Genomic DNA, 110,000 nt, shown 5'->3' on the forward strand with positions numbered 1-110,000 from the left:
AAAACTCAGCTGTTCTGCAAAGCTGATAGTCTTTCCCATTGTCCTAAACACAAGCAGAGAATTGGCAATGCTTCTATACAGATTAGCAGTCTTATCTAACATTTACTCTAGGTGGGTTAGGTACTCTTTCTGCATAATAGTTCACATATGGGAGTAGCCCCAGCCAACCTTCTACGTTTGGCTACTTATAGCTGACTTCCTCTGTCTCAAAGCTGTTAGGTGTTGCTTTCACTAGATTTCTATTGTCCTCTGACAGCTGTCCAGATGTCCATGAAACCGTTGTAAATGCTGGGAAAATATGTCAAAATTGTCTGTAAGACTATCTATACATTTTTTGTTTTGGAAGCCTGGCTGCCAGACATAACTCGCACGTTCAATTTCTCAATTTCTTACCCTGGCATGCCGATGGCACCCAGAGCCAGGGACAACGAGACGTCTTGCGGCCAGTCAGGCATGATGGGAATGAGGTCAGTCCCGCCACAGACTGTGTGGGTTCTCCAGCCACAACGACCAATAACATGGCTTCCCACAGGAAATGCTGGGTTATTACTTTGAATCACTCTACAGAAAAACAGCAGAAGAAAGAAAGCATCCGTCAATTAAGTGTCTCGCCTCGTCCAACTTCCGTCCATGGTGGCAGTGAGCTTTTAAAGTTTGCAAAAACAGAACATTTAATTGAAAATAGAATTAATAAATAAATATTTAGTGTGTTGTAGTATCCTAGACAACTGTATGACATCAAACCATAAGGCAGATGACTTTTATGCACTTTGGTTTCAAAAGTTAAGAAAATGTATACCATGTGTGTTCAAGAGAGATTATTTAGAGGTTGTTTTGAAAGTTTGGTCACTGAGTAATATATTGTTCATTTTTATCATCAAAACAATTTCCACTGAAACAGATTGAGCGCCTGAACACGCAGCCAAGAACATTTAATCTGTCAGTTTGTGCTTTTCAGTCACTGTGAATCAAAGGCTTCAGTAATTAATAGCAGGTGCAGGTTCTGTTTCAGTGAACATTAAGGCATGCACGGTACATCATGATAGATTAAAGACATTCCTCTGTGTCTGTGTGTGTGTGTGTGTGTGTGTGTGTGTGTTTGTGTTCTATACTTGGCCACTTGAGTTCCAATCATCACATCGCCTTCATTCATGCGAACCTTACTGAACGGCCTGGAAAGACAAACAGTGCATTACATTGCATACACAGTATATATAATATATATATATATATATTTTTAATTATTATTTTGGATTAATTAATGATTAGTTAAAGAATGTTTACAAATATATATATATTTTATTTTATTTTTTATTTAAAATGCATGATCCTACTCTCTATTCACCTCATGTATGGGTCGACACTGAGAAACACAGCTTCCAAAAGCACCTCTGAAACAAAAGTAGTCATCAGTGCAAAACAAGTTGAAACATGAACAGACGCTTTCTACTTATGTATATACCTGATACAAGTGTTTGGTATTTAATGTGTGAGAGAAAATTAAGACAACTGTGCACTCGTTTTCAAGATTTAAGAATAAAGAGACGAACATCTTCTTACCCCCATCTTTGGGCGCAGGGAGCTCCTCCACCTTGAGCTCAAAGTCGCTGTCCTTCGGGAAGCCGTCAAAGTGCTTGGTCAGGCTCCATGTCTTAGCTTGGACCATGATTGTTGTTTGGGCCAGCTGTGAGAGATGGAGTAGTCACAGAAAGTAACAGTTGTTGAAGCGATGATATGCCCAGAGCTGTGCAAAATACAATACCTGTTAGATGTACTACCCAGTTACTAATAAGTGAATTAAAGTAAAAGCTATGATCACTTACTCATTAAATCCTACTTGAATCATGCAGGTGAGAAAAAGGGAACATCCAGTAAGACAATTCAACTCAATATAGGTGTGTGCAAATACTGTGTGTCAAACTACATCCAATCTTATTTCTTCTTATCATAGCAGCACAAAGTGAAGTAACATTGTATTGTTAAGTCGTAATTGAAAGTTTCGCCTGGGTGTGGACGTTATGACAATTGTATGTGTATTGTTAAAGGTACATCCAATGCAAAACAGTACACATTTAAAAAACAAGTCCAATCATTTTCTGATTATACAATTTAACCACATCAATGTGTTGACATTTTATTGCAATTATTTATTTCCGGAATACAATAATTCTGTTCTTAATACGGTTGAACGAAGGCGGCAGTGAATACATGTGTAACGTTAGTATGTGATGATATAAATAGAACAGCCAGTAAGGTAACACTAGTTATACGTTTGAACAACATTATAAAATGATATGGTCATAAGTGAGAAATGAAATCCCTACTGTGGGCTGGCAGTCTGCTTTATGTTTACTGATACCGCCTCTCCTATGCTAGCAGGTAATCTAATTCGTTTGAGCATGTTACATTAAATACAGCCCTATAAAAGTTATCCATATAACTTACCAGATTTCGTTATCCACAAAGAAATGGCAGAAGAAGAAGTGAACTCACTGAGAACAGAAGCGGCAGCAGCGGGTTGTTGAACGCGTGGGAGGAGAGAAGGTGGGAGTCGTGCTTCAATCCTTCAATCTGATTGGTTGGAGGTTTAACGCAACCTCCAACGTATGACGGAGAACGTCACGTCGTTCCTGCGTGACGACGTGCCGTCAGTTTGGATGTTTGGCGCGGGTAGATAACTTGCTGGGACGGGATGCTAACAAAACGGAATTCCTAAATAAAATTGTAAGTTGCTTTTTGACAAATTTGACTTTTGTTGGTAATATTATAAGAATACATTGCTTTTGACACAGCTGCCAAGAGCCAGGGGAGTTGGTAGGCTAGCTATAACTACTTTCTCGCTATTAGCTGGCTAATGTACTGCAACTAGTTAGCTACTAAGCTAACTGTAGAGACCGCTATGAAGGTATGCTAAACACAAGAGTTGACAGCGTTACGATACTATCACCAGATGACAGTTGCCAATATTTCCTATTTGTTTTTTGTCTAACTACATCTCAGTTATAATTAAAACACTGACAACTGTTTTATGTTGTTAGAAATATATATGAAGTTTTGTTAACGGTCGACAGCAGCGTAACTTGTGATAAAGATTCAGAGGCGTCCTGTAAATGAGCTGTAAAGTTGCTTGTGATAAAGATTAAACTTAGCTGGTGATGTTAAGTTGGAGTTGAAAGATAATATATGTATGTGTGTTAGTGATACTGTCTGAAGAGAAGTGGGATATCATCTGTGTTTTAGTTATCATAATATCGCAACATCATGTTAGTCATAAATCTTGTATTGAGCTTAACGGTTGTTAACTTATACAATATACTTAGTACTATGTTTGTTACGTAAAACTTATTATTCATGCTGATTTAAAATGTGCCAAAAGTTCAGTTCAGTTTTTCCCCTAATATTATGCAACAGTGCACACTTAGTCTCACATGGTCACTTTGGAGGCTGTTGTTGTGATGCTGTTGAATTGTGTTGTGTTATAGAGTTTAGTCAGTTAATTTAGTCAACCCTGATCTAAATATAGAAACACGATACAATTTAACAGCACCACAAACTACAAATTCCAAAAGGAACATAAAACAGTTTCTAATTTTTAATAATCAACAATTAATTGTGTATGCTTTGTGGTTCACTTTCTCACAATGTTGTAAGTTTGGAAATTATTCCATTGTTTTTAAAAGAGTATGAATATGCTTTGCTGTACTCTTACTCTCTTTGTATTGCTTTCCATCTAATCCTCCACAATCCACATTGTGCTGCTGTGTGATTGACTAGCACGATAGCAAGGGGGGTACAGAGTGCTGAATCACCATGTTAAACGGTGCCCAGTTTGTGGAGGCCGTGGGCCGTCTAGGTTATCCTGGTGCATCATCACTGAAGGCCTCCGACTTCGACTGGCTGTTTGACTGTGCCCCTGAAAACCTTCACTTCTTGCGCTTTGTCTGTCGGACCCTCAACCAGAGCAATGTTCTCACCACAGAAGAAGCACATGCTTTTCAGGAGCTACGGAAGTCTAGCAAGCCTTTTCTGGATGAAGCAGCCTTGGGCGAGGTCCTTAAAACCATTGGACCTTCGGATGGGAGCAGTGCAAATCTATTAGGGCACTCCTCATATTCATCCTCCGTGTTTGCAGCTGAGGGGGATGTGGCCGTAGAGGACTTGGAGGCAGAGCTCCAGGCACTACGTAAAGAGAAAGAGCTGAAGCAACGGCGGTATAACAGGTTGCAGATTGCGGCCACCTCCCGTGCAGATGTTGACCAACGACTTACTGCAGAGCTGGAGAGTGCTGCATGTAAGCTCAAGGAGGCCAGTGCTTTCATTGGAGCTGAGAATGCTGACACAAACGCTCTACTACAAAACATAACAGATGAGGTGAGAAAGCTTGCTTCGTATCTCCCAGTTCAGCCAGAGGCCAAGCAAAAAGGTAAAGGAGAACCTGTGGCCCCATCAAACCCTTCTATGTCCAAAAGCCCCACCGTCCTTCTCTCTCAGCTGCCCTTGTACCCCTATCTACACCAGGAGGAGCTCAACACTAAAACACTAGCTGCCTTCACTCGGAAGCATTTCTTTCAGGGCATCTCTGACATTGTTGAGACTTCTTGCTCTGAGCGCTTCCAGGTCCTTGACCTCAGTACTTGTGAAGAGAAAGAGGGTGAAGAGAAAGAGGATGAAGAGAAGAGCATGAAGGGAGAGAGGGAAGAGCGAGTGGTAGAGCGCAGGAGGACCGAGATGGCCAGACTTCAGTGGTCTCATATTGTGGCCCAGCACCAACTGATGCAGGCCATGGCAGAGAGAAGAGTGTCAAGACTGGACTTGACTGGCTCTCTGAGAAGTCCACTCATACCAAGGTAAAGCAGACATATTGTGGGTTTCATTATCTCCTGTGAACACTATCAAAGTTTCTCATAGTGTGTTTAGGTTATTACTGTTCTGGCATCCGGTCTCAAGCTCTCTTTCATATCTATCTCATCACTACCAGAGCATCGCCACGTCTTCCTCACTGCATGTCCGTGAGGTGGTGTCCAGGAAGGAGCTGCAGGCGGTGGAGGCTGAGCTGGAGGCTCTGCTCCATGGACCACTACCTGCTGCCCTTAGAGAGTCAGCCAGGTTGCTTAATGTGCCGGTAGTGAAGGGAGACCTGGCTCTGCAACTAGCCAGGCAGGACTACTACACCTCCAGACAGGATCAGGTTAGTTGATGATATTCATTTCACCCTCAGTCTTTCTCTAAAAACATGCATTTCTCAGTGTCAGTGTTAGCCATCAATCACCTTTGATTAAGCTACTGAGAATTCAATTGTCTTGCTCTTAAACATTTTAATGAGATACAAGGTGCTTGCAAACATAATAATGTTATACATTTTAAGTAACCATTAAAGAGTGACATTTTTACTGAATTATTAACAAATAAAAGTCATGGTTTGACCCCTGTGTAAATCATTAGCCATATGCATTGTGTGTTTGTAATGTTTAATTCTCTTTACTTCATATTAAGAGGTCCAATTTATGAAACTGAAAGTAATTGAAGTCTTTAGGCTGACTTTGTGAGGTCCCAATATAACCTCAATACAGAATAATTGGTCTGATTCACAAATCATTTGTTCCGTGCAGGTTAATTTTTCCATAAAACAAATGCAGTTCAATAAACAGAGTTGTCCTGGACCTATCTATCACAATTACAATCTTCACAGCCTCTGGAAAACAGTTACATTTATATATAGAACATAAATATTATTTTATAGAACATTCAGGGCGGTGGCACTTATTTTACTTAGATGTCCTTGAACTGATTAGTTTTGGGTTTTCTAATTATTGGTCGCACATCCTTCTTTCTCTCCCTTACGTCTATCAGGTCATGCTGACCTAGTCAGATCAATGTGTTGGCCTGGCCACCTGTATGGACACTGTTCTCTCTTACTGTTTTTATAGACCATAACATTTCTTGAGAACACGTCATTATTCATAAAAATTGCAATCACAGTTCTTCTGAAATGAGGAGCCTTGCATTCTGAGTTGACCGAATACATATGGTCACCTACTAGCCACCAAATGCATTATATTGTTATAGTTACAGTATAAAGTTTGTACACAATTTCTTGGTGGATGCAAAACCACAACATAAATATTGAGCATATCTTTAGCATATACAGTTGGGGAGTGGTTATTTTCACCTACATCAATTGTCAGAATCATGTTTAAAACATGGAACCACCTCTACATCTTACCTATTCGTTGTAAGTCAATGTAGAAACAAGAATCAACAGCCATAGTAAAATGAAATGTTTTTCCTCCTAGGTACGAGACTACCTACTCCGCCAGAAGGCGTCCTTTGACCTTGTGCTCCTGGGTCTGGAGATGGAGTTGAGGAGGTGGAGGACGTGTCTTAAGCAGCTGGGAGAAGTAAATAGCAGATTGGTAAAAGAAGGTGAGGCGGCAACCCACAGAATTGAGTCCCTGGCACACTCTGACCTGGCTATCAACCCCAGGCCCAACCCTATCATCAGCTGCAAGGATGCAGCCTTCAGCAGGTAGGAAGACTCGAGCTGAAATGTACTGTTTTAGAACTCAAACAGTTTGGAGCTCTTTCCAAAATAAGTTTTTACTCTGTACGTGTGTTAAAAATGTCAAACCTTTCTTATATTTTATTGAAATCTAATCCTTTATCCTTCTCATCTTTACGGATAAGGCTTAATAAAATTAAAACAGAATATTAACACAGTTGATTTTAACTGTTTCATTTATTCATTCACTGCAATCTAGTGGCTGTTAGTTGGCATGTGCTTGCAGGCTGTCTCACTTTGATATGTAATTAAGTGTTGTATGCAACTCTTTCCTCAGGCTGCTCCAAATCCTTGACCGTGATTCAGACAATGGTCGATCAGAGCCTTTTCGGACCTATGAAGCATTGGACCACGCTGCTCGTGACCTTGCGTGCAACCTCCAGGTGACCCAAGATGCTCTAGCAGGTGCTGGCCGTGAGCAGTACTACACCGCAGCTCGTCTTTATGGCGACTGTGAGGCGCTCCACAGGGAAATGTACACAGAGCTCCAGCAGCTTGTCTTAGGGCCGCAGGTACGTCCAACGGCAATCACTGACCAGGAGCTGCTCTGCCCCAATGCACAGGTGGGTTGGTTTCCTTTTATTTTCTGCACTGTCATCTTGGTCAACCATACAGAATGCATTTCAAAAGCAGTCCTCAATGTGAGTCTTTTAAATTACTCATCACTATTGGTGAGGGAAGCTGGTAGCACTTTTATTTTCAAAGCACTGTGAGTTTAATGGCTCTTTGGCAGAACAGTGTGGTGTTGTACTTCTATAATGACACATGTCTGTTATTTGAGATGTTAACAGAAATATTTTGCAGGTAAGTTAATTAATTATCTTGATAATTGACCTAATTTGCATCACGCGTTATGTTTGATTGATTAATGAGTACTCACTTAGCCTGTTGCTATTTATTTCTTTTTGCATTTCTCATCCAGCTTCCTTTTGTCTCTACAGGAGCTGACGGTGAAGCTTGTGGAAGCTGAGTCTCAGCTGCAGAGTTTGCAGCATGTAATGCAAGAAATCATGGGGGAGGCTAAAGCCAAGCGTTCTCAGCTGGAGCGCAATGCCCTCCTCAGGCGGGAGAGGGAATTGTACATCTACTTCCATTTGGATACCCGGCTGCTGCAAAAAGTAGTGGAAGATCTGGAGGGCAAAATGGCTGCGAAGAGAGGGCAGCAGTAAAGCCTGCCAGAATGAATGAGGAGCGCTTTAGCCGGCTCAACCTCAACATGCAACCTGTTTTATAAAGCCTGAAGATATAAGTACACTGTGTCTTTAGTGGAGGAGGTTTACAAAGTAACCCCTGCTCTGCTACCGTGTATACAAGTGTGTACCTACTCAAAATCTGCACCTTCACTTGCTTTGTGCAAGAGCTCAATCCCATAAGTCTTCATCTTTGGGGAAAAAATGTGGTTGGATATGAGCAGTGCTGCTTATACTGGGATTCATTTGAATGTGTTTCTTTTAAAACTATTTTACATAAACTAATTAGATGATTTGTTTATCTTGTAATGTCCTAATATGTCATTGTTGCCTTTTTGTCATCAGATAAATAAAGTAAAATGTTATCTTTGTTTTTATTTGAGGTTATTGAAGTCCATTTCTGGAGAGTTAAATGTGTTTTTCAGATAACGGTTCAAACCAGGCTGTGTGTAACTGACCTAACTCCCCTTTGTCCTGTTTAGGCCATTTACAGTTGAAGATTCAGATATCGTCAGATATAGAAAATGAGTAGCAGGCATTCGGTCAGGGAGGAGATGGAGCAGTCTAGCAACAGGTTGTACTCAGGACCTCTGTCCTTGGAGGCCCAGAAGATCCTGGCTGTTCTGCAGGCCCAGAGTGTTCATGCAGCCAGACGCAACCACAACTACTCCAACCACAGGCAAAGTCAGTCAGGACACAAGCATAGAATATCTTACTTAGGATTGTTGCAATGAACATTTCTGTTTCCCAGTTTTAGCCTCTTTGTAACTCATTTTCGAAACATTTCCACTTCACTTCGTGGGCATGGACTGTATGTTTAAAGTGTAAAACAGGAAGTGATGTAGAATATACAGGTCACACTGGTTTTTCTATATTTGTACTGCACAAGTAGGCGTATATAAGTTATTTAATACTTCATATATTTAGTTCCCAGAAAGTTTACTGTTTTCTACTTTTGTTGTGTATGTAATAGTGGAGAGGTATAATGGCAGCCAGAGGGAGCCGTGGGCTCAGAGCAGCTGGAGCATGAGTCAGGAAGACGGCACAGACACAGACCGGTATGCAGTCATTATTAACCTGAGCGGATTGATGCAAAGCATTTTAGTCTAGGCAGTAATTGGGAGAAGTTTAATGCAATGTATTAGTATAATAAGGTCAAAAGGAACATCACACTGGATTTTGAACCATAGTTAATGCGTTATGCTTTATGATACAATAATATATGCTAATCCTTAATGTACTTACTGCAAGTATACAACTGAAAAAGTTAAAGAAATGCCTTTGCCAATGTTATGGTTCAGACCATGGTCCAGGCCCCAGGTGTCCCCCTTTTCCACTCCTTGCCATGACGCCTCCAATCAGCGCCAGACCTCTCAGACCTCGGCCGGCTGTCATTACTCGCAGACACCAGACTGCTCCCCGTCATCCCAGGCCTCCTGTCTCTCCTCCTGCTGGGATTTCTCCCTCCAAAGACGGACGTCTCAGACTGAAGCCTATTATCGGGACTCACAGATTTATTCCCACAAAAAGTACTCCGAATCCCCCGCTGGCCCGTCCTGTCAGGCTCTGTCCTTCACTCAGCATGATGAGGCAGCACCATCCATCTCCCATAGAGGCCGGTTCACCCTTTCCCTCCAAACACCAGAGAGACTTTGTGAACATCAAGCTACACCCTGGAGAAAGTAAGTAGCGAGGAAAATGGGGTTAGTATCGTACTGAGTGTTAATGTATGCATATACCACGCTTGACAGTTTCATGTATTCAGAAATGTTCAGCGGATAAAAGAACATTTTGTTGCAAGCGGTCTGAAGTTAAGCATGTATTAATGATCCTCTGTCGCTGATTTTGTGAGTGAAAAGCATGCATAATAAATTTAGCACATTCTCTCTTCTACGTTCATAGCTCAACTGAAGAAATGAGGCCGCCTTTCATCCACAATCTTTCTCCAGACGAAGAGGATCCCGATGAGGTTTTGTTCCCCACAACCGACCACCCTAATACCCATAAAGGGGAGCCGGCTTTGGATTTTCATGGAGTTTCTTTCTGCCTTCAGCTAAGACATGAGACAGATAATGACAAATCAGGTGCACAGAAAGAAAACAAAGATGCAGAGAGCTGGCTTATCCCCAGAAAGAAGCTAGACCACACTGTAGTTTCGGACAGGCATTCAAAGTGGAGGCTACCTCTATCCAACCACACTAAGGAGGCTATTAGTGGAGGAGGCATACTATATCACCAGTCAGAGGAAAGGGTTCAGCAAACAGTGGATTCAGAAAATATGTTGCAGGCAGTTACAGCACAGATGTCAGACAGTGGTCATGAAATGCAGGATGAAGTAACTTGTAAAGAGACAAGACTTTGGGGTGCACCCCTGCCAAATGAGAAAGAATCAGCCAATGAAATGGAAGGACTTGAGAATACTAGTTTAGAGAGGAATGTGAACTTGGTATTTACAAGTAATATGGACAAAAGGGTACATTGTTATTCTGAGGATGCAAAGTCCTGGCAGGAAGAAGATAATGACTTGGAGTATAGAGTTAATACACCTGATATCAAAGAAGTTGAACATCCACCTGACACTGAGGATAAAGAGGTGCCAGTGGGATGTCATACCGGCAGTCCAAAAAAGATCTCAGTATCTTTAGAAAGGGGAGAACACAAGGTGAGCCACGGCCAAGCTGAAAAGCCTCAGGATATGAGTCAGACTGTGAATGAAGAAGCATATATACACCACACAGAAAACCCACTGATGCAGTGTGAGCCCTCCAAATTAGTCCTGGGTTGCACCACTGCTGATAACCTGGAGGGAACCACAGAGGAAAGAATTTATGGGATGGAGGTGGGCTTGGGAGTGCAGAGGGAGAGCAGTGCAGACACTGACACAAGCACCAAAGATCAGATGGAGACAGAGCAGCACCATTGTTCTGATGTCCAAATAAGAGAAAGCCGGTGTGAGACTGATTGTAGAGAGGTCAATGGGTCGTCTGGAGGAGACACTGAGCCAGGAGAGAAGGGGGAAGTCAGAAACGAGTCTGTGGTGCCATCTGTGGACAGCGAAAATGGGAGTGCGTCTGCAGGCAAGTGCACAATTGATGTTGTTATGAAATGTATACTACTCTGCCAGAGAGTAATTTGTACGTTTTAGGTTATAAAATATTTTAGAAAATAGTCAAATATTATAATGAATGTCACCTTTTTACCAATGCGATGAGTTTTTGACTAATATGTAGTTCAACTAATCACCACTAGAAGGGGCTAGACTACTTTTCTATGTAAGTGCTTAATCCAACTGCATGATTAAATGCACTCCAGTACAAACTATGAATGTTTGTAGTCCACTAAGACATTGGGCCTCTTTTAAATAGAGTAAAACACTTACTATAATTATTTTTGTAGGGTATTGGGGCTGTATTTTATTAATGAGGTCCAGATTAATTAATGGAACCAAAAAACGTACTACAGCATTGAAGCCTATAAAGCTCCACTTTAAGTGTGTAGAAATATTTTTGGTGCCAGTTTCTAGTTTAGACAAAATAACACTGGGGGTGCCAAAGCGCTCGAAGTTGCGTCTTGCCATCTCGGCCATCTTTCTTTCATCGGAGTGGCGATGACAGAGCAGTGCTGAGGACACTCAGCCCTGACGAGGGATGTTGTGTACCAGCTCACATTACAGCCGCAGGAAGATAGCTTGAGTCTCAGCTGCTGAGACAATGCTGAGTCAACTCACCAGCATACACATCTACAAACACACACTCGACAACACACACATGCAAACAAGTTGCAATTTGTGTCGTAACAAAATGTCAGTTTGATTTTCGCCAGGATAGCTAGTGTTGGCTGACCTTGTCCAGTCACACACTGCTGAGGTGTCACGCACACACTGTGTAAGCGCCCCCCATACATGCTTAGTCAAACACGTGCTTACATAACGGAGCGGGGTCATTGATTGAGGATGTGTCTGAAAAGTGATGATGTGATAGAAATCCTTTTACTTCCTCCCCTCTAGAGGACTCAGGTAGAGAAAGTTGTTCCACGCCAACACTGTCCCAGGAGTGCAGGGAAAAAAGGTCAAGGTTCAGAGCTCCGAGTCTCCTTGGGAACCACCAGCACCATAGCAACGTACAAGTGAGTCTCTATGGAGCAAGTCTGAAATATTACCAATATGTGTTACATGACAGCTATAAAACTCTACACAAAGCCATGTTGATTGCCTCAGATACACAAAGTCAGCAATTTGGGAGGACATGAGGCGACGACCTTGAGTGAAGTTCAAAGTTTTAGAATTTTGTCCTTTAAGAAAGTCCACTTTGCGTCAACACTTTAATTGGGGAAATAGTTAATCTCACTTGCTAAGATTTGTTTACTTGTCTTTTAATTCAGAATCCTTCCCCCCCCCCTGTTTTCATCTGTCTCCCACTCTACCTCTGTAATCCCTGTAAGCAGAGGCAACAGTGTAACACAGCAAAAAGTCCTACAATTTAAATAGTTGCTTTTAAAGGGATTAGGCTTGTATTTCCCCGATGCACATAGAAATCAATCTGGCTTGTGTGAAAATGGGTGCCGTCGGCAGTATTGCAGCATAGCAGTATTGCAGCATAGCAGCATAGCAATAGCTCCCCAATGAGTCGTAAAGTAAAAAAAAAAGTGCAAGTAAGTCCTGACAAAGTAGCCCACTATACATATTGGCAGAAAAGTAGAGAGAGCAGCAAAGAGAAAGAATGATGAAGGGAGGTGGAAAGATGGAGGGATGGTGTGAGAGTGATAGAGAGGAGGATGCAGTGAGAGAACTGAAGGGGGAGAAAAGTGGGAGAGGCTGAAAGATGTAGGGCGGTAATGCTACAATCAGCAGCAAACACACCAATCCATTCTCTCTCTCTCTCTCTCTCCCCTCATTCACTCTCTCACACTCTCCTGCACCCAGTACTGGGCTACGGGCCATGGCCTGCCTCGGTTTTCTATCTATATCCTGTAGCACAGCACCCTGGGGGGGTTCATGACTTTGTCAGCAGGAAAAACGGGTTGTGTTTACAGGGGAATAAGGAAGACTCTCCTCAGGATTTCCTTACATACCAAGGCCCACTGCTGACATACATGGTCTTAGACTTCACGTGTCTAACCTAGCTTTCAAAGAACAGAAAGTGCACACGCTCAGTGCTTTCGCATAAATAGAGATGGGAGTTGCGGGTATGAATAATGGAGATGTTTTTTAAGATGCTGGAAAGGTTACCAGGAGGTGAAGGTGTACTTTTGGGATATGGGGCTCACATTTCTGTCATTCTCCTTCTTCTCCACTGGCCTCTACGGGATCATAACATTTCTGTTTGGTGTCAATCTTGAATTTACATTTTGGTAATTTACATGTTGCTCTATCAAATTGAGGCATATTAAATTTTTATTTCACCTCCCATTAGGGCTTAACACACAGTGTGATATATTCTTTAATACATTATATACATATACAGCACACCATATATACTATATTCATAATTTTACACTTGTAATCTGTCAGATTAGTTCATTGAACACTTCGGATATAGTGCAATATTCATCGTCATCCAGCCCAAACAAGCTTTTCTTTTCATGAAAAATTAATAAGTGTGATCAAGTGTGAGCGACACTACTCCAGCATACTTTCAGACAAAGTGTCTGGACTGTCTGTGGTTTTGTCTGGGACACAGTGCTCTTCTAACATCCTCCTCTTTTCTTTTTTTCTGCTCGCTTTTTGCTTCTCTTTGTCTTGCTCACCACCTTTCACACATTTTCGTTTTATCCAACTAGATCTAAAGATGAATGGGGAATAATTAGATAAGGCATGCATTCTACTCTGGTAATTATGTGCGACTAGAACATTTAACTCAATTCTGATTACTTTTCTAAACTGATTTGCTGTTATGTATTGATTTTCTATGCAACAAAACTAACACAGACAGAGTCTGTTTTCAAGTGCCTTCTGATGTTGCAGAATAAGTCGTTCTAAATCTATTCTCTCCTCTCCTGTTCTCTCTGTTTCCTTTGTCCCTGTCTGACTGCACGCTGTTCACCTTTTCTGGTGTACAGACTGCTAATAGGGATGTCAGAGGGAGCAGCTCAAGCCGTGTACTGGCCTCAGCAAGTAGTTCTGCTGCTGGACAAAACTCCTCAGTACAGGACTTGGCCTCAACTGCCACAAAACTGGGAAACAGCCACCAACTTTTTTCCAAAACTCATTTACGTCATCTTCCCTTAATCCCCTCCTTCCCCTTAAAGAGGAAGCATGAAGTACTTCAGTGCCAATATGCTGACCCTCCTTCTAAAATCTACCTAACCAGGTGTCCTCCAAAATGGGAGCCACCTCATTCCTCTCAAGAAAAGGCAGGTGAAGGAGGAGGAGTCAATGAGCTGAAGAGAGCAAAGCCCAAGACCTCTACCCCTGAACTCCCAGCTGTACCCGCAGAACCACAGACTAAAGCTAGCTTCTTCACATAAAACGGGATTAGTGTTAGTGGTGAATAAAGAACCATATGCCCCGAAGCAACCTCAAGGAATTTGTCAGAGTACGGTGGCAGAAAGGTGCCGTGAACTAGCTAGGAATGCTTCCAAACAAGCTTCTGTGACCTGCAAAGAACTCAAGCACAAGCCAGCCAAATGTGGGCCAGACCCGGGAGTAAATGGGCTAAAGATATGTCATGAGGAGGCTAATGAGCCCCAGAACCAATCCAAAGCTCTGACTGCAACTTTGACATCTGACCCCAGAGTAAAGGATTCTGGGAAGATGAACCAAGACGAGAAGATGCAAATGCTTGAGATGGCTGGGAAGACCGGGGCGCTGGTGCTAACCTTGGTGTACCGAGATGGAACAACTCAGTTAGACCCTGAACAGGTGAGCAAAGCTTGGCAACAAGAGTGGAGTTTTTTTGTGGATGATGAAAAAGGGGGGCTTGATATCCTTAGGCAACATTTAGCAACATATCGTAGATCAGGTCCTCCATTCTGCTATATTATTAACTAACATTGAAATCATCTTTTCAGTTTTCCTTTGCATCTGTAAATGGAAGTCGACACTAGCTTTGCCTTGCGCCAAGTGTCTGTCCCTGTTGTTATAAGATTAGTGTAAACTGTTTACTCTTGTGGCCAACTGCTTAATGAATTGTTTGCTCATGTTAATTTTCCCTCTCCGATCCTTGATAAAGAAGCTCACTCCAGCAGCGTGTGGCCTGCTCGTACTGATGACGAACAGTCTCCACCTCAGCACACCAGAGGACTCGCTCAGGCCAAACGACAGTCTGATCTACTTAAAACTAGAACACACACCTGCATGGGCCCAGCAACACACACATCCAGAGTCAGGAGCTCTTTACTAGGTCTGTGTTGTGTGTGTGTGTGTGTGTGTGTGTGTGAGCAAGTTTATGTGTATGTATGAAAGAGAAATGAGAGTGAATATGATAAGTTTGAAGTACAGTACGTCCATTTGTGCTTTTCCATCCATCAAAATAGACTTATTTAGTTTTAAATCAGGAGTACATACGTCGGTGTGCGTTTGTGTTTTCCATAGAGATATGCTGCTACAGGTGCTATCAAGATCTCAACTGGTGGTGTGCTATAAAGCCAAGGATTTGCTTCGTACAGCTCTGCAGTTTTACAGACGAGACCTCAGCTGGAAACAAGGCAGAGCACACAGACATAAATGCACATGCACACATAGAAACACATCTAAGTGGTTACTCCTACTTCAAAACACTACTTCACCATCAGCATTTATCAGGCTCAATCGATCTCAAACTCAATCAGTACCCAATACAACATGTTGAATTCTGCTCAACGTTGTGAGGAGCTTTCCTCTCTCTCCAGTGGCAGGCTGTCGTATCCAGGACCCACAGGTGTCCGGGTGGCTACTGGATCCTGCAAATCCCTCGTCCTGCTACCAGGACCTTCTCAATAAACACAGCAAAAGACCGCATACAACACCTGCCCTGGGTACCAAGAAGGTTCGTTAAAGCAACTACAAGGAATTTTTATTTTGTGTTGATTTTGGCCCCTTTGGACAAAAGAGGGCCAATTAAGGATCGGTTAAGAATGCTTTCAACTCCCGCAATTCTCTCCCTCTGATTAATACCGACCGTACTGCCCCAGTATCAGCCATAACCGCAAAATATAATGTAAAGAAATACAATTGTAGTGTCTTGAAGGTGATGTGATGGTCATATGGTTGAGAGACACAAGTCAACACTTCAGCCCACAATCCTAGTAAATAGAAAGTGGCTGGAATTTACATTTAGAAAGACATTTCATACTCCATGTACCATTCTCTGGTACCTGGACTGCCTATTCTTCCGTGAACACAATGAAAAAGTAAATCTACAATCATCTAGAAAGCATGCTGAGTGTGTTCCTCCCCACTTACTCACTTTCTCTCCTCAGGTTTCTCAGGTCATCTCAGGTCTCTATTCGCTCCACTGCCTTAACATGGAGCTATGCTTTAAACTACAGGTTAGTCTATTGTGCAAACACACACACACACACACACACACACACACACACACACACACACACACACACACACACACACTCGCATACCTGTACATACTGCATAGACATACAACACATTACCTGGCTGTTTGTGTGTTTAGAGCCAGGGGCTGTGGGATCTATACTCAGACATGGAGCTGAACATGATCTCTGTTCTGGCAGGTAAGACCCATTTTTCTCTTTTTATTTTTCAGTAGACACCTTTTCATTCTTTTCACCGTTATGCAGTGCATTGTTCTTGAATAAATATCCTTGAATAACCAAAATAAAGTGCAATTTGCAACACATTGTGGTAGGCAGCATTAGAAGTATGCAGTATTGGCTGGTTTGTTTGTTTGGGCTGTGACTTAGACAGTATTACATTTCTAAAAGATATTGTCAATGCTATAATTCGCTGCCTACATTCAGTTTTACATAACCCTGTTCTGAACAATCAAATAAAGTTTTAACTCTCTATCGTTAGTTGCCAGAACTACTATATCAGGTCCTGTGTAAACCTTTTCAGCCATGGAGAGCCATCGCATCCATGTGGACAAAGAAGCTCTGAGGAGAACTTCAGACCTGCTGGGGGTAAGGCAGAGCATCAACAACCTTTGTGGTACATTGAATGCTATTTTAAAGTTTCCCTATTAGTGTTATTAATAAATAGAACAGAACAGTTTGACTAAAAGACAAGCATTTGTCATATGGTGCCAGCAGCCATATGACAAACTCTTACAAAGTAAGTAATAGTTGTCTCTGAATTCCTGTAAAGTCTGCTAGTTTTTATTATAGAAACAATCGGTGTTGTAACACTTATTAACCTTGATCCGTGTCTCAAACTATACTGTGTTGGGTCCTTGAATTTGAGGGAATTGAGCCCGAAAGTCCTTAAAAAGTCCTTGCATTTGATGTTTAAGAAGGTTTGGGAGCCGTGCAAGTGAACGCGCAAAGTAAAGTACAGTTTCTTTCCATGCATACATAATGTATGGCAAGAAATGGTATAGAGAGAATCCTTAGTCATGCCACAGAATGTGATATTAGTGAACCGTCTTCATATTCTACATGATATAGGCGCAGCTATATAGCAAACTGGGCTCTGAATTCTAAAAGGCAGTTATGAAATAAGAAGCTTTATGTTGATCCATGCTTTGAACGGGCAAATGTGTTGGAGTCTTATGTAACTGCTTGCAGATGTTTATAACAAACAAACTTAATGGAAATGCCCCTGTGGAAACATAGCCAGCCTGTGTGTAGGTATAATGTTCAGGGTCGGCTCAGATTTGTGCTTCATCACTCTTAGCTGATTGCATTTAAGACTAGCTGCTGAACCACAGTGTGGTAGACAGCTGCTATAATAATACAAATGGGAGCAAAACAGTGGGTGGATATGAGATACAGGAGAGATCTCTGGAGCCTGATGGGGGAAGAAAAATATAATTTCTCTTGTTCTTCTTCTGGGTAGGATTAGTGATGTGGTGGGTGGACATTCTCCCGCTACCTGTCCTGTTCACATGCAGATAAAAAAACCACATTTTGCGAGTAATCTTAGACACACAAAGACAGTGGACACATCGGGAATACACACATGTTTCCAATCAGTTTTGCAGGCAGTCATTGCAACTTGTTACAAGCGCCAGCAGGGGTCTTTTGGTATCTTGCCGTGTTGCTATAAATAGGATGGAGAGTCTGTCTTTTCCCTTCAGGAGGCTGTGCTGCAGGAAGGAGCACCACTGTCTGCCTCTGCCAACATGCACACGTACTGAGGCACTGAAGTTTCTGCAGACTGCTGCAGAGTTATGTGCTTGTGTTTCTTGGTAATATGCGCCTTCGAGGGCACTCACGCATGTCCCCACTCTGTCTTGTTGGATTTATTTTTATCCGAGCTGTCGAGTTTACCTGCCTGAACACTACACAGCGGATCCCTCCTGTCTGTCAGCCTGCATCTTACAACCATGCTCACGTTGTCTTTTCAGTCGGTATTATTATAATTCAGAAGGAAAAACGTCACTTAATAAACCTCTTTCAAATTCTGTCCGCGTTTTCCAGACATCACTATTCAGATCGGATCAGAGAGACGTCCTTTTGTAAACAATCACCACATTAGAATCAAACTGAGAAGTCCACATTTAGATGTAATGCTCAATCCAAAATGTGTGTGTGTGTGTGTGTGTGTGTGTGTGTGTGTGTGTGTGTGTGTCAAACACAGTACTATGGGGCCAGCATCCAGTATTGATGAGGCAGTCTGGAGCCTGCTCTGGGCTAAGAGCATGAAAGAGAAGTACACATTTTGGGATTTTGGTACATGTCAGCCAGCTCCTCCACTTTTTCCTCTTTCCTTTCTTTTCCTCTGTCTCTTTATATCTGTCTTATCTCTCCACCCTCCTCTCCTTCATTGCTTTTGCTGCATTTGTCACATCTCCCGCCTCTGCCCATCATCCTGTCAAGTTCTGTCTGTCTAACGGTCTCCCTCCTGTGACTGATGTCTGTTTGTTTCAAATGCTATTTGTTATCACTTCAAGGTCCGGCCGCAGCACTGCTGCTGCTCTCATATTCTATAAAATCTTCCTCTCATCTTTTCTCCTACTCGCTGAAGTATTTGCATTTCAACACATTTTATTTTTGAACCCTTTCATTTCCCCTGTCCTCTCTTCTCTTTTCCTCTTTCTGTTGCTTTTCTGTCTGTGGTCTCTCGTTTCATCACTCGCTCTCTCGCCCTCTCGCTCTCTCGCCCTCTCCCCTCTCCCCTCTCCCCTCTCCCCTCTCCCCTCTCCCCTCGCCCCTGTTTCTCTTCCCTCGTTCTCTTGTTCGCCTGTCAAGTTGTTAAGAAGTGTTTTCTACTTCAGTCAGACTGGTAATGAGCTGCTGGTGTGAGGGTGTCACCCCAGTCGTAAAAAAACAAGTATTCATGTTTAGGCTGAATATTGTAACTGTCTTCACCCCCCCCCTCCACCCTTTCCGCCCCTCATTTACTCTTCTTTGTCTTTCTCACTTAATTTGCATCGTTATCTCTGCATTTCTGGGACCTTCCTCTTTCATAATCAAATGTTTTTGTCATGTGCCTCGACCCCTCTTCTATCAGTCTCTTTTACTTTCCTTCATTTCCCCCATCGCTAGTGTCTCTTTATTCCCTTCTCTCTCACCTTTTTATCCTCTAGATGAGCCTTTCTTTTCTCTCTCTTCTTTGATCACGCTTTCTCTTTCACTGTTCCACCTTCTACCATTGTTCCTCCCTTTACTTCCTCTCCCTCACTGCGTTTATCAGGCTGCCTGTGTCGCTCATCCTGAGAAACAAAGTTCATCGCGTATTTGACTGGATTATCACAGCGGTCATTAAATAAACCCAGTCTGGCTCTCTGTGTGTGTTGAGGACTTAGAATATGTGACAGAAAGTGTGTGTGTGTGTCTCAGTAGTTGTTTGTATCTGTATGTTATGTTATATTCATATGGATTTGTTTATTTGCTTATTTTGTGTGCGTGTGTGTGTTTTAGCTAATGCTGTTTGTCTGTGTGTGATGGGAACGCGCTGGCTGTGTGACTGACGTGTGCATTAGACAGATCAACAGACTGCTTTGCCTTTGGCCGTTGACAGGAAGGAGAAATTAGACAAGTTCTGCCTTACACATATTAACAGTTCTCTCCTTAAATAACGTCCCCTCTTTACAGCAGCGTTCATACCCAGACCTGCAAAATGTGTCACGTCACTCAATAGCAACAATCTCTGTGTGTCCGAGAACCGTTAAATCGGTGTAAATCAGACTTCTCTTGTAGATTCTCGTGCACGTTTTCCTTTTGTATCAGGCATAAAAAAAGGTTGTAGCATGAGCGCGTTTGAGTGAAGTAGACATCACACATCCCGCGATGCTATTTTGATGCTGAATAATATATGGTGTTTCCATAACTGATACTGTGGCTAAAACAAACCTTGGAAAATATTTGCAATACTACATGACTCAAGTCTTACCATGATCCTCACCCCCCCCCCCCCCCCCCCCTTTGTCTCTCTCCTTCCTTTTGTTCTGCCTCTCTATTACCTCTGACTCTTGTCAGGCCAAGATGAAGCAGTTGGAGCAAGAGGCCCACCGAGCAGCAGGACAAATATTCCTTGGTCACCAGCAACACTCAACTACGAACAGTGTGTACCTTGATTTGTACATCTGTGTGTTGCATGCTTCTGCTTATATATCCATGACCTTGTCATCTTTCTTTATTGTGCTAATGTGCACATATGCATGGACTATATGTATTCTATGTGTGCATGTGTCTGAATTTGTGCATTTACAATGTTTGAAGGTCCTGTTTGAGAAGCTGTGCCTCCACGAGCGCTGCGAGAACAAGAAACTTCCCAAAACCATCAACAAACGACAGCAGTCAACATCAGAAGCTGCAGTACGCTGCACACAGACGCATGAACACAAGCAGAGTGGTTGATTTGATCCTTTAATCTAAGAACACCAGATCAATCTTATTCTGTAGATGCAGTATAAATCGAACATTGCAAAAAGAAGGCAACACTTGAAATGCAGTAAAAAAAAAAGGGACACATATTTCTGCAGATTTGCCACAAAGAAAAATGGCTCGAAATTGCCATTAAGCTCTTACATAATCCATTTGTTCTCATCCTTTCTCTCTTCCGTTTTGTTTTATCGCAGTTGTTGCAGCTTCAGGACCTGCACCCTCTGCCAAAGATCATTCTAGAGTACAGACAGGTTACTCATGTTCTCAGCTCCTGTTTAATTCATGTGCAATAATTGTCAAAAACATTGTGTAGCAAAGGGTTTGCTTTTCTTATTATAGCCTAAAGCATGTGCCACCAAAATCAAATGAAAGGTTAGAGGTTAGATCGCATCGTATGTGATAGTAGAGCATCTCTTGGTTTCCCAGGAACAACCGTCTTGCCTTGTAACCCCCAGGTTCACAAAATCAAATCCACTTTTGTCGATGGGATTCTCTCATGCATGATGAGCAAGGTGAGCCTACAGGCGTTATAAAACAAAACAGTTCAAATGTTTAATCACTGTACGCACATTCACCAAAAAGAACGTCTTACAAACGAGACCTTTCACAACTGTGTCATCCCCCCCAGGTACATACTAACCTCTAAGGGTTAGCAGTGAGCACTCCCAGGCCTGCATGCTTCTGCTGTAATAACAGTAATAATGAAACTTCTCCCTGCTCTCTTCAAGCTGTCGGTCCTGTTTACTGCCACTGCTGTACTGAATTGGCAGAGCAAAGATGCAGCTCTGTGTCTGACTGTCGCTTCGGTCGCCTCTGTATGGAAGTAGCAGCTTGTGTTTGTCAATCTGTGCTTTCTCGACACTCCGCAAATGAGTCTGGCTGTTTCTCGAGCTGATTTGGCTTCTGATGGTGGTGATTCATTTCGTGGTCTTTTGGACAGAGCATGGAAACAATCCCAGCTAGAGGAGGGTGCTGTTGACAATAACAACAAGATTTAGTTTTTCACTCATAACCCAGTTTAGCCACATGTGGTGGTATTGAGGGGTATGAGCATTTCAGTGGTTTAATATCATATTAAATCTAAACTACAGAAAGGCAAAATATGGTCTCTGAGTAAACATAAATATGCCAACTAAGTGAATGTGACGGCCAAGCAGGATTTCCATCAACTAGATCAGGGGTCTGCAACCTGCGGCTCAGGAGCCACATGCGGCTCTTTAACCCCTCTGTAGTGGCCCCCTGTAGCTTTGACAAAAACAAACATGGAACATGTATTCACAAGGTTGCCACGCACCATCGTTTACTAAATGAACACCATGCTGTATGTAAGAATACTTAAAACAAGCAATAGGACCATAAACTCATTTGGAAAATATAAGCACAATAGTGTGGTTGCATGTCCTGCTTATTGCACTATAGTCTACAAACAGCTTGTTCAAATTGGGCGTCAAGCAGTCGCACGGCATTGTTGATGCTTGTCGGTCCAAAAGTAGAATTGGAGTGATGATGGCGATGAGGATCGCAGCTGTTGTTTTCAAGCTGAGTTGGATAGGAAACAGCGAAATGGAAACATTACTTATGACAGGCTGACTCATTGAAAAATGTATATTATGTGATTTAATTGTGGTTGGCAAAGTTTTTCATTTTTGCTTCCAAATGTGGATGTCATAACATCTCTTTGCATCTGTCTTTTTCACTACAACACATCAGAACTACGTTTCCTCTACGTGGTACCAGACGAGCGTGGTGACGGGGAGAATCTCAGCCAAGCACCCAGTAAGTATGACCCGACTGCCATCCCTACACATCTCCCTCTGCCTTCATTTCTTTGATCTTGGAACTAGTTATCAGGGTTGTTAAGTGGCTCGAGCTGCCCCGCTCGTTTTGTCAGCAGGACAACAGTGTTGAGTTACTAGAGCTATCCATGGTGCTGAACTGCAGGCTGTGTGGAAAGCAGCTGTTTGCTGTCACAAACCTGTGCTATCGGGCAACCGTCAATGTACGTCCACTAAAAGTGCTTGTTTTTGCCACTGACAGGCTCAGATTATTATTATAAGTGTCTGACAACATTATTGAAAAGACCGTACAGAGAAATACCTTGTGCTTGATTGTTTGTCTTAATTAATTAACGTTTTTAAAAGTCTTAATATTAGCATTTCCCTTTCTCCACTTTCTTCTTTTATAATCCCTCTTTCTTTGCACGCTTATCTATTTTTCTTTCTTTCTCCATATCTCTCTCTTATCAAAGAGATCCTTTGATGACGCTGACGGCATAGTGATCACTAAACACACACACACACACACATACACACACATATAATACCAGCTTCTCGCTTACAAATATAGATGAGATTTTGGTGTTATGTAACAATGAGCTGGGGTTTCTTTGGGATGTCCAGAGGGGGAGAAACAGGACTGTGTGTGTGTGTGTGTGTGTGTGTGTGTGTGTGTGTGTGTGTGTGTGTGTGTGTGTGTGTGTGTGGGTGAGGGCTTGAATTGCTATCTTTGTGAGCACCAATTTCCGTTTGAAACCACTGCACTGTTAGGACATTTTGGCCGGTCCGCTCTACTTCAAAAGACTGTTTGATTAGGGTGAGAGAGACAGAAAGAGAGAGTGATTTAAAACCAGCTTGGTGTTAAAATAATGAGAGTTAGGAGATGTGTGTGGTTTTGAGAGTGTATGACAGAAAGTTAGTTAAGTTTTTTGCCGTTGGGGTGTGTTTCTATGCGCTTTTGTGTTTGAATGTGTAAAATCAATCTGCTAAATTTCATCCCTGAAGTATGTACTCCAAGACATGGCACTGAGGTCGCAGATTTTATTAAGCTCACAATGACTCATCACATTTTACAGCAGTATAATGTAAAACCTGCTACTATATCAGGGCAGCTCTCAACTGTAGTGTTTTATGAATGGGATTTAACTCAAGTAGCCTTTTCATCTCTATGATACCAGTATTATGACTGCAGCTGTGCATAGTATTTACAGTCAGTATTCAGGAAGTATCCTCTTATCCAGAGCGACATACACTGAACTAACTACAGTGACTGTCCCCCTGGAGCAACTTGGGGTTAAGTGCCTTGCCATCACCACCCCCCATATAGTACATACAGTACACACAGTAAACCAGACACAACGTGCTGAAGGATACATGTATCAACAAAACCTCCCTCGCTGTCTCATCCTCGCTCCCTCGCCTCAGTGTGGTGCGGTCGATAGCTCATTTGGACATTACCTAGCTGTCAGGGTCTGGTGGTTCTGTCTCTGAAAACTGCCCTGACACACACGCATATATATGTAAGCATGGAGACATTGAGCTTTTCTAATCTCAGTTAGCGATTTGTGAGCTACACATTGACTTAACCACACTGCTGCTGAATGATATATGTGACTGTTGGGCAGCTGTGATTTAACACAGCTCTGCTCAATCTGCTCTGACACAGTTGTGGGATTTGGTTGAGCATCACATTAACTGTGTGGATGCTTGTATCATGGTGGTTAAGACACAAAGCATGTTATACAGTCACTGCCGATAAAGGCAGTTTAGTCTATGACATGCATGGAGACAAACTCTGTTGCTTGATTGATTTGATTGTTACTCCCTTTTTTCTTATTACTCCAGTATACAAATGAAGTTCACTTCTAATTATTCTAGCGGAACAGTTAATTGCAGACTCACTCGGGGACCGCTAACATGTCACATCCTGCTGCTTTGAAGGGGGAAAAGCTGCAGTTTATAGTTTTGGGTTAAAGGGAAAAAAGGACAGCTGTTCTACCACTCAAAACTCTGCGCACACACACACAGTTCATACACACGCGCATATTCAAATGAGGACTGCTGCAGAGGGGTTTAGCTTTCATCTGTTGTGGGTTCAATTGAGGTGAAGCGAGACTGCAGTAACAAAGGGGCGCCTGGATTAAAGCAGGACAGCCATAAAGTGCTGCTGAGTTTAAAGCGCTGCAAGAAGTGCTTCTCGCTGCCGAGGGAAGTGGAGCTTTTCTGCTCCGCCTCTTCTGTTTTTACCTGCTACAAGCAAAAAACATCATCTTTCTTCTCTCCATCTACAGTGTTTCTATCTCTGGCGTCCTTCTCCTGTTTGGTCTCAATCTATTTTTTCTCCCCTTCTCTACATGTTGCGCTATTTCCGCCCAATATTTTTCTATCCCCCCCCCTCCCACCTACACATTCCCTCACATTAACACCTTTGTAGTGTAGCAGTAAAGCCAAACAAATAAGATTTAACTGCCTCCCCTCTCTTTCCTGCCCCTGACATCCAACATTCAGGTTGCCGGGTCCTTGATGCAGTACTCCGCCCTATATCATCTGCTCTCTCTCTCTCTCTCTCTCTTTCTCACTGCACTGATCAAGCCTGCGCCTGAGTCTTTTATGGTGTTCAAAGATTTATACATTCATACCACCCACAAATGCATGACGTTCTCTGAGTCCTGCAAAGAAAACCGATACAAACACTATTCTGCTGTCAGTTTTGGGTTTATGTCAAACCATTGTTTATGTTGTGCTGTCAGAGGCTGAAGTACAGTGAGTTAAATTCTCTAAATGGGAACTTCTCTTAATCTTTTGTCTCCATTTCTCTCCATACAACAGTTTATTTTTCTGTGTACTTCCTCCCACAGCAAAATCTCTTTATTTCAATTAAGGGATTTTACCCACGTTTACCCCTCGCATCATGTTTTACACTATGTTACAATCATATGATACAATCCTCGAGACACATCCCATTCTTCTGATGTGGTGCAGAAAAAACATTTTATATGGCAACATATATAAGAACACTGCTTTATTTCATTCTTGATGTTAAGTTGTATGTTTTGTATTATGATTGGGCCTGTTCCCAAACTGCCAACTGAGTTTCCTTTAGGACTTGTCAAATGTTTAAAACTGCTCTGACAGTAACCTGAGTTTACAGTGATGCTGATATTTGGGTAAAATCACAGATGCTTAGTGGCTATATTGAATTGCTAAGTGCTGCTAGAGCCCTATATCTGCTCCTGTATATCAACCAGACAGCCAGTGCCACTGTTGGATAAACTTGCTTTTTTTCAACACAAAGCAATCTTAACGTTCGCAGGGACAGCAACTGATGTCTGGGAAATAGTTCTTAGTGCCCTCTAGTCAGTCTGCGGCTCCGTGCCGATCTGGCTATTAATGCTGAGCAGATGGATTTTGGCGGGGTGTGTTTGTTTGCGGTTGCACTGTGAATGGAAATCATTTCACAGCGTGTGTGCGCATGAGCGTGCATACAGACATGTGTTTGAATGTGTTACTGTGACGAGTCATTAAACTGGGTGCAGTGTGATTAAATCCTCCCCGCACCAGCACAGTGATTCAGTGGTCCCCATCTATTTAACAAGGCAGCACTGCTCTGAGACTCTCCCCGTCTCTGTGGGCCACATTTATGTTTATGGCATCGCAAGGAAATTTGCAGTGCGCCTTTCATTCAATGTGCGCTCGCAATCTGTGTGAAATCAGAGCCCGATGCACTCATGTGTTTGTCACTTCTGTAGAGCTGCTCATAAAGAGCCTTTACTCACTTATGGACTTGGCTCCTACCACACTAAGGCAACCGCTCTGTACAAAATATCACCTGGAACTACCATTTAGTTTTCCCAGAATCAGCATGACAGGCATACAGTGCAAATGCATATTGAATATACAGTAATTAATTAAACACGGCTGGACCAGCAGCAGCCTCTCATTATGAGTCATTTGAGCACACGGACATAATCCTGCTCTTTCACAATCAATACTTTTAAGTGACTGTTTAGTTATCTGCATTTTACCTGCAAAGCCATCATGAATATTTCAACCAACGCTAATTTAAAAACATGAATCCCCCGCGTTCACCGTGCTAACAGGTGGTTTGACAGATGTGTCATTGTCAGGCTCTTGTGGGGTCCGTGCAGAACAACTGCAGGTTCATTACCAGTCCATTGTGAGCCCATGTAAGGACACGAGGGGGGGGCATTAAAGAATACAAATACTGGAAGGACAACATGAAAAACAGGTGATCTACATCTGCATGATTAAGTGGCCCATTCAGAGTCAATGAGCCCAGGAGAGGAAAACACAAGCATGTGTTTGGCAGTTCGATGGCGCAGGCATATTTTTAAGTAGTGTGTCTGTGTGTATTGTGTCTGACAGCCTTGGAATATTCATGCTGTGTGTATTAGTGTGTGTGTGCGACAGAGGGTTTTACACAAGCACTTGTTTCAGCTCTGTATAATTCACACACGCTGATGTAATTAGGGGAGGAACAACAACAACCTGAGCCGCCATTTAATGGAGCCCGTCCTGTGCCAGTGCTTATGTTTGTGTGTGTCTGAGCATTTTAATGTGCCACACAAACACATAGATATAAAACAATACACGCGACATTACGTCATAACTCACGGGATGACCATCTTACCTGGGTATTATCTGCATATACATGCACGATTATGAGATTATTTTCATGATTGAGAGCATGATTTGTTCTCTTGGAGCTATAATAATGAAAATTATAGCAAATCTTTGTTTTTTTTTGGTTAAATCTAGAAAGGCACATGACAAATCATTAGAACCCGTCACATCTATTGTTTTATATCTATGGTGCTCTCTGTGTTTGACACTTGTAGTGTTTGTGTTTTGTACTGAAAGGTTTGACCAGGTTCTTTCTGTCTGACTCACACAGCGTCCACTAATGAACTGGTTCTGCGTTCCTCATGACACAGTCAGGGTGATAATGACTTAGAGACCACACACAGTGCAGGTGTGTGTGTGTTTGCATTTTTATGCTTGCTGACAGTATGCATGTGTTGCTTCTGTACATATTGTAGAGCGTGCATGCGTATTAAAACTGTACAGTCAGCAGTGAATTGAGCAAGCTGACCCAGACCATTTCTATTTTACAATTTCATCCTCTCTCTCAAACTGCATTGAGGCGTGTACTGTAGTCTTCATCTCTGTTGTTTAATTCTTTGATTCTCTTCCTGCTCCTCTTTTGCGCTATTATCTCTTGATCTATGTCTCTCTCTTGATACATCTCTTTGATTGTCTTTCTCTTCCCTTCTCTCCTTTCACACGCACGCATCTGACTTCTAAAAGCATCTGGAGGTTTGAATGCAGGGGTACCACTTCACCTTTGCATAACAATAATCTACAAAAGCTTTTAATAATAATAAGACGGCTGGCTCCTAAGTTGTTGTCCATCATCTGTGGTCCTTGTAAAGCTTTGTGTGTTGTGTGTCCTCTCAAATCATTATTCAGGAAGAGAAGGTCTGAAATATGATCAGTGTGACGCAAGTTAAACCAGAACGTCAGAGCAAGTCCTGTCAAATCTTCTTGTGTGTGTCTTTTCTGTACAACTCCTGTTGCAAGGAATTTGTGTACAAGTAGTTTGTACGTTGGGAATAAAATAGTGTCTAGTATGCTGACTGTCTGTCGGTCGAGTCCCTGTGCTCCGTATCCTGTACGTGATGTGTGTGTTTGTGCTGATTTATGCTGTCGTCACTGCAACACTGTGCATGATGGGAAAGCTGAGCATTCGCATCTGACACACCGAATCGCCTGTGACATCGCAGGGCAACACACCCACACAGCACACACACAGCACACACACAGCACACACACAGCACACACACAGCACACACACGCTTGTGTTTACAGGGGAATAAGGAAGACTCTCCTCAGGATTTCCTTACATACCAAGGCCCACTGCTGACATACATGGTCTTAGACTTCACGTGTCTAACCTAGCTTTCAAAGAACAGAAAGTGCACACGCTCAGTGCTTTCGCATAAATAGAGATGGGAGTTGCGGGTATGAATAATGGAGATGTTTTTTAAGATGCTGGAAAGGTTACCAGGAGGTGAAGGTGTACTTTTGGGATATGGGGCTCACATTTCTGTCATTCTCCTTCTTCTCCACTGGCCTCTACGGGATCATAACATTTCTGTTTGGTGTCAATCAATTTACATGTTGCTCTATCAAATTGAGGCATATTAAAAAAAAATATTCACCTCCCATTAGGGCTTAACACACAGTGTGATATATTCTTTAATACATTATATACATATACAGCACACCATATATACATAAATATGTTTTATTGAACACTTCGGTTATAGTGCAATATTCATCGTCATCCAGCCCAAACAAGCTTTTCTTTTCATGAAAAATTAATAAGTGTGATCAAGTGTGAGCGACACTACTCCAGCATACTTTCAGACAAAGTGTCTGGACTGTCTGTGGTTTTGTCTGGGACACAGTGCTCTTCTAACATCCTCTTTTCTTTTTTTCTGCTTGCTTTTTGCTTCTCTTTGTCTTGCTCACCACCTTTCACACATTTTCGTTTTATCCAACTAGATCTAAAGATGAATGGGGAATAATTAGATAAGGCATGCATTCTACTCTGGTAATTATGTGCAACTAGAACATTTAACTCAATTCTGCTGACTTTTCTAAACTGATTTGCTGTTATGTATTGATTTTCTATGCAACAAACTAACACAGACAGAGTCTGTTTTCAAGTGCCTTCTGATGTTGCAGAATAAGTCGTTCTAAATCTATTCTCTCCTCTCCTGTTTCTCTGTTTCCTTTGTCCCTGTCTGACTGCACGCTGTTCACCTTTTCTGGTGTACAGACTGCTAATAGGGATGTCAGAGGGAGCAGCTCAAGCCGTGTACTGGCCTCAGCAAGTAGTTCTGCTGCTGGACAAAACTCCTCAGTACAGGACTTGGCCTCAACTGCCACAAAACTGGGAAACAGGCCACCAACTTTTTTCCAAAACTCATTTACGTCATCTTCCCTTAATCCCCTCCTTCCCCTTAAAGAGGAAGCATGAAGTACTTCAGTGCCAATATGCTGACCCTCCTTCTAAAATCTACCTAACCAGGTGTCCTCCAAAATGGGAGCCACCTCATTCCTCTCAAGAAAAGGCAGGTGAAGGAGGAGGAGTCAATGAGCTGAAGAGAGCAAAGCCCAAGACCTCTACCCCTGAACTCCCAGCTGTACCCGCAGAACCACAGACTAAAGCTAGTTCTTCACATAAAACGGGATTAGTGTTAGTGGTGAATAAAGAACCATATGCCCCGAAGCAACCTCAAGGAATTTGTCAGAGTACGGTGGCAGAAAGGTGCCGTGAACTAGCTAGGAATGCTTCCAAACAAGCTTCTGTGACCTGCAAAGAACTCAAGCACAAGCCAGCCAAATGTGGGCCAGACCCGGGAGTAATGGGCTAAAGATATGTCATGAGGAGGCTAATGAGCCCCAGAACCAATCCAAAGCTCTGACTGCAACTTTGACATCTGACCCCAGAGTAAAGGATTCTGGGAAGATGAACCAAGACGAGAAGATGCAAATGCTTGAGATGGCTGGGAAGACCGGGGCGCTGGTGCTAACCTTGGTGTACCGAGATGGAACAACTCAGTTAGACCCAGAACAGGTGAGCAAAGCTTGGCAACAAGAGTGGAGTTTTTTGTGGATGATGAAAAAGGGGGGCTTGATATCCTTAGGCAACATTTAGCAACATATCGTAGATCAGGTCCTCCATTCTGCTATATTATTATACTAAACAATTTGAAATCATCTTTTCAGTTTTCCTTTGCATCTGTAAATGGAAGTCGACACTAGCTTTGCCTTGCGCCAAGTGTCTGTCCCTGTTGTTATAAGATTAGTGTAAACTGTTTACTCTTGTGGCCAACTGCTTAATGAATTGTTTGCTCATGTTAATTTTCCCTCTCCGATCCTTGATAAAGAAGCTCACTCCAGCAGCGTGTGGCCTGCTCGTACTGATGACGAACAGTCTCCACCTCAGCACACCAGAGGACTCGCTCAGGCCAAACGACAGTCTGATCTACTTAAAACTAGAACACACACCTGCATGGGCCCAGCAACACACACTCCAGAGTCAGGAGCTCTTTACTAGGTCTGTGTTTGTGTGTGTGTGTGTGTGTGTGTGTGTGTGTGAGCAAGTTTATGTGTATGTATGAAAGAGAAATGAGAGTGAATATGATAAGTTTGAAGTACAGTACGTCCATTTGTGCTTTTCCATCCATCAAAATAGACTTATTTAGTTTTAAATCAGGAGTACATACGTCGGTGTGCGTTTGTGTTTTCCATAGAGATATGCTGCTACAGGTGCTATCAAGATCTCAACTGGTGGTGTGCTATAAAGCCAAGGATTTGCTTCGTACAGCTCTGCAGTTTACAGACGAGACCTCAGCTGGAAACAAGGCAGAGCACACAGACATAAATGCACATGCACACATAGAAACACATCTAAGTGGTTACTCCTACTTCAAAACACTACTTCACCATCAGCATTTATCAGGCTCAATCGATCTCAAACTCAATCAGTACCCAATACAACATGTTGAATTCTGCTCAACGTTGTGAGGAGCTTTCCTCTCTCTCCAGTGGCAGGCTGTCGTATCCAGGACCCACAGGTGTCCGGGTGGCTACTGGATCCTGCAAAATCCCTCGTCCTGCTACCAGGACCTTCTCAATAAACACAGCAAAAGACCGCATACAACACCTGCCCTGGGTACCAAGAAGGTTCGTTAAAGCAACTACAAGGAATTTTTATTTTGTGTTGATTTTGGCCCCTTTGGACAAAAGAGGGCCAATTAAGGATCGGTTAAGAATGCTTTCAACTCCCGCAATTCTCTCCCTCTGATTAATACCGACCGTACTGCCCCAGTATCAGCCATAACCGCAAAATATAATGTAAAGAAATACAATTGTAGTGTCTTGAAGGTGATGTGATGGTCATATGGTTGAGAGACACAAGTCAACACTTCAGCCCACAATCCTAGTAAATAGAAAGTGGCTGGAATTTACATTTAGAAAGACATTTCATACTCCATGTACCATTCTCTGGTACCTGGACTGCCTATTCTTCCGTGAACACAATGAAAAAGTAAATCTACATCATCTAGAAAGCATGCTGAGTGTGTTCCTCCCCACTTACTCACTTTCTCTCCTCAGGTTTCTCAGGTCATCTCAGGTCTCTATTCGCTCCACTGCCTTAACATGGAGCTATGCTTTAAACTACAGGTTAGTCTTTGTGCAAACACACACACACACACACACACACACACACACACACACACACACACTCGCATACCTGTACATACTGCATAGACATACAACACATTACCTGGCTGTTTGTGTGTTTAGAGCCAGGGGCTGTGGGATCTATACTCAGACATGGAGCTGAACATGATCTCTGTTCTGGCAGGTAAGACCCATTTTTCTCTTTTTATTTTTCAGTAGACACCTTTTCATTCTTTTCACCGTTATGCAGTGCATTGTTCTTGAATAAATATCCTTGAATAACCAAAATAAAGTGCAATTTGCAACACATTGTGGTAGGCAGCATTAGAAGTATGCAGTATTGGCTGGTTTGTTTGTTTGGGCTGTGACTTAGACAGTATTACATTTCTAAAAGATATTGTCAATGCTATAATTCGCTGCCTACATTCAGTTTTACATAACCCTGTTCTGAACAATCAAATAAAGTTTTAACTCTCTATCGTTAGTTGCCAGAACTACTATATCAGGTCCTGTGTAAACCTTTTCAGCCATGGAGAGCCATCGCATCCATGTGGACAAAGAAGCTCTGAGGAGAACTTCAGACCTGCTGGGGGTAAGGCAGAGCATCAACAACCTTTGTGGTACATTGAATGCTATTTTAAAGTTTCCCTATTAGTGTTATTAATAAATAGAACAGAACAGTTTGACTAAAAGACAAGCATTTGTCATATGGTGCCAGCAGCCATATGACAAACTCTTACAAAGTAAGTAATAGTTGTCTCTGAATTCCTGTAAAGTCTGCTAGTTTTTATTATAGAAACAATCGGTGTTGTAACACTTATTAACCTTGATCCGTGTCTCAAACTATACTGTGTTGGGTCCTTGAATTTGAGGGAATTGAGCCCGAAAGTCCTTAAAAAGTCCTTGCATTTGATGTTTAAGAAGGTTGGGAGCCGTGCAAGTGAACGCGCAAAGTAAAGTACAGTTTCTTTCCATGCATACATAATGTATGGCAAGAAATGGTATAGAGAGAATCCTTAGTCATGCCACAGAATGTGATATTAGTGAACCGTCTTCATATTCTACATGATATAGGCGCAGCTATATAGCAAACTGGGCTCTGAATTCTAAAAGGCAGTTATGAAATAAGAAGCTTTATGTTGATCCATGCTTTGCAGGGCAAATGTGTTGGAGTCTTATGTAACTGCTTGCAGATGTTTATAACAAACAAACTTAATGGAAATGCCCCTGTGGAAACATAGCCAGCCTGTGTGTAGGTATGATGTTCAGGGTCGGCTCAGATTTGTGCTTCATCACTCTTAGCTGATTGCATTTAAGACTAGCTGCTGAACCACAGTGTGGTAGACAGCTGCTATAATAATACAAATGGGAGCAAAACAGTGGGTGGATATGAGATACAGGAGAGATCTCTGGAGCCTGATGGGGGAAGAAAAATATCATTTCTCTTGTTCTTCTTCTGGGTAGGATTAGTGATGTGGTGGGTGGACATTCTCCCGCTACCTGTCCTGTTCACATGCAGATAAAAAAAACCACATTTTGGCGAGTAATCTTAGACACACAAAGACAGTGGACACATCGGGAATACACACATGTTTCCAATCAGTTTTGCAGGCAGTCATTGCAACTTGTTACAAGCGCCAGCAGGGGTCTTTTGGTATCTTGCCGTGTTGCTATAAATAGGATGGAGAGTCTGTCTTTTCCCTTCAGGAGGCTGTGCTGCAGGAAGGAGCACCACTGTCTGCCTCTGCCAACATGCACACGTACTGAGGCACTGAAGTTTCTGCAGACTGCTGCAGAGTTATGTGCTTGTGTTTCTTGGTAATATGCGCCTTCGAGGGCACTCACGCATGTCCCCACTCTGTCTTGTTGGATTTATTTTATCCGAGCTGTCGAGTTTACCTGCCTGAACACTACACAGCGGATCCCTCCTGTCTGTCAGCCTGCATCTTACAACCATGCTCACGTTGTCTTTTCAGTCGGTATTATTATAATTCAGAAGGAAAAACGTCACTTAATAAACCTCTTTCAAATTCTGTCCGCGTTTTCCAGACATCACTATTCAGATCGGATCAGAGAGACGTCCTTTTGTAAACAATCACCACATTAGAATCAAACTGAGAAGTCCACATTTAGATGTAATGCTCAATCCAAAATGTGTGTGTGTGTGTGTGTGTGTGTGTGTGTGTGTGTGTGTGTGTGTGTGTCAAACACAGTACTATGGGGCCAGCATCCAGTATTGATGAGGCAGTCTGGAGCCTGCTCTGGGCTAAGAGCATGAAAGAGAAGTACACATTTTGGGATTTTGGTACATGTCAGCCAGCTCCTCCACTTTTTCCTCTTTCCTTTCTTTTCCTCTGTCTCTTTATATCTGTCTTATCTCTCCCCCCTCCTCTCCTTCATTGCTTTTGCTGCATTTGTCACATCTCCCGCCTCTGCCCATCATCCTGTCAAGTTCTGTCTGTCTAACGGTCTCCCTCCTGTGACTGATGTCTGTTTGTTTCAAATGCTATTTGTTATCACTTCAAGGTCCGGCCGCAGCACTGCTGCTGCTCTCATATTCTATAAAATCTTCCTCTCATCTTTTCTCCTACTCGCTGAAGTATTTGCATTTCAACACATTTTATTTTTGAACCCTTTCATTTCCCCTGTTCTCTCTTCTCTTTTCCTCTTTCTGTTGCTTTTCTGTCTGTGGTCTCTCGTTTCATCACTCGCTCTCTCGCCCTCTCGCTCTCCTCTCGCCCTCTCGCCCTCGTCCCTCTCCCCTCTCCCCTCTCCCCTCTCCCCTCTCCCCCTCGCCCCTGTTTCTCTTCCCTCGTTCTCTTGTTCGCCTGTCAAGTTGTTAAGAAGTGTTTTCTACTTCAGTCAGACTGGTAATGAGCTGCTGGTGTGAGGGTGTCACCCCAGTCGTAAAAAAACAAGTATTCATGTTTAGGCTGAATATTTTAACTGTCTTCACCCCCCCCCCCCTCCACCCTTTCCGCCCCTCATTTACTCTTCTTTGTCTTTCTCACTTAATTTGCATCGTTATCTCTGCATTTCTGGGACCTTCCTCTTTCATAATCAAATGTTTTTGTCATGTGCCTCGACCCCTCTTCTATCAGTCTCTTTTACTTTCCTTCATTTCCCCCATCGCTAGTGTCTCTTATTCCCTTCTCTCTCACCTTTTTATCCTCTGGAGGAGCCTTTCTTTTCTCTCTCTTCTTTGATCACACTTTCTCTTTCACTGTTCCACCTTCTACCATTGTTCCTTCCTCCCTTTACTTCCTCTCCCTCACTGCGTTTATCAGGCTGCCTGTGTCGCTCATCCTGAGAAACAAAGTTCATCGCGTATTTGACTGGATTATCACAGCGGTCATTAAATAAACCCAGTCTGGCTCTCTGTGTGTGTTGAGGACTTAGAATATGTGACAGAAAGTGTGTGTGTGTGTCTCAGTAGTTGTTTGTATCTGTATGTTATGTTATATTCATATGGATTTGTTTATTTGCTTATTTTGTGTGCGTGTGTGTGTTTTAGCTAATGCTGTTTGTCTGTGTGTGATGGGAACGCGCTGGCTGTGTGACTGACGTGTGCATTAGACAGATCAACAGACTGCTTTGCCTTTGGCCGTTGACAGGAAGGAGAAATTAGACAAGTTCTGCCTTACACATATTAACAGTTCTCTCCTTAAATAACGTCCCCTCTTTACAGCAGCGTTCATACCCAGACCTGCAAAATGTGTCACGTCACTCAATAGCAACAATCTCTGTGTGTCCGAGAACCGTTAAATCGGTGTAAATCAGACTTCTCTTGTAGATTCTCGTGCACGTTTTCCTTTTGTATCAGGCATAAAAAAAGGTTGTAGCATGAGCGCGTTTGAGTGAAGTAGACATCACACATCCCGCGATGCTATTTTGATGCTGAATAATATATGGTGTTTCCATAACTGATACTGTGGCTAAAACAAACCTTGGAAAATATTTGCAATACTACATGACTCAAGTCTTACCATGATCCTCACCCCCCCCCCCCCCCCCTTTGTCTCTCTCCTTCCTTTTGTTCTGCCTCTCTATTACCTCTGACTCTTGTCAGGCCAAAATGAAGCAGTTGGAGCAAGAGGCCCACCGAGCAGCAGGACAAATATTCTTGGTCACCAGCAACACTCAACTACGAACAGTGTGTACCTTGATTTGTACATCTGTGTGTTGCATGCTTCTGCTTATATATCCATGACCTTGTCATCTTTCTTTATTGTGCTAATGTGCACATATGCATGGACTATATGTATTCTATGTGTATTTTCTTTGTTGTATGTACATTTCAATGTTAGAATTTGTGCATTTACAATGTTTGAAGGTCCTGTTTGAGAAGCTGTGCCTCCACGAGCGCTGCGAGAACAAGAAACTTCCCAAAACCATCAACAAACGACAGCAGTCAACATCAGAAGCTGCAGTACGCTGCACACAGACGCATGAACACAAGCAGAGTGGTTGATTTGATCCTTTAATCTAAGAACACCAGATCAATCTTATTCTGTAGATGCAGTATAAATCGAACATTGCAAAAAGAAGGCAACACTTGAAATGCAGTAAAAAAAAAAGGGACACATATTTCTGCAGATTTGCCACAAAGAAAAATGGCTCGAAATTGCCATTAAGCTCTTACATAATCCATTTGTTCTCATCCTTTCTCTCTTCCGTTTTGTTTTATCGCAGTTGTTGCAGCTTCAGGACCTGCACCCTCTGCCAAAGATCATTCTAGAGTACAGACAGGTTACTCATGTTCTCAGCTCCTGTTTAATTCATGTGCAATAATTGTCAAAAACATTGTGTAGCAAAGGGTTTGCTTTTCTTATTATAGCCTAAAGCATGTGCCACCAAAATCAAATGAAAGGTTAGAGGTTAGATCGCATCGTATGTGATAGTAGAGCATCTCTTGGTTTCCCAGGAACAACCGTTTGCCTTGTAACCCCCAGGTTCACAAAATCAAATCCACTTTTGTCGATGGGATTCTCTCATGCATGATGAGCAAGGTGAGCCTACAGGCGTTATAAAACAAAACAGTTCAAATGTTTAATCACTGTACGCACATTCACCAAAAAGAACGTCTTACAAACGAGACCTTTCACAACTGTGTCATCCCCCCCAGGTACATACTAACCTCTAAGGGTTAGCAGTGAGCACTCCCAGGCCTGCATGCTTCTGCTGTAATAACATAATAATGAAACTTCTCCCTGCTCTCTTCAAGCTGTCGGTCCTGTTTACTGCCACTGCTGTACTGAATTGGCAGAGCAAAGATGCAGCTCTGTGTCTGACTGTCGCTTCGGTCGCCTCTGTATGGAAGTAGCAGCTTGTGTTTGTCAATCTGTGCTTTCTCGACACTCCGCAAATGAGTCTGGCTGTTTCTCGAGCTGATTTGGCTTCTGATGGTGGTGATTCATTTCGTGGTCTTTTGGACAGAGCATGGAAACAATCCCAGCTAGAGGAGGGTGCTGTTGACAATAACAACAAGATTTAGTTTTTCACTCATAACCCAGTTTAGCCACATGTGGTGGTATTGAGGGGTAATGAGCATTTCAGTGGTTTAATATCATATTAAATCTAAACTACAGAAAGGCAAAATATGGTCTCTGAGTAAACATAAATATGCCAACTAAGTGAATGTGACGGCCAAGCAGGATTTCCATCAACTAGATCAGGGGTCTGCAACCTGCGGCTCAGGAGCCACATGCGGCTCTTTAACCCCTCTGTAGTGGCTCCCCTGTAGCTTTGACAAAAACAAACATGGAACATGTATTCACAAGGTTGCCACGCACCATCGTTTACTAAATGAACACCATGCTGTATGTAAGAATACTTAAAACAAGCAATAGGACCATAAACTCATTTGGAAAATATAAGCACAATAGTGTGGTTGCATGTCCTGCTTATTGCACTATAGTCTACAAACAGCTTGTTCAAATTGGGCGTCAAGCAGTCGCACGGCATTGTTGATGCTTGTCGGTCCAAAAGTAGAATTGGAGTGATGATGGCGATGAGGATCGCAGCTGTTGTTTTCAAGCTGAGTTGGATAGGAAACAGCGAAATGGAAACATTACTTATGACAGGCTGACTCATTGAAAAATGTATATTATGTGATTTAATTGTGGTTGGCAAAGTTTTTCATTTTTGCTTCCAAATGTGGATGTCATAACATCTCTTTGCATCTGTCTTTTTCACTACAACACATCAGAACTACGTTTCCTCTACGTGGTACCAGACGAGCGTGGTGACGGGGAGAATCTCAGCCAAGCACCCAGTAAGTATGACCCGACTGCCATCCCTACACATCTCCCTCTGCCTTCATTTCTTTGATCTTGGAACTAGTTATCAGGGTTGTTAAGTGGCTCGAGCTGCCCCCGCTCGTTTTGTCAGCAGGACAACAGTGTTGAGTTACTAGAGCTATCCATGGTGCTGAACTGCAGGCTGTGTGGAAAGCAGCTGTTTGCTGTCACAAACCTGTGCTATCGGGCAACCGTCAATGTACGTCCACTAAAAGTGCTTGTTTTTGCCACTGACAGGCTCAGATTATTATTATAAGTGTCTGACAACATTATTGAAAAGACCGTACAGAGAAATACCTTGTGCTTGATTGTTTGTCTTAATTAATTAACGTTTTTAAAAGTCTTAATATTAGCATTTCCCTTTCTCCACTTTCTTCTTTTATAATCCCTCTTTCTTTGCACGCTTATCTATTTTTCTTTCTTTCTCCATATCTCTCTCTTATCAAAGAGATCCTTTGATGACGCTGACGGCATAGTGATCACTAAACACACACACACACACACATACACACACATATAATACCAGCTTCTCGCTTACAAATATAGATGAGATTTTGGTGTTATGTAACAATGAGCTGGGGTTTCTTTGGGATGTCCAGAGGGGGAGAAACAGGACTGTGTGTGTGTGTGTGTGTGTGTGTGTGTGTGTGTGTGTGTGTGTGTGTGTGTGGGTGTGTGTGTGGGTGAGGGCTTGAATTGCTATCTTTGTGAGCACCAATTTCCGTTTGAAACCACTGCACTGTTAGGACATTTTGGCCGGTCCGCTCTACTTCAAAAGACTGTTTGATTAGGGTGAGAGAGACAGAAAGAGAGAGTGATTTAAAACCAGCTTGGTGTTAAAATAATGAGAGTTAGGAGATGTGTGTGGTTTTGAGAGTGTATGACAGAAAGTTAGTTAAGTTTTTTGCCGTTGGGGTGTGTTTCTATGCGCTTTTGTGTTTGAATGTGTAAAATCAATCTGCTAAATTTCATCCCTGAAGTATGTACTCCAAGACATGGCACTGAGGTCGCAGATTTTATTAAGCTCACAATGACTCATCACATTTTACAGCAGTATAATGTAAAACCTGCTACTATATCAGGGCAGCTCTCAACTGTAGTGTTTTATGAATGGGATTTAACTCAAGTAGCCTTTTCATCTCTATGATACCAGTATTATGACTGCAGCTGTGCATAGTATTTACAGTCAGTATTCAGGAAGTATCCTCTTATCCAGAGCGACATACACTGAACTAACTACAGTGACTGTCCCCCTGGAGCAACTTGGGGTTAAGTGCCTTGCCATCACCACCCCCCATATAGTACATACAGTACACACAGTAAACCAGACACAACGTGCTGAAGGATACATGTATCAACAAAACCTCCCTCGCTGTCTCATCCTCGCTCCCTCGCCTCAGTGTGGTGCGGTCGATAGCTCATTTGGACATTACCTAGCTGTCAGGGTCTGGTGGTTCTGTCTCTGAAAACTGCCCTGACACACACGCATATATATGTAAGCATGGAGACATTGAGCTTTTCTAATCTCAGTTAGCGATTTGTGAGCTACACATTGACTTAACCACACTGCTGCTGAATGATATATGTGACTGTTGGGCAGCTGTGATTTAACACAGCTCTGCTCAATCTGCTCTGACACAGTTGTGGGATTTGGTTGAGCATCACATTAACTGTGTGGATGCTTGTATCATGGTGGTTAAGACACAAAGCATGTTATACAGTCACTGCCGATAAAGGCAGTTTAGTCTATGACATGCATGGAGACAAACTCTGTTGCTTGATTGATTTGATTGTTACTCCCTTTTTTCTTATTACTCCAGTATACAAATGAAGTTCACTTCTAATTATTCTAGCGGAACAGTTAATTGCAGACTCACTCGGGGACCGCTAACATGTCACATCCTGCTGCTTTGAAGGGGGAAAAGCTGCAGTTTATAGTTTTGGGTTAAAGGGAAAAAAGGCAGCTGTTCTACCACTCAAAACTCTGCGCACACACACACAGTTCATACACACGCGCATATTCAAATGAGGACTGCTGCAGAGGGGTTTAGCTTTCATCTGTTGTGGGTTCAATTGAGGTGAAGCGAGACTGCAGTAACAAAGGGGCGCCTGGATTAAAGCAGGACAGCCATAAAGTGCTGCTGAGTTTAAAGCGCTGCAAGAAGTGCTTCTCGCTGCCGAGGGAAGTGGAGCTTTTCTGCTCCGCCTCTTCTGTTTTTACCTGCTACAAGCAAAAACATCATCTTTCTTCTCTCCATCTACAGTGTTTCTATCTCTGGCGTCCTTCTCCTGTTTGGTCTCAATCTATTTTTTCTCCCCTTCTCTACATGTTGCGCTATTTCCGCCCAATATTTTTCTATCCCCCCCCCTCCCACCTACACATTCCCTCACATTAACACCTTTGTAGTGTAGCAGTAAAGCCAAACAAATAAGATTTAACTGCCTCCCCTCTCTTTCCTGCCCCTGACATCCAACATTCAGGTTGCCGGGTCCTTGATGCAGTACTCCGCCCTATATCATCTGCTCTCTCTCTCTCTCTCTCTCTTTCTCACTGCACTGATCAAGCCTGCGCCTGAGTCTTTTATGGTGTTCAAAGATTTATACATTCATACCACCCACAAATGCATGACGTTCTCTGAGTCCTGCAAAGAAAACCGATACAAACACTATTCTGCTGTCAGTTTTGGGTTTATGTCAAACCATTGTTTATGTTGTGCTGTCAGAGGCTGAAGTACAGTGAGTTAAATTCTCTAAATGGGAACTTCTCTTAATCTTTTTGTCTCCATTTTTCTCCATACAACAGTTTATTTTTCTGTGTACTTCCTCCCACAGCAAAATCTCTTTATTTCAATTAAGGGATTTTACCCACGTTTACCCCTCGCATCATGTTTTACACTATGTTACAATCATATGATACAATCCTCGAGACACATCCCATTCTTCTGATGTGGTGCAGAAAAAACATTTTATATGGCAACATATATAAGAACACTGCTTTATTGCATTCTTGATGTTAAGTTGTATGTTTTGTATTATGATTGGGCCTGTTCCCAAACTGCCAACTGAGTTTCCTTTAGGACTTGTCAAATGTTTAAAACTGCTCTGACAGTAACCTGAGTTTATAGTGATGCTGATATTTGGGTAAAATCACAGATGCTTAGTGGCTATATTAAATTGCTAAGTGCTGCTAGAGCCCTATATCTGCTCCTGTATATCAACCAGACAGCCAGTGCCACTGTTGGATAAACTTGCTTTTTTTCAACACAAAGCAATCTTAACGTTCGCAGGGACAGCAACTGATGTCTGGGAAATAGTTCTTAGTGCCCTCTAGTCAGTCTGCGGCTCCGTGCCGATCTGGCTATTAATGCTGAGCAGATGGATTTTGGCGGGTGTGTTTGTTTGCGGTTGCACTGTGAATGGAAATCATTTCACAGCGTGTGTGCGCATGAGCGTGCATACAGACATGTGTTTGAATGTGTTACTGTGACGAGTCATTAAACTGGGTGCAGTGTGATTAAATCCTCCCCGCACCAGCACAGTGATTCAGTGGTCCCCATCTATTTAACAAGGCAGCACTGCTCTGAGACTCTCCCCGTCTCTGTGGGCCACATTTATGTTTATGGCATCGCAAGGAAATTTGCAGTGCGCCTTTCATTCAATGTGCGCTCGCAATCTGTGTGAAATCAGAGCCCGATGCACTCATGTGTTTGTCACTTCTGTAGAGCTGCTCATAAAGAGCCTTTACTCACTTATGGACTTGGCTCCTACCACACTAAGGCAACCGCTCTGTACAAAATATCACCTGGAACTACCATTTAGTTTTCCCAGAATCAGCATGACAGGCATACAGTGCAAATGCATATTGAATATACAGTAATTAATTAAACACGGCTGGACCAGCAGCAGCCTCTCATTATGAGTCATTTGAGCACACGGACATAATCCTGCTCTTTCACAATCAATAATTTTAAGTGACTGTTTAGTTATCTGCATTTTACCTGCAAAGCCATCATGAATATTTCAACCAACGCTAATTTAAAAACATGAATCCCCCGCGTTCACCGTGCTAACAGGTGGTTTGACAAGATGTGTCATTGTCAGGCTCTTGTGGGGTCCGTGCAGAACAACTGCAGGTTCATTACCAGTCCATTGTGAGCCCATGTAAGGACACGAGGGGGGGGCATTAAAGAATACAAATACTGGAAGGACAACATGAAAAACAGGTGATCTACATCTGCATGATTAAGTGGCCCATTCAGAGTCAATGAGCCCAGGAGAGGAAAACACAAGCATGTGTTTGGCAGTTCGATGGCGCAGGCATATTTTTAAGTAGTGTGTCTGTGTGTATTGTGTCTGACAGCCTTGGAATATTCATGCTGTGTGTATTAGTGTGTGTGTGCGACAGAGGGTTTTACACAAGCACTTGTTTCAGCTCTGTATAATTCACACACGCTGATGTAATTAGGGGAGGAACAACAACAACCTGAGCCGCCATTTAATGGAGCCCGTCCTGTGCCAGTGCTTATGTTTGTGTGTGTCTGAGCATTTTAATGTGCCACACAAACAGTGTGTCGCCATAGATATAAAACAATACACGCGACATTACGTCATAACTCACGGGATGACCATCTTATCTGGGTATTATCTGCATATACATGCACGATTATGAGATTATTTTCATGATTGAGAGCATGATTTGTTCTCTTGGAGCTATAATAATGAAAATGATAGCAAAATCTTTGTTTTTTTTGGTTTGTTTTATACCTATGGTGCTCTCTGTGTTTGACACTTGTAGTGTTTGTGTTTTGTACTGAAAGGTTTGACCAGCTTCTTTCTGTCTGACTCACACAGCGTCCACTAATGAACTGGTTCTGCGTTCCTCATGACACAGTCAGGGTGATAATGACTTAGAGACCACACACAGTGCAGGTGTGTGTGTGTTTGCATTTTTATGCTTGCTGACAGTATGCATGTGTTGCTTCTGTACATATTGTAGAGTGTGCATGCGTATTAAACTGTACAGTCAGCAGTGAATTGAGCAAGCTGACCCAGACCATTTTCTATTTTACAATTTCATCCTCTCTCTCAAACTGCATTGAGGCGTGTACTGTAGTCTTCATCTCTGTTGTTTAATTCTTTGATTCTCTTCCTGCTCCTCTTTTGCGCTATTATCTCTTGATCTATGTCTCTCTCTTGATACATCTCTTTGATTGTCTTTCTCTTCCCTTCTCTCCTTTCACACGCACGCATCTGACTTCTAAAAGCATCTGGAGGTTTTGAATGCAGGGGTACCACTTCACTTTTGCATAACAATAATCTACAAAAGCTTTTAATAATAATAAGACGGCTGGCTCCTAAGTTTGTTGTCCATCATCTGTGGTCCTTGTAAAGCTTTGTGTGTTGTGTGTCCTCTCAAATCATTATTCAGGAAGAGAAGGTCTGAAATATGATCAGTGTGACGCAAGTTAAACCAGAACGTCAGAGCAAGTCCTGTCAAATCTTCTTGTGTGTGTCTTTTCTGTACAACTCCTGTTGCAAGGAATTTGTGTACAAGTAGTTGTACGTTGGGAATAAAATAGTGTCTAGTATGCTGACTGTCTGTCGGTCGAGTCCCTGTGCTCCGTATCCTGTACGTGATGTGTGTGTTTGTGCTGATTTATGCTGTCGTCACTGCAACACTGTGCATGATGGGAAAGCTGAGCATTCGCATCTGACACACCGAATCGCCTGTGACATCGCAGGGCAACACACCCACACAGCACACACACAGCACACACACAGCACACACACAGCACACACACAGCACACACACAGTTGTAATTACTTTCACCTTTTATCATTCACTCTTTCCCCGAATACACACCGACTGCAGGTATCTCATGTACAGTAGTTGAGTGTGTGTGTGTGTGTGTGTGTGTGTGTGTGTGTGTGTGTGTGTGTGTGTGTGGTGTGTGTGTGTGTGTGTGATTTAGTTTGGTCCCTAATAACCACACCCTGCCACTGCAGTCTTGTTCTCTCTCTCTCTCTGTCTCTCTCTCTCTCTCTCTGTCTCTCTCTCTGTCTCTCTGTCTCTCTCTCTCGTCTCTCTCTGTCTCTCTCTCTCTATCTGTCGCTCTCTCTCTCTCTCTGTCTCTCTGTCTCTTCTCTCTGTCTCTCTGTCTCTCTCTCTGTCTCTCTCTCTCTCTCTCTCGTCTCTCTCTCTGTCTCTCTGTCTCTCTCTCTCTCTCCTCTCTCTCTCTCTCCTTTCTCTCTCTCTCTCTTCTCTCGTCTCTCCTCTCTCTCTCTCTCTCTCTCTCTCTCTCTCTCTTCTCTCTCTCTCTCTCTCTCTCTCTCTCTCTCCTCTCTCTCTCTCTCTGTCATATAGAAGTGAATAATATATAAGTGGTAAAAGCAGAGAACAGTTTTTTCTCTTTGGATCACACACACGCCTGAACACTCACTGTAGGGTCAAACCAACCACATCAGTGTGTGTGTGTGTGTGTGTGTGTGTGTGTGTGTGTCCTTTTCCTTGCCTGTCCCCTTCTCCATGTTACCCAACGTTGTGCGTTTCATAATGTGTCCTGCATGTCCTTGATGGTAACCTTTAACATCCTCCTTACACAACGACACACTGTGTGTTGTTTGTTTGAGTGTGTGTGTTTAAAGGGGTAGATACAGTGGGATTAACGGGGATTAAAATGAAACTGCTGATTCCGAACCATCTTTCTTTTTTCTTCCCTTCATTATACTGGCGTGCCTTATCACCTTTCCTGTTTTTCCTTCTTCAGGCAGAAAATAAACTGCATACGTGTAATTTTCTATGTGTGTCTATATCAGCAACGTCTTCGATTACTCAGTGGGTCGATGCAGGGTGGGCCAGGAGCCCAGTGAGATCAGGCGGGTCCTATTTTAAGACGTGTGTCTGAAAACTTGAAAGATCTGTAGTGTTGGCTGGAGTCCCAGGATGGCTTTCTGTTTTTCTTAATGTCAGCCAACAAAAGCAGCCATTAGCAGAAAAATGCTACGCAGGGTTTTTCCGCTGGTCATATACAGTATATCTCAAAAGTGAGTACACCCTTTAGATTTTTGCAAATATTCTGTTATATCCTTTCAGGGGATAACATTATCCTACTGAAACTTTGATATAACTTAAAGTAGTCAGTGTGCTGCTTGAATAACAGTATAGATTTATTGTCCTTTGAAAATTACTCAGTACACAGCTGTTAATGTCTAAACAGCTGGCAACAAAAGTGAGTACACCCCATAGTGAACATGTCTAAATTGTGCCCAATGATGTTGTTTTCCCGCCCTGGTGTCATGTGACTCGTTAGTGTTACAAGGATTCAGGTGTAAATGATAAGCAGGGCTGTTAAATTTGGTGTTTTGGGCACAATTCTCTCTGAATGCTGGACAACATGGCACCTCATGGCAAGGAACTCTCTGAGCGGCTGAAAAAAAGGATTATTGCGCTTCACAAAGATGGCCTTGGCTATAAGAAGATTGCCAACACCATGAAAATGAGTTGCAGCACAGTGGCTAAGATCATACAGCGGTTTTCCAGGACAGGTTCCACTCGGAACAGGCCTCGCCAGGGTCGACCAAAGAAGTTGAGTCCACGTGCTCAGCGTCATATCCAGAGGTTGGTTTCCAAAAATAGACGTGCGAGTGCTTCCAGCATTGCTGCAGAGGTTGCAGAAGTGGGATGTCAGCCTGTCAGTGCCCAGACCATACGCCGCACACTGCATCAAATCGGTTTGTATGGCCGTCGCCCCAGACAGAAGCCCCTTCTGAAACCGATGCATAAGAAAACCCGCAAACCGTTTGCTGAAGACAATGAATCCAAGAACATGAGTTACTGGAACCATGTCCTGTGGTCTGATGAGACCAAAATAAACCTGTTTGGGTCAGATGGTGTCCGGCGTGTGTGGCGGCACCCTGGTGAGGAGTACCAAGACAAATGTGTTTTGCCTACAGTCAAGCATGGTGAGTGCTGCCGGCACTGGGGAGCTGCATTTCATTGAGGGACACATGAATTCCAATATATACTGTGACATCCTGCAGCAGAGCATGATCCCCTCTCTTCGGAAACTGGGCCGTAGGGCAGTTTTCCAACATGATAATGACCCTAAACACACCTCCAAGATGACAACGGCCTTGCTGAAGAAGCTGAAGGTTAAGGTGATGGACTGGCCAAGTATGTCTCCAGACCTAAACCCAATTGAGCACATGTGGGGCATCCTCAAGAGGAAGGTGGAGGAGTGCAAGGTGTCCAACATCCGTGCGCTCCGTGATGTCGTCGTGGAGGAGTGGAAGAAGATTCCAGAAGCAACCTGTGCAGCTCTGGTGAATTCCATGCCCAGGAGGGTTAAAGCAGTGCTAGATAACAATGGTGGTCACACAAAATATTGACACTTTGGGCACAATTTAGACATGTTCACTATGGGGTGTACTCACTTTTGTTGCCAGCTGTTTAGACATTAACAGCTGTGTACTGAGTAATTTTCAAAGGACAATAAATCTATACTGTTATTCAAGCAGCACACTGACTACTTTAAGTTATATCAAAGTTTCAGTAGGATAATGTTATCCCCTGAAAGGATATAACAGAATATTTGCAAAAATCTAAAGGGTGTACTCACTTTTGAGATATACTGTATATTGGGGAATCTCGAGAGGTGCTATGAGGACAAAGGTGGATTTATTGTGTTAAAGTGGGATTGTGAGGGAATGTTCCAACCTTTACATGTCATTTAAAACACATTTGTATTGCTGGAAAAGTAGCATTAACTCGGCAGCAATATACTGTTTAGGTATAGGTATAATATTTGATTGTTAACAACATTGAAAACTGTCGTTGCAGAGGTCTAATTTAAAGAACTGACATTTTTCCCACCTTTGAACAGTACTTTGAGTTGCATATAAAAAGTGACAGCACCAGAAAACATACAATTCTACAGTAAATGTCATAATCAGTTATGTTTTAATATGATAAAGTACGTATTTGGAGGCTCTCCAACCATCTTCATTTGAAGGTGTGTAGGGATGACATCATCCTATTATAACACACACACACACACACACACACACACACACAGAAGTGAATGCCACCTCCACATTACAGCCTCAGAGGATTCTGGAAGTGGCTGCAGAAACACTATGTTGAAAATGGAGTAATGAGACACTGTTACAGTACAACTATCTATAACTACACACTCTAAAGAGCGATGGTTAACTCCTGCACGCTTACAAAATGTGTTTTCTCCTAACTCCTAACTAGAACTTCCAGGCCCTTCCAAGGCAGCCACTTCAAATCACCAAGAAACAGTACATCGAAGGTAAGGTGCACACACACTCATTAACACACACACCTCCCACACGTTCTAGAGAATGAGGCAGTGATAAATGTCGAGGTGTGTGTGTGTGTGTGTGTGTGTGGGCGAGGGAGACATCTCTGAGCTGAAAAACTGATGAGCAGTGAGCTAGTAAAAGAGGCTTTATGAGGATGATAAAAGTCTGCAGCTGCAAAGGGCTAGTCACTAAAAGTGTCTCCATATTTGTGTTGTCTGATACTGTGGCTTCTGATATATAGTTTATTTATGTGGCATCCATTTCATTTGAGGATGATATTTAAAATTGCACAGCAGGCTGTATAGTTATGACATCATCAACCTACATTATTATGCAAGATTACATTACATGTTCAGCTGTAAGAAATGGCACTTAAAGATGGATTAAAAGAGATTAAGCGGGACATATTGTGTTTCTGCGTCCACATTCTCCCTATGGACGCAAGCATCAATTTAGCAATCTTACGTTTGATTATTCTCACATAACCACCCGTCTTGTCGTCCCTTCTCCTTTTGAAATAAAGTTTTAATTACCTCGTCTTGCCCCTGTTGCATAGTCATCATTTCATAAAATACTGCCACACAGACACTTTGAGGAAACAGCCTGACTCGTCAATTTGTGGAACAGTTGCTCTACATCAATTATATTATGACAAAATTGGCTTAAAGAACATGCTCAGCCTTGACCACACTCATCAATTTGTGGAATTTCTTAGAAATTGGCACATTCTTCCACGTTGTCTCAAGGATGAACTGATTAGATTGTGGTGGTCAAAGGTCAAGGTCACTGTGACTTAACGATGCACGTTGCACACATGCATTTTGTAAAGAAAATAGTTGTAATGTAAAATTAATATCCAATATTATTAACCCAGTATTCAAGGTTACTGTGTATTGGTTTACATTAGATTTGTACTGATCCCTACTCTTAACTCTTGGTCCATCCAGCTATGATGTCATGGGTTTCTGAGGTTATTGCTAATTTGCAGGACTCCTTTTTGCAGATGATTTAAACATTAAAACAGGTCCCTTGCCTCCTCTGTGTTTCTGTTTCTTTCTCTCTCTGAGTGATGCTAACATCAGCACCTCTGCTCCTCACTCACTCAGATTCCCAAAGCTTGTCATCAAATCATCTTCTCCCTCTGTCCCTTCTACATCCCATATATCATCCCTTCTATCCCTCCTTCTCTCTCTCTCTATCTTCCCCGTATCAGTAATCACTTTGTGACTTGAGGTGAGAGGTGAGGCCCTAATCACATCTGATTACAGTGAAATAATTTGTGTGTGAGGCCATATTCTCAGCGTCAGCATGTACGTGTTTGTGTGTGTTCATGTCCTGCTGTAGTTGTACTTTCATCATGCTGATGTGGGATGTGATGGTTCATTGTTATCCATCATTAAAGTCAGCACTTCAGTGCATCTCCTCGTAGCAGAGAGTGCACCGATGGACTGATCCCGATTGGATTCTGATTTGCCTCTTAATGGGGCGTTGTGGCTTTATAACTTATCTCCTCATTAAGTCAGATGTCCATGTTGGCTCTCTTTATTGTCCACAGCCGCTCACATGTGTTTCTGTGTGGCTCCCTGTCAAACACACAAATACACGGACAGAATATTATAACTAAATGACTGTTTTATGCTGTATGTCTGGTCAATACAATTAGTTTTGAAATGTGCGGTGAAAGATGTCCATATGCTACTTGATGGGATACTTATTTATGGAAGGTCAAATGATTTTAAATGATCCTCTAACCAGCGTTTCTAATAATAGAACTGAAAAGTCATAGAGGAGAGCATACACTTGATTTGCTGAGGTGTTCCTCAGGGGTCTTTGTTTGGTCCCCACAGGACAGGAGGAGGAGGTGGTGACTGTTCATCCTCGGGCAATGTTCATTCCTCAGGAAGGATGGACTTTTCTCGCTGCAGGTAAGACGATAAGTAATGTCAAATCGTAGTGTTTTAGGACTTTCATGCAGCACAGTTTTTTGCTCCTGTCACCACATCTGATACAAAGTAATGAGGCTCAGAACATCTGTGTATTTCGTCTGACACAAATGGGTAGACTGTTTAGGGAAAAGGTTTGTGAGGCAGCTGTTTTTAATTTTACTGAACATCTTCTCATATATTTTTTACTTCCTGTTGTCAGTCATGCTTAGAGGAGCTTTGGAAACAAAGAGCTGTCCAGTATACTTAGCATGCAACTAACAAGTAAAGGTCACACTAACAAGTAAGGTCGCACATGTTTTTAAACCAATTCATTGTCATTGCACACACATTTCACTGTTGAGCCACCAACGAAACCTAAGGGAGCGGTAAGTAAGGTGTTTAAAAGTGACCTTAGATTCTGACACTAATTTAACAAGCCTCTGAGGATTCACAAGTTCTGGTCCTGGTGTATTTGTTGTTTTCCCTTTCCTCAATTTCACTGTTCAAGTTTGTAACTTAACAAACCTTCTTAGACTGCCATCATAAGGTCACTTCAGAGTGTAACCCAAGTCCATGCTGTGCAGACTGAAGGCAGAGCTGGGACACTGTCAGCTTGGAAGAGCTTTGCGGGGAAACACTGGGTGTCTTCTGGCCCTGACAGTGTGTCTCGCACTTACATAACCAGGCGGCTAAACCCGGGTTAGCGGGAGGACAGCAGCAGGATAAGAGCGAGGATTCCACATGTAGACACACACGACATGGCGTCACAAACACATGAACAGGCCAGCGCACAAGCATGCTCTCAGGCCAGGTTGCCATGGAAACAACCCCTCGCCACAAGCACTCGCCCAGTCACCCCCTTTTTGTCCTCCAATGTCCTTCCCAAAGTGCTGTGTGTGTGTGTGTGTGTGTGTGTGTGTGTGTGTGTGTGTGTGTGTGTGTGTGTGTGTGTGTGTCAACTACTATCACTTTTCAGTGTCCCAAGAAGAAGTTCAACTAAGAGGCACGTCAAAAGGTATTATGTATCTGAATGGTGCTTTCCTGAAAGTTTCCTGTCAGTGAAAGCATGGTGCGTGTGCGTGTGCATGTGTTGGTATGACTAGGGTTGCAAAAGTTCCGGGAATATGCAGAAATAAATCATTAATTTGTCAAATACATACATGTGTTATGTGGTGCGTTAGGTACTTTTGTGGGCTGTGTGCAAACTTTAAAGGTTTTGAAAAAATGGAAATTTTCCAACCCTTTGAAACCGCGGCTACAGTATGACTCTGATTTTGTCCTGAGTGTGTGTCATTTTAATCGATCCCAACCCTCGAATAATCCAAATCATGGCTTAGTAAAACAATGTGTGGCTATTGTTTTACAAGAGATAAAACAAACTCTCCTTTATAGTACATTTTGAACAGCCTTCCTCTCCCCCGCAACCTGTGTGTGTGTGTGTGTGTGTGTGTGTGTGTGTGTGTGTGTGTGTGTGTGTGTGTGTGTGTGTGTGTGTGTGTTTGTATTTGCTATTGTCAACTCAGTTATTTTCTATTGGGAGATGTCTGCTGGTGTGTGGGGGCCGGAGCTGAGAGAGGAAAAAGAGAGGCTAGCCAACATGAGAACAAAAGCAGGCCCTATTCCCTCATCAACCCTGTTAGTTTTAGTTCAGTTATTACATTTTGTTTGTTTTTCAACCCCTATTCCATAATAGACAAAGATGCATTTTTTAAAAACACATACAATTGTTGTGTGCTGCATTTTATGGCACGATATTGTATTTTTCTACTGTACAAAAGAGCTACTTGACTAATATTAACTAGCATTTTAAAACACAGAGGAGCAGGATGATGCTGTTAGCTAAAGGTGAAGGAAACCTAAAAGTCAAACTGATTAACCTAAGGTACTTTTTCACTCTTTGTTCCCACATGTCAGGTATAATTGATATTTCTTAATAATAACAATGTATCAAGTGAAATGTGAAATGATTTGTCAATGTTGTTTTCACAACTTGTATCCTGTCAAGTGGCCAAAAACTGTCACTGCGGGTTAAATTGGTCTGTTCATTCATCAAAGTAGGAGGTTAATTAAGACTTAATATAGCAACACATGGGTTTTTAGTCATAAAGTACACGGTTTACATTTTCTCCCATTAGACTTTAACTCCCACAATTCAGTTCAAGCTAAATCCCTCGATCACCTTGGCCTGTCTGCTGGTCGACTCATCCTTCCTGAGAGCCTCTCGAGACCAACCCACAGGGGACATTTCATATTCTCAACGTGCAGGTTTTAGTTGACCTCTTAAGCTTTTATGCATAACTTTCATACTCCATACTGAACTGCAAAGCATCACTAACGGCTGTTCAGGGTACTGTGGGTGGTGGCATTAAAAATGTATGAGGCACGGCCCCCTCAGTGGCTCAGTACGCTGTCCTTCTACGGGAGCGAGGACCAACTTGTTTAGTGTTTTTAATACCTAATACATGACCCTGTTCTCTGCTTTGTTAGGGTTACAACTAATGAGTTTTCATTACAGATAAATATTTGTTATTTTAATTAAGTTATTGCTCATTTTGTTTATCGAAATAATTACAAATGCCTCTCATAACGGCTCAATCATAGTTAATATACTAATAACTCTGACTGAGCTTCAACATGAAACTTCCCTTGTTCATTACTTACATCAAGACAATTATTTTTTTGTATTACACGTTTTCTGAAATGTTATGTTTAATTATGCAAATGATCTTATACAATATGTGCTCATTTGTGTAGATTTCCCGAAGCAGAAATGTGAACATTGGATAAAAACTAAAAGATATTTGTGGATTATCTACATTAAGACGATTCTTTTTTGTTTTCTGTTCGAATATGCAAATAGAGCATTATCTAATGCTATCTTTTGGTGAATTTAGGACACATCTACAGATGTTTTCTTTCCCAAAATATCCCAAACGCTCAAAATGAACCAGTGCATGAAAACCGATGGCCGGAGTGTCGTGCGTGCGGTACGGGTTAATCTTTAGAGGAAGTTACTGTAGGTTGGAGCTATTCCTGTCTGGATCAATACAAAGATTATTGACTGGTGTTGTGTTTTTTATCACGGGGACCATCTCTGTAAGAAGGTGGCCTTGGGGAACACACTCACAGACTTATACTAACTCTGGAACACAATTTCACATGTGTAGTCGTATATTATTACTCTCTTAGACACCATTTCTCTTTGTCTCTCTCTCACACACACACAGACACACACACACACACACACACACACATCATGGTCAGCAATATGTTTCATAAGCTGCCGGCCATGCTTGGAGGAAATGTGATCTGACTCATAAAACATTGATGGGAAGATATCTTTAGAAACTCCCTTCCTCACCTAATCACAACCAAAAACCAGAGATTTTTCTTTCATCAATTGCTCACTTCACTATCACCCCACCCCTTTTTCTTTTCCTTATCCCCCCCCCCCCCCCCCCCCCCCCGGGGGGTCCCTCTATCTCCTCGTTCCTTTTTATCTTTTTCCTGGCTGACCTGTGTTAAACGGTACACGATGTGCATTATAAACTGCAAAGCCGAGGAATTTCCTTCCTGTGTTCGGTGGCTATGACCTGCAATCTGTAGTACTTTGTCAGATTCATCTCAATTATTAGACATTTAACAATAGCTATTTTAATGCGTCACTGCACGATATGCCCCCCTCACATAGAAACTTATTACAGCTGGTTGCTTCGTCCTCACTGGGAGAAAATCTCTCATTTTGGCTCTATTTCCCCCCCCCCCCCACCTTGCATTTGGCCCGGTTTAATTTGATTTTGAAGCAGCCGAGCAGAGGACGAGATGTGTCTGGGTGAAATGGCAGTAAAGGAATGTACTGCGGTAGCTTTGCTGGTGTGAATATAAGCGTGTGCATGTGTGACTACGTCTTAAGAGAGCTTTCAGTTTAGATTCGCAGGGCTGACAAGAGAGCTGCGAGACGTGTCAGGTCAGGACTTGTCGCCCCAACACACTGTCACCTGCCACAAAGAGGTGTGTCTTATTACTGTCGAGCAGTTCATGTACTATCTCCAAACTGACCTCGACTGTTTTAACTCTTAAACAAAAGATGCATTTTGGTTTGACTATTCAAACTATTCCTTTAAGGCTTAACGAGCTGGTGCTACATTTACATTCACTCCATCCTCAGGTCACTGAATAGTCACATCGAGGTTTAATAACAGCATTTATGTGGTTTCGGGAGACGTGACTTCTCCATAATAACCCAGCTTTACATGGATTTATGTGATAGCAGCGTGCGCTCACTGTGAGACGGATGTAGCACATTAGATCCAAATCATATGCACATTTTAACAGCAGAATAAAAAAAAAAAACATTAAGTCGGATCACGTTGATGCAATTACAGGAGATCCTGATGCAAGGCGTGTTGAAGAGAATTAGGGTGGAGAAGATGTAGTGACATAATTGCAACTTGCGTCACTACCTCATGTCAAAGAAACACAGGCTCAGCTTCTCGTGAGCTTTATGACACCTGCACACGTTCATATTTTAACATGTGAACGCTTACGATGAAGATGAACTCTCCATTTCATCTCATTTACGGCAAGGAAGCAAATGAGCCTGTTTCCCAAATTGTCACTGTTGTGATTGGATGATGATGATGATTTTGGATGCGACACTGGAGTGATGTGTCATTAAGAAGGTGTGTGTGTGTGTGTGTGTGTTTTCTTTTGTGTGTGTGTGTGTGTGTGTGTGTACGTGTCAGACTTCTGCCAGGTGGAGCTGCGCCTGCTGGCTCACCTTTCCTCTGACCCTGAGCTGCTCCGCATTTTCATCAACCCGCAGGGGGACGTCTTTACCATGTTGGCTTCTCAGTGGTAGGTCACACACACACACACACACACACACACACACACACACACACACACACACACACACACTGGTTGTCCCCTGAACTCCTTGCCAGGGAAAGTGTTGATGCTCCACAGGGTCTCTCCCCCCCCCCCCCCCCCCTGTCAGCTCCTTCTCTTCAAACGCTAATAACCTTGTTGCCATGACTACTATGCCAACTGCATCATCCACTTTCTCTTTTCCATGCGCAGGACAACCCTGGGCTGGTTACCCTGTTGATTACATTGTCGCGCTTTTGAAGTATTTTAGTGTGTGTGTGTGTGTGTGTTATTCTCCATCTCTCTTGCTGCCAGTGTGTGTCGGTGTTTACACACACACACACACACACACGTCCGTCTTGTCTTTCCGATGCTGCCCGTGTGTGTACGTGTGTCCCGGCGTTGTACCTTCACTCCTGTCATCCATCTCCGTCAAGTGTGTGGTAGAGGGACGCCCGGTTAAACAGATTACCTGGACATACAGACCATATTAACAGCTCTGCTGAGGCTTTACATTGTGACTCTTTCATTATCTCTCTTTCACCTTTAAACAAATTAACTGGTGTCACTGCGGCTCTGCTGGGATTACTTCCGGCTCTCTCTTTTATCGTCTTCTATTGCTTTCCTCTCTGCCTTTTTGTTTGAAGGCTTTTGGTCTTTGTCTTGCCCTCTCTGTCCTTCCTCTGACAATTGTTTCTCCCTTCTTATTCCCATTTCTCCGTCCTTTTCCATCACTGTTTTCCATGTTCATTTCACTCAGTCTTGTTCCTATCTTTCCTCCTCCTCTGCTTCTTTGCTAACCTTTTCATGCCGCATTGCTCTCCCATCAGAGATGCCACTGACTCCTCTGTTACCCTGCTTGGAACCACCTCTTGTGTAGATCAGAGGGTTAAAAGAAGAGAAAAGAAGCTTCTTTACTTTCACCATCTGTGTAGCCAGAGGCTTCCTGCCTACTACAACCGTGATTCCTTTACACTTTGTATATTATTTAGATTTTTCTTTTGAACACGCAGCCTTTTTTTTGAAGCTGCAGAGAACAACCTGCTCCATTTTTCCACTTGTAGTACGCTGGTTTCATTTTTCACACCAACAAGCCAATTTTCTGGAAGCTTTGTCTCTCTACCTTTCAGATTGCGTTTTGTTCTCTGTGTACAAAACATTCTTCTTCTTTTTATTCGCAAACCTTTCATACAAAATTGCATCTATTTGTAAAGAGGACGTTTTACAACCTAAAAGCATAAAAGACCTTGACCTAGTTCTCCCAGCCACCTGACTATACCCAATCGAGCTTTTATGGCCGGCGGATTTAAACTTTTGAACTGTGGCGGACCTGATGAAATAAAAGGCAACTTTAAAAAGAAGTAATGCCTTGCCAGCAGGGGGCAGTGAAAATCCAGTATGGCTAGCCATTAAACAGACACAGTGGGGGGAAATGCTCCTCTTTCATCCACTGGAGGTTAGGGTTACCTTTCATTTAACGTGACCTGTCATTAAGAGACAAGTTTCATTACCTCACATTTAAAATTCCTTATCCTGGTACTACGGGCTTGATGCTTACCAGTTGTAATTTTTCCGATTGTGTGTGTGTGTGTGTGCGTGTGTGTGTGTGTGTGACACTCTCTCAGCACTGATCAACAGTGGCAGCTCCCAGTCAACCCCTCCAGAAATGCCTCTTTGCAGACGTGTCATCCCAGCCTGTCTGATCCCCAGTACTACGGCAGTCTACAAGTCACATTACATAACTATCTGTCCATCCCTGTCTCTTCCTCTCTGCGCCTGTCTCTGCTCTCATTGTACTTCATGTCCCATAAACTCACATTGTTTCTCTCTTTACTTATATAATGATTTTTCTGTTCTCCTTTTTCCTTCCTCTCTGTGTCACTTTTCTGTCTTGTACTTCTTCCTTCTCTACGTCCCACCAGACAGCAATCAAAGCGGATTAACATCCAAATCAGACTTTTATCGTACATCCACACTCATCATTTCTACTATTTCTACAGCATTGTGTCTCCTACTTGTTTGAAAATCATCATTTAAGTTCATTATTTAGTATTAAAAATATGAATACAGTGTATGAAAATGTTTCAACTTTGTCAAACAAGGATTTAACTTGCATATTCCCCTTTTAAACCTCACCTCAATGTTGAACCATCACGTTAATTCTGCAACTTGCTTAGAATCAGATTTTTGAATAAATCTTTTGACCTCTAACCCCGTTTTGTTCACCCCTAAAAAAAATATTAAGCCACTGTATGAATGTGTGTTTTCTTTCAGTGCAGAATCTCACACTGTCTCTCTCTATGCTTTTACCTTTGTCACCCAGGAAGGGGGTGAGTGAGGGTGAGGTGACTTCTGAGGATCGGGAACATGCCAAACGCATCGTCTACTCTGTTGTTTACGGGGCAGGTGAGTAAACACACACACACACACACACACACACACACAGGCATCCTCTCAGTGAGTGGTAATAATGAAGATACAGATATTCATCAATCAAGTGGACAATTTAGCTGTATTTGTTTTATTTTAAATGACAAAACAATGGGTCTAAGTACCATTTAGCATCTGGTTAACGCCTGCAAGGGGTTTATTGTGTGAAGAGGGTACATGTATTAGCAGATGAAATAATTCAGAGATAAAAACCCAAACAGAAAGAGGAGGAGGGAAGAGATTTCAGTATCACAAGGATGTGATCTAACGCAAGATTGCCTCAAAAATGCCCTGTGATTTCTGCCGGGACAGCAATTCTTTCATGCTGTGGATCACATTCTTGATTCCACAGGGCGGACATGGTGGGGGGGGGGGGGGGTTGTAGTAGAGTGTGGAGATAAAAATAGAAAAAGAGAGAGAGGAAGATGAATGTATATTACACCCATGTGGTTCATAATGAGTCTGCGTCACTTGTGGCCCATTTATGATTCACACTGGTGTGCATGCTCTCGTGAACACACCCACACACACACACACACACACACACGACCAGTGATACAAGCCAGTGGATGTGTGGTAGATATCTGGGCCAGCAAAGGACATAATCATTGGCACTGGATTTAAAACGTAAAATTTTAAAACGCATTTGTGCTTCCACCCGTGTGATGAAGAGAGGCTTTACTGGCAGACCGCACTCTTCGTCCGGTTTTATTGCCAGTGGCCAATTGAAATGCTTTGGTAGAGTTTCATCTCTTATCCGTAGGCTCACAGAACAACCACTACATCGACTAAAAATACACGAATCAAAGAGATAGAGATTAAACATTTACACCTGAAACCCCTGAATAATGTAATATTGCAGCCAGTGAAAAGGGCTTTCTTTCAAATAATGATTAAATGATAAAGGAGTCAAATAATATCTTTAGCTGCATCGCGACATCCAGATCCAAATCAAGTCAAATCTGTAAAAAAACATAAAGTGTATTTCATGCACACATTTTTGTCCCGTTCAGCTTTTTACAACTGAGGTGTCTTTGTTATTGTTATTGTTTAACTGTATTCGACAGACGGGGAAAAGCACCATATGGCCACAGGAAGTGACCCATGTGCTGATGTACAGAGTGGCTCACTCAGAGAGGGTTCACTTACTATAAAAGTGAATGATCAGCAGCCTAAACATGGACTGTATTTGTGTTATACAGCTAAATATATAGCACTAGTTATCAGTTCTGACGTCTTTTAGTATGCTGACAGTAGAGGTAGCCAATATTTAAAACAAAAAATGTACGTTTGTATGTAGTTTAATAAGAAATCACTTCCTGTATATTGTTTTTCTCTACGGTCTTTATAGACACTCGTTCTGCTCTGGTGGATTTGTTAGTTTGCTGTGACCCAGACCAGGTGTATTATCAAAAACAGGATATTTAATGTTCTCCCTGAAGTCAACATCATGAGAAAACAAGAACTTATGTTAGATTTGATTAACCAATCAGCAGCATTCCTAAAGCGCCTGGTTTGCATGCAGGGAACTGGGCCAGTGGCCATCGCTCACTTTGGATGGAGTATACATAGACTGCATTCAAAAGCTTGATACATCTGACTCTCTCAAGCTGATGTGTTATGTGGGAATTCCAAATTAGGAGAGCTCAGCGGGAGGAAACAAACATAAGATGCAGTCACACACACACACACACACACACACACACACACACACACACACACACACACACACACACACACACACACACACACACTGATGAAAGAGTCAGTTCTAGGAAACTCAATAAATCTCAACAGGCAATGAGGCAAGTGTGTAAAAAGCTATTCATTCAAAATGCATAGAAATGACGTAAGAAGATGTTAGAGCGACATGCTGAGAGAGGAAATGTAGGCTATGGGCAAAAAAAACAAGGGGGGGGGGGTGGAGTAATGTAGGGGAAAGGGGAAGAGTGAAAAGCGGGCGGGGTGGAGAGGGAGAGAGAGAGAGAGAGAGAGAGGGAAATGAGAAGAGGAATGGAAGGAGCTCCTGATCAGAATAGACGGACAGCTCTTTGAAGAGGGATGCGTTGCCATGGATACCAAATACTAAAAGGAAGCTTTCTCGCCCGCAAGACAATAATCAGGCCAGGGAGGAGGGGCAGAGCGGTGCTATGGACTCATGCACACACAAGACACATGTACACAAATGGGTCAACACATGAGAAAGCCAGGTTCATGGTGTCGTAGGAAAGTAAGGAGGTTGAGACCGAGGTATAATCCTGCAGTAGGACAATAAAGAGGATGAATTACAAACAATAGCGGTTCGCTTAAGTTCTTCATTCATTACATCTGGTTGAACACAATACTTGTACTCAAGGGGGATAATCTTGTCTATGTCCTACAGAACTAAGACTTAGAGAGCAACATTCTCACTGGTATTAGGTTGATGTTAGCAGTAAAACTTTATTTATAGTATATTGATTCTTAAAGCTTTAAATTTGATTAGACAACAGCAGGCATCTCATATATATTTATTACTACATGTTTCCTTGAATGATTTTCCACAGTACGCTTATGATACTGCAGAAACTACTGTCCCCCTGCTCACCAGCTCTCGGCTATGACCGAGATGATCACCAACACACACACACACACACAGTAACTGTGGCACTCATTAGCTCATCCTCCACACTCCTCTATCGATCTGTTCCTCACCTTACAGGCCGCTTCTTTACTCCTGCTACAGGCTGTACACTTCCTGGGAAAGCACATACACACACATTGGGGCTCTGTGTTCTTGGCTTTATCTTCACTTTACACACACACACACACACAATACATATCTTGCCCACCCTCCTTATATCTCGTCCTCTTCTATCTTCCACCCTTCATTTGGCTCTACTTTCTTTCCTCTTCATTTCTTTCACCCTGTGGTCCAGTCTGTCCTCCGTTCACTCGCCCCCTTTCAACTTTTGTCTCCCCCCGCTGCCTCTCCCATCTTTTTTACACTCAAAGCCACGATAAAGGTAGTTTTGCTTCATTTAGATTCACTGGTTGTTCAGCTCAAGGTCTTGAGATTGATGCCCCTTGCATGTCTGTACGGGAAATATGAAGCCGCCGCTAGGTAATAAAATCTGCCTCCCATTACCTCTTAAGCTCACTAATTAACATTCTTGTGTTATGGGGAGTTATATTCCAGGCACAGAAACCTTCTAGAGTCTCGGCAAGAAAGCCAATAAGTGTATTTCCCAAAAATGTAACACTTTGCCTTTAGCATGCTGCATATATTGCCAACTTTCCAGCTAGTTGTAGTAACACTTATTTGTGTGAGGAATAATCATTGAGCACGTTATAATCTAGTACACAATGAATCATCATGGCTAAAAATCACACTTGCTAATTATGTTATTTCTTCATGGCATTAAGCTTGCATAGTTAAATATAACGTCGCTCCCTGCAGGTCGTGAACGTCTGTCAGGGATCCTCGGGGTGAGCGCTGAGCAGGCCAGCCGCTTCCAGGACAGCTTCCTGCAGAGTTACAGAGAAGTCCAGGCCTTCATCCAGAGGACCATCCAGCAGTGTCACAAACAAGGTCTGTGTACGTTCATATTCCCATCGTGTCTCCCATGTGAGTGTTGATGCTGCTAAAGGGAAGGAGATGTGTGTTATTTATAGGATTATAGATTAGGTTCAGAGTCAAAGTTACGATGAGGGAAATTAGAGGTTGATGTTAAGTATAAAAAGCAGGAGTCAGCAAAATGTCCCCACAATTATAAGAAATAATGTGTTTGACATGTAGTTTGAATCTTTTAGGCGTACACACATACACCCACGCTCTCGGTGGATTTGCGTGTGTGTGTGTGTGTGTGTGTGTGTGTGTGTGTGTGTGTGTGTGTGTGTGTGTGTGTGTGTGTTTGGCTCAAGAAGAAGAAGATGTGCTTGCATTGGCAGGAATGAGACAAACTGCCGTGGGTCAATACTTGAGGGGGACGAGGTGGATGTGGGGTTGGAAGGGGCTGACGCTTCAGACGGGACACTCTATTTATATGCGGACTTAACTGCCAACACAGCACACCTGAGACTTTAACACGCTCACACAAAATAGTGTAGAGTCTGCTCTTTAACCCTCGTTGCACGCAATACATGAGCCCAATGACGACAGGCAGAGGGACGAGGTCAGTCTGCGCCAAAACAGACCCTTCAACACCGAGGCCTGTGTTTGGGCCTCGGGCTTGGTATTCGATCCCATCTTAACTTTATCTTCTTTTTCAACTCAGTCAACTCATGAGTTGCAGTATAAACCAATTACACTAAATTAAATTAGCGTAAATCTGTGAGAAAGAGCCAATTGTTGTTTAAGAAATGTGCAGCTGCTGCTTACTCATATTATCTTGTTCAGCAAGTGTTGAACAACAACATTGTTTTGTAGTTAACGTCAAGAGTTAGGTTGGGGCAGAAGGTGTTTTTCATGTCATGCGGGATGGCGCACACCTTCGTCACAAACGCTGACCCCACACACAGACAGGTGCTCCATCAGCGACGAAGCTCCCCGCTCGTCACTTCCCCTTTTTCTTTCCACTGTCGGCTCCCTAATCGAAACGCCGTCATGGACTCGTTCTTCCAAGAAACGCTGTGCACAGATCACCGTGGAAGTGGTGTTGCGCCACACAGTCGGCTTTAATTCAGCTCATCGCCATGGTGATCCTCCCATTGGAGACCGGGATTTATCTGCCTCGCTTGTCCCACACTCTTTGTCTTGCTGTCCTACAGTCTGTCTGTCTCACTCTTTCTCTTTGTTTCTCTCCTCTCTTTCTTTTCCACGCTCCCGTCTGTCTCTTCCTTTTACTCTCCCTCGTCCAATCACTGTTTTTAAATCTCTTTTCCTTTTGTCTCCCGCGTCATTCTCACCAAATTTACAGTAGCAGATCGATAGAGTAGTCCTCTGCAACCTGTGCTGGAGGAGAGATACAGTGTTCACTGGCTGTGAATACACCGAGTTTACAGTGGATTGGCATCTAATACAGCGATATTTTGTTCAGAACTGCTGGATGCTGGCAGGCTGAGCAGAGATGAGGTGAGCAGTGCAGGCTCAGCTGCTGTCATCCTGGAAATGTATTGGAAAGGTCAACGGGAACTGGGGAGGTCATGATCACAGTGTGGGTGTAATAGCAGGGAGCGAGGATAAGAGGATGTAATCAATGAAGAAGTATAGAAATGTAACAACCCAGAAGGAATGGCACAAAGCTGAGGATTAAAACAGTCGTGTTTTGATCGTTTTTTATGATATAAACTACAATAAATGACTTAATGCCACGCTTCTCTGAACGGTCGACACTCTCTGTCCTTGATATTAAGATGAGATAAAGCCACCACACTGGGTAAGCCTGTCCCGTTGTTCTTCATATCATGCACATTTCATCAGCGCTCTTGCAGTACCTTCACTTGTAAAGATAAAAAGCCAAGGCAAGAAGGAGGATTTATTCTTTTTAAACAACAGGGGGAATCACAGAGATGAAAACCGGCCAAGTCTTCTGAAGGCCACAGCAGACACAGGGAAGCCTAGATCTGCATAGATATGCAAATACCCTGCTGGGCCAACACTGACACATACTGTCAAATTGTTCAGTCACAACTGCAGGCTGCACACAGTGGAGCTGGCAAGGGCTTGTCAATAATAAAAAAAGAGATTTGCAGAGTTTAGCTGTTGCTTATGTTCTGTCATGGACGATGGTGCTCAAGAAGTGGCAGCAACACTGAGCTCTGTGGACAGCTTCAGTTCAAACACTGAGCACACGCTCAACTCCTATTCTCTTCACTGTTACTTTTAATTAAGGCCAGATGTATTCGCCAGTGATTACTACAAATGTTTCAAAATGGGTGCCTTTAATAGCTAATTCTATTAGTGAACAGAATTTTGTCATTTTGTCATCATACAGTATGCACTTCCACTTTCTCCACGCTGACAGCCTGAACTTGAAAAGCACTGGCCTTCACACCACTGTGTCACGGGCTTGAAAAGCAGCCAAATGGAGTATGAAAAGCACATTCCAGTGTGACTCACATTACCTGTCCATAGCTGGAAACAACATGACACAAAGTAAACCTCACATCCCTGTCATTGGGCCCCAGAACAAAGGTCACATTCCTGGTGAAAAGGTCACACGCATGTGTCGCGGGTTAATTCAGTAGAAGGTTTTTTGTGTTTGTTACTACTACTTTTGTGTGTCATTTCCTATGCATTTATGCTTGTGAGCGTGATTGTATGTGTGTGTTCTGGGAAGAGGGTCATTCAGGTTTCATGCCCTGGTTGGCTTTCCTCATAGTTAAGGGATACTAGAGGGATTTAGCCTTAAAGCCCTCTCTATTGTCCAGCTGGTGGAATGTACTGGTCCACTGTGCGTGAGCGAGCGTGTGTGTGTTGCATACCTGCACTTGATAATGTGTGTGTTTTGTACGTATCACGTCACTGTGTTGCCTTCCAATGTGTGTTTGTGTGACTGTACTGGGAATGTGAGGGTGTTTCTCTTTACCAGGGTTTGTGTGCATGTGTGTGTGTGTGTATGTTGCACCCGTGTGTATGGGTGGCTGTACGCGTGTGTCATTGCAAACCTGCTGTTACCATAATAACCTATAATGCTGTATCAATAAATGACTTTTCATGAAACTGTGTAGCTTTGGTTCTGCTCAGCGTGTCGTCATGCATGAGTCACATGACTAGACGGAGTTAGATGGTTCAGAAAAAGCAGATTTGTTTACAGGTCTTGGGCCAGCGATTATCAGAGGAATGTCTGAACAATCTCGTGTGTGATTCTAAAGAAAGAAATGCTTTCTATGTATAACAATAACTCTGATTTCAGCACAATGTACACAAGCAAGTTCTCAAATCTATTTCCAGTACATCTCTTTGTTTCTCATTTAATACACAACACAGCCATCCAACGCGAGGGGGAGAGAGAGGGGGATGGAGGTAACTATAGGTCACATTGTGTTTTTATTCTGTTAATTGTAGTCTCTAACGATTGTTTGCAGATAGTATTTAGTCTGATACCATGCGTCCTATCGAGCCTCTATAAAAGACAACAATTAAAAATAATGTCATATACTTTGAAAGATCACCAGAATTAGTTGCTAAGCAAAACTATGTTATAATATCACATTTTATTGGCAGTATGTTCACTACTTCAGAAAAAACTTGTGATTTCTGGTCACAGTGGATCGTGAGGGAGGAGCAGCTGCTGTAGTAAATACAAATATTCTAAATACGAATTGAAGCTTGGCTGTGTGAGAGGACCAGCCCTCCTGATCGCACCCTGTACACGTTGGGCTCAGAGTGATGACAATTAATTATATCATTTTCAATATTTTTTGTATTTTTGCTTCTGTTTAGGCTACGTGCTCTCCATCATGGGTCGTCGACGGACCCTCCCTAACATCAACTCCCCTGATTGGGGCATCCGCATGCAGGCTGAGAGGCAGGCTGTCAACTTTGTAATCCAAGGTAGGATGATTGACAGGTCTGTGCAGTGGTGTCAGCTCGGTTGCTGTAACTGTGTTGTGTTTCCCTGCCCGACCTTCAGGCTTCTCGCTGGTTAAACCCATTCATCCCCTTCACAACAGATATGTGTGTGATGTTGTATCTGACTGTGTACGTGTGCAGGTTCTGCTGCAGATCTCTGTAAGATGGCCATGATCAGAATCTTCAACCTGGTCTCTTCCTCCAGCTCGCTCTCTGCCAGGTACCAACTGAAGACGCTCACTTTACGAGCCCTCTCTCCCATGTCACGCCTACCGTGCATCCTTCACTCCAGCAACAAAGTACACACTGTAGTCCCTTCTGAATCCACACGGCCCAGAGCTCTATTAATGAAGAGCAACTGACTGAGTCTATCGTGCCAAAACACATAAACAACATTCACTATCTTACCAGCCAACTCAATTTGTAGAGTTGAGAAGCTTTCCCAAATGATTGTGGCTGTTACACGCCAAAACATTCTGCTAGAGTAAACACGCTTGAAGCCAATAATTGAACGGGTATGTTGGGTATGCAGGAAGCAAAGCACGGCGAGGAATTATGGATTCATGCCGCATTATAAGTAGTAGTGTGTAGTAGGTGTGTTTATGTATTTTGTGTTTCTAACTGTAGGCTGGTAGCACAGCTCCACGATGAGCTTCTGTACGAGGTGGAGGACTCCCAGGTGGAGCAGTTTGCAGGTGAATCAATCAGTACTTCACTGGTATCAAAGACACTAATGCACCTATGACGTCAAGTAGTTGTACAATGAGGAATACTGTATATAAAATAGGAGAAATGCTTGAAGACACGACAATAATCGATGCAGCAGAACCAGAGATATCATCTTTATGCTTCTGTGCAGGTCTGGTGAAGAGCACTATGGAGTCCCTTCAGCACATAGACCATCTAGGAGTCCATCTTAATGTGAGTAGATTAAAACCTGAAATTGAATTCATTCACTGGTATATTATGGTGTCAGTTGTCACGTTCAACCTTTGTTCAATCGTGGATGCAAAGATTGTTTTGTTGCCGTGACACCCAGGCTAATGAAGATATACACAAGAGCACGGTCCAAGACAATTAGCACATGGCCTATTTGTAGTCTTTCCTTTCACTTGCAAGTGTTGTTGTTGAAACACACACTACTTAAGCACAGTGCATGATATTATGCAGATGTTTCTCCCCCCACACTCAATCATCCTTACTGCTTTTGTAATAAAAACAAATACTTAGTCAGTGGATGACAACAAGGCACAGGGCAATACAAATGTGGATTTGAAATCATTAACAGTTGTGTGGCTGCTCCTCTGTTAGTTAGGTTAGGTGAATCAATGTAGGTCACTGTGAACGCATGTATACTGACACCTTTCCCTTTTCTTATATGTGTGTGTGTGTGTGTGTGTGTGTGTGTGTGTGTGTGTGTGTGTGTGTGTGTGTGTGTGTGTGTGTGTGTGTGTTTTCCAGGTCCCCCTGAAGGTGGCGGTCTCCTGTGGCAAGTCTTGGGGATCCATGTCTGAGCTTGACATCCCTCCAATGTCTCCCTCTCCTTGTCTTTGAGTCCTTCCTCCTCCCTCCCTCCCTCCCTCCCTTTCGCCGCCTCTTCTACCCCCACGCCTCTGCATTTAAAATACTTTTCTTGCTCCGCTCCCTCTTGTGTGCCTTTTTTTCTGAAGTGTCTTGTTCCATTGAGCCCGCTCACCAGTCTCTCTCGCTCTCTCTCTCGATCACCACGCAAGCTCTCTCTGGCTATATCTCTTCGTCTCTCTCGCTCGCTCTATCTATCTCTCTCTTCTCTCTGTCTATCTCTCCTCACAACTCATCAGTGCTCTCTCTCTCTCTCTCTCTCCTCTCTCTCTCTCTAACACGGGCTGTGAGTTTTTATTCCTCCCTATACTCGAGTGAGTACGAGGGGGGAGGAAACGTTTTTAGAGGGGTTTTTAGGGGGACTACCTCAGGTAGCAGAGCAAACCAACTCACAGCTGGAGGGGCCGTTGACCACACGGGAGCTACAGGCTGCTCTGCAAAAAATGCAAGGACGGCGGGCTCCCGGCATCGACGGCCTCACTGTTGAGTTTTTTAAAGCATATTGGGACATTTTAGCAACAGATCTTTTAGATGTTTTTAACGAGAGTCTGGCCTCTGGTTCCATGCCGATGTCCTGCCGCAGGGCCGTGATAACGCTCCTGCCCAAGAAAGGAAACCTGCAGGACATCGGAAACTGGCGCCCTGTGTCTTTGCTGTGTGTGGATTACAAGCTTCTGTCCAAAGCTCTGGCCACCAGGCTGGGGGGGGGCTATGGAGCAGGTCATCCACCGGGACCAGACCTACTGTGTGCCCGGCAGGTCCATGGTAGACAATGTCTACCTAATTCGAGATGTTTTGGAGGTCTCCAGCTCATTGGGCTGTGATACTGGTCTGATTTCTCTAGACCAGGAAAAGGCTTTTGACCGCGTTGAACACAACTTCCTCTGGAAAGTAATGGAGAAGTTTGGGTTCAGCGCTGGTTTCATAGGCAAGATCAAGGTGTTGTACAGTGAAGTTGAGAGTGTGCTGAAGTTTAATGGTACTCTGTGTGCTCCTTTTAGAGTGTGTAGAGGGGTCCGGCAGGGCTGTGCTCTGTCGGGGATGCTCTATGCGCTCTCCCTGGAACCTCTCCTCTGCAAAATACGCTCCAGCCTACAAGGTCTGGTTTTACCTGGTTTTAATAGCAGATTTGTTTATCCGCATACGCAGATGATATTATTGTTTTTATAAAAAGCCAGAGAGATGCGGACATTTTAACAGATATAGTAGATAGTTTTAGTGTAACATCGGCAGCGAAGGTAAATTGGAAGAAAAGTGAGGCCCTCGCTGTCGGGGAGTGGCGTGGCGGTCTCCCAGTTCTTCCCCAGAGCCTCACCTGGAGAACTGACGGCCTGAAATATCTCGGAGTATTTGTAGGAAAAGAATCATTGTCCAGAAGAACTGGGAGAACGTCACAGAAAAGATTCAGGGAAAGCTTTCCAAGTGGAAGTGGCTGCTCCCTCAGATGTCTTTTAAAGGTAGGGTTTTGGTTTTAAACAACCTTGTAGCATCCCAATTGTGGCACCGTCTGACCTGTGTAGACCCTCCCTCAGGCCTTTTAGCAAAACTGCAGAAAGAAATGGTAGATTTTTTTTGGGATGGTCTACACTGGGTGCCACAGGGGGTGCTGTTTTTATCCAGAGAGGAGGGGGGACAGGGCCTTGTCCACCTGGCCAGCCGAACAGCCACTTTTAGACTTCAGTTTGTACAAAAATATCTTACCGGCCCGGCTGATTTGGTGTGGAGAGATGTGACCAGCTGCATTCTCAGACGTGTAAATAACCTGGGGCTGGATGCTGCTCTGTTTTTAACTGATTCTAATTTTTTTAAGTTAAATGGGCTGCCTCCATTTTATCAGGGTGTTTTTAAGTCTTGGGCCCTTTTTAATCATAAAAGGTGTCCAATGTCGGACTCTCTGCACTGGTTGTTGAAGGAGCCTTTAATTTACAGAGCCAGGCTGGACGTCAGCAGCAGCAGCACACCCAGCCTGATGGTGGCGCTCTGCAGGTCCAGAACCCTGTGCCTGCAGCAACTGGTGGATGCAGTGGGGCCGGCGCTGAGTGATGCCCGAGCCCTGGGCTTGCTGCTGGGTCTGACCTCCGTTCGAGTGGCTGAGAGGATTCTGGAGCTGTGGAGCCAGAGGCTATCGGGGAAGGAGAAGAGAATAATAAAAGACTACAGTGACGGGAAGGCTTCTCCAGACCCAGCAGACCCTTTTCCAGAGATCAACCTGAGCCCAGGGCTGGGAGAACTGACCGGTCCCCTGCTCAAGGTCATTAACCCGGCAGGACTGACGCTGCACAGAGCCGACAAAAAGACTCTATATATGAACTGTGTCAAAAGCATCCACAAGAAAGGCCTGTGCAGCAGACCCTCCACTGTGTGGAGCAACAGGCTGGGTTCAGGAAGTGGACCAAGCCCACAGTGGGGGTCTTTTTACAAACCTCCCCTCAAAAAGCGGACAGCCGACCTCCAGTGGAGGATTTTACATGGTGCCGTCGCTTGTAACGCTTTTATCGCCGTTATTAATCCCGCTGTTTTTAACAAATGCCCTTTCTGCAACCTACGTGAGACTGTATTCCATGTTTTTACTGAGTGTAAGAGACTCACAGAGTTTTTCTCTCTTTTAACATTGGTTTTAGTCTTTTTAACGTAGTTTTTACCGAGAGTGTTTTTATCATGGGAGCTGCCTACAAAAAGACAACAAAGAAAAGTGCAGCTCCTAAATTTCCTCTCGGGAGAGGCAAAAATGGCCATATACATTAGCAGGAAAAACAGAGTAGAGAACAGAGAGGGGCAGGAGGCCAAGACAGTGTGGCTGTGCAATATCAGGGCAAGACTCTGGCTCGATTTTAGGTTTCACAAACATACCGGGGATCTCGACACTTTTAAAGAACGTTGGTGTTTTAAAAATATTATCTGCAGTGTGAACAATGAATGTTTACACTTTGCACAGGTTTTTTATTGGATAATTTTTATATATTTATAGAGTTGTTATTTATAAATGTATATTTTTTGATATGATAATATGATTTTTCGTTACACTTTATGAGTAAACTGTTTGTTTTAAGAATATGTAAATAAAGTGTTTTTGAAAAATCAAAAAAAAAAAAAAAAAAATCTCTCTCTCTCTCACTCAGTCTCTCTCTCTCTCTCTCTCTCTCTCTCTCTCTCTCACTCTGTCTCTCTGTCTCTCTCTCTGTGTCTCTGTGTATCTCTCTCTCTCTCTCTCTCTCTCTCTCTCTCTCTCTCTCTCTCTCTCACTCAGTCTCTCTCTCTCTGTGTGTCTCTCTCTCTCTCTCTCTCACTCTGTCTCTCTGTCTCTCTCTCTGTGTGTGTCTCTCTCTCTCTCTCTCTCTCTCTCTCTCTCTCTCTCTCTCTCTCTCTCTCTCTCTCTCTCTCTCTCTCTCTCACTCAGTCTCTCTCGCCTGCTCTCTTCGCTGTCCTGCATCCACATTGCTATGGAAACCAGGCAGCTCCTTCCAGCTCCCAGTTCTTACTTTCACTCCATCCGTATCCGGGGGCAACGGCAGGAGACTGGATTGCTCTCCTCCATCCTGCAAAAAAGAAAAATCCATCTCCTCTGTTTTCACACTCTCTTGTTAAGACTAATGTTTTTTATTTGCCTTGTTGCCGAGATGAATCACCACATCGAGTGCTTGATATTCATTGGTTCATACAATTAGTAGTTAGTATGATTAAAAAGCAAAGAAATGTGTTGAGTGACTGTATATGTAGTGTTCTGTGTTCTGTAGAGAACTCCCTTGTGTTTATTGTTTTTATGTTTTGTTCATGCTGAATAAATCTTCCTTTAATTCTGACAGAAGGTTCTCACTTGATAAACCCGATGACCTTTCTCTCCCACTTTCATTTCCTCAGGAAGCTTTTATTTCTAAGTACACGAGGCACTAATGCTTCATACATTTTGCAATCTAATTTGCTTGTTACATTTTAGAGCATTTGAAGCAGCGTAAGGAGCCTGAATTTCAAAGAACTTTACAAATGTTTAAGTCATAGTTCCTGTCAACCTTAATCGCCAATAAATGATTTAAGAGAGAAAGAGCAAAGAGTTTCGAAAGGTCAGCCGATATTCTGGTGTTTTAATGCCATGAAGTCATCTCTAATAATGAGCTTCACCTCTTTGCTGTTTGCAGTCAGGTGATTCAAAGCACATGATGTAATGCATCCAGCGCCTCGCCCTCTCCTGCTCATCTTGTATCCGCTCACTTGGCTCTTGCTCCCCTTTGTGTTGTTCGTGCCTCTGTCACACGCGCGCGCGCACACACACACACACACATTCCACGAATGCTCGTACACACACTTAAGAAACACACACACAGCCAGCACCGTGAATGCACAGACACACAGACCGAGTTTCCTTGTCTCTGGCAGCCGCAGCGAGACTCTTTTGGCCCCCTTAATCTGTCCTCCAATTAAGACCCTTTAAGCCTACAAAATGGGTCCAGGCACAGCTATGCACTTTTTTTTGACATTTTTAACAAAGCCTAACCCCCATTAACTATTTGAATTGTCACCTCGTGTTGGCTGCTGATTACAGGAGTTGTCACTTTTGAGGTATGTTTGAGGGGAGCAGCCCTTCCTTCACTTTGCCTGTTGAACCCTCTGACAGGAATGTGTTTCCCATGTGTTCTCACCAGGTCAGTATGAGCAGCTCTGAGCCAGAGCAATGGACAGTGTTATGGAAATCTGCCCCTCTATTCTCTCATTGTTCTGTGGTTTAAGGGTGCGCGGCCTCCCCCCCCCTTTGAGAGCGGAGAGTGAGAGTGGTATGTGCAAATTCTAGAGGGCACTCTGCACTTTTGGAGTAGGGGTGTTCAAGTAGGTATGAAGGTTAAACAAAACTAATAATTTTGAGGTACTTTACTTGAGTGCTTCCATTTATTCTTCCCCTTTATACTCCCTTTATACTTATGTGTTGACTTCAGTTTAATAAATATAAATCTATAGATCTATAGATGATGTGTTGTTATAGGTTCTTTTCTATTTCTTCAATGTTATTGTTTTAAAGATTTGACTTGAGTGATGTCTTCACTTTAATGAGCGGTGCCATGAGCAGGAGCCACGGCCAGAGTGTCCCTCTGAAGACTCCAGTTGTCAAGGGCAACAGCATGAGCTTCCCCTAGCTGCCATGGCGACCGTGAGATGTGTAAGTAGACCCTGCGGCACACATCCTCACGACTGATCGCTGACACTTCAAATCCAATATTTATCCCAAATTATTCTCAGGCGTGTAATCAATTCTCTTCTCTCCGCTTGGCAAGTGTTGGAAAAAAAACATTTTTACTGTTGCAACGTATAAAAGCTTAATGCATCATCATTTTTAATTGATACAATATATGTACATCCATGTTTCAATCGTCGTCATAATGCAGGAAATCCCATCTTTACATCTATACAGTGTTCCAGGTGTTTGTCGGTATAAAAGAAAGGGTTAATAATCACAATAATAATCCTGTCGTGGTAATACAGCAGTCTTCCAAAGGAATGGCAGAAAGGGAACTGAAAGCTAATAGACCCCAATTAAAAACAGGTTGTCACTAACCGCCATATCTCACTGTCTCATTGTGCTTGACCTTATTACTGTACATGAGAATCTTGTCCCACACAATACGTTTATCATTTTTACCCTGCTTTTCCTCTCTTCCCTGTGACCTCTCTAACCCAGAGGGACCCTGGCACTATTGTTGCTCTATTTTACATACCTAATCGCCTCTTTTCTCAAATTCCCCACCGTAGCCAAAGCACCCCTCCGACGTTCACTCTGTGACATTTTCCCCCCGTAAGTCCATCCATCCATCTATCTATCCCTCCTGCCATTCCTCTATCATGGACGGCTGGTTGACCTGCCTGCCTCCCCACAGTGCGGCTGCGTATCAATCCCCTGCTGTGCTTTGTGCGGGTCGGTTTCCTGGCAACAGACAACAGCCATGACATGGCTCCAGGGCAGAGAGAGCCGCTTGCATTAAAGCAGCTCGCTATAAAGCTAACAGCTCAGTCCAGAGCTACTGGTATTCACGGCCACGGCTGGTGTGTGCTATGAGCTAACAGAGCTGCTGCTGTTGCAATGTGTTAGGCTCTCCCTGGTGACTTGAGAGTTCAAGCAGACAGGCAGGACAAGGAAGGCTGTGTCTGCACCCATCACTGCGGGACAGAGACACCAAGGCTAAGATGGCGTGCTCTGTAGCCCCCCCCCCCCCGAAAGTGGCCGCCATTAGTCAGTACGGGATTGTTATGAGATAATACAGATGAAGACACCTGCACTACTGTAGAATCTCTTTATAAGTGCTGTAAATATCTTTAAAATATATTTTTTTAATATTTTAAATCCACAGTTTCTGTTACAAAAGGAGTAAAAATGACCCCCAGATGCTATTTACAGGAAAATATACTTTACAACTTTACAGACTTCAAAAAAAGACTTTAGAGAAAAGTCAACATGATTGAGAGTTGCGATTCCGGCAGCTGCAGCATGTTTTTAATTGATTATTTTCAATTTTGTACTGACAGAGTGGTGGTAGTGACGTTGCAGTGCATGTTAACCAGAAGTCTTAGTGGTTAAATAATAGCTCAGTTAACAGACTTACTGCCGCCATCTTTTTCCTGCCTGCTTGAACTGCTCCTTCTTTAGCATCCGTTATCCCCCCTCTTGTCATTTCCTATTGACATCTTTACAAATATGCAGAGGTACACCCCTGTACTTCAACCTCGAGTTTTTAAAAAAACACATCTTTGACACCTCTTTGTAAAGAAAAATACAAAAAAAACGGAAACATTTTACAATCAAACACCCCCTTCAAGCTTCCATGTAATGAGTGGTGATGATGCAATGCCAAAAATGTGATGGCATCACTGCCACTGATTGGTACAGTATAAGGGATATAACATTAATGCAGCATTTCATGTTTTTAATAAAACCATTGTTGATAGTATGCCATTATTTTGTGGTTTTCTGTTTAGTTTGTATTTATTGCTTGATTAGATGGCACGTGGGCAGGATTTCTTTTCCAAATAATACCAAGTACAGGATGCTGTTGAACAAAATATAGCCACATAAGGGATAAAAATGCAGCATCTACTGTCACCATTGGCAAATTTCCACCTCAAAAATGAGCCATGGGTCGTAGTACGAATTATACATTATGGTATTATGTCTTGTATATGTGCATACAGTCGATAATACAGGAGAAAGAGAAACTTTATCCATATTCGTCATAGGAAATGTAAAAAATCAAAACTATCTGTACTGTAATAGCAAAACAAGACACAGTTGTGCTACAAGTGCTTATGTGTTCTTGGCACCTGTGGCCTCAGTCCAGAGTGAGTCCTTCTGTATTTGCCACAGTGGAGCAAAATCCTCACCAGAGGTAGAGAGAGAGAGAGGGAGTCCATGCTGTGGAGCTCTGTTGATGCTCCCGCCGCCCCACCACAACCCCCCCCCCCCCATTTAACTGCCAATGTGGCACATTCCTCCCTCACCCCTCGCCCTCCTCGTTAGGTGGAACATTCCAGGCGACAGCCATCTTCTGAGACAAAAAAATGAACTCCATCAGGATGGGTTGAAACCAGCGAAGATGACAGGTTGCAGCAAATAATACATTAACAATAGGCAGAGATACGACTATTTACAATCACACACACATGTCTAACATCTAATGTAGTGGTTTAGTCACTTAATGAAATAGCTGCCCCCCCCCCCCCCCCCCCCCCCTCTGTTCTTCTCATTCGTAAAGTAAAAAAGCAACCAGGAAAGATTTAAAACATAAAAATCTTTCTAAGACCTTAAATGTTGGCAGTTTACATTCATGCCTGTGAGTGTTCGCCCCCAAGGCTGTCGAGCGTGGACACACATCATAACACACCCACAGGATCTGTACATTTGTGCAGTTTTCTGACTCCTATGCTCCTTCACCAGTAGATAAACTGAATGAAATGTTGATTGTGACAAATACTGATATTTTTAGGGGCCAGAATCGAATGTGACCGGGGTTTTAGAAACTGCTGGAGATGAAGCTTTGGCTTCGGTGACCTCAGCTTGTGTCTGCCGTCAGAAAGAGAGCATCAGATCTTCATGTTTGGGTTCTAAAGCACTCGAAACGGAAGGAACCTTCTCCAGCAGGAGAGGCCTTTATGCAGCATACCTTCTCAAACCTCGACCAATAAGGACAGCACACTCGCATTCAAACAAATCACAGAAAACCAAAGAATAAGAAAAAGTGTGAGTTTCTGGTTTTGCAACTAAAGTTAGAAGTTGTATACGGTTGGATTACTACATTCTAACATTAAGTATGCGTCACCAGTTTTAAATGGGAGGTGAGACTTCACAGGGCATAGCGTTCACATGAAGTAGGAAACAGACATTGCTCAGACTAGAAATAAATGCATTGCGTTCAGTGCACTTCTTTACAATTCATAAATCCCTTTACTACCTTAAGTCATGCAGTCCACACGATATTTGAATTCCAGCGTTTTGATTCCAGTGCATAAGGCCTTGGCAAAGGCTTTTTGAATGATATTACTTGTGTTCAGTAATGTACCAGTATGAATAATCATGAATACATGGAGTATTTTTAAATTTCATCAGGCAAAGAACTGAGATTGGCAGCAGCAGAAATGGTTCAGAATTGACTTCACATTCTTCCACAAGATCCAGACGACAGGTTGTTGTTGTTTTTTTTTCCCGCCTCAGCAAAGCCCACCCCTCACTCTCAACCCTCAGACATCGAGTCTTATAAAGAACAGGTTGAGTCGTACAGTAAGGATCTAAACACGGCGACAAACTGACAAGTTATTTGACACTGAATGTGTCTCTGCGGTGAGGAAACGTAAAGCCCCGCTGACACCTACGTTTCACAACCGTGGTATCAGGTGTTACTTAGATGGTTTATTGTCTGCTCTATAGTCTGATAGGCAAACTGGGGGAGAGTTTGATGCTTTCAGTGCTTTTGTGCCTTGTTTTCACTCTTCCGTTTGCTCTCATTAAAAGACAAAGAAGTCGTCGGTCCCTAAACCTCCTCTAGATGTGGCTTGAACACATGGCGTAAACAAAGCAAAGGAAGGGGAAGAAGCCTCAGTACCGTGGGACCTGACATACAGAAGCATCTCAATGGCTTCAAGTAGCTACGGTCAACTTTTGTCCCTTGTGGGGATTGTGCATGTACATACATGCCGTATTGTATTATTAAAAAGGATTGTTGAAAGTTGCATCTAAAGTTAGATGCATAAGAAACGGGTACGTACTGTATCGTTTCAAGCATTTAGCCGACAGGAGGAGGTTTGGTGTGGCGTTTGAGGAAACGGCTACCACCGAGAGAGAGCAAAGTCTTAACATTTGACCCTCACAGCCTCCTGCTGTTTCCTTTATCTGCACATGATAAGATCGGCAAAGAACTTAGTGGATGAAAGATTTTTCGTACTGTACTGTATGGGAATACATCTCTTTCATCATTCGTTCAATGCCCATTGATCTAAGTGTTTGGGTACCCTTACCACAAGCTGGTTTCATAGAAGAAGAATCAATAAAGGAAAACTACATTGTTTTGTCCTCCAGCCAGTGACGGATAAATCTGAATGTAAAGCGGCTTTTACAATTAGCAAGGCTTTTAGACAACACGTCTCCTAAAGATTTATGAGCACTGGCTTGTGGCTGGTATTAATTTCACTCCTAGAGAATTAAGAACATTTCAAATAAAAGGTATCGTTATTAAACAAAAGACAGGTGTATGGTTCCACTGTATGCCATGTGCTAGGAGTTTCTCCCCTAAAAGTTATTTTTGCATTCAAAGACACATTTCATGCAAATGATACAATTCTTCTTATCTTTTTTTTTTTTTCCAAACAAAGAAACACACATTTCTTTTATATGTTCATTTAAAAAAAGAAGATTATTTTCTTTTTATATATATATATTTATATTTATATATCGTATATAAATTTGTTGATTTTTTTTTCTCTACACTTTTCCAGGGCAGGCACCGCACACACACCGGGTACAGAGGCATGCCACACTTGCATTGCTTTTTGCATTCTACAGTTGGTTGGCTGGCAGGCATGATGTCATCCAGACAGTGCTGTAGTTGGTGAGTGTATCTGAACACACACACACACACACACACACACACACACACACACACACACATTTTCTCTGTCACTTTCTGTGTCTTCTGTATCACACCCACACTCATACAACCATACTTGCAACCTGGCACCAGCCTGAGCGTCACACTTCCTGGATGACATCAGAGTAGGGGGGGGGGGGCGGGGTCTAGGGTTGGTCCAACAAGCTTCAAATGGAGTAATAAAAGCAGTGCAGCAAGGCTCTGTGGCGCATGCAGAGGTGGGCGGGAAACGGGCCTGGGACAGGGAAGGTCAAAGGTCAGTGGAGGGTTCAAATGGAAGGTGTGGGGTCTAGCCCAGGGTTGCAGACAGATTCATGAATGGTAGCTCGGGAGAGTTTGGGTGGTGGTGGGGGGGAGGGGGGGTCAAGGCAAGGAGGGCCATTGCTAACTTCATGACGATTACATTTGTATTCAATTTTTTTCTTTCTTTTTTTTTCATCTTATGTGATTTTTTTTGTTGCATTTTGCTTTATATTTTTACTTTTTACAAATGTGTACGACGACATAACTTAGGCTCAGAATTGTGGATGGCTGAATCTACTGCTGGTTGTTATGGTCAGAGGATAAGAGAGGGTTACAGGTGTTATAGGAGAAACTTTGACGTTTGTTCGCTACATGAGTTGTTTAACTGTATACACAATATAAATACATGGGGAAGTGGGGATGCCAATATATTGGTTTCAATAACTACTTGCTGTTTGTGCTCAGTTATATACTGCAGATCTGCAAGTATTGCTAGAAGTCATGTCTTACCCAAGTTGTTCCCCAATAACCTGGATTAAGTCTGTGGAGTGTAGTCTGCTCCTACTTTGTAATTGTCGTAGTTTTGACGGTAGAATTTGCATATTACAACGTGGTAATATGTGTTATAAAATTACTAATTATCAGTTAAATACTAAACATATTCAAAATGTTAGAATCTTTCTTCAATCAGTAAACAATTTATAAGTACACATAGAAAGTAGTTGTTTACTTAGATAACACTTGACTCATAGCAAGAAAGGTGCGTGTCTGTTCACGCAAAGAAATTAATTGGTTAATCATCATACACTGTTTAGGCATGGTGTAATGTCTAACCATAGCCTCATCACACACACACACACACACACACACACACACACACACAGTTGCATACGCTCAACAATCACACTTACATACACACACACAAGCTCGTTCATGCAGCTATATTGTATCATGGGATCTGTTCCTCCCTCCCGTCACCTCAACCAATCAGAGACCCTCTCCACAGCTCCAGTGAGGAAAGCAGTGATTAATAAAAACAATAGAAAGGCGAGATCCAATCAAAAATATTCAGTGAGGAGAATGAAGAGGAGGGGTGTGTGAGGAAGATGCACTGCGTTGGATGCACAGTGCATATTCCGGCAACCATCCTGTCATCCTTTCCTCTCACTGTGGGGGTCAGTAACACACTCTCGCTGTGCTTCAATATGGTGTCTTGAGAGACTGGCTGGAAGCCAGGTGTCCACAGTGCGCACACAAAATGTAACATTGAAGATATTTTGTAAAAGAGAGTGTGTACCACAAAGGTCCCCCCAACACTTTTTTTTGTGTGTGTTTAGCTCTCGAGGAAGTCTGTCCCTCCCAACCCATCCATTGCTCTGTCCACCCCCAATGACACAGAATGCAAATGTCTCATTGCACTCGTGTGCGCCTCACCCGTCTGTGGGGAAGTTGGGAGAAAGTGGGAGGGAAGGGAGGGCTTGAGGTAATGGGGGAAGGGTAAAGAGGGCATTGTGGAGTAGTAATGAAGGGGAGTATTGATCAGAGTCACATGATCTTTAAACCAAAGGGGCAGGGGAGGGTGCCTAGTTGGGGTGCCAGTTAGATGTCTTCTATAAAAGCCTTTTTTTCCTCCCACAGTGAAAAGGGAGGGGTAAAGGTACAAAAAATAGCTTAATAAAATAGAGGAAAAGAAACAAACTCTTATTTAAAATGTAAAAGTATAATACAAAAACAACAGCAACAAAAGCATAATAGTAATGAAAACGTTAGTGACTTTAAAGGTGAAATAGTAGAAGTGTTAAGTTGTATTCGAAGTTATCTCTAATGACACAAAATAAATAAAAGCTGTCAGAGGAGAGGATGCGGTCGGGGCTCTCGGGTGGAGGAGGGTCGTTGCTCTCTCTCTCTCTCTCTCTCTCTCTCTCTGTCCCTGTCTTTCTCCATCTCCCCTCTCCATCTCTCTCTCCCTCTCCCTGTAACTTCTCACTCCTCACGGAGCTGCAGGCGGTAGCGGCTGTAGCGAATCTGGAAGAAGAGCCTCTCCAGCGGCGTGCGGCTCATCCCGGGGAGCCTGTAGTCCTCGCTCTGGCCCGTTCGGCGGAAGCCCAGTGACTCGTACAGCTTGTGGGCGGCCAACTTTACAGCCGTCGTGCCGAGGACCACAGCAGCGTAGTTGTTGCGCACGGCGAACTCCAGAACACGACGACCCAGTGCCTTTGCGATGCCTTTGCCGCGGTAACGAGAGTCCACCGACATGCGCCGCAGCTCCACCGAGTTGTCATCCTCGCGGCCTTGCGCCGCCACGATCCCCACCACTCGTCCGTCGAGCAATGCCACCCAGAAACAGGAGCCTGGCAGAAACAAGAGACAATACGTTTGATTAAATTAGGTCGATAAACACTTAGAGGAATAGTTCAACATCTTGGGAAATATTGCAGAGTTATGACGTATCCCGCCTGCACTGAGGGGGGGGTACTATCTGCATTGGGAAAAGGACCTGGTACCAGAAGTGAGTCCAGTCAAACCATGCAGTAGATAAGAACTTTAAGCAAGAGAGCGAATAGGCATATCTCCCAAAATGTCAAACTATTCCTTTAAGATTTCAAGGTAAAGAACGGCCTAAAGCTTGTCAGTCTTTTTAAGATCAATGAAAAAGATGTCTCATGTGGAGGTAATAAAGGGAAGAGAGCCTCACACTGCTCCAATAAACTGTGAAGCTGGAGACCATATTTCAAATATCTGACAGATATGTTGCCGCTTGCTGGAAAGAACTTCACGCTCTTACAGAATGGGACACAAATTACACAGAAAACATGCATCATGGCGGATGTATGGAAGGAATAATCGGAAGGACAAGGAACCAGAAACTCCAAATCAAGATGAACTTCTAATGTTTCTCCATTAGCAGCATCATGTGCTAATGGCTTAAATGCTCTGAGAGGAGGGAGAATAGAAGAAGGGATGCAGGGAGAAGATGAATGAGGAGGGCAGGGACCCAGTGTCTGACCGGAGCTTAATGGCATCAGCCACTCGGTGAGACGCTGCTGATTAAAAGGCATGACGGAGCGGTCACTTAGGACTCACAGTGTAGTGGAGCAGAGACACTGATCTCACAGGACAGAGACAGACACGTTATGGGAGGAAGAATAACACTGGCATTTTTACAGAAGCTCATGCTGTGTAGGGACTTGCTGTATACCAGAGTTGATGTATCAGACACCCAAACAGACACTGGTGACAGACAGACAGATAAAAAACACTAACACATATACAGACAAGACAAACAAGGTTAGACTGATGCAGATAAACGTGTCAGCAGACAATGCTCCTCCACCAGAGTACTGCTAAGAGCTTGAATATCAACCCGTTTTCTAATATTGATTTTATATCCGTGCTGCACAAGCTGCACACTTTGACACAGAGTAATTATGCTCGTGAATCCTTTTTTCTTTTCGCCATTTCAGTGGTAATACTTGAGACTTCTCTTGTCGGCTGTGTCATCAGCTGCGGTGGAAACGTCTGCATTTGTTTTACGTTTAGCTTCAAAGCTTGAAATCTCTTTGTAACTCATAATCCCCCACATTACCCTGGGAGAATCACTGGTTCACAGGGTGTTAAATACCAGGCTAACATGTTCCTTTTGAAATCATTCCACTTTGAATCTTAATCAGGCAGTTAATTCAAAGAAAGTAGCATCGCGCTTCGGTTTCATGCCTTTGATTCATTTCCTTTTCACGATCTATTCTTCCGAGGAAAATTACCCTTTTAACCTCCTGTTTTTTATCATGCAATCGTGTTCAAACCGTGTCTCCATCGATGTCAGCAGTGCTCACGGCATGTGTCGGCATTGGTTTAGTACTAAAATGCCATCTGTTTGTTGTAGTTAAAGAAAATCTGAGATTTCTGTAAAAATATGCGTCCGTCCGTGAGCTCTGAATACTAATTATCATCCTTACTCTCTCTTCCTTGCGTCTACAGATAACTCTCTCTCTTTTATTCCTGCTCAATCTCCCACTCTTTACACACACACACACACACACACACACGAATCCACACGCACTCCAAAGGCGGTGACATTAACATCATGCTTGCTGCTGGAGTCCCGTGTGTAAAGAGGGATTTGATGCCCCTGCAGGCCTATGGTAAGCTGATCCGGAGGCCTCTGTTACTGAATCAAACAACTGTCATATGTAGGTTGCTGCGTTGACAGGAAAACCCAAGTGCTCCCCACCCTGATAGCTAGACAGGGGCATGGCATCACTGGGAGACTGTCTGCTACCAGTGTTTCACTAATCTCTTTAGGGAGTCGGGATTTTGAATTACATGCGGGAAGATTCATAGCTCCTTGAAAACCACACGTAAGAGCATCCTGTTACCCTAGTTGAGACTTTAAAGATTCACCCTGTCTGGCTAAATGTAACTTGTGTGTCAGGTATGGAGAAACTTACGACGGCACATTAGGGCCGCTGTAGGTGTAAACGAGATTAAAGTGATACGTTTACAAGAAGAACCAAGCTTCCCTTTGCAAGGTTGGATCCACCACATCACACCACACTTTCATTTCAGAGAATATCCATTTCTTGTATTGTAAATGCCGAGTTTTCTCTTGGAACAAGACCCCGCTCCGCTGGCTCCTGATTTAAAAATAAACAAATAATGTTCTACCTACAATGGCTCTAATACGCCGTCATAGAATCTGTTGGAAAATGTGTAAGAGACACACATCAGATGACTGTGCACTTTACTGCATTTCATAAAAGTCCTTCACCCTTTACAAAAAGGGCAATCAATCAGTCAGCTGCCATTTGGGGGCTGACAAAGTGTGTAGTTAAAAATGTGGAGCTTTTATGGATGACTTTTTAATAAGAGATTGCCGGTACGGCTTTACAAAGTTGTAAGTGGTTAAGTGTTTCGCGGCCTTCACTAATACTGTGGAATGATGTTTCATTATAGGCAGATGATAATGCTGCAATGTCAACTCCCGTGGCGGCATTATTATGATCGTGCACGTGTTGGCGTAAGAAGGGGGGGGGGGGTTGCATAAAGCCCTCCTGACCATCTGTCTGAACTGAGCCTGTGCCAGGAATGAGGACAGCACACCAAGCACCCCTCTGCCTATCAGACTGTGTGTATTACTTAACACTGTGACAATGAACTACGAAAAAAGACTACATCTCCCCTTGCCCCTCTGTCTCTGCCGAGCAGGGTATGTTGACCTCTGACCTCACTGCTCAAGGAGCATCACATCTGCTGAATCTGACACTGCTTATTAAACTGCACGGCTTTGAAGCACACTGCTGCATGTGTATTGGGTCGCCATTTGGGATCCCCAGACTGACTTGGAGAATGGAAGGAAAGGGAAGGAGTGACCCTCTCTTGTTTCCCTCAACAACCATCATAAAGCCTCTCTCTTACTCTTACAAGCGCAGAGTGGGATGATCAGGACCGTTGTGTATCTACCTTGTATATCTTTCTACCTCCATCTGTTCTGGTCACGAGGGAGAAGCCTCTTAGTTCTTCGTGCCGCCAGATTGATTGGAGAGAGAGCGAATGAATAAGAAACTGTTTTCCCCAAAAGGCTTTTTCCTGTTGTGCTTTCGAGCAAGTCACTAAGCCCCCTGTTGCTCCAACACAGCAGCTCATTGCTGAGGAGTGGAGCTTAATATAGTGTTAAAACGTGTGTGTGTAACTGAGGCTGGAAGGTCGTATGAATGAGCTTTCTCACTCAGAAAAAAGGAGGTATAAAACGAGAGGAAAGATGGACAACGAAGAAGAAGAAGAAGAAGAAGAAGAAGAAGTCATTCATGTGTCCGCTGTGAAAGAAAGAGTGAGTGAGCAGAGGAGGAGGAGGGAGGCATCTGTGTTAACAGTAATAGCGATGAGCCTGAAAGGATCCATTATTGCTGCTAGGGCATACAAACACGACGGGGGAGGGAGGACAGAAAATCTACCATTATTACATAGGGGGAGGGGACCTGAAGAATACAGATGATCTCAAGTCAGGAAATAAATCAAGGCAGAGCGACGACGAGCTCTGGAAATCATTCATAACCATTCTCACGCACGCACAAAATGATTACTGTATTCTTAATGCGACAAATCTCATTTCTTTAACTACTTTAGATAATTAATATGCCTCCGTGCATCTGTGTGGGAGTGTTGTGATATGAGCCCTATATAATAAAGAAAGAAAGAAATGGTGCGCACACAGGAATAGTTTTGGTGGTGTTTCATGAAACCAAGAGGGATAATTCACTCCATAAGCGTTCAGTCTAGACGACGCCTCGCTGTGCCCTAGTTCACTTCTCTGTGGGTATAAGCCAAAGTTGCTTGACTCTAACCTCTTTGTTTTTGTGTCTATTTGCTTTGTGTTTTAATAATTAAACGGTGAATTTACAGTTATTTGTACGTGTTGTTTAATGCGTCTCCGCAGCATGTGTGTGTCCTTGCTGTGGGACTCGTTAAGCACCGGTGATTTATGTCTCAGTAGTGCCTCTGAGTCGAAACTGTTGCGTCACTGCATGATTAATCTGACCCTGCTAGGCGTTAAATGGCGAGTAGGCATTGCTGCTAGTGTTGATATTTCTCCGTAGTATACATGTGGTGCAATATATGCGACTGTGTTAAGCACCACTTTCTATACAAACAATCAATTTTGCCCTCATTTTCGCTAAAGAGACACGCATGTTGTGGCTTTTTATGGCATTTAGTTTGTCATACTGATATTTCTTTTAATAATATCCATGACTGCTTTAACTAGAGCGTGTACACAGGTTAGTTAAGAGTGTACAAGGATCTGCTGCTGCAAGAGAAAGACACACATTCAGGTTATTTTGACTTTATATCGTTTTATCGGTGAAACGCTTAAGATGCTTTTGAAGGGGATTTTCCTTGGTCCTATACAACGCAGACACACCCTCCTTCTCCGGTCATAGTGCATGCTGGGAGTATGGATTAGCCTGTCATGTGTAAGCTACGCATCAGCAGTTTCTCCCTCCGTCACGGACAAACGAGGGCGAGGGGAGGTGACCGTCAAACGCATGGCACACTTTCCAGATGTGTACCCAAACACACAACAGTGCAAGTACAGATAATGAACAATTCATGTGTGTTAAGTCTTTCCCAACAACTTGACCTTTAGGCTACATCTAATGGTCAAAGGGGAGTGACGCATTGAACTGTGTTGTCACACTTAACTCAGTCCGCGTGCACCTTTCCCTGCTACACACCCATTAGCTAGGAGGAACTCATTATCCCTTTACTGTTGCTTTTACTGCCTTCCTGCCCATCAACGCGCCCACGCATATTGTTTGTTTGTATGCAAGCGTGCAAGTACATGTCCACATTTTACACACATGCTACACTTTACTGTGTGCATGCCATTGTTCACATGGCTGCTGCTGCTGCTGCTGCTGCTACTGCTGAGCGCCTTCGAGCTTCACACCAACATGCAAAATGTGACTTGAACCCATTTCATGGAGACCTATACGGTTCCTGCTCAAGATCAAGATCAAGCTGGTTTGGCTCAACTCAACAGAAATCACTTTGAATCTATAGAGCACTCAAGTAGTCCCACACGTATCGATAACCTGCTTTAAAATTGGCAATTGTCCGCAATCAAGCGCTGTTATCGGTCACCAGAGACTCAAGGTAGGGAGAAAAGGCTGCGATAAATGAAGCTGCTGTTGACACGTCATCTACTCTTTGCGATGAGTGTCTTTCGGTATTGATTCAAGCAGAATGTGAAACAAAGGCAGAGGGTAGTGAGACTTCAATGCATTATTAATGATCGGCTCCACTTCTTCAAAACGCTGAATAGACGAGAGAGAGAGAGACACGTGTTCGTGTACTTGCAGCGTACAGCTAAAGTAATGGGCTGGTGAGTTCTCCCGTTTCTGAGTGTGGACCGGCCGAAAACAGCCGAGTCAGTGGCGTAAAGGACAACATGGCTAACACTGTGACAGGCTGGAGTTTTGGAGTGGTGATCATCTAGAATCATGTAGATCAACATCAGGGAATATTGATTCTGCTTGGATCTATTGTCGCTATCTATGAGTCATGGTTAAAGGAATATATTCTTTCTAACTGGCTGTAGCTTCATATGTAGTGTAAAGACAAGAGGGTGTAACTGAATGTAATTGTTCCTACAGCGTAAAAAGGAGTAGTGCACGTAATGTCCACTGCCTGCCACTGAAACATGTACGAATGAATAGCATATTACATTTGAAAGGGACTGAAAGCTGTTTCCTTGGCTGGGAGGAAACATCACTTCCTCTGTGCCAAGATGATGGATAACCCAGTTGGCCACTGCAGCACCTCCTCTGCACCTTCAGCGTAGATGAGAAATAGAGAGGAGGAGGAGGAGGAGGAGGAGCGATACAGGTGGGAGGGAGAAAGAAAAGGCTGTGGCTCAAACCACAAAAAGAGGCAGGGAGAGAGAAGGATAGAGAGATGGATGCCTTATTAATCTGAGGTGCTGAGGAGTCAGGAATAAACCCCGGAGCCCCCTCTGTCTGTGTGATAACCAGCAAACTGTTTATTTATCTTGCTTTCTCGCACACACAACAAATGCATCATATTGTTGAGGAGCACACCCCTTCCCTTGGATGTCCCCGTTTTCTATCTAACACTCATCTCTTTCCCTCCCTACACACATTTTCCCTCTCTCTCCTCCCCCCCCCTCTCTCTTCCTGTCTGTCGTTCAGAGCTAAAATAAGCACAGCAGGTACCAGTGGAGGAATACACACACACACACACACACACACCGCACAGCCACAATGAGACTGACCTGCAGGTTTTTATAATGTCGCCCGCATTGATGAGACCCTGCAGTAGCCATGACGCCTCGTTAAACAGCCAGTATTACTGAGTGGGTATCACTTCCAGCCAGGGAGGATTTGGCTCAGTGTCTAGTGTCGCCCTCATTATATCACTGCTCCAGAGTGACCTGTAGCGAGTAAAGAGCGCGAGGGAGGGATGTATGTTGTCCGCCTACTGCTTGAAGCGAGGGGGAACCTGGGATCAAGTGATAGAGAGTCGTAGTAATGGTAGCCGTAACTCCCGACATGCATTTCCTACGAGAGGAGCGAACAACACTTGATGTGAGAGAGGTGCTGAGATGAACCGGGCCCGTGATGCATCGAGAAACGCTGGTGCAAGTGAACACAACCGTAAAGGTGCCATAAGCAATCACATTCACAGAGCCGATGTTTGTCGCTCGGAAGTGTGCGCACCAGAGGTGGACTTAAATATTTCAGCTGCTTACTAAATCTCTGGATGGCTCGAGAAACACAAGACTTTTTACCGGCTTCAGTGTGACTTTGAGGGAACTTGCAGATCTTGTCTGATTCATACACCTGTTTATCTGATAACACAGCGCGTGGATTAGTGTGTACTGCCGTGTGCAGGCGTACCAAGAGATTAGCTGAAAGTAGTACGAGAATAAGGAATAAAGGCTTGGAGATAAATACGTTCAATGACATGAGAAACATACTTTCAGCTGATTAAAGTATTTTATCTTCATGAACAGTTTCTTTCAGCCAAAGCACTGTAGTTGTTAACACATCAGTGGGGGACATATTGACTGCCAGATTGAGTCATTATTGGTTTATCGCGCCCAAGGATGGACAGAGCAAGATGGATGGAAAGAGGGCTTTGCGCCAGCAGTCCTATTTTAATTGCATCAGTTTGAATTTGCCCAGCTCTCATTGACCTGTTGAATGTGAAGAATGGACTTAAAGAAATGAATTGAAAAATGAAATTCAATATGTGTAAGGAAACAAACGTCTTAATCTTTTACTCCTAGCCGTTGTTCCTTCAATTTGCTTTACAGCCCCTCTGTCTACACACACACACACACACATACAACCACACACACTTTATTATGTGGCAAATGAAATAGGTGACAGCTGGCCTTAAGTGGCAGCAGAGTGAGTGATCACAACACACACACAGAGGAGATAAGAGTATCGATCGTTCCATGTGTACAGGGATACGCAGCTCCAGTCAGCTCGTCTGTCTTCCAGTGTCCACTTATTACACTTTATTCAATTCACATTTTCGCCTAATTGTCAAAAAAAATGAACTAAGGGAATGCTAAAAGTATCCTCTACTGTTCTCCCTCCTTCCCTTTCTTTAAATCTCTCGTTCTCTGCATATAAAGTAGCGTTGACATCATTCATATTATATGATGCTCTGATGTATCGACCACACCAGGACATCTCAGTTAATAAACATCATACACACGGTCCTTATGTTGCCTCCATGCAAAACCTTTGTCATATACAGACTCTTAAATGTTCCCTTTCATATCCTCACACACACACACACACACCTTGAATAGACATTTCCCGGTCATTTATGTGACTGTTATGCTGTTTTGTCCTCAATATGTTCAATTTCAAGTCAATTTCCAACTCTGCTGGATAGCTAAGTTAGCTGCTCGGTGTGATGGAAGCTAGTTTGCGAAGCCAAATCACACAGAGTGACTGTTTTTTGGTTGCCGAGTACTAGTATCCCTTAATGTCTGGTCCTATCAAGGACAATATGAGACTGATTCTCTTCCCTACGCTCAGACGTTTCCTTTGAATCAGTCTTTTCCTACCGCTAGCAAGCTAACAGACGACAGGATTACTCTTGGTTACTCTTAACTGCCATGAAAGATTGGTTTAAATATTAAATATTCATGACAAATAAGCAAAGAAAAGTTAATGTTTTGGGGAAAAAGTCCTTTTGGTGTTAATTATTAAGAGCTGCAGTCAAAATTTCCCAAACGTAGCTCGGTTTGATTTGAGCGATTTAGTTATCAAACATGCGTAAACAACCCCACAACCGTGATCCGATTGTTGCGATCACCTTTCCCCGCCCACTTTAAACCTGTGAGAAGAGCACAGAGAGAAAAAAAAGAAGTAAAATAACCAAAAGTGCTCTAATTGTCGTGTAACAGTTTGTTCGTGTGGGGGCCCCCAATTGCTCAAAACAAGAAGCAGATGGAGGAAATTCGTTTTCAGGTCCTTTTTAAGTGTTGCATTCCGTACATAATCACACACTCCTACGTGTTACGTGCCATCCTGTACACACACGACAACAAACGACGGTGACGTGAGAGGTGCCTCTCCAGCGGGACTGCATGTCGGTGCCCAGGTGTCCGTCCCTCTGGGCCCTTTCATTTTGCATGGATATAATCATTAGCATTGTCCAAGAGCAGTGGTGCCTGAATCCCTCTAAACCATCTCGGCCCTGCGGCAATAATGGGAATGCTAAATTGCAATTGTGTATGCAGTGGATTACCAGGCCAGAGGGCACAATGTCAGAGAGAAAGAGACAATGGGGGGGGCAATTGACTGGCTTAACTAACACCTGCTTTTTATATTGACCACGTGGCTTGGGTTAACAAGGGATAAACGTGTCCAAGAAGTTACAGCGCAGTGTGTCACGTGCTTGTGGTTAGCCATCGCTCGCACCCAAAACTCGACCCCTGCAGAGAATGAAGAGTTGGAGATGACACTCGAGGTGGATTGGTTTTTCCAATTAGAAGCTTTAGTGGAGGAAATGAGGCCTGCCGACACCGAGCGTACTGCAGAAAGTGTATCAGCAGTTTCCTCCATGCGATCAATAGCCCCCCCGCCCCCCCTCGCGCCCCGCCCTCACAGCCCGTGACCAAGTGGAGCTCAGAGAGGAAGCAAGTGGGGGAAGGAGTGGAGAAAGAGACGGGGAGGAGGGGTGGGAAAGACGAGTGGAGGAGAAGGAAGGCAGAGAGAGGAGCTGCATATTTGATGAGCTCCCTGCCTGAAGACTCTCAGTCACACTGCCTTACGTGTAGTTATTCCAGGGGGGGTTTGTCTTTTATCCTTCCAGCTGCATCAACATTACAGGCCCTAACTTTTTTTAAGTAGTGTTTTTGTACCTTATCTTTATCATAATTCCTCTTTAAAATCAACACTGGTGGTGGAGCATTGCCGACTGACAAACCAGACAATGTGTATTTAACTCATTATTAGTCACACTACAGTGAGGACAGTGACGTTTCTCCCTCGTCTTACCTGTGGGTGTCATGTAATAAGCCTCTATGTCAGCCATGTCCGTGTGCAGAGCACAGTCCAGATAACTGTGGATAACTTTCCTGCTGTAGAAGTAGCGCGCACCCATGAGAATGAGGGGCGCACAGCAGGTCAGCGTGACGGATTTGGTCACGAAAAAGCACATTACTATGGAGAAATGGAAGAAAAATAAACGAAACCTGTCAGAAAAGAGAATCACATGTTTGATTTTGGCAGAATATGACCCCACACAGACACAAGAAGTAAAAGAGCAGAGGCAATATGACATTGGTAAGCATCAATAAAGTGAAACATCAAATTCTATATGAACATTTTTTTCATAAAGAGAGATTGGGATTAGTTTGACACAATGCGGCAAAGTAACTTCCATCAAACTGTGAAGTAAGGCACATTAGTGTAGCAGCAGAAGCACAAAATGTGACAGGGTATAACGTTCAGTGCATGTTAGTGTTGAATTCATCAAAGCAGTTCAGTCCACACTGGAGTAATTAGTCGGATGTAACGCTGGGGGGCGCACGGTGAAACACAAACAAGCAGGCTGGATGCTGCATAGCATGTTGCGTGGCATGCAATAACTAGTAGTTATTTTACTCCAGCGTGGTGTCAAACATGTAGAGGGAAGTGCTACGGAATATTATAACTATCAAGACTCATTGAGACTGCACAAATATAATTAGTTTGGGAGATTTCTCATGTGTCATGCCTTGCAGTCTAATTAACACCAAATAAACACAGCACTTTACTTTTTAGTGCCATTTAAAAAAAGAATAAACAGCTCGTTTGATTTTGACGTACGGCACCGGTCACGATACATGAGGCTTTAATCTGCGCTGGCAACATCAACAAAAGCCAAACGTGATCAGTGCATGACTGGCGCAGAGGCGGGGAGGCGTGTGCGCGCCGCGGGGGATTTTAATGAGTGTGTTGGGGTGCGCGGGGGAAGTGCTTTTTTGGGTACGTGCGCGCACCCCGTGGGCCAATCCTCAAATTCATTCACTCATTCATTCACGGCACCGGCATGTCATCACACATAATCAGCGGGGCCGCCGGTAACACACGTGCACCATGCGCCTGGCCATGCCTTTTGTTGCATGATGAGCAACATGCCGGTGAGTGCCGGCGGAAAGAGCCGCGTCGGCACACTGTGATGCTGCAACAGATTTGTAACTGTACATCGCCTACTGGGCCATATAGTGCAGAGAAACGTTAGATTTAAGACAAGTTCCTCATATTAATAACATTAGTATACAAACATCAAAAGAAAGCGCAACAGAGATATTATTCAACATTGTGATGTGAGCTTATATATATATATGTATATACATATAAATACATCTAATTCATGTTAAAGTTAAGTTTCCTATAGCGTTAGAAAAGTGGATCTGAAAGCTAAGCCGGTGTAGGATGCACGATGCAAGGCAGTGGGGGTACTTACCTGTCAGAAGAGCATATAAAAACTGGGTCTTGGGCTGCTGCCTGAGCCCCCTAAACGCCGTATTGGGTATCCTCTCCATAATACCCTCGTAAAAGATGCGCCGCACCTCCTCCTGATCCCCGCACTCGAACTCGCGGATAAAAACCGCATCTTTCCTCACATCCTTTGCCTCGGCGGGGTTCAGAGCCGCGCTGGACGGTGGAGAGCTCCACATGATCGACTCTTTTTTGGTCCCAGGTATAGCATCGTGTTCGTCCGCAACAATTTTAGTCTCGCAAACCATTTTGGGAGACGAAAAATGCATGCAACTGGCAGCAAAAACAAACTACAGTTCGGAAAAAAGGGGGAAGAATGAGAGTGAAAATGGATGATGCGTGAGATTTTCTTAAAAAACAGAGAAACGATGAAGGGGATAAGACGAAGGGGGGTGTTCTGCTGCAACCCTGAGCCTTTCTGACGACCAAGACTTGCCGGTATGATTCAAGCAGTATTTATAAGCAGGCAGGGCGGGTAGATTCAGGTTCAGGGGTTGGGGTGATCCTCTCGCCGCACAGATTGGTGGATGTGGTGCGCCGTTAAACGCAGAGGGAGGAGGGAGAGGCACACACAGTCGCTATCTCTGCATCTGAACAGGCTTCTGTGTGCCGGCGAAGTGCGTGCTTTAAAGATGTGAGCCCATGAGAAGGGGGTGGGATGGTGAGATTGTGTAGAGAGGTTGTTTCTGAACAGAATTGTCTTCATAGTGTCTTTCAATGAGGAGGATCCTCGGGGTTTTCATTTTTTTGAGATGGCCATAAAGGATGCGATACGCAGCACAAAGGCGCAAGGTAAAGCGGGGGCGATGCGTCAAACAGGAGGAAATCCTATAACAGGGCGACTGCAGCTTAGGTATCATTAAAATTGGAATTATAATAATTTATAAAGGAGGTTTTTAATTCAATTAGAGGTGAACATAGTTCGCTTGTTGCCTTGGACTCTGAGCTCCTCGGTGCATTACATCTGTAGACATTCTGTTGTTGCGCAGATAAATATGCTACTATTACAATGACATGGTGGGAAAACAACTTTATGTCAGGCGTCAAGATGTATACCCTGATATGAATCGGCATTAAAATGACACTATAAAGGCTTAAATTCAGCTGGTAGTCGCTCTAATGTCTGAGTGCAGCCTCCTCTGCCTGTTGACTGACAGCTCTGCTGCACTGCAGTGATTCCTCCACGGCTTCCCTCCGCTTTGTCATCCTGCTCCTGCCATGCAACAGTCTTAACATGGAGATTATATCGCGCCTTTCTGCGCATCTGAAACCTCCCATTTGCCCATCTGTCGGCGACTTGCACCGTACATTAAGCACCAGCAGCGACGACATTACTGGCTTTACGCACGGCTGTCGTGGTGATGATGCTCGATCTGGCCCCTTTGTTGTCCCCCGACACTCCCTGTAATTAACCGTGACTGTTATTATACACTCAGGCTTTAATAAACAAAGGTCCTGCCATGACTTGCGTGTGCTTTTATTGTGACAGCTCTGATATAATGATGAGGGTTTGTTGATCTTCACAGTTTCACCACCCGTCAAAGACGAGAGAAGATGGTAATACATATAAGGATGCTTTACAGTTGGAAAACAATAAGCTACATATCCATATTTGTAAAGAAACACATATTTCAATAAAGTCTGCAGCACCGTTTATGCGCATCACTGCCATATGGGAATATCCCCACATTATTATTATGCAATAAAGGTTTCCATGGCACCGTAATTAAGAAAACTAAAGTTAATATTTTTGCTTTGTGGGAGTGTGGAGCCTTGCACAGTCGCATATGTAAAGCAGAACTAGTTTGAACCGGATCATCAGAGACAACCTGCTATTGATAAGGCTGCATCCACCCCCACTCCCTCCTCCTCCGCCTCCCACCAACCATAGAGTAGCCGGGGGAGGAGGAGGACTCATAACCTGCAGAGTTTTAAAAAAGTCCTCACATACTCTGCTCAGCCCGGACATTTGTTCTACAAAATGCGTCGAAGGATGATTTTCTACGCATCAGCACCTGCTCTGCAGCGGATCTCACCATGCCGACCGGTTGGAAGATGCTCTGAGCATGCGCAGTGGTCCTTTTTGTTTTACTCCTGGAAGTGGCGCCTTCAAGTGCTGTCGGTCATGTCGCAACCATGATATAAGCGACCACAAAGTTGTAAAAACAACATCTAATGTTCGAGGATGAAAAGGCAATTAAACTCATGACAACCCCGCTAAATGAATGAATTAAGCATAATTAAAAATACATAAATATATATATGATATCTCCAAGTGTTATCCTCTATATTTTGCCACTGCAGTAGCAAGTCTGTGCCACAATTTGGACATAAAAAAAACAACCACCAAAACATTCGTCTGTCCAACTCATGAACATTTAGATTGTTCAAAAATATAGAAATAAATCACAAAGTAAAGAAAATATAGTGACGGTTGATGTTTTTTTTGTGTGTCTGTGAGAATGTAAAGCAGTTCCCGGTCGGCTCTTGTAGTTTTCACGTGTGCAATCAAAATTGTGATGTGTTTTCACGCATGTAATGAGAGCAGCACTTTGTTTTGGTCATTTTGAAGGTAGTGAAGGAAGCGGAGCTTGCCTCCAGATTGGACATGGATACAGACTGCTCCACATTGGCAGATTCCAATTGGTGTTGCTCTCTTCCCTGTCTGCTAATGAAACAGCTCATAGAAATCAGGTGTTAAGCATGACGTGAAATTGAGTATGTAGTGTGTTTCAACGGCATGGTGTGTTTTGTGTACGCATGCTACATGAGCAAGAATATCTGAGTATGCGTTGAGAGCTTACTGGACTCAGCACTTGCAGCTCTGTAAGGATTCAACACTCACGTATATACTGTAGGTGCTCTCTGAGCCCTAAGAGACGTTTCCCTCTTAGAGACACACTTTCCAGCGTGATCATAAATGAATAAACTACAAACTATTATGTCCAGGACGACTGAATGTGCTTCTCGGAGCCCCACATATTGTTCTCATCTTGAGTGTGACCTCTGACACTTTGTGTTTTCCTGCAGCTGAGGAAACCCCCCTCCCTCTAAAGGTCACCAGTGCTGACTCTCATGCCTCTGCTCCCGCCGTGACATCTTGACCTTTTTCAGCGACTGGGCTAATCTACTCTAAGACAAGTTGTAAGACCTTTCTTTTAGCAGCTCAAATTAAAAAAAGAACACGACACATGAAGTGTTGCGAAGAAGTGTTCTGAAACACTGGGCCCCTGGGCACAGACATGTAAACGACCCCCCTTTCTAGCTACCCGCAGGTTCCCCACCCCCACCCCAGCCACACATTGCTCACGGTCATGTTGCATCTTTCTTTGAAGGTCAACTTGACCCCAGAATGTCTGCTGTCAGTGGAAAACACAATCATGATGTTAGTATGCTTCTCTTGCCGGAGATGAAGAGACGCTAAATGTTTCCCAAAGCTACCTGCACCTCATCCGTCCACACAGATTCCTCTCAACGGATGTGACAGAGGACCACTACAGCGGAGTTATTGTCGCGGCGAGCTGCTGTGTTGCAAAAAAAGTAATATCAACGATATAATAAAAGAAAATGCTACATCTGACTTGTCCAATTTGCAAATAGCAGGCATTAAAAGTAACTTCTTTGTTATCAATTTTAAGGACATTTATGAACAAAATGATCCATGGTCGGTCTGCGTGTGTTTGTGTTTGTGTTTGTGAGTGAGCTGCGACTTACGACCAGAGGCCTGTCTCCCTCTTGTGGTCACAGGTCAGAGGCACAAAGCCACACTGGAGCCTGAAGAGGTGTCTGATGCACGGGAAGGAGGTGTTAGATCTCAGGCCATATGAATGAAGTGTTTAATCTTTCCCCAATAGGCACTGTAGTTCATCTTCAATAATTGAGTTTTTAAAGACCCACTGGGGGAGAAAGTGGGAACCCCGACTAATGGGAAGAACTCCCTTTGACCTTGTTGCTCTGGATGACGTCGGCCTTGTTGAGGGATGTGGAGTTTCTTGACCTTGGGGTGAGATGAGAGCTTTAACACTGGTTGTTATTATCATGAACTGAACACACTGAGGCGTATAGCATGTTGATGCTGAGTAAAATGAGTAATTTATGGTCAGACGAGCAAAGACGTACATGTGTATAATTAATGCATTATCATGCATATCACTTATTCATGGTACCGTGCTACCATTGGAAGATTCTCCAGGGTCCTCTTGTTGCTGTGGCCTCCCACTGAACAGAGCAGCAGCATGGAGCTGCAGGGTACAGACGGAATAAAAAGAGTTTACACTACTGTTCCCTTTTTACATCCTCACACGTGGACTTTAAATGCTTAACAAGCTTCGTCTCTTAGACGGGCAAAGGGAAAATATTCAGTGTGACTCCAGATGTGTTTGTGAAGCTGTAAATGTCAGTAAACATACCATGATGACTGAGACAGACAGCCTCACACTGTGTTAAACTGTTCATTAACATAATTAAAGTGTGTTTGTAGGATGAGGAGATGTCATGTTTGTTGTTCTGGTGTCTCTGGATCATGTTGTGCTACGGCTGTTACGATTTGCATTTGTTTTTCCTTCACAGACCGGCAGCTACAGAAGAACATATTCTGCTTGCAGCACAAATCTAGATCTCTTCGGCTGAGAGTATCCAGCAGGAGTCAGTATCTGAGGTGACTACCCCCGTTCTAACACTCACAACAAAAGAAACAAATGCTTTTATATCAGACAAAAGGAAGGTGTTTGAGAGACCTTTTAGCATGGCATCCATCTACTACTCCTGTTCTCATGATTAGAGGCAGTGAAATGTCAAGTGTGCTCTTCACGTCAGTCTAAACTGTGAGCTAAAATATTTTAATGAACTCATTTGAGACACGTGTCATGAAGGGGAACCACTGTTTTATTGTAACTAGAATATCTACATGCAGTCTTGTGCTATAACTGACTCAGTCTTGCCACATAAAGCACAGAGCTTTAGCTTTACATCTAAATGATTCAGATTCAGCCGGGCTGCGTTTGCTTCCTGGTATGCTAAGTAAGTCCCCCCCAGTTGATGGAGGTGAGCAAAACTTTTGTGGCAAGGTCGAAGCAATGCCAAAGTAAGATAAAAGGGGAAGAAAATATTGAGGGTTTCGCTTGCTTGCCCCCACCCACCCACCCTCCTGGAGAATTTCAAACAGCTGGAACGATTCAGTCAGCTTTGGAGCAGATGAAAGAAAAGTTGAAAGGCTTCAGAGAGGAAGGAGCCAGAGAGGGAGTGAGGAAGAAAGTGGAGGCTGCTTGACGACAAGGATTCTTTCAGAGTGATTCAGCGTATACTTGATGTCCCACACAACCCTCTCAGTCACACCTTACAACAGAAGTGTGTTAGGTTAAAGCTGCTGAAGCAACAGAACTGGAGTATCCCGTGTAATAAGGGTGCTTGTGTGCTGTGGTGCAGTAAAAAGGGGATTTGCCTCTATAGTGCATGGCGGTGTGTGGTGGTGCCTCTGGGCTGAGATTCCTGGCAGGTCCCTACAGGCGCTTCAGTGGCCGATGTAGTGCCTCACTTTTCTATTTCTGTGTCTATTTACAGTATTTCATCCCATCTGCATTTACAGCCATGGGGGAAGTAGAGAGTGCTGCATTGCTGCGACACAGCTGGCAGCTTTCCTTTACGTAGGGCTCCCCCTGCTGGTGCAGATGGGGTATTGCAGGATAATTTTTACCATGCTGTAATCCCTGTTGTAAATAAATAAAGAGGTGTGTGTGTGTGCGCGTGTGTGTGCGCGTGTGAGGAGATGAGGTCAGCTAAAACAGCAAGACCTAAGACATCACTTCTGTGACTGCTGCAGCTCTTTGGATAAATGAACGGAGGGGAAGCGCTGCCAGGATTCCAGGTGTTGCTCTGAATTGTAAAAGCATAATCTGTGATAGAAATGCTAAGAGAAAGGAAGCCCTGCCTTAATTCATAACCTGCTTTCATTCTGAAATGTATTGTAAGATCTTTAAATAACACTTTACAGTTGTTTTCTGACGCTAAGGTGTTTTTTTCATTATTGATTCATCTGTCAAATTTGATTAATGGATGAATTATTTAATCTAAAATGTCCTAGACATATCCTAAAACTCAATGTGACATCTTAAGATGTTTTGTCTGAACAAACTCAAAACGTTTTACACTTACAATCATATAAAACAAACAAAAGCAGCTCATCCTCACATTTTTTAAGCTGGAACCGGAGAATATTTCGCATTTATTGCTTTAAAAAAATGACATCAATGATTAATTGGTTATCAAAATGGGTTGCAAACTGAAAAATACATTGCTAAATACCTTTAGCAATGTATTTATGGATGCATATGTTATTTTCAAAGCAAATTACGGTTACTCAAATGCTCTTCTTCTGTGACAATAAACTAAATATCTTTAGGTTTTGGACTTTTGGTCAGACAAAAGCAGCGTTTTACTGAAACAAACAATGGAGAAATCAAGAAAACAACAGGCAGATGTATCTGTAATGGAAACCATCGCTCGTTGAAGCCCTAGAGGCCCATGTAGAACATTTGTTACACAGTCATCGCAGTGCTACACCTACAGCTGAGCTGCGAGACCTAGCAGAGACCAAAATAAAGAAACGGATGAAGCTGTGTCGACATTAATGCCAGGACAGATCGGCGCTACTTTAATCCTAATCATCAGTGTGATCTGTGAAAAGATATTCCAGCCAGAGAAAATGATACAAAGCAGTACAGATCATTCATTGTTTTTATTGATAGGTACAACATTAAGACAATAAATGGGGTGTCTTGTGACATAAAGTTAACAAAGTACATGAACAAGCAACAATAAGACTATCTCTATGTCCCCTGCTGCAGCCAGCGTTCCTCTAGCTGTCCTCCCTTCCCCCGTCGATATTGCAGTTCATGATACTATATCGTTCGTCACTATTCTTGCATACACCTTTGTCAGGCGGAGAAGACCCGTGTACATGTACAGAATCTATACATACAATCTACATTAACAGCAGGTTAACAAAACGTGCTGTAAAGTCATGCTACAGTGCTGTGCTAAATCAAGACCTAAAACAAAAAGGTTTCAAAATATTGTTTTAACTTCTGGTAGAAATGTCTTTCTGCTGATAAATCTTCATGGTTATTACAAAGAAATATAACTTTCTTTAATAAGTTACCCAACCTTTTCTAGTTGTTGCAAAAGAAGCCAGGCTGCAAAGAGATTAATTAGAATCTTTGAAGTATTTTGAGCCGTTAAATAAATTCCACGTGATGCTACAGTTTGATGTGTAAAATTGTCGTAAACGTTAATCTCATACAACACATTGGACGAGTAAGTTTGTCAACGCATTCTACTGTATCTACATTATACAGTCAAATACTAAAAAGTACAAAAGATAGTGTATGCTTCATCGGAGACGGATGAGAACTGACCCAAATCCTACGACGATGAAAACAAACTAATCGAACAGGCGTGTGTTTCACGATGTAAAACGTCAGTGATATAAAAGTCCTCCCCAATAAGGCAAAACAAAACGATAACATGCCTTCGGATGCACGATTTCAAATCAAAGCTTCACCCAACAGTGGTATGAGAGAAAAGAAAATAAAGTGCCTATTGCGTGAATAAGTTAAGATGAAAATCGCTGTACATGAGTCGAGGTCAGTGTGATGACAGGGGGGGGGGGGGAAGCGTCCTCAGGTGCACTCAGCGCAGTGAGCTGGTGGGCATACAGTCGCACAGAGCCCTCCTCTCGGCCCTCAGCACCAGCGTCTCCGTCTGCAACGCACAAAGACACTTAAATAAGAAAAGAAAGTGAATACAGGCCCTCTGATCCGACAGGAGAACGTCACCTACCCTGGCATCAAGGTTGAACGCCGTCTTCTTTAGATCTTGCAGTGCTCGCTGCATGAACTCAAATGCATGACAGTCCACACATGGGCGACCTGAAGGTAAGAGGAAAGATATAACGAAGAGATGTCAGTCAGCTCCACAGCAATATTTACCTACGCTTTGGAACATCTAGAGCTAATAGACACCAACTATTAAGTAATTTGTCATGTAAAAATGACAAACAAAATGTTTTCAGCCTCAAATATGGAGATTTCCTGCTTTCTTCTCATTTATATCTTATTAAAAAGAACATTTTTGGGTTTTCCACTGACAGAATAAGACATTTTAAGACATGTTTCCCTATTTTCTGATGTTTCATAGACCAGATCAGATGAATCGATAATATAAATAATTAAAAGTTGCAGCTCTGCTAATATTAGCCACCAAAGGCTAGTAGTGCACCAGTCCAAGTAAAGTTGTAGTAAAACCTCTGATAGTATTGAAGGTTGTGTTTTATTGCTTTTATATTAATATTTAGTTTGTTGATTGTATTCATCTGGCTTTCACTGGGGAGGTCTACTTTTACATCTTTCTTTTTTTAAGATTAGTAAATAATGTTCAGTTATTAAAAACTATTTGCCTTTAAATTTCTACATTTGTTGAACCTTGAAGCTAAAATGGGTCTTAAAGTAGGCGTGCGGGCCCATTTTCATGTTGTGATATACACACCAAGTACCTGCAATTCAAGACACCTCTGTGGGGGGACTATGAAAACATCACTGTGGCAGACAAATATCAAACAAACATTTAAAAACCTACGCTGAACAGACAGAAAAATCCATATTCATATGCATGTCCACCTACTTTCAGCAGGGATGACAGTCCCAGTCTCCTGATCCGCATCAGCTGCACCGAGACAGATGAGCTGCACCGCCAGAAGGAGCACCGCTGCCTGCAGATATCCACTGGACGCCATGGTGAGGATGTGATCAATTACCTTTTTGGAGTTTGAAATAAAATGTTCAGGTGTGTGGTAAAAAAAAAAAAAAACAACGGAAAATGTCCCACACGGCCGTCAGTCAATGAAATAACAGAATCTGAGGCTTTGTTGAGAAAATAGTCCCGTTTTCATCGGTTAATATTTGTATGTATTTAAAACCAACAATCTACAGAGAAGAATTAGTGTTTATTTAACACACTGCATGTTATCCTACCGTGAATCAGTCGATGATATTTTCAAGCTCAGCGCAAAATGCCCACCTAGGACTGTTTAATGTAGAGTAAGGGAGTGCGCATGCGTGTGGCCCATCCAGTATTTGCATTGGGGAGCAGAAAAGACTTCCGGTGAAATTATTCAGAATAAAAGCCTCGACAAACTTGCAATTAATACACCGACTATAGATTTATATACCCTTTACGTACATGGATGTATTATCATCAATGGTACATTTACTCAAGTACTGTACTTAAGTATAAAATACGTGTATGTTGTAGATTAAGTAGGCTAAAATGTAACTCTGAGCCATGCTACATAATTACTTAAATGCAATATTGCAACTTTTACTTGAGTTAAGGACCTGGGTACTATCATAATATAATACAATACTACATTGTGCATTTACAGTGTACATATTTGATCAATGTAAATATTGTAATACTACTGTTTGTACTATTGTTTTGAGACAATTAAATGTTCTTTTCCCTTTTTGTCATTGCTACGTATAGGCAATGTCTTTTCAAGAGTGTCTAGATGAGGCCATAAAGCTTTAAAGTAACTGTGTACACATACAACTTGTTTTTGTTCCTCTCAATGTGATTCACAGAAATACAATACAGCTAAAACAAGACTAAATAAAGGTAAACATAAACATTTAATTCTTATTTGCAGATATAAAATATTTATATATATATATATTCTCATTTATTTTTATTTATTTTAGCAAATATTGCCTCATAAATGTATTGATTAAACATATAATAAACTAATAAATAATAATACTTTTTAATTTAGCTGTTTCATGTATTGTTGCGTTAACTGAAAAAGTACAGTTGGAATGTTTTTAATAGATAAATGCGAGGAATATGTGTTATAAATGACCATAGTAACGTGAAATATGTGTTTCTTTTAGATTTGTTTATGGTTATGTTGTTAGATGATCCCGGTGTGGGCGGGGTCCTGACTGTTTTCTTAGGTCGCCCGTTAAAATGCCCGAACTCAAAACACTTCTTTTTCCAAGATGGCGTCGATGAAGGACAGCGACACCGGCCTGTGGCTTCACAACAAATTGGGATCCACGGACGAGCTCTGGACGCCCCCGAGCATCGCTTCTCTCCTCACCGTGTCAGTAATTGACAACATACGTCTGTGCTTTTCGAGTTTATCGCCGCCGGTGAAGCTGAAACTGCTGCTCGGGATGCTGCATCTTCCCCGGCGGACCGTTGACGAGGTGGGTTGCTGTGCGGTAGCTAGCTGTTAGCCTGACAGGTAAAGTAAGCTAACTTAAACTTAAACTTAAATACACAGCTAAGAAATTAGGTTAATCCGCGGCTAGTTGTTCTAAATGAAAGTAGTGCTGTTCCAGTGGGTGTTTTAAAACCGAAAGTAAAACGTTTAACCACGCTATTAACTAGTTAGCGTTAGCTTGTTATCGCTAACGTTAATTATTGGCGACGGTTAATATCGTTAGCTAACTAACTGACACGTAAAGGTTGTTCCTGCGACTGGTTCTGTTTACCTCAGTTCCGGGAGAAGAACTTCTAAACGAATGTATGTTAAAGTTAGCTAGCTACACGACTAACTTTACGTTATAATTGCGTTTTTTTCAGCAGTGGTTGAGCAGCGATAACGGGAAACATTAGCCTAGCTGTTCTCGTTCAGACATTATGGTGGGATGGGCACAAGAGAGCCGAGTGCCGGAGCTGGAGGCGGTACCAGCATCCAGTCGGACATATCACTTGTTTCGCTGCCTCAGACGTGACACATCCGTCATCATGTTCATGCATATTCACAAAGTGTGTTAGAAACAGACAACACAATGCAAAAGTTTCTCCTCTGAGAAGTTATTAGTCTGAAATATAATGTGTTGGTGGGAGAACACCAATCAGCAAATGAAGGTTTTTGAAAAAATTGTTGAAAAATCATTCTGATTATTCCCAGTTATACCGTGTGCATTTAAAGATCTGAGATGATTTGATTGTTAGAAGAGTTCCACCTTAATTGTAGCCGATGGTGTTGTCTCAATTGTAAATACTGTAAGTCGCTCTGAACTATACTGTTGGCTACATGTCGTGTAAACAAGCTGGTTTTCTGGCGGATGGTCGGACAAAATAAGCAAATTGTATATATATTGTTCAACAAATGATCTATTTGAAAAAACCTCAAGATTAATCTGCAAATTAACAGTAACCAGTCATCCCGAGATCACGAACCTCTCAGGCAGCGTAAGGCCGCTCATCTTTTGTTTCTTAAAGTGGTTTCACTAACACCGTCTTCCTCTTGTCTTTAGATGAAGGACGCTCTGTCGGAGATAATCCAGCTGGCTACAGTGGATTCGGAGCCCTGGGTGCTGATGGTTGCAGACATCCTCAAGTCCTTCCCAGAGACCGGCTCTCTCAATCTGGACTTGGAGGAGCAGAATCCAAATGTGCAGGATATTCTTGGAGAGCTGAGGGAGAAAGGTAGGGAATGTGTGTCTGTCGTGGCCCCTCGCCGACTGCCACCGGATCACTGAATCCTTAGTTAGGTGTGTGTGTGTGTGTGTGTGTGTGTGTATATGTATATATATATATATAACATCATCATCATTACCGATCTATTACTCTGAAAAGGAATAATCTATGTTTACAGCTGATTTGCCTTTCTCTCCCCACCCAGTGAGCGAGTGCGAGGCGTCTACCATGCTTCCCCTGGAGTGCCAGTACCTGAACAAAAGTGCGTTAACCACTCTGGTGGGACCCCTTACACCCCCCGTCAAACATTTCCAGCTGAAGAGGAAACCCAAGAGTGCATTTTGGCCAAACACTGCTGCGATGTGTGTACGTACGTGTTGTGTGTGTGTAACTTTTCACCCGGGACAAAAGTTCTGTATTATCTCACGTTGGCTTTCTGTCAAATGTTGAAATGTTTAAACTGCAATTCATAAAAGCAACGACAACAAAGTGGGCCTTTTTTAAAGTTTTTAGTTTTACACGTGTGAGGAAATCGTCATAACCTGCAGCTAATGATTCATTTAATTAACAATCAATACGAGGATTATTTTCTTGATATGATTGTTTGGTGTATTTAAAGACAATAATCCAGAATATAGTCAAAATGCACATTTTCTTAAATTATTATTTATCAAAATATATTTTTAAAACAACAATTTCTGTCTTCAGTGTTTAAATAATTAGTGGAATTAGTTGATCTTTCTGAAGAAAACTGAATAATCTGTCACATGTCATGAGTTTCGGCTGCGACTTCTCGTGTGTGCACGAGAGGCACAGTTAGTGATTGTGGGACTCTCCCGTCAGGACGTGTTGGGATGTGACCAATTCTGAGTAAAATCCTGGCTTCCGGAATAATGTCTGCTCTGGAAACATAACAAAGAAGTTACATGCCAACACAAACCCCCGTCCATCATCAGCTGTCACCTGTGCGTCTGTGATCAGGTTCAGTGTTCCGGATTATGAGGCTCTGTGTGTGTGTGTCCATGTTGCTATTGAATGGCGGTGTTGGTTTGGGAGAGCCAGTGCAGACTTGAACATTAGTGTAACACCTTTCTCTCATTGTTCCTCTCCTCCCTCTGCTCCAGTCGGGGCCTGCCCCGCTGCCCCCCCCCCCCCCCCACCTCCTGTAAAAGTATTTAGCTTTGTTTATGTTTTGCACAGCCGCACAAACACGAAAGTGCTGAACATGTGATGTGCCCGTCTTCCTTAAAACCACCATGTTTGTTGCTTAACATATTTAGGACTAGGGAATTAAAATAGAGTAAGGTTGAGCAAGACTTGCACAATTATCTGTTTTCAGATCCCCCCCCCCCTCCCTCCTTACCAGTTTTATGAATTAATGTGAAGAGTGCGTGTTTACCTCAACGCACAATGAGCGTTTCCTCTCGTCCACATGTTGGCAGTGTGGAAGCTAAACCTCGAGGAAGGCCGCTCCCCTGTAAGAAGGTAAACAAATGGCTCAGTGTTTGCATGCGTGTGTGTGTGTGTGTGTGTGTGTGTGTGTGTCGGTATCACAGACTCAGACTCAGATTCAGCAGGACCTTCTCTTCCCAGAAGGTGTGTCCTGTTACTACTTTCTACCAAAGACCGCGGTCGGTCCAGTGTTGCTGTTGTGCGACAGTGAGCCGCTGTGTGTCAGCTCGTCTGCTACCTGGACTGTTTGCCTCCCGGATCAGGTTGTGTTTCTGACCGCACAAAAGGGGGGGGGGGGGGGACCTCCCTGCTCGCTCGCTCACTGATCGACCCTGCTTGGCTCAGTGCCCGCACACACACATTCACACTTTTCTTTGCTTCTTCACGCTGTAACTGAGAGCAGAGCCTCAGGCGGCGGCGAAAGCCTCGAGTTGTTTTGTGATTTTAAGTTAATTTTCTCGATTGTCCAACGCACATACAGAACGAGAGGACTTCCCCCCCCCCCTCTGGGACTTTTCACTCACACTTCAGCTCAAAGCTCTACTTGTCAAATAGGTTGAAGCGTTCCTGTTGTTGTCTTGTGATGGCTTAAAAAGCTGATTCGCAGGCTAATTTTGCTTTAGTCTGGAAGAAAATGCTGCAGATTTTGCACTTTTAATGATGATGATATTTCTGTTTTTTGAAGGGTAGCCACAGACCAGTGAGACTGTGCAGTACTTTTAGATTTAGATTTAGTTTTAGAGTCTTACGGTGAAAAGAAAAGGATTTTAAAGTAGTCATGATGTATTTTGGAGACCCTCCAGTTATGAGAACATTGAGAAGATGTGAAGTAACCTTGAAATCCACGAGGGAAACGAGGCCTTTAGAGTTGACCCAGTGTCCAGAGGCAAGGTCATTCAGCTGTGTGTGTGTGTGTGTGTGTGTGTGTGTGTGTGTGTGTGTGTGGTCACACTCCACCTCTGCACTAACATGTGATTTGTTCTGCAGACTGAGTTTTCCCTTTTAAAATCGCAGCTCTTTTTAATGTGTGCATCCTCCTCCATCTGCAGTCTCTAAAACATCCTCCTCCTCCTCCTCCTCCTCTTCCTCCTCCTCCTCCTCCTCCTCGCTGTGCATCAGTCGGTCCCGTCGGGCCGCCGGCTAATGACAGACATCGCTGCACATGTTGGCTGCATGGAGCAAGAGTAAAAGATGCCTGCAACCTTTCCTCTGCTGACTGCAGCACTTTACAAGGCCGAGTGTGTTCTGAAGGAGAGCTTTAGGGTGTGTCTGGAAGAGTGTGTGTGTGTGTGTGTGTGTGTGTGTGTGTGTAATTGCTCCATATCATGGGGTGATCTTGATATAGGCGTGGACATTGGCATTCCAGTGGCGAGACCTTGGAGATGACCAGTAAAGTGGTTGGCATAAAGAATTTTTTTGGGGGGGGGGGGGAAAGGCACACATACCTTGTGGTGGCTTTGCAGGGATAAGCTTCTCAGATGGCAAAAACACACACGTACACACACCTGAGATGTTGCCCAAGTTGCAGGCAGACGCAGCTCTAACTAATGACAGGTTGTTTGGGTGAAGCGGCGTTGCGTTTACAACGACTGCTGCATCAGCAGTTGGCTCATGTTTGGACTGTAACCTGTCTACATGAGTCATGGAGTGTGTGGCTGTTGGATGCCAGACGAGCATGTAAGACTTTCTTCACCTAAGTGAGAAGGCAGACGTATGCAGGGGGAAAAGTGTGACGTAAATCCACAGCCATGCAGAGGTCCCACAGTCCTGCCGGATAAACCTGCGCTAATGGAAGCAGGAGGAAGCTGTGTGTGTATAAAGACACCTAATCGTCTACAGAGCTCCGTCAACCAGCTTACAGGAGTCTGCCTCATCCTCTAAGTTGTAAATGTATACAGATTAGTCGTGCAGATACTTCGCACCCCTGCTGCAGCTTTTAAACGCCCTCTTCACAAGAGGAAGTAACAACTGTACACTTATGTGTGATTTACATGTGTGCATCCATGCATGTGTGCAGCACTTTGCCACCGGCTGAAGTCCTCAAGTGGCTCTGTGGAGAAAGGATTTAGTGCGGCAGCAGAGATTGTCTCTCATTGACCGGTGTGCGTGTGTGTGTGTGTGTGTGTGTGTGTTTTAATAGCATTAGTCGCTGCACTCTGGTCTGGTCTCTAATAGGCTTTGTGGTTGTTTTCCATCACCGCTCTGATCCAGAGCCCAGCTGAGATCCAGGCCAGTATAACACTGACTTCAGACTTTGACCCTTCACACACTCTCCCTCACCCTTTCATTACACACTCATGTCAGTAATGAAGTCATAACCTGAAACCCTCCCATGCCGGTTCAACTTTAGTATTAGCGTCATGGAAATTTAGTTTTCAGTCGTGGCATTAAAAGCCTGATTGCAGATCCTAAAACTAACAGACGTCTGGCTCCACGACTAAAACTCAAAACATGAGATCGCACCAACAGTTCAGATGCAGATCGATGGACAGGAGGAGAACTAAAACGCAGTAATCCCTTGTTGTTGTTGCATAATGCCAACGCTCTGCCTCCCCTCACTAACACTGGTAATTACACACTCACACACACACACACACACACACACTCTCAGAAACACCTCTGACTTCTTCTCTCTACACTCTGCCACAGTTTTCCGTGCTCGTCTGCTGCTTGTGTGCATTTCTTTTGGAAGTCAAACTACTTGCCAAGCAAATATGCACTAACATGTAGCCTGAGAGGGAGGGGGGGGGGGGCGGACGCATGCTGCGTCACCATGGTTACCATACCAGACGGAGCCATTGCCATAGCAGCAGGCCGGGGGCCCAGAAGCAGCCAAAACAAATGGAAGAAAATGTTTCATGGCCAGTTTCCAAAAACAGGTGCAACTATAACTTGGCACCACGTCGGAGTTTCATTGCAATACTTTAGATGTGATTTATGTTTTTATAATGAGTTATCATAAATATCGCGCTGAAGGCCTGTTCTGGTTCGCAGGACATGTGTTGTACGTGTACTCTAAGTTGTTTCTAAGTGTTTGTTCTGGTGCGACATTGCATCATTTCCTTGGCTTTGTACACTTCTACACAGACGATGTTGGAAATGATTTGTTTTCTCTCGTCGTGTGGTCCAGGTGCAGCATCGTGTGTCAGGACAGATAATGGCTCTGAAGATGAACATCCTGGCCAGCAACAGAGCCAACATGCTCAGGGAGGTCCAGCTCATGAACAGACTATCGCACCCCAACATACTCAGGTAGCTGAAACATTCTGTGTGTAACCTTTTTCCAAAAGCTTCCCCTTGTCATGGAATATATTTGAGTTGTTTCTGTTCTCTGCCTCCCAGGTTTATAGGAGTGTGTGTCCACGAGGGCCAGCTCCACGCCCTCACAGAGGTAAGACGCCATGGTAACTGAGCTGCTCAACAGTGAACACGGGATGAGGGGGATTTGGGAAGCGGCATTCATTTCAAAGTAGAATGAACTCTTTTGATTTGTGTGATGACGAACTGTGTTTTGTCGCCGATGATCCAGTACATCAACGGAGGTAACTTGGAGCAGCTGTTGGGCAGCGACATGTACCTGTCGTGGAGCGTGCGGATAAACCTGGCGCAGGACGTCGCCCGGGGACTGCAGTACCTGCACAGCAAGGGCATCTTCCACAGGGACCTCACCTCCAAGGTGACAACACACACACACACACACGCATCAGTGGCCACGTACAGCACACACGCATCACTGAACATCAGGGACTGCGCTCCTAAGGTAGCAACACATGTGTAAATACATGCACTAGAAACTACAGTTACTTTACATAATGGATGTTCCACAACATCCAGAGAACTCGACACACAGATGTTGTTCAAACACGAGATTTGTTGCCGCAAAACATTTGATGATCCTTTGCTTTTAATGTAGATTTTGGAAACAGTAAAAAGCTCTGGTGCAGAGTTAAAGGCTTTGCCGGTGCGTCACAGATCTTACGCCTACGTCAACAAACGGGGATCTGTGGGAAATGTTGCACGTCATTTCAGTAGCAATTATGAATGGACATGAAAGAAAGGAGGCTTCAGTGAAAAGCAACATGATGTAGCGCTCTGACATTTTACAGGAGTGAAATAAAAGAGACTGATAACAACGAAGTAACGCATGCAGATAACGTGTTCTCACCACAGCATATAAAGCCATTAATCAATAACAAAGCCCGAGAAAAAAGATTATTCTGATGCAATCTTATTTTACATTCTATATGGATCAAAGAGGATTGATTTAGTGTCGCCACTCAATTTACAAAGTCTGCAAAGGAAATGTTGACATGCTGGAAACTGTTGGCTATTAGCAAATCCGATTTGAGCAGACACTGTGGTGACATGGTGAAATAATCCCTTTCATAGATGCAGGTTTTTGTTTTAAGTGTGGAAACATGAGCAGATCTTACATCACTGTTGAACCACAAAAAGGCACCATGCAACCTTTTAGCTTTTATAAAGCAATGATACAACAGCTGTAATGGTGATGTGTGTGTGACCTATGACCCCTCTGTGCAGAACTGCCTGGTGCGCTGGGAGGGCCGCGTGTGCTCAGCCGTGGTGGGAGACTTTGGCCTGGCGGAGAAAATCCCAGATTACAGGTCAGTCCCGTTGATCGACACTCTGTGGGTAGAGAAGTCACGCTCCATAAAGCACATTCTCCCACTTCTCCATTTGTCTTATTCTTCCCTCGTGCCATATCCGTCTGAGCAAAGTGTTCACAAATGTCTCCGGCAGCTTCTCTTTTCCGAGATGAGACACAATCACACACAGAAAGAGACGCGTTGCTCACTCCAGAGCACAGGCAGGGTTTCTTCCATAGTATGCATGTACTGTATGTCATGTGTCTATGTCCCAAGTTTATCTCCGACGTGACATCACTTCTCCTCAACGTCCATAAAACTCCATGACCTCAAATTCCACTTTGTTTCTTTATGAATATTTGCTTCTCCAAAATGGATCAGTCAGTCAGGCAGTGAATTGATCACACTGATAAAAAGCATTGCCAGTCTGTCAGAGGCACACTCATGTATATGTATTAATGTTTCCTTCTGCCGTAGAAACGGAGGCCGGAGAGAAAGCAGCCAAAGAAGAAGCGGCAGCAGCAGCGGTGGTGGAAAACACCACACCAGACTACGCTGCCGGCCTCGTTTCTGCACAGGTACTTTACTCCACATGTCCCCATCACTCAGTATTACCCCTCCTCCTCTCTGTCCCACTCAGTTTTTTCCTTTGGCTCTATTGTAACAAATACTGTTTTTGTTTTTCAGAAACTGGGGGCGTTGAACGAGAATCCTCTGCCGTCGACCAGCTACCTGCCGGCCACACCCAGCATGGTTCCTTCCTCCTCTTACATTCCCAGCTCCGAGGCTCAGCCAGGTTAGACAAACGAGACCACATGGCGCTGTATTGTTGGCTCAAATAAAAAGGGGGCTAAGTGCTTTCATACACTTGTTAGTTCAAGGAGGCGGAGGAAGCGTCCCTGCAGGCATCGGCCGAGCATGTCAATCTCACAATGTCTTTTCTTCACCAACCTCCTCTGAAGCGAATGCTGGTGGTTCGGGGCGGGACACGCTGCAGTCGGCTCGCCAACCAGAGGAGTCGGCAACAGCGGGCGCTGGCGCCACCGCCACCTTACCAGGCCAGTACAAACAGAGGACGCCTATGTACAACGCGAGCAATACGGCGAATCCCGCAACCCCCACTTCCCCCAGCACGCCAGTCTCCACCCCCGCCATCAACGGGCCCCCGCCGGCTGCGACTGCCACCCAGCCGGAGACCCCCACCCAGCCTCCCAGCACACCTCAGACCCCCACCCCGACACCGACCCCGACCCCTACGCCACCACAGCCCCAGCCCAAAAAGAATCTGTCACTCACGGTAAGCTGGAGATGGAGAGCGGCGGCTCGTTGTTCAGCAGTATTCTTGTTCTGTGTATTTGAGCGCTCAGCGTTCTCCTCATGCCGTTTCTGCTCCTCAGAGAGACCAGATGTACGCCGCCCAGGAGATGTTCAAGACGGCCAACAAGGTCACCAGACCAGAGAAGGCGCTCATCCTGGGCTTCATGGCTGGATCCAGAGGTACAGGAGTCATTTTAACAAACAGTTTCTAATTAGAGCAAATGATCTGCCTTCAGTACGCCTGATGTCATCTTTCTCACAGTGACGGACGCACATGGTTAAAATGTGCACGCACACATTTTAGCATGAAAAGTGATTTGAAGAAACTGCTGCTGTTGATTTATTTATTAACCGGTTAGAGCCAATAGTCACCGGTCTGCTTCCTTCCGTCTGTCTTGCAGAGAACCCGTGCCCGGAGCAGGGGGACATCATCCAGATCAAGCTGAGCGAACACACAGAGGTCCTGCCCAAAGCCGACGGCACCGGCAGCACCACCATGCTGGTGGACACAGTCTTCGAAATGAACTACTCCACAGGACAGTGGACCCGCCTCAAGAAATACAAACCCATCACCAATACCTCCTGAGGACTGGCTCAGAATCACACACACACCCAGAATTTCTTATTCACTTCAATAAAAAAAAAAAAAATGTTTACATACTTACAAGTATTTGCATACACATTTGGGCCAAATCTCGGGCGGGTTAGAGGTCACCAAGGAGAGAAAGGGCCTCCCCTTTTCCTGCACCGCCAAAATGCAGGACTCTTTGAAGAATGTTTCTGTACTTTTTGTTTGGTTGTTTCCCTTTTATCCTTTTATTGTTTCAGTTTTTAAGTCTCCTCTGACTCCTGAATGATGCTGTGGTCAGGAGGGGTGAGCGGAGGAATTATTCTCACTGCAGGCACCTTTCAACATTTGTACTCGGAGGTACAAGCATGTCGAGAAGAAAAGAGGAGCCGTCTGTATTTTTCTGTATGATTGTCACATTTGCAGCTTATCTTCTACCTTTCAGAACAGAATCATGGTTTGTGACAAATAATGACGAGTCATCGTAGAGGTGAAAATGAGTTCTCAATGCTGTCAAGTTCAGTTTGGAGCCTTCTGGTAGATTTCATCGCTTTTTCATCCTTTTTCCAAAGAAGGGAAGAAAATAAAGTGACAACAGACTCCAGGGGGGGCGTTTCTCATCTTTCTTACTCTCTTAGGGAATTTATCAGGGGTTTCATGTACCTTTCTCCCCCCCCCCCCCTCCATACATCATGTGATCACATGCTGATCAATGTATTTCAGAGGGTTTCAACTCACACATTTTAATAAGGTTCTTAACTTTGTACTTAAATTACACTATTTGTTAAAGGTTTAAAGGAATAGCCACAACCGGACATGTATACACGTCAGTTTGTGTAACGACTAAACAAACGAGATATAAAGGGTTAATTAGTGAGCTATTAGAGGTGCCGGTTGGTGGATTTTGTTACCTTTGGACGGATCTACACGTTTCCCCTGTTTGCAGTCTTTGTGCTAAACTATTGTAATCCACTGCTGGCTGTAGCGTTTATATTTGTTGTACAGACATGAGTGATT

At 43.4% G+C, this 110,000-nt stretch overlaps 7 protein-coding genes across 10 annotated transcripts in view; 4 read left to right on the plus strand and 3 right to left on the minus strand.

The window, feature by feature from the left end:
- The window catches only part of LOC115023449 (prostaglandin reductase 1-like), a 6,248-nt gene extending 3,675 nt beyond the window's left edge, over window positions 1-2,573 (minus strand). For 2 of the 3 annotated variants that reach the window (XM_029454436.1, XM_029454434.1), the window contains exons 1-5: window positions 2,446-2,573; window positions 1,561-1,684; window positions 1,346-1,391; window positions 1,113-1,172; window positions 394-561 (exon numbers count right to left, since the gene is read on the minus strand). In XM_029454436.1, the coding sequence (XP_029310296.1) occupies window positions 394-561; window positions 1,113-1,172; window positions 1,346-1,391; window positions 1,561-1,666 (380 nt within the window). In that variant the 5' untranslated portion in view covers window positions 1,667-1,684; window positions 2,446-2,573. Of the gene's footprint in view, window positions 1-393; window positions 562-1,112; window positions 1,173-1,345; window positions 1,392-1,560; window positions 1,745-2,445 lie in introns of all 3 variants that reach the window. The other variant, XM_029454435.1, reaches the window with a different exon arrangement.
- A 6-nt stretch (window positions 2,574-2,579) lies between these two features.
- Window positions 2,580-8,121, plus strand: haus3 (HAUS augmin-like complex, subunit 3). Its single transcript, XM_029455376.1, has 6 exons — window positions 2,580-2,724; window positions 3,723-4,847; window positions 4,948-5,188; window positions 6,294-6,526; window positions 6,837-7,071; window positions 7,501-8,121. The coding sequence occupies exons 2-6, from the start codon at window positions 3,811-3,813 to the stop codon at window positions 7,726-7,728; spliced, it is 1,974 nt and encodes a 657-aa protein (XP_029311236.1). The 5' UTR covers window positions 2,580-2,724; window positions 3,723-3,810; the 3' UTR covers window positions 7,729-8,121.
- Window positions 8,122-29,898: 21,777 nt separating this feature from the next.
- On the plus strand, window positions 29,899-65,719 carry poln (polymerase (DNA directed) nu). The gene is given in 24 exon segments (XM_029455377.1): window positions 29,899-30,132; window positions 30,446-30,615; window positions 30,812-30,893; window positions 30,896-30,923; window positions 31,107-31,168; window positions 31,170-31,244; window positions 31,677-31,745; window positions 31,869-31,929; window positions 32,273-32,337; window positions 35,815-35,898; window positions 36,079-36,174; window positions 36,438-36,494; window positions 36,698-36,754; window positions 37,954-38,019; window positions 47,301-47,363; window positions 49,224-49,296; window positions 54,042-54,153; window positions 56,489-56,571; window positions 60,035-60,166; window positions 63,962-64,072; window positions 64,232-64,310; window positions 64,718-64,785; window positions 64,950-65,011; window positions 65,552-65,719. Coding segments are annotated over 24 exon segments (2,082 nt in total). The 3' UTR covers window positions 65,645-65,719.
- Window positions 65,720-75,566: 9,847 nt separating this feature from the next.
- nat8l (N-acetyltransferase 8-like) lies at window positions 75,567-89,973 on the minus strand. Its single transcript, XM_029454978.1, has 3 exons — window positions 89,524-89,973; window positions 88,071-88,235; window positions 75,567-78,380 (listed from the first exon to the last, which is right to left on the minus strand). The coding sequence occupies exons 1-3, from the start codon at window positions 89,825-89,827 to the stop codon at window positions 78,013-78,015; spliced, it is 837 nt and encodes a 278-aa protein (XP_029310838.1). The 5' UTR covers window positions 89,828-89,973; the 3' UTR covers window positions 75,567-78,012.
- A 6,299-nt stretch (window positions 89,974-96,272) lies between these two features.
- nicol1 (NELL2 interacting cell ontogeny regulator 1) lies at window positions 96,273-100,280 on the minus strand. 2 transcript variants are annotated; one of them, XM_029454541.1, is made up of 4 exons: window positions 100,106-100,280; window positions 98,235-98,367; window positions 97,395-97,483; window positions 96,273-97,334 (listed from the first exon to the last, which is right to left on the minus strand). In XM_029454541.1, exons 2-4 carry the CDS (start codon window positions 98,344-98,346, stop codon window positions 97,245-97,247), a joined length of 291 nt encoding a protein of 96 aa, XP_029310401.1. In that variant the 5' UTR covers window positions 98,347-98,367; window positions 100,106-100,280; the 3' UTR covers window positions 96,273-97,244. The 2 variants fall into 2 exon arrangements, with proteins under 2 accessions (XP_029310401.1, XP_029310402.1); XM_029454542.1 differs by lacking the exon at window positions 100,106-100,280 and adding an exon at window positions 98,585-99,576 and having other exon boundaries at window positions 96,273-97,316.
- On the plus strand, window positions 99,583-104,588 carry nelfa (negative elongation factor complex member A). Its single transcript, XM_029455378.1, has 4 exons — window positions 99,583-99,817; window positions 100,877-101,048; window positions 101,245-101,373; window positions 104,509-104,588. Exons 1-4 carry the CDS (start codon window positions 99,608-99,610, stop codon window positions 104,586-104,588), a joined length of 591 nt encoding a protein of 196 aa, XP_029311238.1. The 5' UTR covers window positions 99,583-99,607.
- A 641-nt stretch (window positions 104,589-105,229) lies between these two features.
- The window catches only part of tesk1b (testis associated actin remodelling kinase 1b), an 11,585-nt gene continuing 6,814 nt past the window's right edge, over window positions 105,230-110,000 (plus strand). Inside the window, exons 1-5 of the mRNA XM_029454539.1 lie at window positions 105,230-105,370; window positions 105,622-105,743; window positions 105,834-105,882; window positions 106,021-106,167; window positions 107,034-107,116. Of these exons, the coding sequence (XP_029310399.1) occupies window positions 105,350-105,370; window positions 105,622-105,743; window positions 105,834-105,882; window positions 106,021-106,167; window positions 107,034-107,116 (422 nt within the window). The 5' untranslated portion in view covers window positions 105,230-105,349. The remainder of the gene's footprint in view (window positions 105,371-105,621; window positions 105,744-105,833; window positions 105,883-106,020; window positions 106,168-107,033; window positions 107,117-110,000) is intronic.

This window comes from Cottoperca gobio, chromosome 18, assembly GCF_900634415.1.
Source record: "Cottoperca gobio chromosome 18, fCotGob3.1, whole genome shotgun sequence".
NCBI lineage: Eukaryota > Metazoa > Chordata > Actinopteri > Perciformes > Bovichtidae > Cottoperca > Cottoperca gobio.

Bases quoted from the DNA above. Each gene is read 5' to 3' on its own strand.
- haus3 (XM_029455376.1), top strand. From the start codon at position 3,811: ATGTTAAACGGTGCCCAGTTTGTGGAGGCCGTGGGCCGTCTAGGTTAT. The intron at 5,189-6,293 runs GTTAGTTGATGA...TTTTCCTCCTAG, and splicing joins ACACCTCCAGACAGGATCAG to GTACGAGACTACCTACTCCG. The intron at 7,072-7,500 runs GTACGTCCAACG...TTGTCTCTACAG, and splicing joins AGCTTGTCTTAGGGCCGCAG to GAGCTGACGGTGAAGCTTGT.
- nat8l (XM_029454978.1), bottom strand. From the start codon at position 89,827: ATGCATTTTTCGTCTCCCAAAATGGTTTGCGAGACTAAAATTGTTGCG. The intron at 88,236-89,523 runs GTAAGTACCCCC...ATTTCTCCATAG, and splicing joins TTTATATGCTCTTCTGACAG to TAATGTGCTTTTTCGTGACC. The intron at 78,381-88,070 runs GTAAGACGAGGG...TGTTTCTGCCAG, and splicing joins TTATTACATGACACCCACAG to GCTCCTGTTTCTGGGTGGCA.
- nicol1 (XM_029454541.1), bottom strand. From the start codon at position 98,346: ATGGCGTCCAGTGGATATCTGCAGGCAGCGGTGCTCCTTCTGGCGGTG. The intron at 97,484-98,234 runs GTAGGTGGACAT...TCTTACCTTCAG, and splicing joins GACTGTCATCCCTGCTGAAA to GTCGCCCATGTGTGGACTGT. The intron at 97,335-97,394 runs GTAGGTGACGTT...TTCTTATTTAAG, and splicing joins CGTTCAACCTTGATGCCAGG to TGTCTTTGTGCGTTGCAGAC.
- nelfa (XM_029455378.1), top strand. From the start codon at position 99,608: ATGGCGTCGATGAAGGACAGCGACACCGGCCTGTGGCTTCACAACAAA. The intron at 101,049-101,244 runs GTAGGGAATGTG...CTCCCCACCCAG, and splicing joins TGGAGAGCTGAGGGAGAAAG to TGAGCGAGTGCGAGGCGTCT. The intron at 101,374-104,508 runs GTGCATTTTGGC...GCATGTGTGCAG, and splicing joins GCTGAAGAGGAAACCCAAGA to CACTTTGCCACCGGCTGAAG.